Source organism: Topomyia yanbarensis, chromosome 3 (assembly GCF_030247195.1).
Source record: "Topomyia yanbarensis strain Yona2022 chromosome 3, ASM3024719v1, whole genome shotgun sequence".
Lineage (NCBI taxonomy): Eukaryota > Metazoa > Arthropoda > Insecta > Diptera > Culicidae > Topomyia > Topomyia yanbarensis.
This window is the reverse complement of record NC_080672.1, coordinates 141,354,754-141,462,758: the sequence shown is the minus strand read 5'-3', so window position 1 is coordinate 141,462,758 and position 108,005 is coordinate 141,354,754. Positions and strand designations below refer to the sequence as shown.

Sequence of the window (108,005 nt, the reverse complement as noted above, 5' to 3'; positions counted from 1 at the left end):
GTCCAACGAAAAAGCATCTGAGCGCCAAAATCTCATGTCAAATTAACTTTGACAATCAATCTGACAATATTTAGAGATGTGAATAGATGCATTTACACTGCCAAAATCTTCTTTGGAGAGTTTTTGCTATTTGTCAGTCGGTCCAATTAGCGAATCAAGTTCGTTAATTAGACAAGGCTGTGGCCCAACCAGTGAATCACGACTGTATCGCTAATTGCTGTCTCTTGTTTCTTTATATTTCTCCTTAAGTTGTGTAAGAATTTCATTATCATCCGACAAAGGTGCTTTGTAAAAAAATCATACGAATGATTTCTTTTTTATTATTTACTTTGGTCGGAAAATGGAACGAATCCGGGAGGTCATGAAATGGCGGTCAATGTTTCGAAGGACTCTGTAAAAAGGTTTCAAAGAACAAGAGTTCGTGTTAGTAGTTTGAAGAAAAGAATTGAAATTTAAAAAACAATCTTGTCATATTTTCGATAATATACCTGGAACAACGTCCTGCAACGGCTTCTTCGGTCTCGGGATCATTTGGTTCATACCGTTTATTGTATCAACGAAAACAAATGAAGGAGCTGCCCTCATCTATTTTCATCTTTTTTTTTTCATTGCACAATCGTACAATTTATTGGTGAGTTTTCTGATATGCGTACTCAACATCCAAATACTACAAACTGAACACATACGTTTCATTTTAAGAGATTCTTCAATTGAACTGTTGTTGTAGGAAACTCTGTTTTCTAACTGATAATTTCTTTCAAAACATTCCTGGTTTTATGTAATATATTCGAACCTACGAGCTAGTGATGTAGCACCAGCAAAAGAAAAATTTATATCCAATAGCTTTTGTCGCAAGCAAAATTTCTTCAACTTGCTTGCAACAAAAGCTATTGAAACAAACCAGAAATACAGATAAAAATTCCCTACCTACCCAAAAACTATCTGCTAGTCATACCAACTATCTCCTTTGTGTCAGCAAATAGGTTGAATACTCTTTTTTCAAATCCGAGCAACACTCTCAATCTAGCCAAAGTGGACGCTCGGTAAAAATATTTTGAACGTGAGGGGAGGGCAGGATCTGCAATGTCTGAATGTTTTTCTACATGGTTAATGGACAGACCCCAGGTTGAAACGAATGTTGCACCCAGCTTGTAAGTAAATCATAGATTTCTTTATTCACAGCTGCTGTGACTCGCTGGAAGTGTATGGTGAACTACCATGCGGTTACATCGTTTCCATGCATGTGGGGTGTATACATAGATTTTTTATTTTCAAAAAATTATATTTCCGAAACCTCTAGATCTGGTTCAAAAATATGTTTGGAGATGTTATGTAGAATTGAATGATCTTTCAAATAAAAATATAAAAGTATGGAGTATTCAAGGCCCCTCGCAGTGAAAATCAAGAAAATTCATTTAATGCATATTTTGTTCGTACAAAACTTAATATTTTTATATTATTTTTTTTTCTTGAAACTACACTTAAGTACGTTTCATTTGACCTATAACCAATGAAAATCGGTTCAGTGGTTCAAAAGTTATGAATTTAAAAAAAAATCAATTTTTGAAAAATCACGATTTTTGAACCCGTATAACGTGGAAAGAGACTCCCTAATGACGAAATAAAAAAATATGTATCTAATATTTTTCGATAAGGAACAATTCTACCACAGATAACAGACGTTTAGGCTAGAACAAAATTTCTTCAAAAACCTGTGTAAACTTTCGAATTGATAAACGTTGAAAATCCGTGTTTCACTATTGCCATCTGCGCAACTGTTTGCTACACGTGTTTGACAGCTGCACTCTAACTGCATTGTAGTGATCACTGCGCCATCTGCAACCGTTTGCCAAACATGTTTCAGATGTCTGATTTATTCGGAATTTCAGCAGCGGGTATTTACACACGATTCAAATCGAGCCTAAACGTCTGTTATCTGTGATTCTACCAAATATTGCAGAATTGTGAGAGATCTTATATTTTTTTCATGGATATATATATATATATATATATATATGCATATATATATATATATATATATATATATATATATATATATATATATATATATATATATATATATATATATATATATATATATATATATATATATATATATATATATATATATATATATATATATATATATATATATATATATATATATATATATATATATATATATATATATATATATATATATATATATATATATATATATATATATATATATATATATATATATATATATATTAGACTGATTCAATTTTTGATTTTTAGCTTTTTTATTGTATTACTCGCTTTTAATTGCCCTTTTGTGGCAATAATCGTTTACACCAGCGACGACATTTAGGATGTCAGGCGTTCATTGAATATACATCCAACGCATTACAGTCGTGATTCGCTGGTTGGACATTTCTAACTGGACCGCTTTTTAGTTGGACCTCCGCTAGTTGGACCATTGCCCAACTAAAAAGCATCTGAATATCAAAAACTTATGTCAAATTTACTTTGACAATCAATCTGACAATTATTAGAGATGTGAATAGGGGAAATTGCACTACTAACGTCTCCTTTGGAGAGTTTTTGACATCTGTCAGTCGGTCCAACTAACGAATCAAATTCGTTAGTTGGACAGAGCTGTGGCCCAACCAGCGAATCACGACTGTACTGGGCGGATGACGTAAACGATTATTACCAAAAAGGTGCAATTTAACGTATTACGAACTTAACACTTTAGACTGCCATTATGGCACGTACAAAGCTGGTTGGAAACAGTAATGACCATAATAGCTGTTGTTTGATTATTGTTCATAGAGTATACTGCCGCTAGAAGCATAATTGTCCTATGTGTATAGGGATTCCCATAGCACATGGGACAGTTATGCTTCTAGCGGCAGTATATACTGTTGTAAATTTCTATCCGGGATGGACAACACTCGTTTGCGAACGAAACAAAAACAAACGTCAAACATTTTTTACAATCGCACTGATTAGCAAATTAGTGGGCGTATAATTCTGCGAACGCATGATTGAAGAGTCCCAATGTCAATTTTATAAAAGATTCGCAACATGCATCATCTGTTTCTGTGTTAGATACATTTCTACTCGGGGATTCAAATGTGACATCATATTGAAAACTTGACGAAAGTTATTTCAACGGTTGTCCAATCGTATTTCACAAAACCCACAGGGTCTTTGGTTGTCAAAATGCTTCTTCGTTTTGTTTGCAAATGACAGTCAGTACAGAAATTGTGAAAAGTTTTTAGTGCATTGAAAATACGCCTAAATTAGTGCGAATTCGAAATTTTTTTGCTAAAATTTTGCATCACTTAGGATGCGATAGCCCCCGCCAAAGGTATTACACAGCACCAGTCTGCAAATTCGCTCATCCCAACGAAATTGCCACACCGGAGGAGTAGGAGCAAAAAAAACCATTGACCCCTTCAGTCTATTCGGTTCAAATCGAAGTGCGTTTGTGTGTGGTTGTTCTTGTACGGTTTTGGAGAGGGACTGCGACGAGGTGAGCAAATCATTGGGGACGGATCTGGTAGTATTTTCCTTGTTGATAGCTGATTGTTGCTTGACTTTGATTTGTTAAAAGTAATGGATTTGTTAAAATTATATGCATAAGTTAGCTAAGCTGGAATGAGTATTTCGTGCTTCATGGAAATTTGTATAGTTGCAAGTTTCGAACTCAATTCGTGGAGTTTAGGTAATAATGGAGCAAAACACAATCAATCAATAATTATCCTATTCCAGTCCTCCCGCAAACTTTCGATACTTAAAGTGGGTGATGAATTCTATTTCTTCGAAAAATATGGTACTCGTTAGGAAAAAACTCCACGAAACCATTTAAAGATTATAACATTACAAAAGAAATTACTAAGTTCTTTAACCAATAAATTTGTACAGGTGGTTTACTTATTTTTTATCCAACCATTTTTCCACTCTTTTCTTAATTTTCTGATGCTTACAAACTACTGTCTTCATTATAGCCCACAACTTTATCTGAGCCAAGCTCCGGTAAGTTTGATGTATTTTTTTATAACGAGTCTCACGATGACCATGCAGTAGAACAAACTGCTTTCTGGACCAAACAGACTGATGCTGCACTATTTAATCACATAAGACTCTGCGATATTAGCGATTTCATGCTTACATATTAGCGATCCATCGATGGGAATCTTCTGGGTTTTCAAATCTACATATGTTCACGGCTAATTTGCTATTTCGGCGTCCTAGTTGAAACATTGGTTATTGTACTTGACTTGGAATTCTTTTCAAACTTGGTAGAATGATAAATCAAATTTGACTAGAACACCGTTGTCCTCCGATATTCTCCCATAGTATCCTTAAGTTCGAAAACTGTAAATGAACAAATTCCCGTATGTAGTCTTTACCGCGAGTCTTTTATTATCGGAATGCAATTGTTTCTGTTGAAGTTTTCTAATGTCGCCTCCCCTCCAATCAGGAAAAAAATCTCTTGGTCAATCTGCGTTGATTGTAATTGTATTTAATACGTTATCCCGCCAGTCAGAACATTATATCAGAACAAGAAAATTAATTTAAAAAACCATGTCAAAAAACTTTTCTCGTCGATTTGATAGAAAACGCACTAACATACGCTACCTAGATACGCCGACGAGATGAAAAGAACGAGTGCTATAACACAAACTCTACCTACGACTACGATCCCGCAATCATAAAAAGTGCATGTAATCGCTAGTCAGTCCAATGTAAATAGGGAATCTCATAGTACACAGGATAAATATGCGATTATGAGCAGTGAACCTCCCGGTGGTTAATGTGATTATCAACATACAAACGCCCGCATTCGCGCGATCATGAATCATACACGGCCGGCAACTCCCACTCTAAAATACGGAATTTATATACTCTCTTGCTTCATCTAAACCATACACTCCAAAGTAAACATCAGACAATCCATGCGAACATGCAAAAGTATATGCAAATATGCAACCAATTCAAAAACGCGAAGCTACACACACGCTAGCATACGTGTCATAAAAAAGTGCACGCGATCAAATACGTTAACGTAGAAACGCTTGTGCCTTCTCGATAATATAACTGGCTACGCCAGCTAACATGCAATCGGGATCACCCTACGCCCGCGATCTTGCCCATCTTAAAACGCTCCAGCCATCAAGTCAATATGTTAGTACCTACGAATATATAAACGCGGTCTCAATTGTGATTACACTTGCGCCCATTCTCACACTATTATGAATCGGTCACGTGCGAAAGCCCCAAGTGAACGTTTTAACTCCTACGGATTTATAAACGTAATTTCAAGTGCAATTATATTTGCAAACGTGACTTGAATCGGTCGCTTCCTGAGGCCCCTAGCAGCCTAGGCCCATGTTTTACCCGAGCAGAAGAAAGTAACTTCAGAATACCAAATTCAGGTATACAGTAGCCAATACTTGAACACCATAATAAGATATTGAGGAGCCTTGCATAAGAGGTAAATTACATGAAATAATACCTGAGACATGTACCACGAATAACTAGTTGGTAATGAAACGTGTTATTATAATACCTGAATAATAACAAAACATTTTCAACGTTCCAAGAACAAAATTCACTGTATGGAGGTATTCAATAAGGTATTGACTTGGTATTTGTAAAAATCACTAGAATACATAAATAATACTAAAATAAAGTATTATACCACTTTGAGGTATTAAGCAGGTATTGAAGAATGTTTATTCAATACCTGCTTAATACCTCAATGAGGTATTAATAATCAATTAATAACAGCTTTTGGTATGATACCAGTAAATAGTATGCTCGGATTATTTGCCAGTTATTTTCTCCTGGTCGGGTAGTGGGACCAAGCTACAGGGCGACATTTGTCGTGAACTCTGGTGATGTGGGGGAGCTTACTTCCTTCTAGAAGTTGAATCATACATTCTAAATTAAACATAGAACTCGCGATCCGCGAGAGCGTTCTTGATTCCTATGCAATCACACACGCACATCTATGCTTGCGATCTCGCAAATGTCAAAACGCCCCGATTAAATGAATATACAAACGCTCGTTTTCACACGATCTTGAAGTTTTCACGCCCTCACGTCTAAACCATACGTCCCGCTACAATTGACCTTAAGCAGTGTTTTAGTGGGTGACATTACCACATGTCAATGAACACATGGAAACAGTAGCGCTTTGCTCCCTCTAGTATTTATAATCTCTTCTGCAGATCCCTTTGTGCTATGAAACTCTGCATTTGTTAAAATCAAAACAACCCAATGCAATACGGGAGCACGGGCGACATGGGCCTAGAATCGGCTGGGCCCATCATATGTTCACTACAGCAGTGATGGCAAGAATCTGAAAAGGAGCTGGTACTGATTGAGCTTGAACTGAAGCTGACATTAGAATGCTATATGCGAAAAACTTGCTTCCAGCATATCAAAGGGATGATGTCTGAAAGAAAACCGAGCGAATCTTCTCGGAGTGCATACGTTTGCTCTGACCTGCTTCTTTAAATTCCTGCAAGCAGGTTTCTCGCATCCTATTGATATTACCCGCCCCATCTCAGCTTCTCGCCGCCACTCTGTTAGCCACCTTTGGTTGCAAAGTGGCAGCAAGAATTTGAGCTGGAGCTGATATTGACATTACCCAATCAAACTCATCCGGAATTCTAATTATGGTTTCTTGCGGAATTCCAGCTCAACCGAGTCAGAATGTCTGGTTTGATTTCCCCGAATGAAAAATATGTATAAGAAAAATATTTTTTTTTAAACAACCTTGTTATTGTTTGGGTACAGAACCCGGTACAGAATTTTTGATAGAAGAGTACAGATAGAAAAGATTTTTCAACTCCCGGTACAGATTTAATTGTGGCAGCACTGCTCCAAAGATGAATGGGTGAACAATTGTTTCCTGCTAAATTCGCTTACTGGACCACAGTGCACTGGTTTTGCACTTTCGAGCAGAAGTGGCAATGAAACACGTCTAGTGGTCTGCTCTTCTGCTAGAAAATACTACACCAGTGCAATTCACTGCCCCGGGGTTTTTCAATGAAAAACCCCATGAGATTGGTGATTTCTGGTCGGTATCCATCCTGTTCTTGTTCTGTTGCTCCTGCTCTGCTGCTTGCGTCCGTTGCTATCGGGAGCGGGTATTTTTTATCAGTTAAAATTTTTATTGATGAATTGGTTTTACATTTCTGTCTGGTTAACAATACAACAAGTGATTCGGCTTTGCTTTTCGTCTTTAAGTTTAGATTATTTATATTAATTTTTAAATTTTTCCTTTTGATATGGTAGTGGGTCAACTTTTTGCAGTTGTGTTATTTAACTTAAGACTACTTATACTAACTTAACCTAAACATGAAACAAATGATTAATTAGCGCGAATTCCGAAGTGGAACGTTTTTCTATAAATTCGCTTCGTATAACGTTAATGCTTTCTCCTATTGTTTTTATTCTTGCTAACTCATGAATTATTGTTGTGCTCGTATGCCACGGAAGATCTACACGGTAAATTGGATATACCTAGAAAATTGGTAGTGGCGTAGTACCCATAAAATTGGTACAAATTTCCCGCAAATAGGTTTTAATCCCTATAATATTTATCTACTTTTATGTAACATCCGCTGAGATTTGATAACCAATTACCAAATTTTAGGTGGATTCAAGTTACCTACTGCTGAGGATGTGCAGTTTTGTAGAATTTAGGTACAATTTACTTAGACATCCAGAAAAGTGCACGAACTCAGAAGTGGGTATATTCACTCTACCTTAATTAGGTAATTACGAATCAATTATGACTATCTTATACTTAGAAATGAATACATAGTATAGAGATTTGCAACTATTAGTTGGTAAATCATACCTTCTGTTTGGGTACAGCGCTAGTACCAATTCTCTAGGTACATTCAGTTTACTGTGTAGGATCTTTTTTATACATTTGTTTTGTTGAACAGCAGTTTATTTTTATGGGTAGGCAGAATGATTCCTCTGTACACTGCTATTTTATTTTTAATATTTAGTGTTGATTTTTTAATGAGTGGATATAAGTTCTTTACTAGTAGGCTGCATTTATTCTCGATGTGGGAACGAAATAGCATCTTTTTGTCGCTCGTGGGTCCCAAATACACTACCTCATTGGACCATTCTATTTGAGTGCCATTTACTTGTACTTTACTGTCCGCAAGTAGAATGTGCTTGGGCGAAAGACTTAATGGGAACAGTATGCTTGTGATTTAGCTGCATTTATTTTGATTTCCATAAATTCATGTACATTGTAATTGTGGTGAGGCAATCCTGAAGTTTAGTTGTTAGTTGTCTCGTGTTACAGCCCTTACATAGGATAGCAGTATCGTCGGCGAAAAGACACAGTTGGCACCCATTAGGCAATCGGGAAAGTCAGAGGTGTACAGACTATATAGTATGGGGTCGAGTAGGCTCCCTTGTGGAACTCCAGCAGGGATGTCAAGTGCATCGGACTGTGCGTTGAGGATCGAAACATGGAATTTTCTATTGTTTAAGTAGTTTTGGACTATCTTGATCACACAGTTGGGAAAATTGCACCGGCACATTTTGAATACTAGAGAGTCGTGCCAAACATTATCAAATACTTTTTCCACAGTAACGCCATGCCGGTGGATTTGGATACTGCTTTGTTTCTATCGATGGTATTCGTAACTAGAGATGGTCGGGTTTCAATTTTTTCGAACCCGAGAGCATGAAAATTTAAAAACCCTAACCCGACCCGAGCTCGAAATTATAAAATTTGACCGACCCGACCCGAGCCCGAACATTTTAAAACTTAAAAACCCGACCCGTACCCGAGATTAAATTTTTTGTAAAACCCGAACCCGACCTGACCCGAGAATTTTAAGATTTGAATACCCGAACCCGACCCGAACCCGAAAATTTTAAATTTGAAAAGCCTGATCCGAATCCAACTTGCTAATACGGAGAATCAACCAAAGATCTCGAAGATTTTTAATTCCAGGCACCCGAGCTGGACCCTAGGCTCATCTAAGAATAGCAGAATCACTCGAATCTGAAGTAGCACCATACACACTGAGTTATATCTGCATATGGCAAAACAAATCACTACCGAGTAGAATCCACATTTATATTTGCTATTATTGAACGTCGAATTTGTAATGTTCTGAGAAACTTATAAATCGTCGATATCTTAACCGGAAATTAAGTTAAATCGGCGGCTAACTCATGGGGAAACAGAAAGCTTAATGGTCTCAGTTTCCAACAACCTTGCCCGTCGTACTTAACCAAAATTTCTAATTTTTTATCAGAAACCGTTCCTGCAAGGTAGTAGTTTCATAGAATTTGTTACATGTATTAAATTAAGCTATGGCAATTGGTATTCGACAGTTTACATGACGTCACCCGTGTTACTGGTCGGAACGATCAAACCTGTATCGAAGGGTATCAATTAAGATTTTCTGACGTGTTCTTGATGTCCCATCATTAGTGTTAGGACGATCTATGATTGAGTATCTAAGTTATTTTATGCTTCAGATTACACGGTGAGCGCGCCAATAGAGATGCTTCGACATCTCCAATGGCGCTCTCGGAACGACTCCAAACTTTTAAAAATCCGTTAATGGCTTCAACAGAACACACAAAATTTTTACAATCAATTCCTTAAATTCGTGAAATTTTCATGAAGGAATCCGGATCATGCAACATCTCAGCCCGGGAACAATCTGACTGAAAGTGCTTGTTTCATATATGTACCACTGATTTGATAGTGGTGCTATTATACCATCACCATATGAGTGTCATGAACAACGAAACCTGGCGGAAGTGAGGCTAGGTTTAGGTGTGATAGAACAAAGACAGTCTCTAGAAAATAAATTTGGCCTAAACTATCGGCTTTTAAAATGTGCCCTTTTTAAATTTGAGCCGGCATAATGACACCAAAGTACCACCAAATTTGTGAGTTCAAATCCTTATTTTTCCGTTACAGTTTATTTTAATTGCAAGCAATCTTTATCATAAACCAATTTGATTATTAAACTTCCGTTAAAGCAGGTACAACCTATTTGTTTCATTTGATCAACTTAACAGTGCTCGCTTAAAGTTTGGGGTATAAATGTAAATGTGTTTTGTCATGTGTACATAATTCAAAAAAAAAATTATATCTTTTTTTAAAAGCAAAATATCGATACATAGTAAGCGAGAAACTTGTGTAATATTGTATTAGTTCCAACTCTGCCGAATAATAGTATCTGTTATTTGATATAACAAAGCACTATAGCAAAGTAACTAGAAAATGCGTTTGGATCGGTATCGTAATTTTTGCTTTGGCGGATGAAAGAGTCAAAACACATTCGTGAATATGATTTGTATATAATATGCAAGACGCATCATTCGATTCATTATCTTCTGCAGCCCAGGTTCTGGAACATACTTTATGTACACGTTAGGACATCGCAAAAAAAATTTTTTTTTGGGTTCTCGTAGCCCCCCCCCCCCCCCCCTCTCATCTTGTGACAAATGTCAAAGTAAGGTCAGATGCCAAATTTCACATCATTTGGACAATTTTAGACCCCCGCCCACTTCGCTTGAATTTTTTTGAAATTGGTGCTATGGGAAAATATGGAGGAAAAATACATTAAATGCTATAACTTTTGAAGTAGCAATCAGAAAAATTATACAATTTATACCTCTTTTGAATGGAAATAATCTTAGTATTTGAATGGAGATATTTTTGTTTCTAGGAAAATACGGGAATGTGGGGTACTGGGTCATTTTGGCCCCGAAATCTCATATTTTTAATGATTTTTCTGCTCTGTGATGCAAATCATACATATTTTGTAGTTTTTCTAATCTGAAAAAATCTCAGCAATCGAACGGAACCCTTTTTTCCTTAGTCCGAATACGAGAAGTTGGGGTTATAGGGCTTTTTGTCATTCATATTAAATTTTATCATATTCTCATGCATATATCTATTATTCTTCAATTAATTTTCATAAAATGTAACTTGTTGAACGTGTAAAATTCTGAGCAATAAAACAAAAATAAAAACGTTAAAGGTAAAATTCAGAAACATCAAACTTTTTGATATTTACTCTACAAATCTCATTTTTTTCATTATTTGTCCTAATACCTCGAATTTCCCTATTTTTCCAGGAATGAAACTTTTCCCATGTGATCCCTAAGCATATTTTACACTAAAAGTACTAAATTAAACAAGAATTTTGTTGTTAAATGGAGTTAATATGTGCGATTTTATGATAAAAATGTGAAATCGACACTATATGTCAGATAATTTGATTTTTTCCTTTTTTATTTCGACTATGTTAGTCACATTTTCTTTTTTACGTTTTAACGACATTCAATTAGCTAGAGATTATTGGGTAGGGAAAGTTATGAAACTTAGAGCCATAGTACTCAAGTGAGAGCAAGGATGTGAAGTAAACAGATCGGAAAACTAGAAGTGGCAGGGTCATTAGAACAGGCTTAATATCGTGCGGGCTTAATTTTTGCCTTCTGATAATGAGGGTCGAGCTTACACAATGTAGCAAACCCGCCACGACTGTAAGAACAGTGACAATAGTCTAATAAAAATCTATCCCGGCATTCAAAAGGCATACAGAGATGAACAGCAGCAATCATCATTCAGATTGATGCTAATCGTCGACAGGTTTTCAGTGGTGATCTTGCGTGGCTTAATTTTTGCCGGTTGTCACGGTAAAGATAGATACGTCTACCTTTATCAAGGACACATGATAGTGAACTCGGGTGATTCGTAGTTATTCTGCCTAAGCTCGACCCTCATTATCAGAAGGCAAAAATTAAGCCCGCACGATGATAATTTGATGTTCCTGAATTTTACCGGTAACGAATCTGTTTTTGTTATAATCCCAAGTATTTTCCACGTTCAACAAGGTATAGTTTATGAAAATTGACTGAAGAATAATAGAGATATATTCACGAGAAAATGATGAAGTTTAATATGAATGACAAAAGGCCATATAACCCCAACTTCTCGTATTCGGACAAAGGTCAAAAAGGCTCCGATCGATATTTGAGATTTTTTCACATTGGAAAAACTACAAAATATGTATGATTTGCATCACGGAGCAGAAAAATCATTAAAAATAGGGGATTTTGGGGCCAATATGACCCAATACTCCACTTTCCTGTATTTTCTTAGAAACAAAAATATCTTCATTCAAATACTAAAATTATTTCCTTCCAAAAGAGGCCTAAATTGTAATTTTCTGATTGCTATTTCATATTTTCCAATAGCATCAATTTCAAAAAAATTCAAGCGAGGTGGGCGGGGGTATAAAATTGTCCAAATGATGTGAAATTTGGCATCTGAGCTTACTTTGACATTTGTCACAATATGAGAGAGGGGCCTTCGAGATACACGTACAATGCACCGGCTCTACCTGTTCCTTCGACGCCTTCCTGTTTCATCTCCGTTACTGCATATTGCTGTATTTTTGACGTTTGTATTGGCGTTTGGTTTTCAAAAAAGCATAGGAATACTTTTTTACCGGTTTTTGAAAAAAGATGTTCAAAAGGAAATTTAATGAGCTTTACAACCACGTATAAATGGTCAAAATCGATTTGAAACTACATACATTTGTGCTCACATTTGGTACGGTTATATGTGTCATCCATTCGTATCACGAAGTACAATTCACTACTACAAAAAGACTGCGTTTTGTGTATAGGCGAAAACAGTGTCATGAAATGGTTGGGTCGTTTTGTTCAAAACCCGAACTCGACCCGACCCCGATAATTTGTAATTTGAAAACCCCGAACCCGACCCGAGCCCGAAAGTTCAAAATTTCAAAAACCCCGACCCGAAATCCGTCGGGTTCTCTATTCGTAACCCTTTGAATCTGGTGCGTTATCGAGTGACCTTTACGAAAACGAATTGTTCCGAAAGCAGGTTGTTGTTCATCTCGATGTGCTCTAGAACTCTATCCATAATCAGTCTTTCGAACAATTTACTGAGGGATGACAGAAAGCTGATGGGGCAGTAGCTACAAGGGTTGGTGGGGTCCTTACCGGGCTTCAGCAACGGTGCTATTTTCGCTATTTTCCATACTGATGGAAAGTAGTGAAGATCCAAACATCGGTTCAGTATTCGTGCTATGCAGGCATGGGTTTGGACTTCGATTTTGGAGACTTTCCAGAACAGGCACGAATGTGGATCAAGTTTACGCAGCTCGTTGCTTAAATTGTTGTTCTAAAGTTGCTCTATCCGTTCAGCAACTATTTTCGATAGCCTGCAGAATTTTACCAGTCTCTAGAATTTTTCTAACGCCAATGCCAGCTGAAAATTTTCGAAGGCTAGGTCGATATGTTCCGTTGAATTTAAAGCAATATCATCAATTAGTTCACGATCCACCCGGCGTTGAAACTCAACCCAGTTCACATTATAATAATCCTTTCTAACAAGGCGTCCCCGTACTCGTACACTATCACCAATTTGAAGTGAAACTGGAAAATGGTCAGAGCTTAAATCCTGTATCGTGTTTGGCAGAGAAATCTTATTCATGTTTGATACGAAAATGTCCAGTGTTGGCGAGGTGCAAGCTGGAGAGAGAAAAGTTGGTTCGTCGGGGGCATGAATTGTGTAGTGGCCAGTCAGAGAGTCTTCGAAAAGGAGGCGACCATTTTAATTTCTACGGCAATGTTTCCATGTTTCGTGTTTGGCGTTTAAGTCACCAGCTATTATAAGTTTTTTTCCGGAACCTCGACAATTTTTGGAGGTCTTTTTAAACTTCCTTGCGTTTCCGTTACTTTCGTAATACTGCGATGGGCAATATGCAGTCCTACCTGATATCTGCTGCTCTTGATAGCTGTGGCAGTAAGCAATCCTTGTTCGGCTCTCCACAGCGAGGGTTACTGGTGCTCTTGGATTTTAGTCGTCAGCCAAGGAAGTGAAATTTCACACTTATCTTAATCGACAAAACGGTTTACAAGCGCAAACATTTTACAGACTAATGAGAAAAGCTCAGAACAGTGGTGTACATTATTTACCAAAACAAAGCACTAAACAGTAATTTAAAATGTGAGTCAAAATTGACGTTGATACCTCGACGAGTTACAAAAGGAATGAAAAAGTATACTTGTCTCATTAAAACTCAGCAGGCAAGACTGGCTTCAATGTATAGTCATGTTTATATAAAGGCCTATCCCAGGTCAGTAAGAATTTCTGGGTGAAAGTTTCACTCTAGGTGGCAACCCTAATTGTTGCAATTTTTCCACAAATATTGACAATAACTGTGTGGCAGTAAATTTGGGCGGAAGTTGTTGGTCCAATTGGGTCATTAAGCCGTATGCTGTTTTTGGTTTTTTTCCGATGCAGTTGGGAATCGAAGTTTGCACACAAACTTGTGATCTTTTCGTCTGCCCGGTATATTCAAACATAGGTGTTGATTCTTTCCTTCGAGCTTTCATTGAATCTATATTAAAATTGAAATGAATGCACATTTTGACTTCTGGTTTGGTGGTTTTTTAGAGCATTTATCCTTCTTTTACATTGGAAATGTTTTGTACGCAAATGTACGACCCACCCGATTGCTCAGCAAGCATGTGGCACTAAATATATTCGAAAGTATTTTCATACCTTATGCCATAATGATACTTATACTACAGACTAACAGACATAATACTCAACAATTCATCGCCAACATTAGCGGTCATTTTGAATATATCGAACATGAATCGACCAAAGGGCCGAAGTCGCATTGATCTCGAATCGAGAAAAATAGCTTTGAAAATTCGCTTTAGAAAATTAAATCGTATTTTAACAGTGTTTGCATACTGCGCTTTCAAATCTATTGAAATACTTTAAAACAATACTAGTTTTCGGAAGCATAACTAAAATGTTTTATATAATAACGTTTTCGTTGATAAAATTGAAGAAAAAAAGTATTTCGCCGAGTGTTGTTATGAAATGTTGATTAGGCCATTTCTTGTTTTGATGACTCTCAATTTCGCCCTGCAGTGTCGCCAGAAAACAAAAATCAAATGTGGCTTTCGACGTGCTCGCCGAAGGGGAAAATTTGTTGTTCTCCCGGGCGTAACAAGCATTTGGTTTTTGTTTACGGCGATTCTGTTTGCGGGCCTTGTAAACAATGATGCTGTCAATTTCGCCCGTATACACTACCTTTGAAATGCAGAGGGGGAGGGGGATAGACCACTGGTAAAAAAATGCTCCTGAGTCTGAGTCTGTAAATAAGTGGTTGGAACCGTGTATAAAAGATGGAGCTGGTGTTTTGGTCAAATTGGCGGATTGATATTTTTTTAAGGAATTCATCATGGTGTTCTGTCTGTTAGTCTATACTTATACTACACAACTGTTATGTCAAATGGCCAACTCCACGACTGTTATGTGAAATAGCCAACTACCATCTACCATGTCTTATGTCAGACGATTTTGTGCCAAAAGAGTATGCCGAACAGAATAGTCTTGCTCAAAAATTGGTACAGTTCTTTAACCCTCAAAAAGGCAGCGGGTCTCGATGCCCGGCTAGCTGCATTTCTCTAGTTTCAATGGACTTGTAATTTGAAATACAACTGATCGAGCGTTTTCGGGCTTTTGGTTTCATTGGGTCTTATGAGTGCTTCATTTTGAAGTCACAATTTTAGCTTTCCTTTTTGAGGGTTAAGTGTTGTGTTGCACTATTGGTACATGTTATAAAACAAATACTCTTCTTTTAAACATGACTTGTCATTTCGCGGTAAATTTTTAAAACCTTTGTTTCGATACACTTTTGAAGTTAAGCAATATTTATTTACAGATTTAACAGATAGTGTCTCGGATGAAAGCATCATATTTGATGCTTCTCATTTATCGTATTCATATGACTGCAAAAGCGGCGCCTTCTGATCCACAGATACAGAAAGCCTGCCAAACTGAATATTTCATACAGAACTCCAATGACACTCCCAGACTGTTTGTGACATCGGAGCGGTTTGAATTCAAACAAAAGAGAGGGCCAACAGTTTCAAGCGGAAACCGCTCCCACTGGGAATGTCGTCGAGTTCTGTATGAATTGTTGTATGGAACGTCTTCATTCATATGGCCGTCATATGAATACGATCAGTGAAACTCTATCACTAGTCACTATCTCGAAAGACCCTAAATAAACATGGCGCAGCTTCAAAAGTGTATTAAAACAAATATTCTAAACAAAAATTCTGAGTGCCAGATATTGTTTTGGCGTTATTATACAGTTATTCGAGTTCTTCTGATATGTTGTTGTGCTGTTCAGTGAATATGTAGCATTAATTTAATTTTATGATATTTTTATCAGTTTGTTCAACTGCTCAGTTATATAACTCTTGAGGAGTTGTTATGGTATTTCCATAGTCGCGAGCAAGACCGGTTCTTTTTACGCTTGGATAGTGCCACCAATGGTATCACAGGATCCTTTTCCATGGCATATTGCAAAAAATGCCATTCTGCGCTTAATTCATACTTTAACTGGAATCTACACAAGCTTGCGAAGTTTTTATTATTTTTGTATTGTGCTGTTGCTCCATTAGACACAAAATAAATTTTAGAAAAGTTTGTCAATTGTTTCATAAAAATTATTTTTGAGATGAACAACTGAACTGCAATGATCCAGTCTTCCAATCTTCCAGTCTTCTTTTCTTCCAGTCTCCATTCAAATTTGTTATGATGAATATATACTAAATTCGTTACTGATGCTTTTTGCATGTATCATCAACTAGTAGTTGGGTAATTGGGTTCTGAGATGATTATGACTTTCATTGGTTTAATTCTCGATAAAAATACACTGAAAAAAATCAGGTTGGACAAGGAAAAGTTTTTTTCAAAAAACTTTTTCCTTAAAAGTACTCAACTTGAATTTTTGACGGTAGGTAGAGAACATAATTATCTATCTTGGCACAAAATTTCATCCAAATCAAAGATTGGTTTTGGTAAATCGACTTTAAATTTTTTTAAATCGATTTTTTTCAGTGTAGGATTCGATGGTTTTTTTTTAAATATTTTTATTCAAAAATTTGACTAATTTTGTGAAAATCACTCCTACAACTTTTTTTGCAGAATTTGTCATTTTTAGGCTATAGCCATTTGAAAAAAATGGTGAAAAAAGTTTGATTCATTTAAAAAGATACTCTAGATCAGTTTTGGGAAAACAAAGTATGCAAAGTGGTTTTTTGTGATAAAGTATTCATGTACAGAAAGTTTCATTAAAATCTGAGAGGGTGCTGCCAACTCTGAATACGATTTACGATTTCTCGTCAACATATTGCATAACATCTATTTTGTATTTCAGAAATAAATTAACGCGGGGATAAAGCCCTTATTACCAAGGAATTTGGGCACCGAGGAATACACCGCGACCATGATGGAGCCGACTCAAGCGGAACCGTCGCGTCCATCGACTTCCGCTGCGTCCTCCATCGGAAGAAAGCGAAAGATTTCCAGCGATGAATACACCTTCGATCAGCCAAATATGAAGATCCTTTCGGTGGAACTGTCCGATATCGAGCTGCAAGTGTCACTGATGGATCTCAGCGACGAGATACTTATGGAAATTTTCCTTAACCTGGACAGCGACAGTTTAATATCCCTCTCGGAGTGCTGTCTTCGATTGAACAACTTCATCAAGGATAAGAAGCTCTGGACTAAGGCAGATTTCAGCGAGTCGCAACTAGGTGTACAGGAACTACTGCGTAAAATAAAACATCTGCAAGTGGAAACTCGTTCACTGAAAATACGCGGATTGACCAGCTTGTACCCATTAGATAAATGGAAAACACCCACGTTGACTGCTAATTTACTAGCACAAATAAACAAACGCTGTCCGCAGTTGGAGCATTTTGAAATTACCGAGGGTTACATGGACACAAACAATATGGCAATCATTTCGTTTCCGCCCAGCATTCAGACACTGGTTTTTAGGAAATGCGAGGCAGATCGCTCGATGGCGTCCGAGATACGAATGGGATTTCTGTCCAAGATTGACAGAACTTTGCAAAAACTAGAGGTAACTTTGCAAGATGCACTAAGTTCAGTTCAGCTTGGTTTTAATGTAGTACTATCGTTTTCTAGGAACTAACAATAGAATACTGTAGTTGGTTTGATACACATGACTTTATGGCCTTGTCAAAGGTACCACATTTGCGCTATCTTAGTCTTAAAGGTTGCGCCAACATGAAGGATAGCGTTCCATACGCTAGCATCGCCACGAGATTTGGATTTAAAAAACTAGAGGTACGCGTTCGTGGTGTGCATGTATTGTTAAAATAGAATACTTACAGATTCCTCCACAGATCCTAGACCTCCGCGACACCCCGATATCTGATTCCGACGTGAGCTGCTTCAACATAGTTCAATCGCTGAAAGAATTACTGCTAGAATGCCCGGAGTATTTGCGTACCGAGCGCGGCCTGAGTGAGTACAACGAGGCAGAACGGCAAAGGGTCGAACAGCTTCGGCGAATAGCGAATCAGGATATCATAAATCCTCACAACAGACGTCAAGACCAAGCCGGTGATGGAGCTAACGTTCCAGATATTGTTCAACAATTGGAAGGGGAGAACGTTGCAGAACCGGCTCCACCTCCGCGGCCTCCTCGACCGCATTTTTTAGGTGAAGGGCGTAACGTATTTCGCTTTGTTAATCGCCACTTCTTCCCTAACTTGCATGAGAATCGTGAAAATCTTATCCGCATTATCAATCGTGTGGAAATGGATCCGCCAGAGGAGCAACCAGAACAGCAGCCGGCTAACAATCAACCCCCACCACCTCCGCCTCCACCGGCGAACGAAGAACAATTGCAGCGACCACCAGTCCCAGTTCAACAAGCGCCACTGCCACCTTTGCCAGAGAATCCGGAAATCCGGCAGCGTCACGTGCGCATAGTCTATAACAACCGACGCAACATCATACGCATCATCAATCACCTAGAACGAAACAATAATGACGAGGATAACAATAATGAATTGCAGTTCCCTCAGGTCATGCCACGCCCAGTTGAAGCTGCATACCAGCAAATATTCGAAGCTGGTAACAGGGACCGGGTTGAAAATGGCCCAGTCGAAGGACCTGCTGCAGGTCCAGCTGTTCCTGCGAATGAAGAACATCAGCAAGCGCAAGAGAGGCCTGTGAACGGTGTAGCTGAAGAAGCAGCCGACGTGAATGACAATGCCAATGGAAATGCTGAAAACGGCGAAGGGGAGGCACCTGCTGAAGCAGAGGCACAGGATCCACAACCACAGGAGGATATGAATGGTAAGTATTGATAAGCATTTTTCGAGTGAAATGTAACCAAACCAGCGTTCTGTGCATGAAAAAAATGATTGGTTCGTGTTGTTTCAGTCCGCGTCATCCTCCACGGTGCCTTCCAGAACAACCACCCTAGAATAATGCCTCACGTAATCATCGTCCGGGGCGTGGAAAATAACAACCCGGTCGCCGAGGTAGCAGACAACCAGCAGCGACCAGCGAACGCTTTCTATCAGTATCTCAACCTAGGACCGGGAGCACCCGGACCAAACTATGTATCACTGGTAAGCGATCGAGGCATCTGCGCGTATGGTGTGTCCCGACAAGAGCTCGGTGGAGCTGCATTCATTCGTGAGTACTTTAGGCCCAATATGAGCAGCCTGGAGCGGCTGCTTGTGCGGAACTACAAATTGGTTACGGACACTTCATTGGATCACCTGGAATCGGCTGCACCAAACCTGAAGCTTCTGGACGTTTCCGGTACCTCAGTTACAGCGGAAGGTGTGCGTAACTTCAAACTAGCACGACCCAACTGTACTATATTGTCGGATTTTGAGTAGAGTGTAAGAGTCGCACGTTGACTAACTTAAATTAATGGCTGGGTAGCACTGTGCGCATGTTTTTTAAACGCTATTTTTTTTTATTTTAGATTGCCTTTGATATGAAAATACTACAAAATTTCCTATGTGTTTGCCTATCAAAGTGTCAGGAAAATTTGATGTTTGTCAGAAGTCCGCTTCAATGCAATGACCCGCTTTTTTAAAAAAAAAAAGATTTTTAAGTTACGATGAGGATTTATTTAAAATTTTCTGAAATAAAATATGATACATTTCATTGTACTCGGACATTTTACACGACAGGAAGAAAAATTTATATTTAATAGAATTTACAATTACAAGTAAAATTACAAATTTCCTGACACGCTGGGCTGTAGCAAGAAACAATTCAGTTTTCGAAGCAGACAGCAAAAATAGTTTGTTAGCTAAAAAACTTGCACTCCTCTACCATATTTTTATTTCAAAAAGCTGAACTTATACATGAAATATGTCACTAATTTATCCTAGAATCATTAAATTTAATGATTAAAAAATAAATGTGCAGTATTTAAAATACATCGCTGTTTTCATCGGACGATCTTCGAAAACCTCCGTCGCCAAAGCTTGTCTATTTCTTAGCGTATCTGGCGGCAGCAGCATCAGATGCGGCCACAAAGGTACGTTTTAGTTTGCTTTCTCTGGATTGTCGAAACTCGGCAGCTACGTCTTTAGACAGTTCCGCAATCAGTGCCATAGTCTCTGCAGGATATCGGCAACGCAGGAACTCCACGTTAGTGAATACCTGAGCTAGGCAAACCAGTTCGTCCTCCTCGAAGCGATCCTTATAGCGCTCCATGAACATCTTGCGCAGTTCCCAGTGTTCGTCGCATTCGTGGATGGTTTTGTACTTGTCCACGTTGAAGCTCGTGCAGGCCATTTTTGTACAAATAATTTAATCAAACGAAATAGAAACTCACTATAAACTTTGGAGCTTGTTTATTTACAAGTAAAAAACCTGTGAAAATTTTGATGGCCTCGGGTCAATGAGGTTTATTTTGTAGAGATCAGGCAACTACAGGGAAACGAAAAACTACCTAAAATTGAGTTCCTTTGACTCAATCTCGTGGTATCGGGGGGAACTTAAAATCAGGTAAACCGTGTTGAAGGTAGTTTCCATTTAACCACGGCAAAAATTACAACTCATTGATAGGTTTTTTATACTCAAATTTAAGTTGATTTTGAGTATACCCCAAACAACTCAAAAGTACCTGCCTCCACGGAAGACCTCGACTGAGTCGAATCTCTCGTTTTGTTTTTGACAACGAAAAACTACCTAAAATTGAAGTTATTAGTTAATTAATAAGTGCGAAAGCGACGCACAACTCAAAAGTAAGTTAAAAGAACTTATTCTGCAGGTTGTTTTATTTAACCGTGTATAGCGGCCCTTACTCCCAGTAAAGCTCAGCCGGAATTGAACTGGAATTCTGGCTGGTTCCAGTTCGTACACTGGCTCCAGTGACACAACCGATTCTAACTAGAATCGGTTGTGTCACTGGAGCCGGAATACGAACTGGAACCAGCCAGAATTCCGGTTCATTTCCGGCTGAGCTTAACTGGGAGCACTCTAGTTAGAGTGTGGCCAAGAAGCCATGACGTATCCAAACGAACATGGAATTTGACGTATTTCTATTGTGTATACGTCAAATTCCATGTTCGTTTGGATTATAGACACTCATAGTAATAGACCAGCGGAGATACTTTTATCGAGCCAACCAAACTGTCAAAAACCGGAGCCAAACGAGCATGACGTCATACAATGCAAACAAGGAGAATAAGTATTGCGATCTAGGGGAACGACACTCCTCGATTTGTTGATGAAATGAACATAAAATTTATATTTCTGAACGGATTGATAAAGATTTACATTAGTTAGTTCGAAATTGATTCGAATTTTCAACATTGCCAAAAAAAGTTTCAAATGGCCGAAGATGGTTTGAAATGTGTCATGAAAAACAAAATGAAATGCTCGAAATTCACGTTTTGACAGCTTCAGTGCTCGATGAAACCAAAACAAAACATTTCCAGCAGCATAACTGCATGACCAAATCAAAACAAAAACATAAATTTTGTTGCCAGAATTATTGAAAGATTCAAACATTGAGTATACAGAGTTGCCAGTTCCATCAAAATCGTCGAAATTCGAGCAAAATTTGCTTGAGATTTGATAGATTTTTTGTAATTTTTGCGATTTTTCTTAACAATGCTCGATTTGTTAGAAAATTGTCAAAATTTTCTAAAATTACCGGAAAAAGTACGAATTTATGTAAAACTGAACGGAATAAAACAATCATTCTGAAGTGACGTTCCCCTCGTCAGTTTTACATAAATTCGTACTTTTTCCGGTAATTTTAGAAAATTTTGACAATTTTCTAACAAATCGAGCATTGTTAAGAAAAATCGCAAAAATTACAAAAAATCTATCAAATCTCAAGCAAATTTTGCTCGAATTTCGACGATTTTGATGGAACTGGCAACTCTGTATACTCAATGTTTGAATCTTTCAATAATTCTGGCAACAAAATTTATGTTTTTGTTTTGATTTGGTCATGCAGTTATGCTGCTGGAAATGTTTTGTTTTGGTTTCATCGAGCACTGAAGCTGTCAAAACGTGAATTTCGAGCATTTCATTTTGTTTTTCATGACACATTTCAAACCATCTTCGGCCATTTGAAACTTTTTTTGGCAATGTTGAAAATTCGAATCAATTTCGAACTAACTAATGTAAATCTTTATCAATCCGTTCAGAAATATAAATTTTATGTTCATTTCATCAACAAATCGAGGAGTGTCGTTCCCCTAGAAAACTGAACGGAATAAAACAATCATTCTGAAGTGACGTTCCCCTCGCAATATCTTCTCACAAACTGAGTTTTATTGGATTCTGAGATGATTATGACTTTCATTGGTTTAGTTTTCGATAAACTTACACTGAAGAAAAAAATCAGTTTGGACAAGGACAAGTTTTTTTCAGATAACTTTTTTTTTCCTCAAAAGTGCCCCACATGAATTTTTGACGGTAGGTAGGGAACATAATTATCTATCTTGGAACAAAATTTCATCCAAATCAAAAATGGGTTTTTTGTAAATCGACTTTAAATTTTTAAAATCGATTTTTTCGGTGTAGGAATCAATGAAGATTTTTTTTCATAATTTTTATTCGAAAATTTGACTAATTTTGTGAAAACCAAAAAATCTTCATATAGTGGCTTGTCTACCTCATCTGAACCGGTAGCTATGTCGTTATAGAATGCAGATTTTTTTACTACTCACATATTTACTTGCTAATAGAATATCTGTCTTGCACTGACATCAAACAAGTATGGGGTATTGCAAAAACAGAGAAAGGTGCTCCAGCGCAACAAAGTTACTATAGGCTTTGCTGTTCAAAAACACCAACCCAAGGAGTTTTTATTCTCAGGTGATTCAATCCTCAAAAACGCCGATCAGCCATGTTGGTAACTCAAAGCACCTTGCACCAACCTGTCTTCTTCTCACTGACACCACAGACATAACACTCGAAAACAATTATTCGCCCGCTCTAACGGTCATTTTAAATATATTTTTAGTTGGACTGTGACCGCATTTGAGATTATGGCACGCCTGATATATGCGCAAGTATATGGGGTTGACAAATTTCCCGAGCCTGAGAGATAACCTTTTTGCAAATGAGTGGTTGTGACTGTGTATAAAAGGTGGAGTTATTGTTATAGTAAAATTGGCGGATCGATATTTTTGAAGGAATTTCCTCACAGTGTTATGTCTGTGGTATAGACAGAAGGTCAATCTCATAAATCTGTGTCTCAATAGTCATTAATCGGTCGTTTTTGTACGTTGCTGCGCTTATATATTATAATAACAGGACATTTTCGGCATAAGCGGTTGATGGTACTAGGACGAAATATTTAGCAAATTTATTTAACCTAACATTTTCACGTCAGCTTTCTTCTAACAAATAGTTTTCAAAATTTCACAAGTTATCCCTAACAGCATACACAAAGTCACAAACCTGCTTAGGTATCCTCCGAAGCTTCTAAAACTGCTCCCGAATATGCCAAATCCCAATAATGTTCCACGTGATGCTTCTGGAAGAACTCTCGCGCACTCTTTTCCATCGGGAAAGATTTATATTTAAATTCTCCAAAATGTCGTCTCTGTGCGGTGCCTTCCCACACAAGGACGCACGAGTTGGGTACCTCATTACCGTCAGCATTTTTCACCGAATCTTCCTCCCATTTGATCCTGGTCAACATCAGCCGTTTGTATTTTTTCTGTTGCTTGGGACCACCTTCAACCACAACGACGCAGCAATCCCGAAACAGAATGCACACCCCGGTCATGAACAATTGTTTGGCATTGGTTTCTACCTTGTATTTTTTACTTTGCTGATCATGCAAATCCCGAATCCTATAAACAGCCACGTGTACTCCCAGAGAGGTGTCCTCTTTCATTTTTCTTATTTTCTTTTCCCTTCGCTGATCATCGGTTAGTTTGCGAGCTGCATTCGCCTCTTCGTGAGCCTTCTGTCTTTTGGCCATTTGTTCTCGAACGTGGGCCTCGATCTTCGTAGGATCCTGAACTGCTTCGGTACCGAGAACACGCATCAGATTGGAGATGCGCAATTTTGGTTCTGGAGGCGGTTCTAATCCCAGGCGAATTTTTTCCTGCTCTTCTTTCCATGCTTCGCGCCTATTCTGACGTCGGAGTTTTTTGCGCTCCTTCTTCGTGAGGAATACTGGCAAGTAAACAGGGCGGGATGATTCATCTGGAATGAGGGAAGGACAATAACAACACTATTTATTCCATGTGTCGGTCTTCTTCGTTCTTATTCTTGAAAGTTAATATCACGATATGTCTAAACTAAACGGGGATGTATGCATAGGGGTGCAAATATCTTTGGCCCATAACACTTTAGCGTCCTGGAAAAGAACGTTCCCACGTTCAATTCAAAGACAACGAGAAACAGGTTTTATTTCTTACACCACAAAAAGAACAAAAACTGGTACTTACTTGGCGCGCGCATCTGCGTCGGATGCTCTATCAGATTCGTAATGGCAGACTCACGGATTGAGATTCGCCCATTTTTGCCTAGCGTATTCAAATCATCCGTCAAGATAACGGAATCCCACCATTCCATTTGCGGTACCTCGTTGGAGTGTGTATCCGCTTTTGGCGCGATTAGTGCTAGTTTGGTAGCCGAGCTAATACCGGTTTTTCGCGCAATTTGTGAAATTTCATTCTGCAACTTTTCGAGTTGCGATTTCATACGCAACCTTTCGGCCAACTGCTGGAACTTGCCTGGTTCGTGGAAACGAAGGGCGCGTTTGTTCCGAACAGCCGGCTTTATAGTTATCCTATCATCAAAGAAGTGGGCTTCCGCCGATTCCTCCTGTTGTTGCTTCTCAGCTTGAAGGATTTTTGTAGTTTCTCGCTTCTTAGCGCGTATGTTTGCTTTTAAGGTTGGCGTCAATTTAGGGACTTCAACAGCTTGACCACTACCGTCGACGGTGCGACCTTCGGCATCCAAAATTAGCGGTTTAGGCTTATCTTGAATAACCACCGGTAGAACAGCTGCTAAAGTTCCGGACAGTTTTGCCCGAATTTGCTCTTGAAGCTGGGCTATTTTACGAGAACGATCTACGTCTATTGGTGGCGGTGTAGCGCTTGCTGCGGCAGCAGCAGCCGTTATCTTAGCCGACACAGCCGCGGCTGCGGCTACCGCTGACGCCGGAGGAGCTTTCGCAGCCTTTATCGATTCTAATTTCTTCTTCCGTTCCTCGATTTCCCTTTGAGCACTTTCCATCATCTCCTTGATCTGGTTGGAGGAAAAGTTCTTGGAAATATTTTCTTCCTTCGAACCTTTACTCTCCTTATCAGCGATACCATTTCCGTTTCCTTCCCGACGAGTTTTTTCCTCAGGCGGCTTTTTATGGCTATCATCATGTTTCGTTTTGGTTTTTTTATTGTCCCTCTCTCGAGAATCTTCTTCGTGACTTCGTTTCTTTGACCGATGCGAGGACGATTTGAGTTCATCCAGGAAGTCCTCAACCTTATCCGAAAGTCGAGACGCCTTTTTATTGTCAAGGAACGAAGACAGCTTCTCTATGAGTTTCCGCCTGTCGAAACCACTGTGAAGATTGCTTTCAATAGTTGATAAGATCGACGAATCCGAGGTTCCCAGCACTTTGTAGACAAGCTTGTCCAGGTTGGGGCGTATGCCCTCAAGCTCACGACGCGACAAGTAGGACATACTTTTTGGAATCGATGTATTTTTCTAGGTTAGTTTTTTCACAGCCGTTTTCGCAAAAATCGTTGAACTAGAAGTCAGGTTTTCTTTTAACCCGATCGAAACAGTGATAATGATGCACAAAGTTATATTTCAACTACGTTACGACGAGTAATGAAAGAAAGTTAAAGTTGGCCTGCGAGTGCTATAATCGTTTTACTTCATGAAAAACTTTACGCTTCAGAGCGAACGAGAGGTTTGTTTTATTTTGACAGAAAACAATCGGCCGAACGGTCACACGGCAAAGGTGACAACACCGAAAATGTAAAACCGAGAGCCAGATGCGCTAAAAAACGGCGTATTTCAATGTAATCTAAATTCCTCCATACGGCAAAATTTTTTTACTCACATTAGCCTGTGCACTCTGACGAAGTCGACATAAATAACGACTTTTACTGTGAGCCGCGTTTACCTACCATTAAACTGTGAAGCACTGTTTGTAAACACGGCTCACAGTAAAAGTCAAATTTATGTCGACTTCGTCAGCGTGCACAGCCTAATTATAGAAAATTTCACAGTTGTAAAATATCCCAGACGGCCGTCTAAATCGGGTGCTTCGAGGTCTATTGATTAATTGCCCGATTACTTTTTGGTTTCGTCGGTAAACTATTTCTGTCAGCATATTAATTAGGCAATCCATGAAACGTTTTTGATCAGCTGATTATTTCTTGTTTTTTCTTCTGACGTTACTCCGAGGAGTGCGACGTCCAACAATATCGTTGATTCCATCCAACATCAAACGAATCGGACTAACGACCCAAATAACCACATGCATTATATTGAAGCATTATTTTTACATCGATAATGTTCATTTGCTCTAAAACTACTTTCTTAAAGCAGTGCTACCATAATACAACATCCCAAATGTTTCAAGACATTGCCTCTTATGAGCAATGTAACAGGCATTATACACACCTTTAGAGCAACGGTTTAGTGTTTGATCACATTGCATTTACAAATGCTTTGAGGCTCTACTGCGCTACACTTGAAAAGCATGTAATGCTTGAACTACAAGTTATGAAACATTAAAATAATTTGACGTTTATGAAGAAAATGTTCTAATCAAAAAGTTGATATTTTGAAACAACATGGAGAGTAGTGTGGCAAACGGACAATTTTTTACGAATGCATTCCTATAATTTCCAACTCAGATGAAGCATATCATAGAGAAATCACTAAATGCTCATTATTTCATCTGCACAATTTGTTGTAAAATATGATTATGCATCGATGCATCGATATTATATTAAACTTTAGCAGACACTGTACTCTCGTTAATAGAAGTCAATACTAACCATGTTCCGGAATCTCTGCTAAAAACTGATCTCTGCTTCGTTTGTTGATGTTTATATTTCGCGATCCGAGAGCCACACGATAAATACTAATCTACTCAAAAAATGACAAATGTTTGCACCTCTCCTTCTATACCGACGTGTCATTGCATTAACAAAGGCTATATAATGTAAAACGTTATTCATATATTGCAAATATCATTCCGTCGGCAACTATTCTCCACAGATAAGAGTGCTAACGGCCTACCTCGTATGAAGCTGATGTCAGATGATCATGGTTCGGATCCCATAAAAATAATTTTAAAAATCTGAAGGAATTGAAATTTTGTGGTGATGTTAATGTTGTATCTGACGAATAAGAAGAAGTGGAAAATGGGAAAACGTTCATTTTTCCATTTTAACCATTTTCATTTTGACATTATATCAGCTTTATGTTGTGTTCTATAACATCGATCTGTCAAAACGAAACAAACATTGCAGCATCTGGTAATGCTTTTAGCAGACTTAAGCTTTATAAGAGCGTTACTAATGTAAAATAAATGCTTTCTTTGACAGCTCTTACATCAGTCGCTTAATCGCCCTTTTCCACTTTATAAAAGCATTGGTGTTGCATTTACAGCAATAAAGCATTTTATCGCATTCTACGAACGACTCATTTAAGACTGTTAATTTTACATCATTTGAAGCGTCGTGGTTACTTGGGTATATACTTTGAAATGCCAACAACGGGCGGCCACGTCATCGGGGAAGGAATGGAATGTTAGTGTAACAAATGTTGTTATAGTCCCCAACTAATAGCACACAAACACGGTCCACAACAAATGCCTACTATGTATAAATTTTGACATACAAACATTGACTTTTATATAGATAGATAGATTTTACTATTAATTGGAAATGGTTTTTTCTACCATGGCATTATATGCTTGCCAGAACCCTGGCGATATTTTCAGTGTAATAACAGTTATATCAAATACAAATTATACATACAAAATGCTAAGATACTGCAAAAAGCATCTGAAATGCAAAAAACATGCTACTTTAAAGCATACACTAATACTTGGTGGTTAAGGCTACTGTACACCTCGGGATTTTGATAGCGGGATTTTGTTCTGGATTTTTATCACGGAAAATTTTCCGCCACTATCTCTCCAAACTGTCAAAATAAAACTTCTGTTGCTTCTAAAAAAGACCAGTTGTTTCAGAACAGCACAGATTTTTAAACGTAATAAAAAGATCATTTTTTCCGTCGGAAACAATTCATGTTGAATTGTTTCCGGCCGAATTTTTACAGGGGAGAATTTAAATACCCCGTGACATTTTCCAAAATTAAATGTTGATGGAATTTGAAATGGCTGGGGAACAAAACGTGCTCTAATTCCCGAGGTTTACAGCACAGAGAACAGACGTCCATCTTCAGCATTCAACTTGTGTAAAATCTCTAACGGTGTCGAAGGTAGTTAGGATATCCAAACCAGGTGCGCTACTGTCGTCATGTTTTTTTGTGGCTGAGTTCAATAGAATTGACAGCAGTTATTCCTCTACCCCTAGGGGAACGACACTCCTCGATTTGTTGATGAAATGAACATAAAATTTATATTTCTGAACGGATTGATAAAGATTTACATTAGTTAGTTCGAAATTGATTCGAATTTTCAACATTGCCAAAAAAAGTTTCAAATGGCCGAAGATGGTTTGAAATGTGTCATGAAAAACAAAATGAAATGCTCGAAATTCACGTTTTGACAGCTTCAGTGCTCGATGAAACCAAAACAAAACATTTCCAGCAGCATAACTGCATGACCAAATCAAAACAAAAACATAAATTTTGTTGCCAGAATTATTGAAAGATTCAAACATTGAGTATACAGAGTTGCCAGTTCCATCAAAATCGTCGAAATTCGAGCAAAATTTGCTTGAGATTTGATAGATTTTTTGTAATTTTTGCGATTTTTCTTAACAATGCTCGATTTGTTAGAAAATTGTCAAAATTTTCTAAAATTACCGGAAAAAGTACGAATTTATGTAAAACTGAACGGAATAAAACAATCATTCTGAAGTGACGTTCCCCTCGCTCTACCCAGTCAAATTAGTCCGGAACCGGTTCGGACTTCCAGCATGAATTCCAGCTCAAATGCATCTACCGATAGAGTCGGAATCGGTTGTTTTTTTGAGCAAGATTCCATACTGAATCCATTCAGGATTTCGAATCGGTTTCGGAACGGATTTGACGAATAGTTGGGATAGGTTGGTTTGACGGCGCTAGTGTTTATCGTATATTAATTCAAATGTTTACACACATTTTTTAAATATTTTTGCTCGATCATGGACGTCTGTTCTCTGTGTTTACAGTAATGCGCATCGGAATATTGCTGTCGCTCGCTCATTCGCGATTCTTATATAAACTTATCCAGCTGCGTTGGTATTGTGCCGTTTTGACGTTTGAATTTGGAGGAAAACACATCGCTTCTGGGTTTCCGGGGAGGGCGGTAGCATGAAAATGCGAGATCTCAGTGCACTGAGAAAAGAATTATAGTACCTACGACCAGACTTTTCTGGTTGCTGCAACTATTCGCCAAAATAGTAGTAATGACCCTAAGATCGGCAATATTACACTTCTGTATAGTATAAAATACTAAAAAAATTGTCAACCGCCTAACTATGCTCTTGGTATTCAGGACGTTTCGAATATGGTCACTGCAACATTTTTTACCATCTCAAAAATGACCATGGAATAATATAAAATATGCTATATGGTGTTTCAAACTATTCTAATGTCAGTTTTTGAAATGGCAATTGTTGTTAGGATGACCATATAATAGCAAAAATGAAAATTAGAACATCCTAGATATAACCAGTATCAATGTCATGACTACTTTTTCTTTTAATTGTCCACTTTACAATTAATATGTCACGAAGACAAACTATTTAGTACTTATAAGAATTCAAATGTTAAAATAACTAAATACATTGTTTATGTGAACGTGTTTCTCATCGGAAGCACCATTGGAGTATAGTGTATTTCAGCCGACTATGCTTTGGATTACTACTGACTATGCATCTTGTCAATTTTTGCGTTCTCATTTTGTATTTATACATGTCGCTGCCATTACAGTGAAAAGTTTCATACGAGAGACATGTGCTTTAGATTATTCTCGAATCAAGTTGATCAATATTGCATCAGGTGAGTAAATACTTCAGTATTTTTAAATAGAAAAATCTGGATGTCCTAAAACCATTATTGTTTCGATGTTCTCTGGATTTAGCGGATGGCAGAGAAAGAGAAAGGATCATACCGATTACCTTGCGGATCCCCTATGCACTATGGTAGTCTTCCTGCTACTACCAACGCACAATTTTGATGCATTCGAAGTGAGTAATAGCACATTTAAACCGGTTGTTAAACAAAAGAAAATGCTGGCCATACTATACATGTTCGTAAAATTGCATTGGTCAGGCTGAAAAAGTACTATAAATGTCTTACAACATTGTTAACAATCTAAATATCGTATCACGAAGTTAAAATAAAATTAAATAAAGATAATGTTCATAAGAATTTCAATTTCTAAACTTCCCGAAATTCGCTATAATTTCCATTTTTTTATCTGGTTATATTGTCCTGTGCTATTTTCAATTCAACCAGATATTCCATTTTGAAATAACCAGTCAATTTATGTCAAAATTGGGTCATTAAGCTATATATAGTTTTCCGTTCCATTCGATAAATTTTAGGTCCTATATACATAATATAACATTATTTCAAAAAAAAAATTCTTTGTAATACGTAAAAAGGATTTTTTTGTTTTTTAAAATAAATCTTATTTAAACTTGGCACCCATACATAGGAAAACTGCTGTTGTTTACATCTGGCCTATCAGGACAACATCCAAAATGAAAAAAAACTATATGCAATGGATGGTGTTTATGTCAAATAAAAATAACCCTTCGGGAAAACTGAGAAAACATGCCTTAATTTTTTCTGACAGGGCGTCATTTGTCATGAAATTCGATATGTCAAATCCTTCCTATAGTGTCAAATCCAGACTGTCAACATATTTCTTTATTTTAAATTTTAATATTATTTTCACGTTTCCTGAGTTGGAAAAAAACATTGTTGCAATCACGAAAATCAGCTTTATCGATGTAAGTAATAAAAAACGACTTTTTTCTCTCATTTAATGACCCAATTACAATATTTTAGTTATTACAAACAGTCCCAGATTAAGATGACTATTCTTATTGTTATGTCAAGCACCCCACTTACAGTGGTGATTCACACCACGCCGAGTGTTCAATTTTACTATCATTGTACAACTCTTCTGGTTTTGTTATTACAAACATTTCCAGGTAAACATTACTATGCATATTGTTACCCTGAACATTCTACATGCATTGGTCATGGTTACAATGGAGCCCACACCCACACTACTTTTACAGTAAACGGCAAGCTACGGCGGATAGCCTAGAACAACGTTTCAATAGCCTACCGATCGCCAGCATCTAGTTTAACCTGCCTGTCCGCCATTTCGTTTAATGGGCACTACTTTTACAGTAAACGGCAAGTTACGGCGGATAGCCTAGAACAACGTTTCAATAGCCTATCGATCGCCAGCATCTAGTTTAACCTGCCTATCCGCCATTTCGTTTACTGGGAGTGTTCAATATTACTACTATGGTACAAATCTTCTTTCTAGTAAACTTGAACATGTATGTAGTTAAAGTCACCTAATGTTGTAGTCGGCTGATAATCACTATACCCGCGAAGTCGAATTTACCTCCTAATATAGTAAGTGTTACCATCGAGGGGAACGTCACTTCAGAATGATTGTTTTATTCCGTTCAGTTTTACATAAATTCGTACTTTTTCCGGTAATTTTAGAAAATTTTGACAATTTTCTAACAAATCGAGCATTGTTAAGAAAAATCGCAAAAATTACAAAAAATCTATCAAATCTCAAGCAAATTTTGCTCGAATTTCGACGATTTTGATGGAACTGGCAACTCTGTATACTCAATGTTTGAATCTTTCAATAATTCTGGCAACAAAATTTATGTTTTTGTTTTGATTTGGTCATGCAGTTATGCTGCTGGAAATGTTTTGTTTTGGTTTCATCGAGCACTGAAGCTGTCAAAACGTGAATTTCGAGCATTTCATTTTGTTTTTCATGACACATTTCAAACCATCTTCGGCCATTTGAAACTTTTTTTGGCAATGTTGAAAATTCGAATCAATTTCGAACTAACTAATGTAAATCTTTATCAATCCGTTCAGAAATATAAATTTTATGTTCATTTCATCAACAAATCGAGGAGTGTCGTTCCCCTAGGTTACCATACTATTTTTCTTAAGTGGACCCTACACGAGACAAGAATATTGTCAATAAAAATATTGTCAAGACTGCTTCAATACGTCAATCCCATTTAGCGGACCCTACACGAGACAATAATATTGTCAATAAAAATATTGACAAGACTGCTTCAATCCATCAATCCCATTTGATTTCTACATGATCAATATTCTTAAGATAGCCTTACACGATCAATATATTGATCAATAATCGATTTATTGACAATATTTCCGCACCTGTAGGGTCCGCTTTTGATTTCTACATGCTCAATATTTTCAAGACACCCTTACACGATCAATATATTGATCAATAATCGATTTATTGACAATATTTCTGCACGTGTAGGGTCCGCTTTAGTGTGTGCATATTTTAAACGAACCCAAATTTTGAGTTATTTCGAATGAACATATAACTGTCATTTTAGATCACATTCACGATATCTATCGGGGTGCAGTTAAAGTTCGACCCTGGTGGCGCTGCCATCATTCCTTTTCACATTTTGGCACATGCCGAGCAAGTTCTTGTCCGTGTGTATCCGCGCCCGTTAAGCCTGATGTATTTGATAAAATCATTCAAAAATCGAAGAAAATCGTACTAAATTCATCAGTATCGCGTATCGATTGTTCGCTAGTGAAACGTAGGTGTATTGTGTACGATAACGGGGTTATGAAAAAAATGTTAAATGTGCAGTACTGTGGCTTTTGAGTGTTCTTTATCTTCTTGTTCATGATTGCCCAATGATTGGTTGGCACAAGTCGTTTCATGAAAGCATTGCATCTCTCTCTCTGGCAAACGTCGAATATTTGAGTTGGCCATGGAATGGAACGGAGCTGTGTACTGCTGCTACGAAGACATGCGTATGGTGCAGAGTGAACGAGATAGACTGATAAATCCGTCATCATTGTCTGTACTCATGCTCGAAGAGTGCATGTAAATGAACATGAGAGATTCCGTAATCCTGCTGTGTATAGCTGGATACAACCGGATTACTGCAGCCTAAGTCAAAAGGAAATAATAATTCTCTCCAGAATCAACTTACGAGTTTCAAATACTGTTTTTAAGATTAGATGTGATTAAAAGTGCCAACACAATAATATCCAATAATATTTAAACCTTAAATGACACATACCAAACGATTTGAGTTCGGTTGATTATATCATTGAGCTATTTCTAAACTTTTTCGTTGCACTCAATGATTAGATGTTTACCTTGCTTACCTTCCTGTATATAGTCATGATATGAGGTGTCATGGCACGAAAATTAAATGTTCGGAAACGATGGGTGATGGTCAGTTTTTAACTGGTTTAGGTCAGATTGAAAAAGTTTGAACTGGTAATGGTAACCAAGGTATGATGTTCAAAATTGCCAATCCGCCATGTTGCGTTCAATTAATGGTTGAACATGTTGCTAGAGTCGATGATCCGGAAGGTTCAAGCAACATAATTTTTGTTTTTGGCAGTCGGTGCTGCATTCCTTCAAACCTGGGTGTAATGATTCCATCTTTTTTTTTACAATACACCGTGGTAGCACCAGGTAAAAAGCTGCTATAGAGTTTTTAGTGTAAAACAGATGAACATATTGCTCTCAAGTTTGAATGAGACGTATTATCGATTACACCGTTGTAAACCAATTTCAAAAACGGAAATGTGTGGCAATAATTGATTCATATTTATGTGTGATAGTAGCGCCATAATTTGAAAATTAACACTTTTTTGTTATTTGAACTACATTGAGTAGTCCTAAATCGGCGCAAACAAATATTCAGGTTTGTACTAGTTTTTTCTATTCGTTTCCGATCGCACCTACACCTTTTCGGTTTCGATGGTCTCCTACTATCAATGCGTTCCGATTCCATGTGGAAAGCAATTTCACAGACGATCAGAGCTTATCACATAGCTATCCAAATTTTGACAGGCGCGTAGCTCCACGATTGTTGATTCGATGTGTGACAAAATGAAGATAGTTGCTGGTAAAATTTCATTCATGCCATTTTGGTGTGACTTTCCCAACATGTTAAAAGTACATAATTATATGCGTCTGTACTCAGCTCATGCCTATGTACTATTTTCAATGCGTGGTATTTACTGCATCTAAGGGACTGTTTTTGTTTTTTTTTTGTAAATGTTAGTGGAACGTGTTAGAGAGGTACAGAGAGGATTGAGTAAAACACGAGAAGAGTCCATTTCAATGCTGAGAGAATGGGGGTAGTATCAGTCCGGGAGTTAGCGTAAATTGCATTTGACGAATATTTGGAGCGAAGGGCGCTCATAACGTTGTTTTATTGTGAGTGATGAAGGTATTGCTATGTACCTCAAATGAAATTATTTTTTTAAATCGTGGTAAATTACAACTTACTATACTAGAATGGGACACGACGAAAATAAGTGGTAAACATATGCAATATGTAGAGCAAAGTGCAATTAAAATTAAATTGAAGATATAGCTATGAAGCCGAAATTAAAAATCGTTGCGCTTTTGATGCATGTGATCTATGACGCTGAATGCCATATAATCACAAGTAATTTAAAATAAGATAATAAACTCAAATATTATACATAAACGCTCTTTGTATACCCCTCGGCTGTTAACCAACAGCGCTGCGAGAGGTGTAATAAGAAAATAAACGAAAAATTGGCAGCGGAGAGTGCTGTGTTGCGCTGTGTGTGGCTCAGTCCAATCGCCATTTTTGCCACGAATTCCGATTTTTCATTTTAAACCCTGTAGTACCGAAGCATTGTGTAGTTTATCAGTGAAATTCAGTCGAGTTTAAATTTGGCAAAATGGTTTTAATGTAATCAGTTTAATTGTGTCGTTTGTTGCTTCATTCTCGCCCTTCCCATTTTCCATGGTCTTCGTCATCGTTGTCATTCCAGAACGTCAGAGAAAGTAGGAAGGAGGTCAGCATAAGCAGCGTTTAGAAAGGGATTCTATTGGCCCCACCAGCAGCAGGAGATTGAGGAACAGTAAACAGAAGCAGGCAAAAGCTACAACAGCAAAATGTCGTTCGAGGAAACTTCTGCAGATCGGAATGTTGAGATCTGGAAGATCAAGAAGCTAATCAAAAGCTTGGAAATGGCTCGAGGGTAAGTACCACCGTCATTTCTTTTTTTTGTATCGAAATGGTTGAGTTAAAAATATGGATCGGAAAGTGACATTCAGTAGCATAAGGGATAGGGATTCTTTATGAAACAGTTTCTGGTAATGTTCACTGTTTGAAATAGAGCAGGGGAAGGAAGGACTGTTAGAATTAATATCCAGAGAGTAACTCAAAAGAGAGGTACTTATGCAAGTTAATGAACCATGCACTCTATTTGTTTCCCATAAAATAAGCAAGTAAGACCGACTATAATGAAACTAGTGAATATTTTGCCCTATTCTTGAGCAAGGAATATTCTTTGCTAATAAATACCAGACAAGTACAATAATCATCGATCAGGTCTTGCTCGAATGTGCGAGAGAACTCTACAAGCAGAGATTGGTAATTGGGTGCTCTGCCTACAATGTAATATCAAGCGCGGACAGCATCACAGAGCGATGTTTTTACTCGCACTCCTTCAACCCCTCCACCAATCAATTTCGTTCCTTCCTACGTAGCGGAGCACTTGAGAGTAAAGAATAGTCCTCGTGGCGCAGTGACGATGATGTCGATGATCATGATGATTCCTTTTACGTTGTTTCCACATGCAATGTTACCCATCTCACCTACTTTTTACGTAGAAAGAGCGCGTATGATGCCAGACGCTGTCGCCCCCGTAATCACACCTCCTTCCATTCAAGTTTCCTCTCTGCTCTCGTTCATCGTTAGGATCTTCGCCCCCTCTGTGATGGGGATTTTCTTTGTGTCGCCCTAGATTCACTAGTGGAATAAGTGAACCCATCTGCTATCGACATCGTAGGATTCTAGCGCCTTCGACTCAAATTCTCTTTGTTTACCCTGACTACCTACTTGGGGACTGCAAGTGAAATGCGACGTTTGTGAATTGCACGTAGTTCTACGAATCCACCTACTCCCATAGTCAAATGATACAGAACTGCGATGTAACGAGAGCCATGTACATTATGACGATGATTAACTTTTTTGATGGATTTTCTTCGAGCGCATCAGATTTCTGTTTCCGAAAAAGTAATCCATCGTAATGCAGAATAATTTGGTTTAGACAAGCATGTGCGTCATCATCCCCCACTGGCCACTACACCTTTTGCTCGATGGTAACAAAAGTGGACTGCGAAGACGTCATAGATTATTTCATATACGATTTTAAAAACACCGACCACGGCAGCATACTTGCGACTGTTGGGTATATATTAGGACGATAACATTAACAATGACATCGTCATGCAGCTCTAAATTGAGAGAGGATTTTGGCTTCTCAAACTAAGCACGAGATCTTATACTTTTATTTCTCGAGCAGCGACCTACCATGAACACCTTGTTGGGTACACCGTCATCTCGCGAATCCGGGCGTATCGTAGAGCTCCATCTTTGACGGTCTTGTACGAAGTCCTTCCAGTTCTCCCGCACGTTCAGGGATCTCAGGTCCTCTTCCACTGCGTATAGCCAACGTGTTCGTGGTCTCCTTCGTAGTAAGCGTCCTCTTCCTGGCTCTCTGCTGAATATTGTGTTCGCAATTATTTCTTCCTACATTCGTACCACAAGACCAATCCATTGCAGTCTGCCGTATTTTATCTATTTAACAATATCCGTAGTTTTGTATACTTGTTACGACTCATGATTCATGCGTCTACGCCGCACTCCATTTTCGTATATCCTGCCGAGTATAATCCGCAGCACTACGCCGGAAGACTACGAATGCTCTCCTATCAACCGCCCTCAACATCCACGCTTCGTGGCCATAAAGAGCGACAGGGAGGATTAGTGACTTGTATAAGGAGATTTTTGGACGTTTGCAGGTTGCGGGACCTAAGCTGGTTACGTAAACCGTAAAAGGACCTGTTGGCAGCTGCAATACGCCTTTTTACCTCACGGGAAACATCGTTGTCGCAAGTCACAAGTGTGCCAAGATTAATGAATTCTTCCATTCTTCCACCACATCAAACACGTCACCATCAAGCACTACCTCGTAACCAACACTACTAGACCTGCCTCTCTTTACCTGCGACCATGTACTTTGTCTTGGCTGAGTTGATGACTAAGCCTATCCTCGCTGTCTCCCTCTTAAAAGGCACGAAGGCCTTTTCTACTCTTTTACGATCGATTCCAATTACATCATTATCGTCCGCAAAACCAAGCAGCAAATGCGACCTTGTGATGATAGTTCCGTTCCTTTGCACGCTAGCTCTCCTGATAGCTCCTTCAAGAACAATATTGAACAGCAAATTTAAAAGTGTATCACCTTGCTTCAGTCTATTAAAGGTCACAAATAAGGTTGAGATCTCATCTGCAATCCGAATACTTGATTTTGAACTATCCAAGGTCGAACATATCTTTCTAATCAGTTTCACAGGCAAACCATGTTCTGACATCATCTGCCACAGCTCATTTCTTTTCACTGAGTCGTACGCCGCCTTATAATCAATGAACAAGTTGTAGGTCTGCAGTTTGTACTTCCGGAATTTGTCTAGGATCATCCGAAGGCTGAACATCTGATCCGCCCTTACGACAGCCAGCCTGGTATTCGCTGACGAAGGACTCCTCAAGCAGCTAAACAGGATACGCGACAGTACGCGATTTCAGGAGAGATATCCCCCTGTAATTAGCGCACTTCAGTATGTGCCCTTTTTAGTAGATGGGAAAAATGACCAGCAACACCAAGCTGTAAAGATGTGTGACACCAAACTGTGAAATCTGCCGAACGTATGCTTGCCAAAGGCACGTCACAAGGTTTATGCTACAGCTCTACACAAATAGTCTACCCAAAGTTGCGAAAGAATTGAAGAAATCAATTGTGAATGCGGACCTCAATTCGATCGAGCAGTGGGTAGCGGACAATGATCATTATCCCAAGACGAGGAAAACATCATCTTTTGCAAGTGTGGTAATAAGATTCCGAATGTTGAAAAAAAAATAGGGGACAACTCAAGTTACTGACATCATTAGGAAAGTTTTGCTTCACTACCACACTTTTCGCAGATTTGCTTCTATTCTCTTCTAGAAAACGCTACTGCAAAATTTGCGAAGTAGTAATGTAGAAAGATTACGATTGTTTACCGCACATCGTAAATCCACAATCACTATAGGAAAAGCGTACTCGCGTATGTAGTGTCCTGCTGGAATCGTTTACCGATAGAAGTTAGTATGCGACCTACAACTGCACCATTTAAAAAAGCATTGAATGGGACAATTTTAGTTTAGCCTGATAGTTAAATCTTAATTGTAAACCCGCAAATCGACGAGAACATTTCAAATGTGCCGATAAACAAAACGTAAACAATTCCGGTTAATACTTACTTCAAATGGACAGTAACAAAGCTTTATACATACCTTAAATAAGCTGATTCAGAAGCCTGGTTGTTGGCGAAATAATGGATTATCGAAAAGGCACATAAGCAAAATAACTTACTTAACGGTTCATATACACCAAACAACATCGCAACACCAAGAAAGGAATCAAAATAAACATAATAATCATTTGCTGTAAACAAAAGGGCTCACCCGCACGCACTATAAGCTAACGTCTCGCCGAAAAGGGATTATGGGAGAGGGCACAAAACCAGTACGATGTTTCATAAGGGACCAAAACATATCTGCAAAAATCGTTCAAAATGCAATTTTTTTAATGAATCTGGTATATTATTCGGAAAAATAATTAATTTAACACGGCATTGAGTTGTTTGGTCCTTAAATCAAGCTCCTGTGTATAAATGGGAATATAAAAAACGAGATAATTTTTCAGACGACATTTTCTCAACGTGAGCATATTGTATGCCTTATGAAATGTTGACGTCGAAATCAACCATTACTTTCAAAATCTTAATATAGCTTCCTTGGCCTAGTATAAATTTAAACAGAGGTGTTGCTGGCCTCTGATTCTGTTGCCAGTCTTCTTGTTGTGTGGTCTTCTAGATTCTAATAAATTGTTCCGTGAACTACATGTACTATAGGATATCGCAACCGCCAAGCTAGACAAATTCAATATTGATGGACGACAACTTCGTTGGTTTCGTTCCTATTTCGATGGAAGTTAACTTCGGAGCAGCATTAAGGACTGTATCTGTACCGTTTCTCGTTACACCTGTTATCCCACAAGGAAGCCATCTAGACCCAGTGATATATAATGACGTTCATATCAAATAACAAGCATCCACCTTTCCTTCGCCGACCCCATGGCGACTGAAATTCAAGGATGTATACAGTCTTAACTCATGCTATTATGTGCTGTTGTTATAATACGCACTACTAGAACGGAGTTAACAGAATCGAGGCTGTGCAATGCCTAATAGACTGTTGCTGAGTTAAGAAAGACGTTGTCATTTGATACACCTCGATACTTTCAGCATCTTGGGTGACGGCTCGCAAACTCTATTCGTCTAGGACTTACGCAATAGTGGATTGCTGTCCTATCCTCGACTGCCTTTTTCAAGCTAGCATTCGGGGTCTATGAAATAGCTTACTCCAGCGCAGTTACCGAACTTCAACAGTTTTTAACAGAGTTGCTACCGCATTCGACTTCCACTTGGCGAGAAATACGTTTGAAGCATACTTGATTTTATATTGCGGATCTTTTCTAAAATACATATTTAGAGGTTTTACTCTTGCGCCACAGCGCCCATTTGATTTGCGCCAGTGCGAGCGAAATAAGTTTTCATGTTTATTTGTCTGCTATTCGTACTCGGATGTTTCCATTAAAGAAATGCTAGATTATTTCTATAGATATCAATAGATAATCTGTGAACATCTTCGAGTGACATGGTTGGAGGCGTGGACTAAAATTTCATTTACTTTATACAGGCGTATTCATAGTTATACGGATCATCATCATTGTCATCGACGGACAATCCTGGTGTTCCGGGCCATGACCTATTATGATTCAGATGTTTAGGCTGCCCGATCTTCGGCCGCTTGCTAGTATCCTTGTACGCCCGCCACCCACACACCTTCTTCAATCGCACATAGCCAGCTATTCTGCAAGAAGTCGACGACATCTTCCAGGATCTAAGTTCTTCCGGCATCCTCGCTTCATACCCATTCCATGCGCAAATTTTTCGTCTCTAATCATAGAAGTATTTTCCGGGCTCCACGCCAAACCAAGTTAAACCAAAGATTGGAAAAAGTTGAAGTCAAGAATGTGCATCGGTCAGGCCGGAATCACGAAGTCTATCGAGTGGAAAAGACGCACAGGAACGGATTGCGATCGTAACGTTTCATTGATAGCCCGCCGGTCATAGTTGATTAATCGGGCTATCACTTCATGGTCAACACCGCCATCCGATGGCTGTTGAGGCCTTTGCGGAGATAGCGGTTCATTAAAAATTGTGAAACAAACACCCGGCGGAGCAGAGTACGGTTGTCGAGCCACATCAGCTGAATTTGAGCCACTGACGTTCTGCTAGTAAATCGGCGACCGTAGCTGGTCCTCCTGAAAGGTAGTCGCAGGAGAGAGTTATAATGTAGACCTCGATTGAGGGCTTGAAGATTCGGGCGTTCAAGAATTTGAGAACTCTCTACTCTGCCTGACAGTAAGTCGTAGACGAATCGGGCTCTAGAGCAGACCTTTCGGATGCTGAGAGTATCGAGGTGTATTAACTGAAAACGGTTTTCGTAGCTCGCCAGTTGACATCTGTTTCGCCATCAGTGATGGCGTATGGACAGTCTCGATTCAGTCAACCACTTTCTGATAGTACGATATTTCAAACATAAGAACAATATTCCAGTGTTGAGCGGACCAACGCGTAATAAAACGTTTCGCTACTAAAGTTTTTACGGACGATTGAGCATTCTGGCTTAGAACTATTCTGTGTAGATCAATCCGTGTACGGAAGCTGTCCAGTTCCTTTCGAAGAAATTCAGAATCGGTCGAATGCCGTATCCATCGGTAAATCTCCATGTCGGCGAAGGAAAGCCCTAGTAACAATTGAGGTTTTATGATAGTTATATAGCTTTTCATAAAACTTAGATTGCACTTGTAGCGTGCTATAAAACTTCAATTGTTACTTGGGAGGCGAAGTCCTTGTAGTATGATATTGACGTCATTGAAATAAAAGAGAAATATCACTGGCTCGAGGTGCTGTGAGGTGGCGGCTGTAACGAGAAATGGACAGATAGTCTTTAATGAAGATTCGGAGTTGCCTTCCATCGAGCGAGGAACGAAACCAGCTAAAAAGTTGTACATGAATGCCGAGTTTATCTAGCTTGGCTATTGCGATATTATCATTGTTTTGTTGGTCGTGTCGAAGAACGCAGATATTTCCATGAAAATAGCATCGGTTATATATTTTGCGAACGAGAGCAGGGTGGTCGTTATCGATCGTTTAGGCATGAAACTGTGCTGGTCGTCCACAATGTAGTGATAGAAAATAATTAGATTCCCCGATAAGTATTGATGTTTCATTTGCTTCCCTTTTTGTAGTGTTTGACGACGATGAACGAGACGTTTTATTCAGGAGACTGTACATTATTATTGGCTGGTTGACATCACTAACTCATATTTCGAAATAACACACACAGTTATCCATATGATTGGGATCATTTAATTACATTTTTCGTCGAAAGTATAATGAACTAGTTTATAATTTATCATATCAAACATCCGGGAATATTACACTTGATTTCTAACTGTAATGCCTTGATCCTCATACTACGGATTTCGTATGAATATGGAACTGTTATGCGTATCGCGGCAGTGCATTATACTGAAACCGATTATAGTGCCTGGTTGATCCAAATTTTCTTCAGCCATAACGATCGAAATTTCAGATGTGCTAATTTAACCTATACTCGTTTTTTTGTCCGTAGCAATGGTACTAGCATGATTTCGCTGATCATCCCACCGAAGGATCAGATCAGTCGTGTGAGCAAGATGTTGGCCGATGAGTTCGGCACGGCGTCCAACATTAAGTCTCGCGTAAACCGTCTTTCCGTACTGGGTGCCATTACCTCGGTCCAGCACCGGCTTAAACTATACACCAAAGTGCCTCCGAATGGACTCGTGATCTACTGCGGTACGATCGTGACCGAAGAGGGCAAGGAGAAGAAGGTCAACATTGACTTCGAACCGTTCAAACCGATCAATACCTCTTTATACCTCTGCGATAATAAGTTTCACACAGAAGCACTGACGGCACTGCTGGCGGACGACAATAAGTTCGGTTTCATCGTGATGGACGGTAACGGCGCACTGTTCGGTACACTTCAGGTAAGCTGTACAGCAAACTAAGCTCTCGACCAATCTAAACTAAATGACACTCTTTCACAGGGTAACACACGTGAAGTGCTGCACAAATTCACCGTTGATCTTCCGAAGAAGCATGGACGAGGTGGTCAATCCGCGTTGCGTTTCGCGCGTCTGCGTATGGAGAAACGTCACAACTACGTCCGAAAGGTGGCAGAAGTTGCTACCCAGCTGTTCATCACCAACGATAAGCCAAACATTGCCGGACTGATCCTTGCCGGTAGTGCCGACTTCAAGACGGAGCTCAGCCAGTCAGATATGTTCGATCCGGTAGGTAGCTTCTTGGTCGTAACTTGTGTATAGACGGGCATATAATGGTTGTATTTGCAAACAGCGGTTGCAATCGAAAGTGATCAAACTGGTGGACGTGTCGTACGGTGGCGAGAATGGTTTCAATCAAGCTATCGAACTGGCTGCAGAATCGCTGCAAAACGTTAAATTTATTCAGGAGAAAAAGCTGATCGGGCGATACTTTGACGAAATTTCACAGGTGATTAGCTATTGCGATTCGCTCTCACGAATGGAACTAATTTACTAATTTGGTTTGCAAGGATACCGGCAAGTACTGTTTCGGTGTGGAGGACACGCTGAAGGCGTTGGAACTAGGCTCGGTTGAAACACTTATCTGCTGGGAGAACTTGGACATTCAACGCTACGTGCTGAAGAATCATGTCAGTGCGACATCCACAACAGTATTGCACCTGACCCCGGAGCAAGAGAAAGACAAGTCCCACTTCACTGACAAGGAGGTAAGTGTAGTTCTTAATAGCTATGTTGCAAGTGGGGGCGTTTTTTTTTGTTTTCGGTAAGCAAAGATCATAATTTATTTTGTTGGCAAGTTTTTAATGTGATTTAGGGCCGATTTCTTCACCATCGCTTAACTTTTAAACCAGGTTCACCAGTACGTTTAAACCTGGTTTAAGCGTTAAGCGAGCGTGAAGAAATCGGCCTTTAGTGGTTCGCTCAAGAGTTGCAAAACGTTTATGTTGAGACAACAGCCTATGTGTAGTTGATCAGTATCAATGCGTTATTGTGATAATTTTGAGACGATTTTCGCAATGTTGTTTTAAAACAACATTGTGCATTTAAGGGTTAAGCATCAGTAATACCTGTTCCAGTCATGAAAAAATCATGCGAATGTCGGTTCATGGTGTTATATAAAATGAACCTAAAACAAAATAAACATCGAAGATTGACCAGTAAAAGCCTGAATGCAGCATAGCAGTAGGTTCATAAATCAGTCAGTACAGAGGTGTTGAATACCCCGCGAAGAAATCTGCGAGTTGGCTGGCTTAAATGTATGCAGCAGCTGCATAATAGAGATGGGTATTCTAGTCCTTCTACCGATACCTAACGATCGGCAATACTCCCAAGAAGGTCTTCCGTGTTCTGTTTAGCAGACCGCGCCCATCGACTGAATTCTTTATCGGACGATCAACTGTCGGGGGTCCAGATTCGGCAAGTTTTAATCTTTCATTTGCGGTTGGCATATCTGACCAAACTGAATAGATGAACTGGAGCTAATATACGAATCACTAATATTGCTCTGTACGGCCATGCAATCAGATATGGCTCAAATGGCACATTCCATGTATGCAGTTGTGGATTTGTGCCTTGTTGTGCTATCTCATCATTTCCCTGATCGGATGAAAGGATTGCACAGGTAGTAAAAGATCATCACAGAAACTAAACCCAAACTAGGGTGATAGTATTGTCAATCACAAGGTTGGGCCTTGAGTTATCCAAGCTAAGGGATTTGATTGCAGCCTGACTATAGATATTTTTGGTTTGACCCCAAATTTTCCCTAAAGTTTGTTTGCACTGTCTGAATTCATTGTGAGCAGACCGTCAGTTTAGTTCGGAGTCCAATACAACTACAGCATACTTCAATTGATCCGCACACAGAAACTCAGAGTCAAAAAATTGCAAGGAACGAGATCTGTTCATTATTCGTTTCTGTGAAAAGAGCATTGAAATTCTGCTTGGGTTAACTGGAATTTCGCCTATTGTCGACGTCACTGTTCGATAACTCTTAAAGTGCAATAAGCCATTAAGTAGGGTTACCAAATGGACTAAAAGCAAATGAAGCCTCAAATCCACCCGAAATTTGAGCCTGAATCAATCTTGTCATTTGAGCCATAATTCTGGCAAAAGCCAGTCGGAATTCCGGTTCAGATTCCTGGTACGAAAAATTACATTCTCTTGGACTGAAATTGAGCTGAATAATTTAATACAGGGTGATCCATAATGAGAATTATTTTAAACTAGAAAAATAAAAAAAAACCGCGAAAACTTTATAATCACTCGAAAGAACATTTTTTGCCATTTATTGTTTGAAAACAATTTCTTTTAAATGTTGAATATTGCAGCGCTTGAAGTGGTCCAATTTATGATGACTTATTCGAGTATTTCAAGTAGTACCTGGCAAATTACTCGAGTAATATTGGCTCCCAATGCTTCAATCGTTGCAGGCTTATCCATTTAGACTTTTGACTTCAAATAGCTCAATAGAAAAAGGTCTAGAGTGATATCGCATGGTCCAGGCGGCCAATTGACAAGTCCACGACGAGAAATGAATCGTTCACCAAATTTCTAACACAATAGTTCCATTATTACACTACTTGTGTGGCACGTGGCGCCGTCCTGTTGGAACCAAATGTTTTCAAGACTACGGGTTTCAGGTTTGGGCAATAACCAGTCCGTTAAAATGGCACAATGACCAAAATTCTTCCATAAAATACGCCAAGCTGTTGCATACAACATGCCGAACTGTTGAGAATGGCGATTCTTTGTGATCTTCGGGTACAGTCTCGGCGACCGCTGCTATGATTTCTTCACTGCGTGCTGTATGAGGTCGATTTATTCGCTTATCATCCAATAACATGCGATTCTATCCTTTTGATTATATGGCGAATAGTGGACTGAACAGTTGGCCGATTAGGTCGACCATAGTATGGTCGGAGTGTACGAAACACGTTCCTCACGTTCAGTTATGAAATGGCAAACAATACTGAGCTAAAAAGCATGACAGTTTGCTATTAGCAGTCGTTAACCACTAGAAAATTCCTTGCAAAAAAACCTTATGTTGAATCGCCCTGTATACTGCAAGGGTTGATACTAAATTTAATGACATTTGAAGAAAAATAAGGACGATTCTCAAAAACATCGAAAATAAGGACGGTTGGTAACGCTACATTAAGACAAAGATTGTTCCGATGCCGTAAAACCCGTAAGTCGTAAATTCAAGCTCATTAAGAATCCTTAACAAGCCGTCGGCAATCAAGTTCCATAACAAAGGTGATAGAACCCTGAGGACATTCGAAGATACTCAGCTTTCTTATCTCTGCCTGTCAAAATGATGAATAAAGAATGCTGTTACTAAGCATTGCGTTAATCTGAGATATATGTAGATATTCCAACACTACACGGTTTATCAAGACTGCTCGGAGAAAGAAGTTGACATTGAAGGTCAACCTCCATAGACGGTCGAGCAGCTAGGTATTGCTCTGGCGTGGAAAATGCGTTCAATACACGGCAGAACAGCAGCCAAGTCTATAGCCATAGCACACCGCTTATATTGGGTTCAGTCGTAAGCAGTAAGGGCAAATTAATTTTTCTATTTTTTAGGTCCGCTCTCCTGGAATTCATAAATTAAGCACAATGATGACTCTTCTATTGTTCTCAACTTTACATTACAGAGCGGCGTAGAGATGGAACTGGTTGAATCTCAGCCGCTTCTCGAATGGCTTGCCAACAACTACAAGAGCTTCGGTGCTACTTTGGAAATAATCACTGACAAGTCACAGGAAGGCAGTCAGTTCGTGCGAGGATTCGGTGGAATAGGCGGTAAGTGCTTATCGCTAATATGTAATCTGTCCGGTACACCAAACGCAGTTGTTGATGCTCTTCAGCATAGAAAAAATGCGAGCACATATCGCTAGTGTTGCTAACAAAATCCATTTTTTTCCCTTTGTATTCTCTCTTTCTCTTTCTCCCGAAACGTAAACCGCTAACACCGTCACTGAATAACCGCGTGGGTGGGCGGGTTTGTTTGTGCGCTGTGATAACTGGAATGCAGGTATTCTTCGCTACAAAGTTGACTTTCAGTCACTCCAGGCCGACGAGCCATTGGACGACGTTGACCTTGACGATTACTAAATCAATTACATTTCATTTGTAGTATTACGACTTTAAAACCGAATTCACGCTGTTCGACGTACAGAGACAACCAAACGGCACTGACAAACTAAAATTTACTTTCCACTTTTTCAATTCCGTAACAGAAAACGCGTTCTAGGCCGATTTTTTCGAATAGTAAAAAAACATAACAAATTGAAATCAAACTAAGAAAATGTTTGTGAAACAGCGAAAACACAGTAGGGATTACTGCCACCAGGTCCCTAGATTAAAAACCGCAAATCAAAGTCAAGCAAAAAATATTGAAATCGAACACATACATAAAATATAACATTGAATAGTTAATATAAATCAGTCAACTGATGGGGTGAAACAACTGAACTAATCGGTTCCAAGCCTGTGTGGTGAGTGCGTATCTAGATAAAAAGCGGATCCGGTAAACCGTTTTGTATAAATATTAGCATGGCAGCCTCTGCAATCTCTCGTTTTTACTATCTCTCTGGCTTTGATTTTCTGCCTCAGTATTCATTCAACCGCTGCTAGGTGTCACCGATTGAACAACAGCTGATTTAGCCACTTGGCAACCGTGAGTGAGAGCATAAACGATTTAGCGGAGGTGGCTCGTTTTTATGATGATATATCATTGGAAGCATATTAACAATTCAATATTTTCTACTACCATACCGATAGCATGACAGGAAACCACAGAACGCTTGGGTGTAGGAGTTATTAAAAATTATTAGTAAGCTAGTGATCCAGATAACAGCAGACTTACAATACGTATTAATCGCATTGATTAGGATTAACATCCGAATGTTGACGATCGGACGAAAAAAAAACTTTGTAATTAGAGATGTGTTCACAAGAAAACGTTACTCCAAAGACATGAAAGTGCTAGCTCAAATTAGCTTGTGTCGGCGAGTCTATACCTATGTCTAATTTTTGGGATTATCGCACTAGAAGCACAAAAATAGATACTGCAAAAATACAAACATTTATCGCCTTGCACAACGGTGTGAGGATGTCAAGAACGTTGTCAGGTGACAGGTCTGTTATCGGAATCTCACGTGGAATAATATTTTTACCATTTGGTCCAAAATCAGACCCGAATATACTGGCTCACATTATACCAAACTAACAGACTCGATAGCACGACCGACCATAAGTATCTTGCGTTTAGATGAAAGAGGCACCTGCACCATGCACAGCGCCGTCGATGACTTTTAAGAGTGAAGGTAATTGATTCAATGAAACATGCCATTGAAAGGTTGAATTGTTTTGTTTCGTGAGCTCCTTTCTGATTTTTTGACCATCCAATAGTTTCACTCATTTGTTGATGCTTTCATTTCGAATGTGTTTTTGGTTGGTTACATTTGCAGTTGATAAATAATATTACATTTTGTTGTGTTACGAGTTTGTTCAATTGAAGTTTTAGAATTATTTTATTTTAAAATTCATGGTTCACCGGGGATAGAATTCGTCAGCGGGAAAATAGGAAATCGCCATACGTTCATTAGATGTTTGTCAACTTCGCCGTACACATTTTTCCCAGGACTAAAAAAAGTTTTTTTGAAAATTACTTGCCTTCCACAAAAGTAAAGAACACTAAAGCCCTCGATAAAACTATCGTTGCTTTACTCAGTGTAACAGTTGACTAGTTATACTTGCTTAGATGGTTCTTTTATGGTTTTGGGTTTGATTGACAAATGTTCAATAGTGAGTAGTGCGGTGTCCGAAAAATAACGTGTACATAAAATAATTCGAACACCCGTTTTTTTCATATAGTGCAGTAGGAATATTACTGCAAAATCTATTCGTACTTTTAATGTAGTATTTATTTATATTAGTTTCACACGGTGCCTTAATAACATAGTATGCTACTTTTTATAAGACTTAAATATTTAATGTTCTTTTTATTAAATTTATGAAGCATTAACCTACCGACTATTCGCCCAAAATGTTAAATATTGGTTCCAGCGTATTAAATATGGTTGGTCAGGAAGAAGTTGTAATTTTGCTCATATCATGTTCAGTTTAATGGTTGTCATTTGTTTTGTTTTTCAATTTAAAGTGATTCAACGGCTTTCGTGCTAGTGAAGTATTAGTTTAGTTTATTGTGGTTTATTTGTGTATACACCGATAGACTCCTTGGTCTAAATTAGACTAGAGGTTACTTAGATTATGTACATTTATTGATAGACTAGTTACCAAGCATTGTAATTCTCTCTCACTCACGCGAGAAGAAGTTTATCCGATGTCCAACTTTTCCGAGATAAGATGAGTCGCAAAATTCTCCGTCTCCATAAATAGCGTGAGAATGATTTTCCGGATAAAATTTATTTGACTTTTTCCTTCTCACCGGAGAAGGTGATAAAATTTTAATTTCGTGGAAATCAATAAAAACTTCAAAAATACACTTAATTACAAAGAAAAGCGGCAAAGAAATATGATAGATTTGTTTTTTCGTGTTTTGGAATAACGACAGGACAGCAGCGAGCGAAAAAAGGATATCGTGATAAACTCATTCACCCATTCTCCGGCGGTTTTATTTATCCGGAGAAATAACACGTTGTATTTATCCGGAGAAGTTGTGTGAGTGCCAATAACTTTTCGTGTGAAAATGTGAGTTTTTATTGTCGCAGTAGCAAACTATCCGGGCGCATTTACTCATATGAGCGATAAATGCAATGCCTGCTAGTTACATTTAAGCTGCCCGCAGATGAGGTAGCAGGACGCACGCTACAATTTAGAATTTTGTGAAAATTGTCTCACAGCTATATCACGTTAATGCGATAATTTTTAAATGAATTTCGGGATGTTGTAAAACAACATTGCGCATTTATACGTTTAAGGGTTCTGTTTAAATCATGCCACGTGTTTAAGCTGTCCAGTTCATTCTAAAGGAATTCAGTATCGGTTGAAACTCGTATCCGTCGAAAAGTTGTAAATTGACATTGATGCCATTAAACTACATCGTTCCTTCAATACCTGGTACCCCACTTGGTCACATAAGTCTAACTTGTTCAAGAACATGTATTCGCAAGCAAATGACTGACAATGGAAAGTATACGGTAAGCACAGAAATTCTTACTGTTGGTGAAATCATGACGAAAACGAAACATGGCTCAGGATCTCCCTAAGTTGGATTGAAACCATGTTGTTTATGTTGGGCCAAATACCTATAGGCGAATCATGAATTAACGTTTCGACTTTATCTCATCAGTATCTGGCTGCAAACTTGACCATTATAGTCATGTTTCAGCTCATCAATGTTCAATAAAACTTTTTTTTATATATTTTGTTGTCTTCTGTTCACTGATATTGGACCTTTTTCTCAAAACTTGTCTGAAATGGATTACGATTTATGCCAGAAATGTAGTCCTAATTGTGAGGGGTAAATATGAATCTTTACTCACATAAAGCTATCGCTGAATTTAACCAAGACCCAATTTCCAAAGTGCTTTGTATAAAGGTCATTGGAAGAGGGAAGATACAGTAGTTGATCCCCCAATCTTTCAATGAAACTACCATTAACTATGTATATGAAGTGAAACATCCTTGGTGTTATTCTAAACAAATAGACTGAATTGGTACTTACGCTTGACTGTTAATAAAATAACTACAGCTCTTTGGATGTTAGGTGTAGGGAACGGTGGGGAGTTGTGAACATAGTTTAGTTTTCGGGGCATAACTACCATAAATATTGGTCGATTTTCGAAATTAGTAAAGGACACCAATTTTCGAAATTTGTAAAGGACACAATGAATCACTTGCTAATGAGAAAGTGACGTTATGACAGTGGAAACATTTAAAAGTAGTTACCACTTTTTTCATTTATAGCTTAGCGGGAATTGACAATGTTCACAACTCCCCATGGTTCAGAACTCCCCACCGTCCCTTACCTATATTGCCTACTGAAATTTATAAACCGTATTCTAGTGCTGGAATGTGCCCCCGTATGACAGTGTGTAAGACGTTGGTTCGTAAGAAACTCGTCGTATGTGTGAGCCCTAGATTCTTAGAGCTCAGTACGATCATAGCATTAGTCCTGTAATGTTCCTGTACGGTACTGTACACTCCTGCAAAGCTGCAAAGCCTTGCAAAACAGAAAGTCATTTTCCGCAACAGACTATAGTACCAAGCCTTTGTTGTTTATGTAAAAGTAAAATGACGCGCGTCTAGAGCTGCAACTAAGTGAAGAAATGTTTCGAATCTTGAGCCTCTTGAGTTTTGTATATAAGTAAAATTGTATAGAATGCAAACAGGTTAGTGTGTTGAATTCCTGAGAAAACAGTAGTATTAGATCGCCAAAAAGCTCTGATCTCGGATTACATTAATGGATATATCCAAGAGTATTGAGCCCGCGAACATCGTGTGCCGTAATAGCGGACGATCGTTGGATTTCATCTAGTACAGGAACTTCGTTGATGAAGTTCTGATTGCTTTTGTGCTGGTTTTTTTAATCATTTCGACTTCCTTGTCGTAGTAGTCTCGTATATGCAGACTTATTTGAGATTATTCTCGTTTAGCAGTGTACTGCACTGCCGCTCTACGCATAATTGTCCCATGTGTATATGAAATCCCATAGCGCATGGGACAGTTATGCTTATAGCGGCAGTGCATTTGTATTTACTAACAAGATGAACATTAATGATCCAAGTTAGTGCATCCATTTATTTAATTGTGGCAAACCAATATGATGAACAGGTCTTTTTTATTTTAGTCTGAAGTAGTGTATTTAAGGTTGTTCGCGATTTGCATAAATTTGGATTTACGAACCATATCAACATTTAACAATTTAAAGAGGCTTGTTTGTGGCAAGCTAAACAACGCACCTTATTATTAAACCCTTTTCTAGAGGTCCAATTGAAATTGCTGATTTTTATGCGTTTCAGCATATGAAGTGTTAGTTTGCGAGTTATTTGACGGAACGCAACATAACATAGATTTCTGCTGATTATTCAGGTTTTTGGAACAGGTTTCATTAAGGATGCACGTAAATATTTACTGCCTATGGTAACTGAAGTTTCTTTCAAAATTATGAACATACTGTTTCTTCCCGATGGATTTTCTTACAAAAATAATAAGCAACGCTTTATTGCCCTTTTAGTCGGTCACAGAAAGAGTCTCCCTTCTGGAATTAAAAAAAGACAAATTATTACCATCATTTAAATCGTACTGCAAGATACCTATACGGCTTCATTAGCTTAGCTGTGCCCAACAAAAACAACACAGTCGCGAATACGCCCACAAGACGTGCGTCAGATTATCGCGCACATACAAGTGATACTAACAGGCACAAATTGATCAAAACCAGAACCTGTTTCTTTGCAAATGTTACATTAAAAGGAACCTCTTATCAGCGCAGTCCAACGCCCAAATCAATTTAGATTATACTAGCAAATGTTGTATGCATATCAACTGTTTGCAGCCGAAGAGAAATATCTTTTCGTTGGAAAACAGATTCTCAGATGGTGTCATTGCTCCAGTGGAAAGAAATATCATTCAAGTTATTCCACTGTACGCAACTGCGGAATATTTTCTAAATCTAATGTAGATTCGTTTTTGAACGTTCGTTTGATTCGTTTCATAATTATTTTTTGTTTAAAAAGTATTCTATTTCAAAATAATATTTTTTGCTAATGAAATTCTGCGCATTGTGGTCTAGAACTAACATTCATTTTCTTATTTTTTCAGGAATTTTGCGCTACAAGGTAGATTTCCAAAGTATGCAACTAGACGAACTGGACAACGGTTGTTTCGATTTAGATGATTATTAAATTTTTTATGTTTTATGAAAATATCAGTTATACTGCAGGTTAGAAAATATACAAAAAGAGGATAATAAGAGTAGCTGCGGCGAAACCAAGTATCATCTTGTTCTTTTATTCTGATTTGTGCATGCGGCCGAATGAAATAGAAAAAAAAAAATCAGTAAATCGTAAAAAGTTAAATTCGAAATCGAGACTCCGCGATCCTTGTAGTCAAGCGCGCGGATTCCAGTAGTGTGTAGTTCGTGTAGCGACCGAAACGGGCAGCCTAACAACAAACAGTTAATTACCACAACAACTAGTAGGTTTTTGAAATTCGTAGACTTTGTTGGAAAACACCAACGACTCGTTTGTTTCGTCCGTAATCTTCAACGTACTCTGGATTGACATAGCAAATCTTCGAGCAACCTCTTTATGCTTAATAACTTATTAACGACTCTGTGCTAGTAATTGCGGTGCAGTCGTTCTTGAAAAGACTTGAACAAGGGTAGATTTGCATAGTTTGTACCGCTTTATACTCGTACGCTGGTAAAACACACGCTGCTCCGTTTTGAAAGTTGTGCTTCACGAGAAATTATACTATAAATAGAATCTAGTTGCAATGACCTCGGAATTTTTTTCCATCCCTGTGCAACATTGCGTTTCGACCGAGTTCGTTTATGTTTACCACACTTAGGACATTCGGAATTTCGGTCTGACAACTGTTCAAACGGCTCTTATTCCTGTTTACTTATGCTTATTACCTACTATAAAGGAAGCCACAAAACACCGAAAAAGGAAGAAAACAAAAACACTAATGCAGACTACTTTGAATTAGTTAAAAAATAGCCACATCAGCTACAAAATTTTGAATTCACAAGCAAATCTAGAGACAGGCAGAAAATTGTTATTATATATTATAAAATGATATATTACATAAAACGAAAATATTTATACAAAAAGGAAATGAAAAAAAACGGAAGCAAATTTTTTCGGGACTTGCATTTTATTAGACAGAAACGCCTTTTGGTTTAGTTTGGTATCTTCGGAGCTTTTCACTTGGTCGTACTTGATTTGTACTAACTTGGTATCACAGTTTATTGGCGGGACAGAATCTCGAGGTTTATTATTTGTTACATGACTAATTTAATGTTTAACTTGTGTTGAGCTTTCCGGGTCATTATGTTCTGTCGGTTCATTTACCACCTCGGCTTTACTAGCTTCACCAGCTCCACCGCCAATGAAGGGTTCCCAAGCGACACCAGCGTGGATCGCTTTTCGCAAACGTTGCCAGAATAAGCTTCGCTCCTCGTTCAAAGCTTGGATATCTTTCTCCTTACGGGATGCTGCTTTACTACTGTTTTTAACGTCTTTATCCTGCTTGGAATGTTTGGACTTTTTCTCCGGGACTGGCTGGGGCCAAATGATATATGTTTTCGTTTTCATTAAGTAGTGCAACGTTTTAGGTCTCTTGCTCTTTGGGATGTCTTCAAGAAGGACGAGAATAAGTTGTTCTCGACGGGTTTCCAACAGCCTGTGGAATATTTTAATAATTAGCGGTTTAAAACAAACATTTTGAGACCTTACCTGTGCTGAGCAAGATGCATCTCAAACTGACACCAGTGGCTCAGCAGAAAGCTTTCCGACATTACCAACAGTAGGGTGCGTGATTTGTCCATACAGTAGATGATATTCTCTAGTATGCTTATTCCAACCTGAGGAAAATATTGGTTTATTAGCTTGATCGAAAAAATGCTAGACCATTATCCGGGTATTCTAAAGTACGATTCACACAATACATCAGGCTTCCGTCACCGGCACGGAACGTCAAGATTAGTTATATGTAGTTAAATGCAGGCATATACACACAAACTCAACGGCACGGAACGTTTTGACGTACGGCACATGTGAACAGGCACACGAGAAACGCATTCAACTTATCCTGACGGAACGCTGATGTTACGTTGGCGGAAGTTGATGTATCGTCTGAATCATGCCTAATCCGGTAGGAATGACAACAGTGGACATGTACAGTATCTTGCGAGCATCTGTTCGAAAGGAAGTGATCCTAAAACTGGTTCGATTGACCAAAAGATGGCATACAGAGTTTTGGTAGAATTCAAGTAGCAACCGAGCATGGGCGGTGGTCAGCTATTTTCGTTCGTGTCCCTTATCACCAATTTTTATAAAGTGATTCATCAGCAGTGCTATCTTTGAAAATGAACACCCTTGGTTATTCAACTAATTTTTTCCGATCTATTTTTAAATGCAAATAATTAAGCAATCTTCATTTCGTTATATTCTGAATCGCACATATTTTGTCGTATGTAATTTTAAATGTACTTTCATTTGATGGCATTGTAAGGAAACACGTATCCGCCGGTTGATGCCAATCGAGCTGACATTTTTTTAGACTGAGCAAACTAATATATTTGTTTGTTTAGTGTTTATTTGACCATCTAAGAAACGAATCCACTGGGTCTTTAATGAGTGTGGGAAATACGCATGGTCTTGTCTGAGTGAATGACTTTTGAATTATGTATGAGGGTGGAGAATTGACAATTCGCAAGATCAATTCAAATCCAATTACCATTTTGCGGCAACCATTTCAACACAAAATAGAAATGTATTATGACCATTTTTAATGGTTTTCTTTTAGTCCATTAACTCATCAGTCAATAAGGTTCTTGTTTACGACGAATGCGAGATTCGTTCGAAAGTAGTTTGTATTCCCGTTTACGACAGCAAAATCAAATTGGCTTACTATTCATTCGAATCGCTTTCGAACGAATCTCACATTCGTCGTAAACAAGAATAAGGGTGAATTATACTGAGCTAAGAATAAGTACGTACTATTTGGAAACGAGGGGTGTTTGATTCGTGCATGATGTTAAGGTTGCACGGAGAAAATGCGCCATATTCGCAAACGAAAAAAGCAGTTTTTTTCCACACCGTATGTCAGATCTTCATAAAAATCAATCAGCAGTACTGTAACAACATTCTACACACGCTGATTGATTTTTATGAAGATCTGACATACGGTGTGGAAAAAACTGCTTTTTTCGTTTGCGAATTTTGCGCATTCTCCGTGCAACCTTAATATCGTTTAGGAACGCAGCATTTATATTTTTGCTGTTTCGCGTCTTCATTGTAATATCGCAACGTTTACTCGAACGAGGTGGAAAATTTCAAGTTACGGGATCTCAATATGCTCGTAATTATACCAATAAGGACCATTTATAAATTCTGCTACGCTATTAGGAGGAAAAGATATGATTAATTGTGACATAAATGGGAGGGGAGCATGTCATGTGCTCTGACGCAATCGGCCGTAAAACGATTACGCCATGTATATAGGAAATTCCATAGAACATGAACACTTTTGTGAGTAGCGGCATTAATGTGCTACTACAAAATGAAGGAAAAAAATCATTTAATTCGTATTAGACCAAGGGGAAAAATAACGTGGTAATATGACAGAGGGTTAGTTAGTGTTGGGTAATCTTTGCGTGACATATTTTATGAATGTTCCACAATACCACTTTTAAACTCATTGTTTACGGTTCATTTTAAATTGTCGACAACACTCCCGACAGCCGGCTGTCCGGAGTTCAAGTTGTTTTCGATGAAACAATCTCGATAAACGATTACCCAGAGTTTAAACGCCTAGAACATTTACGTATCCTACAGTCAATAAACTATTCAAACATCTTATGCACGAAAGTATATTCTCAGTCGCATCGCTTGCTTGAAGCGAATCCTGACTAACAACCCCCCACTATCCAAGCCGCGGTACTTATGGGAGTGTCACTGAGTAGGGGCCTTCCGTTAAGTAAGTACCACATCAACACTTCCTTTCTCATCCCAAGTTACGGTAAAGATGGTCGTGGCCCGCAATGGTGGCTCTCAGGCGAAATTCTCGCTTGGACTGGATCAATTGTTATTCCCAAACAATGCTCCTCAAGTAGTCTGGCTGGAAATGAGAGTCATCAGTCTGCAATCTACGATATACCGTGCTTACGCAACGCAACGCAATTCAAGTAGCAACCGAGCATGTTACTCCGGGATGTCACTTGAAACTCTAACTCACTCTATTCCCGGTTTGCCATTCCGGCTTACGTACGAAAGAACGAAATGTTTATGTTTGGCTTGTTATAATTAAAATATCTTGTAAAGTGCTTCGAGCTCCAATCTGAAATTTTTACGCAATCTCAATATAATTATATATGATTCCAAAATAAAAAAAGAAATTTTTGGTCCAGCTTTAAAATTTTGTTTATTTGCTTCGAACTTTTGCAGAATACATAATATAAATTACAAAAACAACAATTTCAAAAAAAATTTGCGAGCGCATGCATAAACATTTGATTAACCGTTATGTGTCCAATTTGAAGAGTTTTGATACTCATATTGCTAGGACATTATTAAAATTTACAAATCATACTCTAGTACCGGAACATTACTCCGGAAAATACGGATTACCAAAAACCAGATCCATTCTTCCGGTTCTATTCTACAGAATCAAAAAGTGGACGAGTTCCTGAATCCAAAACATCTAAAAGTGTCCAAATCGGTTAAAGGAAGCCATAGTTATGAGCAATTTGTGGGTACCCGGGCTGTTGGCCTGTTAAGGGTGTTTGTTTTTGTTGGACACATAACTGCTAAATATTTTTTTTTAAATTTTTTTTTCCATACATAGAATAGTTTCCTAGTTATCGGTGAATAAAAAAAATTCAATTTTATAAAATTCAAGCATTCAAAAACATGAGCTTGGAACTTGATCACAAAGTAGTTCAAAGTGTGCTTGCTGATAACCATGAATGACATACTAATCGAAAGGATTTGAAAAAGCCTCACAGTGGGCCACTAGTTGTGCGAACTACGAACAAACGATAAAGCTGGAGCTGCTAAAAGCAACGTGGAATCATTACTCGCGAACGTTAATCACATGAGAACATTTTTATTTTATTATGTGCTGAAATTCCCACGGGACTCAAGCTTGTCCGGTCACCAGGAAACTCATCAGGTACCAATGAATACATTTTAGAAATATCATAGCGACGAATAGCGATAAAATGTCTAGCAACATGCTTAATCCAAATATTCGGTCTTAGGTTGCTTACAGAGTGGCCGCAAGAAGCTGAGCTGGGGCTGAAACTGGCATAATGCGGCCGTACACTAATTACGTAAGGCTTTTTTAGAACTTTTCAACCTCCCCCTCCCCCAGATAAGAGTTCGTAAGATTTTGGTGAACTCCCCATTCCCCCTACATAAGATCTTATCATGATTTGAGTAATTAAAAGAGCATATTGTTAATTCATTAAATTATACGATAGCGAAAAAGATACTTATAGAACTACTAAAAGATAATTCAGGACAAAATTTAACGATAATAATCTGCAGTAATTTTATTTGCATCCCAATCTCGCCCAGTAGAAATTTCAGAATAACTTTTGGGAGATATTCAGCAACTTTGATTTGGTCAACATAATTTGCTTCATTATATTCCACTATAAGGCTGTTCGCAACGCTGATGTATTCTATATGGATTGTTCTATTTTACATCACCGATTAAAACAAATCGATCGCAATCAGTTCTATTTTTCAGTTTTTGGATCAGATTTAAATCAGCTCGACTATACTGTTTTAAATTTTCCACAATTTAAAACACGAATAGAACACTGTTCTAAATTTTTTTCATTGGTATGTGTGACGACTGACAGCAGAAAAAAACAATATATGTCACATAAGTGACAAACTATAACAAAATCAAATAAACAACATTTAGAACAGGTGGCTAGGCACAAATCTCCGATCAACATGGGGAACGTGCCATTTGAGCCAGACGCTACTGAGGTGGCTAAATCATCGCGTTGGGAACACCGTGTTTTAAGGGTATCAACACTTCTTAACTTGTAAGACAGATTGTGACTCCAGTTCTCGATCAATGTACCAATGTACCACCAAGAGTCAAGAAATTGCTTTAACTGATCCAAAACCATCGACAATTAAGCCGCTCCTCACGTTTTCAAATTTATTTTCATATTCTGTCGCTGCAAAACACTTCTTTGAGGTCCGCCTTTCCTTGACCATGATATATACAATATAACATAGCATAGCATAGCACGAACATCTGCACAAATCGTAGATGGAGTTGCAGAGTTGAGCATATCGATTGTCATATCAGACTTCGCCACAATCTACAATGACGTAGACCCGCTCAACTCCACACACCTGGCCACGTCCTTACAAGCGTTTTTATTTTATAATTGTCCTATCATTTACTTCAGAAAAACGCTCGGAACCGAAACAGTTTCATAGATGACGGAGATTTAAAAAAGGCGAAAAAATGTGAGCTGGAGATTATAAAAATTCATATGTTTTGAATACTTACAATTCTCGTGCAGGTTTGGCTGTTACAGCATCTCGTAAGTATTCTTCATTCAACTTTTTTTTTCTTTTTCGGACTACCAAATAATTAACAGCTACTATATAAAATGCCAATGTTCTATGTATTTCATTAGTTTGCGGAGTTGTCCGAATCGGTAGACTCCCAAGCAGTGTAGATTTCTTCTATTTTTCGAGTTACTCTGTCTTTTTCTAGGGCTAACTGTACCCATTCCACGCGGTTCAGATCATCATACCGATCCATGTTCTGGCTGATGATATCTAACCACGTACATATATGCCGCTCTACCTCGTTTCTTGTATGATCTTTTATATTTAGCAGCTAATTTCAGTACATGAGAGTCATCCGTTCTTATTATATGACTCCAGTATCTCATTTGAAGGGCACGTATTCGCTTAGTTATAGTTTTTTTTGTTGATTATTATAATAAGTGTTACTCTGCCATCACGGTTCACGCATGTGATTCGATCGAATCTGACTCCCGTTTGATTATACTGTCGTTACGAAGAATGCGAATCACATTCGTTCGAAAAAGCGATTCGTCGTAATGCAGAATAAGGCTGATTATTCTTAGAGAAGTCAAACAAGTAATAGGAAAATACCAAACGTTTTCGAAAGAAATAATTATAATTAGTAAACAAATTGAGGCTACAGCTAAAAAGGCATCGATTGTATTTGTGACGAGAATATGAAATAATTTCCGTTAAAAACAAAAACTAACTATAAGTGAAAACCTTGCTTTGCATGACGGACATACTAGCAATTTCATGCGCGCGTCATTTAGTACTATCACAGATAACAGACGTTTAGGCTCGATTTGAATCGTGTGTAAATACCCGCTACTGAAATTCCAAATAAATTAGACGTCTGAAACACGTTTGGCAAACGTTTGCAGATGGCGCAGTGATCGATACAATGCAGTTAGAGTGCAGTTGTCAAACACGTGTAGCAAACAGTTGCGCAGATGGCAATAGTGAAACACGGATTTCCAACGTTTATTAATTTGAAAGTTTACACAGGTTTTTGAAGAAATTTTGGTCTAGCCTAAACGTCTGTTATCTGTGGTATTATTACAGGGTCCAATAGTCGAAGTGTAACCAACTTTGGACCATTCGGGCATCTGTCGCACTGGCATCAGTTTTCTATAAACTGACTGATTAACAGTTGGAAGTCTTGTTTATAAACGTACAAAAGCATTCTGCCAAAAATGAACGCAAAAAAGTGATCAGCGATGGAATTCAAACGTAATGGTGTGTGCTTTATATTTTGCTGGAAAATTACAACCAGTGATTGTTCGTGAGCTTAATGTGAATAAAGTTTTTGTCTATCGCAATATAACGTTATATTAATGCTGGTAACATCACAAAATGCCATAGAGGTGATCATCAAAAGACTGCATCATCACGTGAGATGGTTCGTAAAGTGAAAATCCGACTTAAGCGAAATCCACGAAGAAGTTCCAATCAAAAGACTAAAGAACTGAAAATATCCGACCGCAGCATCCGACGTGTATTGAAAAATGAGCTCTAGGTCAAGCCTTACAAGTTCCAAAAGGCCCATGGTCTCACACCGAAGCAGCAACAAGTTGCTTCACTTGACCGAAAGCGGCCAAATTTCAGACATTGTGTTTTCTAACGATATTTTTTAAAATTGAATATTTTGTAAATTCTCAAAACGATAGTTTACTTAACCAACCGTTCATACGAGAATTTAAGTCACCGGTTAGCCACCAGCAAACAGCACACGCCACAATTAATGGTTTGGGCCGCAGTAACCGCATATATACAGTTTCGGATTTAGGTTCTAACATGTATGTAATATGGCGTAGTTTTTTTCGACCTAATAGTCGTGTGATGCTATGCTAGGATATCCCGAAATTTGTAATCAAGACGCAAGCTTAAAATACACTTACCTTAAAGTCCCTCTCGTGCAAGCACACATTGATGTCTTCCGTCTGCTCCAGATTAGGCAGCAGTTGTTCTAGAACCCATTGACGATCCTGTTCTGAGTAGCTAACAAACACATCGTACGTGTAGCAGCTAGTAACTGATGCCAAGCTCTCCTTCCTCATAAATGGTTCGCTCTTGTGCGTCATCATACTTAGTATAGTAGCATTTCTCACAATAATGCAGAAGTACTTGATATGTTCCCACTTGGAGATGTAGATAATAAAGGCCACCAGTGCAAACCCGAAGAATATTAGAGTGAATTTAATAATGTAGGCCGTTGTGCTGTTGCTAATCGGCAGGAATGGTAATAATCCGGCCCTGTCGAGAATGCACCTTTCTTGCTCCAGCAGATAGAATTCCGAATCGTCCAGATCAATACACTTGTAGCTGTCCTCGTCGAAATCGATTATTTGGAACTGTAGTCCGTATAGGGGATCTGTAATGTCTGGCTCTTCCACATAGGGTGGTAGATTCGTAGTGTCGGTCTCATTATTACAGTTGATGGAAATAAATCGCGGATCGGAAGGCTCATAGCGATATTTATTGAGGGATTCTTGGAATTTGGAGTTGCTATCGTAGATGTTCGAGACGTAACTTTGGACTACACGGTAAAGAACATCATACTCTTCGAGTGATTCAACTACGTCTTCACGCTCAAAGTCGTCGTCGAGAACTGTCGATGACTGATATTCATATGAACTAAGCTGTTTTTCCAGTGATGAATCCATACCTATAGCGAACTCTATCACCTTACGACGTTTGTCTACTGGCGTAGTTCTAGTGGAAAAATCCAATAGACTACTAGATGTCGAATAACCGGAATTATGGAGAAAATGCAGTACGTCATCGTATTTCGTTTGATTTTGATTGTCTTGAAGATGGTTAACTAAATTATACAACAGACACGAAATGGTTTCGGAATTTTTCGCAGCCATTTCAATGAATTCTCGTAGCAGGCAATGACAAACGAAGCTATTCTGACCAATTGCTAGAAAGTTAACGCTAGCGAAGTCGTACAGCATTTCCGTCGTCAGTACGTTAATGTTGTTATCAGATAGATCCAGGATATACAACTCAGCGTTATTCTCAAACACCCTCTGATGCCAATTGCTAATATGATTGCCGCTTAAATCCAGAATTTCTAGAGATGCCAAATTCTCAAATGTATGATTTTTAAGTTGATTTATATTGTTCGATCCAAGTAGCAATACCTTAAGATTTACCATCCCACTAAGCCAGTCCAAATGCTTCACCGTAGAGTTCTCACATACTAGAATTTCCAAATTTACGTTAAAACCCCGCAAATCACTTTTCTCATGGTGGATTGCAGTGGAGATACCAGGATTTCCTGATATATCCAACACTCTCAGTGAACCGTTCATCATCGAACCAACGATTATGGCTATACCTGTGTAACACAAGCTCAACTGTTCAACTGCTACGTTCCGGAAGGCCTTTGAGCTGTACGACAGTAGCTTGGTGTGCGATACATCTAAGAACGATAGGTTGACGAGTGGAGCGAAGGTGTCTTCGTTTAAAATCAGTCCTTCGGTCAGCGAATTGTATGGGTCGGGTTGGTCATATTCTGTGAGTTCGGCTAATTTTTCTTGCGTGTTATACGATATATCTAAATGGCGTAAGTTAGACAGTCCAAATAACTGTGTTGAACATAACTTTGTTAGGCTGTTGTGCGATAGGAATAGCTTTAATAAACTCGGAGTGTTGACGAAAGTTTTTTCTGGCAGATAGCTCAGTCCACAGCTTCTGAGGTCCAAGACACGTAAATTGCGCAATACCGGCAATTTGAAAGCTGTAAAGTAGCATAGAGCTTTATACGCTATTGATATTATGTGTTTTGCTATATACTCACGTATTAGAACGTTGCCCATCAAAGAAAGATGCGTTAACGTACTGTTGACTAGTGTCAGTTCAAACATAGGGAGAGTGCTGAGTCCGCTGCGTGCCATAGAGAGGTACATCAATCGCTGAAACGGGATAAAAAAAATCGATATCGAAGAGTTGTAACCACACAGACTTAACACACCTGCGGAATACCTTTCCTCATAAAAGGCCTCATTCGGGTGATTATATCAGGAAACACGTCGTTCGATAAATCCAACGAATTTTCGCGAACCCCTAGAAGCGAAATATAAATTATGATAACATTGAACAGTGGTCTCTCAATCCGCATAGAATTTTAACAAGTTATGGCGGGTGTTTAGTCAAGGACTTTTGGTTAACAGCAGCTGATTGCGGTATTCGTTGATAAACGAAAATTGGCATAACAAGTACAACAGCTAGCGATAACAATTAGTCAAGTGCCGAAAGAGACTCCTTCGTAATATGATTTGGTGCCGAATACTAAACTAATAAATCAAAACCTTAGAATGATAAGCTAATTAGTTTTACTAAGTGTAGATTGTGAAGTCATTCGCCTTAGTGCATTGAAACTCCATTTATGATAGGGTGATGAGCCTATTTTCGCCATGGTCCTATCCATTTGAAGCCGTTGGTTAGAGCAGCGTCTGCCATCTTTGTTCAACGCATTGAGTCAAATGGTAGCGCAACAACAGGGGCACTCGATTCGAGTTTTCGTTGCGGTCAAACAGCAGAATTTCTCTGTTTTCAGCGCATTTGTGTTATTATATTGGTTCTTAACAACGAAGCAAAGCTGTTGATGCCAATTTGTACGCATTCCATTGATTGTAGGCCGAGTAATTATTGAATCCTTAGTATGGTGAAAATAGGCACTTTACCCTATTGGTCGATACACCAGTCTACAAAAAAATGAAGCAGCGAGAACATTTTAGGTCGCTGAGCACAAAAATATTATTGAGTCTTTTCTCCAAAGAGATTTTTTTAGTTAACGATTTTTGCTTCCTCGAATATTGGTCAACATCTCGTCAGAAAATCATTCGATCATTACAGTCAATAAACATTTAAAAAGGTGCTCTTTCCAAAAATCGCATGTGAATTTTCAGAGCTTCAAGCGATCAAAGTCGAAATAAAAAAACCCTGTTTTAATCCACCTAGTGGTGAAATTGTGTCTTTCTCAATTGTCCCAACTACTATTCCATAGCTGGTTATGTTCAGTATAATGGTGGAAATGTCTATTGCGTTGTGTTGTGAAGCTAACGAGTATAATCTACTATACCGGGTCCGAAGAGCTCACCTTCCTGATCACGAACATGTTCTTGGCTTTGCACATTTTGCTCTGTTGAATTCGGGCTTGTTTTGCCGCGACACCTACTTTGCGTTCAGAACGAGTTATACGTTCACTGTCGCGTCGAGTAGCACATCTTTCAGCTTTAGTCCCTAAGGTAATTCCCAAATCCTCCATAGCTTGTAAGATCGATGAAAATCCTTGGTTTAAGATACTGACTGCCAAATAAGTCACAACATTGACCATCTGCTTTCCAGAATTTGTGAATGTATTTTGTCGCTTTGGAACAGATTCCGCTATTCAGAGACTCATCGATGTTTTGGGTGTGAGCTCCTAAGCATCTTTCTAATAAATCATTAGATGATAGACTTTCGTAAATCCTGACATGTTCAAAAGTTTCTAAAGTTCCTTTTACTTCAGCCTGACGCCACTTGCGCCTACTGTCCTCGCCGGGTAAACACGTTGAGTGTTTGGGATTTTCGTTCGATGACGAGCACAGATTGCATTTCGCATATGTTCTACAGAATTTGAGTTTCTCCGAATCGCTAGCCCATAAAATTTTGTTAGCAGGCCGATTGATTTGTCCGTCAACTTTCCCTTTCCTTTCTCACCGATACCTTTGTTTTCTTTCTTCAGTTTTCGTAATCTCGTTCCTATACGCTTCTCAACATGTCCGACGCATTTTTTCTCCCGTACGATAATCTCGTCCCAAAAAAAATAAGAAGCCATACACAGACGCTGACGTGGTGCGCCGCGCTAAATATCTTAAAAACTGCCGGAGATGGGTACCTTTCGGTTTCCAGAAATATGCCAAGGAATATGATTTTCGCCAAATTCTTTCTTTGGCGTATTCTCAGATACATATAGATTGAAAATAAACAAAGAAAAAAATCGATTTTTTGAAACCATGAGAGTAGAAGACCCCCCTAATTGGCTGCATACACTGTGAATAATCTACTCTTTATTTCGAAGGGATTAATTTAAGTTTCATAAAATTTAAGTTTCAAGTCACACTGAGAATTCAAGAACTTTTTAATAAAGTTGCACTTTAAAACTAAGTGTGCCACTCTATGACATGATCAACTGTTATCACATTTAAAATTTAAGTGTCAGCGTATTAAATCATAAATGTGCTGTCCATGAAATCCATGCTTTTAACAATTGCGGCAACATTAAGTGTCACGTCAATTAAATTTTATGTGTCAGCATAATGAATCGTAAATGTTTTCCCCATTACTATAAATTATGTGCACTTTTTTACGAAGAGATTCGGCACATAAGATTTTAATTTCAAACCACGTTAACCCATTATATCCCAGGGGTTTCAAAAAGTGAGCCAAATACAGTGATATCTTCAATTCCATCAAAAAATGTATCAAAGATTATGGGAAAAATAAAATCGCCGCTTAAAATGGTTTTGAGAATGAAAATATCTCGCGCAAAAAATTTCGTACGATTAAATAAAAACAACAAATTTTAAGTTGTTTCACATATTTCTTCGGATTTTCTGATAGACAACACTTCTTTTATTCCTCGTTTTGTTACATAATGGAATTATTAGAACGAATTCCAACAATAAAATCTAATTAAATGTATTGCTTACTTTTCAGCCGCCATTTGCCCCTACTATACACGGTTCAAAAATATAAATAAAATTACAAAAAATGCCAGCAGTCTTGTTCACAATGACATATGAGGTGTAAAGATCCCATTAGTGCAATAATAAAGCAGTTAGCTACCAAAATTCTACAGTAAATACACGTTAAACGATGGATAGTTCTGCGTATGAAATTTCATACGCCAGGATATAATGGGTTAAAAACTCAAGAATTTTCTATTTGCCCTTTAATAAAATTACACTTAATATTTAAGCGTCCTGCGTGATGGCATGGTTGACTGTCATCACATATAAATGTCAAGTGTCAGCTTATTAAATCATAAATGTTTTGCCCATGACATCTATTATTTTTAACAATTTAGGCAACATTAAGTGTGAAAACACTTAAAGACAAGCTGATTTTTTCACAATACTGATTTGAGGAATCATGGCGGAAAATACATGCAGGAATATTTTATTCGAGGTTTGCATGGCAAATTCAGGTTTTGCATGGTAAGTAAATTTTCATAAAATGTTTGCATGATTAATACATAATTTTGTGCTTGTAGGTAATGAAATCGACGGACTGCAGGACCGACAGAACCGAAGAGAAGACGCTTTAGGGGTAAACCATTTTATTAATTTTAATGCATATAGAAATAACATACTAACGCATTTCTTTTAAGATAATATATTTAGATGTAAGTTATGCTGCATTTTTTTTTTCAATTTCAAATAAAAATATTTTACTGAACTTAAAAATCTTTTGTCATGTACATACAAATATCCCCATTTGAAAATCAAGATTTTTGCACATGTGTTGATGCTGGCTTAAATTCTATATGGATTAAATTTAATAACCATTTTTTGTCAGACACATAATTAGAATACGCCATGCATATGAAACTCTATTGGAATTAACGTTTTCTCAAAGAAGTGCGTTATCAAGTGTTCGACACATACAATTTAAGTGTAAAGACAGTTGCGGCAAAATTCTCGACAAACATATGATTACGGCCTAAAAGCCAACTGTCAAAATCCACTTTCAATGGAAATTCCGGACAAACCGTTACTAGCTGAACACAGTTCACAACAGTTTATGGAAGAGAAAACTTTTCTCTTTCGTTTACTACCAACATCTGTGATTGGCATGTTACGGTTTGTCCAGAATTTCCATTCAAAGTGGATTTTGACAGTTGGCTTTTAGGCCGTAATCATATGTTTGTCGAGAATTAAGTGTTAAACACTTAAGTTGAATGTGCGGCTTATTTACAGTGTAGTCGGCTGATTGCGCCGACGATGCAGTCGGTGGGAAAATCCTCCCGATTTTCTATGGAAGTTTTCGTCATCTTCTTCAACATCCCCAATTTTGACAGTTGTGCAATTTCCCAGTCGACCGAAGAAACCGGTTGCTTCGAGTTCGACCGATTAACTTGCCGACTAATTAAGGGGTTACATATCTTTATTTTTCAAAAAATTGCATTTTTTTAGTACTTTATCTAAAAGTACAGCTCCTTGAAAATATTTTCCCAAATTTGTATAGAGATCCGAAAAAATAGATCGAAAGTTGCAGCGCTTCCAAGCGCGCTTCGTCTACCAGGAGCAGTGGTAACTTAAAATTTTAATCTTGATTAGGGACCATTCATAAATTACGTAACTCAAAAATTGCCCAAAATTGACTCCCCCCTCCCCCTATGTAACAAATTGTCACAAATTTCTCCATCCCCCCTCCCCTGTTACGTAGCAAATTCCAAGAAAAAAAAATTTTCTTCGATGAAAACATGTTACGTAACGATCTAATTAACACCCCCTCCCTCCTATGTCACAACTTGTCGTACCCCCTCCCCCCCCTAAATGCGTTACGTAATTTATGAATGGTCCCTTATCTCGAAATGTCTTTTTTCCAAAAATGGTTTTTCCGTGATCACGATTGCCGAAAAACCACTCAACCGATTTCCTTCAATTTTGTTTCCAATCAATCGTAATGATTTATTTCTCGTACTATAACGATTCCTTTTTATGCATAAATTTTTGTTTTGTGGATAAGATTTTTTAACACAATTTTTAGAGCTTAAAACTGTGATTTTTTTAGGAAAAACGTTCTTGAATGTAGGAAAAATTTTTTTTAGCTAATCGTTAAGGTACGAGCACAGACTAACAGACATAACACTCAAAAACAAAACTTCGCCCGCTTTAACGGTCATTTCAAATATATTTGTAGTTGGGACTGTGGCCACATTTGAAATTATGGCGCCACTGACATATGAACAAGCATATGGGGGATAGACAACTAGTGAAATTTTTTTCCCAAACCTGAGGGGTAACCCACCAGTAAATGAGTGGTTGGAACCGTGAATAAAAGGTGGAGCTAGTGTTCTGGGAAAATTGTCATATCTATGTTTTTGAGGGAATCTCCTCATAGTGTTATGTCTGTTAGTCTGTGGTACGAGGTTACGGCAAGGTGATGGTCTATCGTGCCTACTGTTCAACGTTGCGTTAGAAGGTGTAATAAGGAGAACGGGGATAAACACGAGTGGCACGATCTTCAGGAAGTTCGTCCAGCTTCTTGGCTTCGCCGACGACATTGACATAATGGCACGGAACTTTGAGGTGATGTCGGAAACGTACATCAGACTGAAAGCTGAAGCAGGCAGGATTGGACTTGCCATCAACGTTTCGAAGACAAAATACATGAGAGGAAGAGGTTCTAGAGACGACAATGTGAACCTCCCATCCCGAGTGCGGATAGACGGTGACGAAATCGAGATGGTCGATGAATTCGTGTATTTAGGCTCACTGGTAACCGCCGACAATGATACCACCAGAGAAATTCAGAGACGGATCTTGGCGGGAAATCGTGCCTACTTTGGACTCCGGAGGACGCTCCGGTCGAACAAAATTCGCCGCCACACGAAGTTGATTACCTACAAGACGCTGATTAGACCGTTGGTCCTCTACGACCACGAGACCTGGACTATGCTCGTGGAGGACCAACGCGCACTTGGAGTTTTCGAACAAAAGGTGTTGCGTACCATCTATGGTGGCGTGCAGATGGAAGACGGAACGTGGCGCAGGCGAATGAACCATGAGTTGCATCAGCTGCTGGAAGAACCATCCATCGTGCATACCGCAAAAATAGGACTTTTGCGGTGGGCTGGACACGTCGTAAGAATGTCGGACGATGACCCGGTGAAGATGGTTCTTGAGGCCGACCCTACAGGAACAAGAAGACGTGGCGTACAACGAGCACGGTGGATCGACCAGATAGAGGACGACCTGCGGACCCTTCGAAGACTGCGAGGCTGGCGACAAGCAGCAATGGACCGAGTTGAGTGGAGACGGTTTCTGTGTATAGCAAGAGACAACAAGGCTCTAGCTTAACGGTAAGGTAAGTAAGTAAGGTAGGAATACTGAAATACTCATGATTTTTTTTGATCCTTGGAATATTAGTTGATCTATTGGTCTTCAATCGTAGTTACCGCAAACCTCTTAAATAAAAAACGGTTGTGGGGAAACGCCATAACTCCGCTAATTATCAATACATTTTTATAAACTTATGCTTATTTTTTCACTGAAAAATGTGCTACCTAAATACTATAAGTTTGAAGTCATAAAATCATTGCTTTATGCCTTTACGTTAATTCAAACTATCTTGACATTTTTCTCACAAAAAGGTATGTAACCTTTTAGGGTTTCGTCGGTGGACAATTTTTGTCAACATATTGATCGCCTGATTCAACAGATTTCAACCATATTTATTCGGTTGTCGCGTCGGTAGATGTTAAACTCCCATTCGAGTAGGTGCCACAATCGACCGATTGATCGGTTGTATAGTCGGTCAATTGTGCAGATAGAAGGCGGTTAAGTCGTTGGGTAAATCGGGAGAATTTGTGAATATATTGGGAATATTTTTTATGTATAGAAAATTTCACTTTTTAGTGAAATTTTATGTACTTTTCAAAAGATTAAGAATTGATTGTCTGCAACTCATTCTCGAATACAGCTGACAATTCACGAACAATTTGAACAAATTGGTCTGTATACAGGCCACACGCTAATGTCGTTGCTTTATTTCGGCGATTTTCGAGGCCTCCCCTCCCTTCTCGTTTCAATTTGTCACAAAATTCGTGCTATTCCCCGGGAAACAAATTAAATATATTAATATAAAACAGCTTCTTTAATTTTTTGTGAGCTTGAAATCGTGTGAATCGTGAAACTAGCATATTATAAAAAAAACCCGCGTGAGAAGTGACGCGAACGTATTTAATATTATTATGGCGTATTTTTCTGGAGATTAGAAATAAACATGTATATAAACGCCTACAATAAATTTAAATACTTCGCATACATACAACTTTACACTCTGCCTTGCTAAACATCGTCACAAAATCAGTAAACCTCCCCCTCTCACCCCAGTTATGTCATTTATGGATGACCTCTTCTCAGCGGAGAATATAGAGTTCAATGAGCCAAATGCAACTGCATTTCGTTCTATTCGGAGACGATTGAGGTTTATACTCGATTGTTTTGACTTCATTTACCATATTATATTGTTACAATTTCAGAAAAAAATTAATGAGCGCGATGAATTTTTGAACCCTTCGTTTTGATCATCACAACTCGTTTAACCTTTCGATGAGACTTCATCGTCAAATTTGTGTATATTTAAACATTTGAAGTTTGTATGATTCCTGAATTTAGCAACAACGAGATATACAAGCTCGCGCAATTTGCATCACAAGAACACAAACATGAATAAATTAGACATCTGAAAGGACATTAGGTACCTAGCATCATTGGTATACAGATACTTACTACTGTTATATGTGTTGATAGTCCCATTCATATTCAACCAGTGCGCCATGTAATTATTACCCTGTCCAAGGATACATTGAAGTCCCTCGGGGTTCATCGAGGTCGTCATCTTAATTTTGAGAATCTCATTTATGATGCCTTTCAGTGGATCATTATCCTCGTACGAGTACATTTTGCCGACCGAACTACTACTGCGATGATAGGCACCAGCTGGAAGCCGCCGTCTGAACGTTTTATGTTTCTTGTTATCGGTTGATATTGGCGGTGATAGTCCTACCAAAGAACTCAATCGCTGTTGAGCGTTAGTAATTTCGTCATGTTTACCATTGATAATCGTCTCCGATTTGTGACGATTTGTGATGAACCCTCCTACTTCACCTGAACCGTCGAATGTAGGTAGACAGTCAACAATACTAGACCAATCGATACAGGTACACAGAACAAATGCCAAAAAAAGTCGAGTTGAACTGAAAATTGAAGTTTTCCGCATCATCAACACGTTACCAATCTTGGCTGATATAAGGGGCATACTGACTGGCTTATGTTTTGCTATATACAAAATATATCTTGTTCAATTCCATAAAATATGCCCACTAATTTTCGCAGAAACAAGCCACGCGAACTCTTGCGCACCACACATTGTCGCAAGTCCAACTAGGATCGCTCATCCATAGCCGACCGCAGTTGGCGAATTTCAGTCCCATTTCTCCATCGTGGCTTAACTTTTAAAACAATGTTCGCTTTTCCTTTATCAATTAATCGATATCAATTCGTAATCGCTTATCTTTACACACTCCGCTGTAGAACTCCCGTGTCTACCGTTGTTTGCGGTAGATTGTACGCTGTTCTTTGCGCTTTTCAGTTCCGCACTAATCATCACTTATCCATGACATACGAAAGCTGCTGATACTTTTATTGCTCTTCTCTGACGCACTTTTGTGTTTCACCTCAAAACAACTGACTGCGATACACCTGCACAAGTTGATATTCGGAACAAATATTTATATCCAATCTAAACTTAGATTTTCGCCAAGTTTGGCGGAAATACTCTTTTCGCGAAAATGACAAACAATACATGAATAAATGATAATCACAGAATTTCGATTACGTTAGCCAAAATCTTGAGTACGTTCATCCGGTGTGAACACTGGCTTAATAATGAAACAGTTGCAAAAAGTTTGTCACTCGTGCCTATACCTCTTATCGATTAACTACAGCGATACCCGCGCTTAAGCTATCTCGGCTTACTGTCCCGTAATGACGAATTATTCCGCTGCTCAGATCATCGCACCATTATTAGCAAGAAATCCTAATTGTAACTAGTTCTGATTTAGTCCTTACAAACATAAAATAGAGAAACTCGACCAACCAGATAAATATAAATTTCATTTTTTTTAATTGGTTTCGGTTATTTGACATGGCTATATGACGAAGCTTCAGGGAACCGAAATATCGTATGAATACTGTATGCATTAGAAAAGCTTCAAAGCCCAAAAAATATGAACATATGGTTTTTCCTACAATTAACGTTTTTTGCATAGCTTGAAAAAATAGCTCAAGTTCTGAAAGTTCCATGCCGATTGAAGACATTTAAAATTTAGCACAGGGGGCAGGATCATCGCTTAAAATTCTCTGTGCTTAAAAATCGATGAAGAAAAATCCTTTTTTCTCCCTATGCCTTATCACACATTTCATTCAAAAAATAAAGTAAAATAGATTTAAGAAGGAGGGGCATGCAAGTTCGGGTAGGTAGTAGGGTTCGGATGCTAGTTAGTGAAACACCGATATAGTATGACCAAATACAAATTAAATACGCCAAGGTCCCGTTTTTGACTCACTGAAATTACAGATTATACTACCCAATTGATCTGTTTCATCTGACAGGTTAGATTTTCAAAGAAAAAAAAATATGGCAACGCTACCTTATCGAAGCATGCTGTTTTTTATCATTACAAACAAACTTTGACAACGCACCAAATGACCGTTTTCTCGATGATGATGGGAAAATTCGCGCTAGTCACCCGATAGCCTTGCAGGTTTCGATCTTAGATTTCATTAGGTATTTTGCGTTGCACATACTCTTAAAAAGGCAATACTTTTCATTCTGAATGTCAAGAACTGATGGAAACTGCACCGTACATAAAGTTGTAATAATATCGATTTGACAAAATCTGAATCAACCACACGTTCATTCCCGAACAATCCGGTGTTTCGTCCACTAGCACCGACTTCAAGATAGGTCACTATCAGCCATTCAAAGTCTCTTTGGTCACATTGGCCACCATCATCGGTTCCGGAAGCCCCGGCGGAAGTATCCAAATTCAGAATAACAGTCACATCGGTTTCTCGGAGATGACTGGACCGAATCAATCAAACTTAGTCTCAAATGAAAGATGTTGCGTCCCCGTAAATGGCTATTAAATTTTATCCCGATCCGACTTCCGGTTCCGGAGTTACGGTTTGTGGCGTGCGATCACATAGCAAATTGTGATTCAAACCGATACTCCGATGAAAGCAAAAAAGGTAAAAATTTCGCTAAAATGTCTCTCAAACAACTTAAATTTGCAGTTCTAGGTCACCGACGGCCAAACAAACTTTCGTTGACTACATTGACCACCATAGACGGTTTCGGAAGAGCCCGGGAAAAGCGGCCATCTTTCAAAACTAGCAAACTCATATCAGTTTCTCGGAAATGGTTGGGCCGATTTTCACAAACTTAGTCCCAAATGATAGCTATATTATCCCCACAGATGTCTATCTCACGGATCCCTTATATGGTTCCGGAAATATAGACTGAATCGACCGGTCACATATGAAATTCCCATATAAGCCGGAATCCAAATTTTTTTCAAAGGAGGGACCCCATGAAATTTCAAAAAATGAATTCGTATTTTTGATGCCAAACATCTTTAAAATGCATGAAACGTCGAGATTTTATGTTATCACGAAAATTTTTTTTTTTATAAAAATCAACTTTTTGGGATTTCGCACCTTTTTCAATTCAATATTAGCGTGGCTGTTTTTCTTTTGCAAAACTTTGGAACTCGAATAATGATTTCTTTTCTTGTATATAGTTGTCAAGTCATGTATAATAAAATTGTAATGTATACATTTGAAAGCTTTTAATAAATATAAGCAACTAAAAAACTCTCGTGTTCATGATTGAGAAAGGCACAATTGCACCGCTAGGTGGATTAAAACAGGTTTTTTACCATTTTTTGTTAACGATCTATTGAGTCAATTTGTCAACTGTTGTTACGCAAAACTCGTTTTTTAACGGTTGCTGTGACTACGATTCCAGTCCAACAGCTCAACTGAAACCATCAATCTAAAAAAAATTAATTAGTATAGGTACCTGTTGTCCTTGAACGATCGATCGATTACAAAAAAATTTTCTTGTTGGAAACCGGTACATTTTTTTCAAAAAAATGACTATTTTTACCTGAAAAAAATTATTAAAGAATTCATAACATTAATATGAAAATTTTGACGAAAAATGGAATCGTTTATGGACACGGAAGTTTAATTACGAATAAGCCAAAAAAAGTTTTGAGATCGGTTGAAAACTTTTTCGGCAATCGCAGTCACCGCGAAGACATTTTTGGAAAATATGATTTCGAGATAATCGCGTTTAAAGTTTCAAGTATAAGCCACACCTCCATAAGGGAGCAAGATGAAAAACGCTATAAGTTTGCGTCTACTGCTCCAATCTATATGAAAATTTGAACCTGAACTTTGCGATAGAAGAACAAAAAAATTTCGATTTTTAGGCCGACCTCAACATATGTAACATATGTTAAGTCAGACCGGACTAATGGCGATTTCGCTTGAACCTGAAACTGAGTCAGGTTCTAACCCCAACCGCTGTCAGTTCATACATTTTAACAGCAGTTGGGGTAAGGAACTAACTCAGTTTCGCCTCAAACAAAAACCACATAAGTGACAAAATATTGTTGTTATCACTGGAAATTAGCAAAAATGGCGAAAGAACAAGATAGCGACAAGATTGCGAAACTGCCATTTTTAAGATTTAACCTTTTCAATTCCGCAAGGCTACAAAAATGTAATTTGAATTGATTTTTATATGAAGTGTTCGAGCGACTATTGGTCTTGAACCAAGGAAAAACTTAGGAGGATGCCAAGGAATCGAGTTAGGAATCAAAAAGGCACACTAAACAATAAATTAAATGGGCACCAAAAATAGTAACAAATAATTTCCGATTTTCGCTCAACAGGTAGTGAAGGGGTGAATAAATCCATGAACTGTCAATTCATGACCGTCCGATACCTGACCAACAGGGGATATATATTGCTAGATGTTTTTTTCAAAAGTGGGCAGATGGAGCTAACAGGGTATATTTTCAATTCTTTCGCTATTTTGAATTGATTCCGTCGCAAAACGAGTTTAAAGTTTGAATCACAGCATCCTTTGCATTATGATTGGAAATTATTTTTTTCTATAATTCTTGTTTATTGTTACATATTTCAAATCTGACAAAAGTTGAATGTAGCTGACGATATTCTTTATCCAGTGCTGTTATTAGCTCATTTTTTGATGTTTTGTGACTTAGTCCGGTCTGAATTAACACCGACCAATTGTCTGCGTGATATACACTACCCGTCAAAATTTTGGAATCGCTTAACTACCCAACCACCGTGGCAAGCAGAAAGTTAGCAAAAATTGAGCAAAGCAAAATAGATTCTGGCTGCGTTTCTGCCAGTATTTTTGCGCGAGAATTTTGGCAAAGAATTTGCTCAAATGCAACAAACGTTTCTGACCGAAGCCACGATCTTTGCACGATTTATTTCCAAGTTATGCCAGGGTTTTGCTCGGTTCCTGTAAAAATTTGCCAGAAACGCGAGTTCGAAACCGAGTTCGCCCTAGTTCAACTAACCTGACATGATGCGCACAGAAATCTGACAGGGCTGCCAAACCAAGACTTACAGAAATCTAGCAGAACAGTCTCTGCCAGAAAATTTGTTGACTGGGTAAGTATTGCAACACCAATATTGAATATTGCAACACCTCGAAAAGTTTAGCATCACCGAGGGGAACGTCACTTCAGAATGATTGTTTTATTCCGTTCAGTTTTACATAAATTCGTACTTTTTCCGGTAATTTTAGAAAATTTTGACAATTTTCTAACAAATCGAGCATTGTTAAGAAAAATCGCAAAAATTACAAAAAATCTATCAAATCTCAAGCAAATTTTGCTCGAATTTCGACGATTTTGATGGAACTGGCAACTCTGTATACTCAATGTTTGAATCTTTCAATAATTCTGGCAACAAAATTTATGTTTTTGTTTTGATTTGGTCATGCAGTTATGCTGCTGGAAATGTTTTGTTTTGGTTTCATCGAGCACTGAAGCTGTCAAAACGTGAATTTCGAGCATTTCATTTTGTTTTTCATGACACATTTCAAACCATCTTCGGCCATTTGAAACTTTTTTTGGCAATGTTGAAAATTCGAATCAATTTCGAACTAACTAATGTAAATCTTTATCAATCCGTTCAGAAATATAAATTTTATGTTCATTTCATCAACAAATCGAGGAGTGTCGTTCCCCTAGCAAATACGTCAAAAATAAACATACAAGTACAAATCACGCCTTTTTTGAAAATGGTTAATAAAAAAATGACTGTGTCGAGTAAAATGGGCTATTTGATAACGAAAACGAATTTTGTCAAAACAATGCACACATTTGTTGTAGTTTAGTGAATACTTTGATAACGTGCGATAATTTCTGGATATTTTACTTGGTTTGTGCGTATTTTTGCTCAAAAAAGATGGTTGGCCCTTTACTTTCACTGTATAGCACATTGGCCGTTTACTTTTGGCCCTTTGCCAACTTAAAATGTATTTTGGCTGTTGGTTATTATGTATGTTTTTATGTTTTAGAACGTATTTTGAACACATTTAAAATGCACGCGCATTTTATTGAAGTATTATATTATATTAGACAAACAGAATTGAGAAAAGTTCTAGTTCTACTGATTTGTCCTAATTTGCTTATCAATCAAGGTATTGAAGCAATTTACACCTTTTAATGGTTTTTTATGCATTTGATAAGCATACATTGTTTACTGGATATTAAACTTGATAGATTTCGATCAAAAAATTTATTTACTTCAATCGTGTAGGTTTTTGGCCATTTACTTTTGACCCTATGCTGAAACGTCAAATTATTTATTGGCCTTTTGCTAAACTTATTATTTTTCGTCACTTGATTATTAGAAATGATGTTTGATTATGTTTGTCATTTCAAAAGAAAAAAAGTAAAGGCCAAAAAACCAAAACAAAACAAAAATATTTATTGGCCGTTTCCTCAACTAAATGTCCAATGTATTATCGCACACTAAACTAATATTGGCCGTTTACTCAGTGATATGTTTTTCAATTATTTTTTATGGCATTTGGGTTTGTACAGGATATTTCGAATAGAGATCCTGAATATGAAATAAAACGAAAATCCCTAATTTTGTTTATTGGCCCTTTATAAAAAAAGTCGAGAAATATAATTACGTTTTAAAAATCACTTTTTCTGTTACGATCCTTTGCAGATACTCTGCCTTTTCCGCACCGCATTACGAAGGGTCGCGTTTTCAAATATCAGCAAACCCAAACGAGAGTCGAATTCGATCGAACCATCGTTTGAAAAATTAATTAGTCCTAATGCAGAATAAGGCTGATAAATTGCTGAAGACTAAAGACTATGATGTTTTAATAATTTGGTTGGTGTAATTTTAGATGCTGTAGACAATAAAACAAAATGAGCCTCACGTTTTGCCTTTCTGATATAAAGAAAGGCTATGCAATCACTGTAAAAATAGACTTTTTAACCGAGGCCCGGAGGGCCGAGTGTCATACACCATTCGATTCAGTTCGTCGAGATCGGCCAATGTCTGTGTGTGTATGTGTGTGTGTCATTTAAACTCACACAATTTTCTCAGAGATGGCTGAACCAATTTTCGCAAACTTAGTTTCATCTGAAAGGTATAACGCTCCCATAAGCTGTTATTGAATTTTTAGTTGATCCGACTTCCGGTTCCGGAGTTACGGGTTGAAGAGTGCGGTCACACAGCAAATTCCCATATAAACTGGTACCACCATGATGTTCAAATGATGTAAAACATATTAAAATTGATGTAACATTACTCTAGTTTGCGGGTCTGGATCACTAATGATCAATCAAAGCAGCTTTGACCACATTGGCCACCTATGACGGTTCATGACGCCCCCGGGGAACCCGCCAAGTTCCTAAGCTAATATCACACCCATTCCACAACGAATTCTCTACCGATTTTTACAAACTTGATTTCAAATGAAAGATACAGTAATGCCATTGACTGCTGCTGAATTTCATTCGGTTCTGACTCTTGCTTTCGGAGTTACAGGGGTGTTAGTAAGGATACACTGGAATTTCCCATATAAATCGGTACAATCGTAATACCTCAGAGACCAAAAACTATTGAAATGGTCACCAAATTACTTCTAATCGCAGATTTAGATCACTGATTGCCAATCAAACATTCTTTGAATATATTGTCCACTATCGACGATTCCGGTAGTCCGGAATTCCGGGCATATTCCACAATTAAAGTCACATCGGTTCTTCGGTGATGACTGAACCGAAATTCTCAAACCAAGTCTCAAATGGAAGGCAAAATATGCAGTTGAGTATTGCGTCGCCGCCCCTCCCTCCCCCCCCCCCCGCCTTGCCCTTAAACCTCCCTCCTTCATCACTCCCCTCCTCTTGGACCACCCTCACGCCCGCATTTCCTTCATCCACCCCGTATACCGAAATAAGATGAAGGATTTCTGACGCATCCTCCACTGTTCAAACCCATTCCACCAACCTTTCCAAATTAAAATCACATGAAGATAACATTGAACTCATGCTTATTAAGCTAATTAAATATTATTCTTTTGCCTTTCTTATATAGAAAGGTTATGCAATTGCTCCAAAAACCGACTTTCTAACCGAGGCCCGGAGGGCCGAGTCTCATATAACATTCGACTCAATTCGCCGAGATCGCAAAATATCTGTGTGTATGTATGTGTGTATGTATGTATGTATGTATGTATGTATGTATATATGTATGTATGTGTGTATGTGCGGATTTGTTAACAAAATGTCCACATCGGTTTTTCGGAGATGGTTGAACCGATTTTTACAAACTAAGATTGAAATGAAAGGTATAATATTCCCATAGGTTGCTATTCAATTTCATTTTCAACCGACATCTTGTTCCGGATTACCAGTTGAAGAGTATGGTTACGAAACAAAATTTGTTGATTTGTCCACATCGGTTTCTCGGAATTTTCTGAACCGATTTTGACAAACTTAATTTTAAATGAAATGTCCATCAGCTGCTGTTGAATTTTGTGTGGATCCGAGTTCTGGTTCCTGAATTACAGGGTGATACGTACGATCACGCAGCAAATCCCGATTCTAACGAATTCTGCGATGAATGTAAAAAGGTGAATTTTTTTCCAAAATGTAAACACAACTGTTGAATTTGTAGATCTAGGTCCCCAACAGTCATTCAAAGTCTCTTTGGCCACACTGGCCACCATCGACGGATCCTGAAGTATCCAAATTCAGAATAACGGTTATATTGGTTCCTCGAAAATGGCTAGACCGATTTGATCAACTTAGTCTCAAATGAAAGGTGTTTCGTCCCCAGAAACTGATATTAAATTCCATCTCCATCCGACTTCCGGCTCCGGAGTTACGGGTGTGGAGTGCGATCACATAGAAAACTCCGATTCAAACCGATACCGCGATGAATGCAAAAACGTGCTCTTATATATACTTACCAAGTGTAATAAGAATGAAAGGCATTTCCATAATGTTATATTGTACGAACCAGCTATTAAATCATAGTTTGGAGAAATAAGAAAGGCACAATTGCACCTCTAGGTGGATTAAAACAGGTTTTTTGTATTGTATCTTTATTAGATTCCAAATTAAAATGTTAAGGTTTGTGTGACCCCTCGGAATAATGTACCAGACAGTGTCTTACCGACTAAGTTACTTCGGATCTCTGGTCGCTTTTGGGCTCATATAATTTTTAATCTCATTAGATTCCACTACACTGGCTATTAAAAATAAAAAGATCAACGAGAGTTCGTAGATATAAAGTATATCCCTTAAATGTGTACTGTTGCCGTTTGGTAACATACCGAATTCTGTGAGGTAAAATTCAAAAAGATGTAAATGTATCCATACCGAAAAACGAATACCAATGAAAAATGAGTTTCATGCATTTGAAGGATATATAGATACCTATCGATTTGCAACAACCGCTCATACCACCGATCAAGTGTTAACAGACGTTACGTTAGTTTTGTCGCTTTTCGATACCGTGTTGACCATGGAAGTATCAAACGGAGGCGATGGAGATTCCATTCTCAATGCAGCCAACCGTTTCTCAATCTCCTTATCAAAGTCGTTTAGCTGTGCTAATGTCGATTGTCCGCCGGAGACTGCAGCAGGTGCTTTAGGTACCGGTGATTCAAGCGAAATCGGTGATGGTTGAATATTGCTCTCAGCCAGTTTCATGTCAATTAGATCTGATAGTTCCTTTTCTAGTTCCAGTTCATCGACATCTGCAGTTTGAGTGGAACCAATCATCGTTTGCATTTCATCCTGCTGATCCATAATCTGAAAGTGGTAAAATATTATATTTTATCCATCATCATCCATCAATTAAAAAAAATCAAACCTCTTTCATTTCTGCCAATGTATCGTCCACACTATCCAGGGTAATACCAGAGCTAGCAAATGCATTCTTTAAAGCATTAGAACCAAGTTTGTATGCCTCAATCACATTGCGATCACTCTGCGAATCATGAATCCTAGAAAGCATGGTTTGAACATTTTCCAGTACATTCATTTTCTTCTCTAGATTCTTTTCGAGTAAATGTTTCTTTTTGAGATTTGACTTAGCGAGCTGTTTTTTACCCTCACGGATATTTCCTTTCACCAGTTCCACAGAGTCAGCGATATCCTGATCCAGTTTGTCTACTATCTTCAGTAAATCCTGTTCGGTTTGTTCAAGATTGTAAATTGATCTTTCGATGTCGGTTATCGGCTGAGCTTTCGCTCCTGGAACAGCAAACTTAAGTAACCACTTGTTTTCCTCCCGTGTCTCACTCGCAGATCTATCTATATAAACGCGCTGCTGCCGTACCATATGATGCAGAACCAGATTAATACCGTCAATGCTCATTCCAGAGTTTTTGGTCAGATCCGTAAAATCCTCCATTGAAATCAGTATGTTGTGTTTGTTCTGCTCCTGCAGAAATTTCTCTAGTACGTCCGCTTGTTTCTTAGAAAAAGGGCATTTTAGAAAATTTAACGTAAATATAATTTTATTCTTACCATAACAACTTCAAGACACACAAACTCGGCGTTCTCATCCTGGGAACTGCCAATAAGTTTATCTTTCACCACACCAAAGCCCCAGCCTACCGGTTTTCTAATAAACACATCAACAGCCCAACCAGTCCAACTTTCTTGAGATTCCTTGCGAAATTGTTCGCTAGATAGAAGCTGTTTTTCTCGAATCATATCGTCGAAAACAACCTGCAGGCAGTATGGACTAGTTCCTTTTCTTTTGAACACTTGTTTTAGTTCGATAATCGACACCAGGGCTGACCCTTTATGATTACAGTAATTGCGGATCATCTCTTTCCAGAATTTCATTTTGGAATCGTAGTTTTCCGGGTTGACGGATCGAACACGAAATTCTGCCAGTAGGACTCCCATGCGTGAATCATCCTGCCAGGTATCCGGATAGAATGATTCTTCTAGTACGTACATCGGCTGAATGCTCAGAACGACGGACTTACGAGACATTTTTATCGACGGATTCGATTGAGCTTGTCTTTAAATAGGAAAAAAAACGTTACGATGTCATCTTCTGGGTTCTGGTCAATGTTTTTGTTCGATTTTGTTTTGATTGCCAGCAAAACTGATGCTGGCTTATCGAACGTCCAGGGTGGCCAGATTGTCTTTCTAAATATCGACTACACTGAAAATAACGACATGGTACACGCAGAACTTTATTTAATCATTGATGGCATACTTCTATACCGTTTATTCAAAACGTCATATCTAACAAATGTAAACAAACAGTTTATTATGCCAATTAAAAGATAAGCATTAGGTTTGTTCCAGTACCAGGAGAAACTGGAAGTACTCCGGAGAAAACCGTTCCTGTACCACAGAGAACAGACGTCCATCTTCAGCATTCAACTTGTGTAAAATCTCTAACGGTTTCGAAGGTAGTTTGGATATCTAAACCAGGTGCGCTACTGTCGTCATGTTTTTTGTAGCTGAGTTCGACAGAATTGACAGCGGTTATTCCTCTGCCCAGTCAAACTAGTCCGGGACCGATTCGGACTTCCAGCATGAATTCCAGCTCAAATGTGTCAACCGATAGAGTCGGAATCGGTTGTTTTCTTTGAGCTAGATTCCATGCTGAATCCATCCAGGATTTCGAACCGGTTCCGGAATCGATTTAACGGATAGTTGGGATAGGTTGGTGTGGTGGCGCTAGTATTTTTCGTATATTAATTCAAATGTTTACACGCGTTTTTTAAATATATTTGTTCGATCTTGGATGTCTGTTCTCTGTGCCTGTACTCTCTTCTTCTCTTTTTTCATCTTCTGGTAGCAAACTGGAGTGAAAAGGAGCAAGTAGTTTTTGCTCCTGTTTACTCCGGAGTGACTTCCGTGTACTGGAACAAATCTATTGACTCTTCATCGTCCACAAATAATAGAGAAAAATAATAACTCTTTATATGTTAATTTAACCTTAAGTCAAAATGTCACAATTAGAATACCAAAGTTTTGCTGATATTTTGTAGATGTGATGTTTTGCGTTGTGATGTATTTCCAAGTCGACTGTAGTTAGCATCTTTTTCCAATGCCAAACCTCATATCTACACTCTCGGTTGCAATACAGCATATGAAATATATCACAACTACAAGCCCGTCTCTCAAAACGTCACAGTAAAATGTCCCAGTAAACGAAATGGTGGCTAGGCGTGTTAAAATACATGCTGGCGAGCGGTAGGCTATTGAAACGTTGTTCTAGGCAACCCGCCGTAACTCGCCAGCAACCCACCCTGCTAGTGTGGGGTGCCATCTACAAACGGTGTTGCCAAGACCACATATGCAAAAGAGCATAATAGCAAAAGTGATCGACAAAATGTAATTAAATAATAGTTATCAATTATCTCCCTATTATCTTTGCGAAAAACAAGTATAATCCTGCAATGAGTAAATGCAGAGATGATAGCAGAATTAATAGCCTTCTGTGTGCTTTAATTGTTAAATAAATTTAAAAGTTGCATGGAAATTTTTGCACGCGATTTTCTCCGTTTGACGTTTCTGCTAGATATGATGTAATAAAAAAAGCTCTAGGCTTTTCTATTTGCTGCTCGTCTCTTCTGCTGTGAATTCTATGCTTTGCACATATTCGGTCTATCCACTCATTGCCCAGTTAAGCTCAGCCGGAAATGAACCGGTATTCTGGCTGGTTCTAGTTCAAATTCCGGCTCCTGTAACACAACCGATTCTAGTTAGAATCGGTTGTGTCACTGGAGCCGGAATACGAACTGGAACCAGCCAGAATTCCAGTTCATTTACGGCTGAACTTTACTGCGTGAATGCTTATAAAGTGATCGAGTAATTAACAAAAGAGAAAATAAAGTTTTGACAAAAGCTCTTGTATTGTGGTTTTAGCTGAGATAGGTGCTAACATCAACTGCTGTCAAAAAATATGAGATTGGCCACGCTTGGAAGTGACGATGCCAGATGTGAAGACCACCCTCATTTTGAAGACATTTTTACAATGCTGTTAAGACGGTTTTTTTTTCATTTTGAAAACATTTTTTTGGAGGTTTTAGCTTATTTCTAGCAGAATTCTGGCTCAAAATAAAAAAAAACGATACAGAATCCTGGTCGGTAAAATGTGAAGACATTTGACAAGTATACCTGGTATCGCTGGTTAGAAGTTCAAACCCGACCTAGGAGATACAAATAAGAGATTATAACTACTAGAGGTCGCATGTCGCTGTTAATACTGAAAATTTATCATCTCGCTCTTACAAACACTGATAAAAATCCAAACGTTAATTCTATTTGCTTCAAACCACTTAAAATCCATATGAAGAAGAAATGCTAATATTATCGCGCGTACGCATACCTTCTATGTGTCAACTGTATAAACTTTGTATGCGCACACATAAATTATATGTGCGTATTGTTATAGAATTGGATTTTATGCGCCTTATACAGCGCAAATTCGTTAGTTGGGTCACGACTGCGCCCCAACTAGCGAATCGTATCCGTTAATTGGGGCAACTGACAGCTGACAAAAATTACCCAAGGGAAACGCTGATTTTTTGTTTTCTTTCATAAAAAATAAACAAAAATATTTTACAATTCACAAAAGTTGACTGTTTCCTTCCAGTTTAAAGTTGTTTTTTTTTGTGACAAAGTATGTCATTAGTGTTCTTTTTGCCATCAATTATTTTTTGATAAATTCCTTCACATAAAACAGGAAATGGATACACCGTCGGGAAAAAGCCGATAAAGCACAAACGTACTACTTTGTTACTAACTAAAAAAGATTGGATAATGTGATTGAATACATCAGAGATGACCTTCAAACTAATTGATGTTGAATGGAAGCGAAATATTTAACACATTTATTTCACTAAAGTCATTCCGAAATATGAATTCAAAAAATAAAATTCCATTGAATTTCAAAGTATGATTTTTCTGGATCGCCACAGAAATCAACCAATGAACCCCTTGAAATCAATGACATTCAAACGTCAATCAGTTTTTAACTTTCAGTTTTGACATAAGAGTGTCTTTTAGTTGGGGCATGCCCCAACTAGCGAACACCCAACTAACGAACAACCCAACTAGCGAACACCCAACTAACGAATTTGCGCTGTAGTTATGAAATGTGAATGTAATACAATATGCTAGAGGGAAACCACATGTTTCAGGCCGTGAATACATGGAGACAGTAGCGCTTTGCTTCCTCTAGTAGTTATAATCTCTTTTCGTTCAACGTGTTTTGCGTTGCGTGTAAGACGTCAAAACCCTACAAAAAACTAGTCTTACATTGAGTTCTTGTCGGCCGGTCTCACAAACACTAATGCAGTTTCTTGGTTGTAAACAATCTTATTTACTTTTGCCATCATAGTTTATAGTTTTCCACCACCTAGGACCGATTTTTTCACCCTCGCTTAACGTTTTAACTAGGTTCACCAGTACGTTTTAATCTGGCTTAAGCGTTAAGCGAGGGTGTAGAAATCGGCCCTTAGTGATATAGTATTTGTGTCATGTGACGTGTACGTACATGAACCGTACACTCAAAAAATGTAAACTTCATGCCTATTGATTTTACACATAGATTTTTGCAATTAGCGGAGGCAGATAGACACTATTTGCTGGCACATAAACCTAATGTGTGTATTTACAAGAAATATTAATCTTACATTCACATTTCATAACTATAAGGCACATAACACCCTATTCTATAACAATACGCATACGTGTCTACGAAGTTTGTTAAACAAAAATTTCTGCGAAGGGGTGCAAAGTTGATGCAAAAATGGAAATTAAAATTTAAATTTTTGGAGTCCCCTGATTTAGGCTCTACGTGAAAAATGAACATGATAATGTAGGATTCTCTCTGAACGCCACCGAAAAACTACCTAATATTGAGTACTTTTGACTCAACCTCGTGGTATCGTGCAGGAAGGTAAAATTAGGTAAACCGTGTTGAAGGCAGTTTCCATTTAACTACGGCAAAAATCATAACTCAACCTTGAGTTTAATTTACTTAAATTTAAGTTGAATTTACTTAATTTTGAGTATACCCCAAACAACTCAAAAGCACCTTACTGCACGGAAGACCTCGACTGAGTCGAATCTTTCGTTTTGTTTTCGACAACATCAATAAGTGCGAAAGCGACGCACAGCTCAACAGTACCTAAATTTAAGTTTATTCTGTGGGTTGTCTTATTTTTGCGTGTGGATAATTATTGTCCCCTCGTCACGCGTCGGTCTTGAAAACCCCCTCTTTCCCATATCGCTTTACCACTGGGTGAGCTGCCAGAAACAGTTACTCATAATGGCAACACTTGAAGTGTCAGTGTCATCTGATTGATGTCATCTTGGTATCATTATTAGCTTCTTTGCCTAAAAGTTGTGAAAAAATTCGAATTTAAAAATAAATAGGAATTTGTTTAAAATCTCAGAATATTTTCGGTTTTCCGACATTGTTGTTGTATACAATTAAGCTTTTAGTAACATTTCATGTATTATCAAGTTTATCGGGGAGTCTCATGGAGCTTGCGTGAGGGAAACTCGTTCAGGATATCAAGGTACGCAAAAGCTCGAATTTTATTTGTAATTTGTGCAATCGACTGGCGCAAGATTTCAGTTTTATTTATTCATAATATTTATAATTCTTAATTCTAAATCGGAAATAAAATAATCCTATTTTCTATGATGGTTGCGTGATCACTAAAAATATCGATATTTGATCAGTCATTTGGGTGACATTTCGTGCGACATGCGTTGAAATTTTGCCAGCTGTACATTCAAACAAACATAAAAGAGATGTAATATATTTAGTTTGCTACTTAAAAATCAACGTTTTACAGCTAAACTAGCTTCTTTTTTTATTTATTTCACTTTTTCTTACTGTTACAGAAACTCCCTGCTCATCCGACTATCAAGTAGATTAGTGCACAATTCCAGTGCTTGTAGAGCAAGTAGCAACACTAAATTTGTAAACATCATGGAGACTGGTTTAGCACATAATGTACCACTTACTAAGTTGGCTACTTCTACCGTTACTGTTGATGTAGGCAAGCTGACCCGGTTTGACAATATCACCAAATCGCAGCAGGACAATCGAAACTATCGGGGACTGCAATTGGAAAATGGGTTGAAAGTCTTGTTGATTTCAGACCCAAGTACTGACAAATCGGCCGCTGCTCTATCGGTTGAAGTGGGCCATTTAAGTGATCCGGACGAGATCCCTGGGTTGGCTCACTTTTGTGAACATATGCTGTTCCTTGGAACGAAAAAATACACTAACGAAAATGACTACATGGCGTTCCTATCCAATAATGGGGGAAGCTCGAATGCTGCAACATACGCCGATACAACTAAGTATTATTTCGATGTTGTTCCGGAGAAACTTCAGGAAGCGTTGGATCGATTTTCTCAGTTTTTTATATCGCCACTATTCACGGAGTCCGCCACCGAAAGAGAAATTAATGCTGTTCACTCGGAGCACGAGAAGAATCTTTCGATGGATGTTTGGCGAATAAGGCAGGTGAACAAGTCGCTTTGCGATCCAAAACATCCATACAATAAGTTTGGAACCGGAAGTAAGAAAACTCTTCTGGAAGATCCGAAACTGAGTAACATCAACATTAGAGAAGAACTCATGAAATTTCATTCGAAATGGTACTCGGCGAACATCATGAGCTTGGCGGTTTTTGGAAAGGAATCTTTAGATGAACTGGAGTCGATGGTGGTGCAGATGTTTTCCGATATCGAGAATAAAAATGTAACATCTCCCCGTTGGAAGGAGCTTCCATTCGGCAAGGATCAGCTAGCAACTAAAACCATGGTTGTGCCAGTTAAAGATTCACGTTCGTTAACGATAACTTTTCAAACCGAAGATTTAGAGCGGTTCTACAAGGCAGGACCAGAGCATTATGTCAGTCATCTTATTGGCCACGAGGGTGTTGGCAGCATTCTGTCTGAACTGAAGGCTAAGGGTTGGTGCAACAATCTGGTAGGAGGCTACAGTACTATTGGTCGAGGGTTTGGCTTTTTCGAAGTCATGGTTGACCTTACTCAGGATGGGTTTGAACACATTGACGACATTGTAAAAATTATATTCCAATACATCAACATGCTGAAAAAAGAAGGCCCTCAGAAGTGGATCTTTGAGGAATATTGCAATCTATGCGAGATGCAGTTTCGATTCAAGGATAAGGAGAATCCTCTATCGTTGGTGTCTAATGTGGTACACTCGATGCAAAGTTATCCGCTGGAGGAGGTCCTAGCCGCTCCGTATCTGATCTCCGAGTGGAAACCGGAACTGATAGTAGATCTGTGGAATAAGTTTTATCCGCAAAATGCAAGGATTACCATAGTGGGACAAAAGTGCGAGGAGAATGCCAAACAGGAAGAGGAGTGGTACGGTACCAAGTACACAAGTGAGAAGTTATCCGAGAGTGTGATGGAGGTGAGTTCAGTATACATATGAAACATGAGTGCCGAAGCTAGTTGGTTCGAGATTTATTGTTCGATTCTGAGGATCCTTACTATAGAAAATTCGTTTAATAAATTGCGTTTTTAGAGCTGGTCTAAACCGGACCTCAACGAGAACCTCCATCTGCCGGAGCGCAACCCGTTCATTCCGACCAATTTCGATTTGGTACCGGTAGACGCCGACATTCAGAGTATCCCTGTAATAATTCACAACACGCCGATAATTCGTGTGTGGTTCAAGCAAGATGTAGAATTTCTCAAGCCTAAGACGTTGATGAATTTGGACTTTTGTAGTCCAATCGTGTATTCGGATCCGCTGAACTGTAACCTAACACACATGTTTGTACAGTTATTCAAAGATCACCTGAACGAGTATATGTATGCGGCGGATTTGGCTGGCCTGCGCTTGATGGTAGCTAATACAACCTATGGGATAAGTGTAAAGTATTATTCGTACCGGAAATGGAATTGTTATTATGGACAGTATTGAATTACAGGTGTCAATTGGAGGCTATAACCATAAGCAGCACATTTTACTGGATAAGGTTCTAAATGACTTATACAGTTTCAAAATAGACGAGAAGAGATTTGAAATTCTGAAGGAGCAATATGTACGCAATTTGAAGAACTACAATGCTGAACAACCGTATCAGCATGCTGTCTATTATCTGGCGCTCTTATTGAGCGAACAAGCATGGTCTAAGCAGGAATTAATCGATGCTACAGAATGTATGACAAGCTAAGTTCTTATGAAAATGATATTTCTTAGATTTTTGCGTTCGTTTCAGTGCTCACAGTGGATAAGCTCCGATCGTTTATTGACGAACTGCTTTCACGAATGCACGTTGAATGTTTCATTCACGGGAATATTAATAAGGAAAAAGCTCTGGAAATTTCCAAAAAAGTAGAAGACAAATTAAAAAACACAGACGCTAGTGTATTACCGCTGCTGTCTCGACAGTTGATGTTAAAACGGGAATACAAGCTTAATACTGGTAAGTGTTATCATATATCTATCTACTTTGTCTAATTAGCATCTTTTTTAAGATGAACATTGCTTATTTGAAACCAACAATGACTACCACAAGAGCTCCTGTGCCGAGCTTTATCTCCAATGTGGCATGCAGGACGACCAGTCGAATGTGTATGTCGATTTAGTGACACAGATTCTAAGCGAACCGTGTTACAACCAGCTGCGCACAAAAGAGCAACTGGGTTACATTGTATTTTGTGGCGCTCGAAAATCGAACGGAGTACAAGGCATTCGGGTGATTGTACAATCGGCTAAACATCCAGCCTTAGTCGAGGAAAGGATAGAGAATTTCCTAAATGGAATGATAGTAGGTTTTTTTAAAATTTTGTTCGAAAATCAAAGTGTGAGAGTAATTTTATCAACAGGATCACCTGGAAACCATGTCCGAAGAAGAGTTTAAGCGACATAAAGAAGCTTTGGCAGCACAGAAACTCGAAAAGCCGAAGAGGTTGGCGACTCAATTTACCAAATTTTTGAACGAAATCTGCCTCCAGCAGTACCACTTCAATCGAGCGCAGGTGGAGGTTGCGTTCCTGCAGACCCTGACGAAGCAGCAGATAATCGAATATTACAAGGTAGGAAAATGTGATTACATTCATTTGAGCGTTGCTTTACCTTGCAAACATGGATTTTGTTAACTTTATTCCAAAAAAAATACGGTTTTACATTCCCCAAATTTAAATTGGGTTTCTAATATTCACTGAAACATAAAAAGCTATAAAATCTTTTAAGGTTCAACTGAGAAAGCCACGAAGAGTGGCTATTATTGAAAACGAAAAAAAAGCAGTTTTACTCCTCAGCTTTGGCAAAAACTTCGTGAAAATCAATGAAAAAAAAACAGTGCTGTTGTCATTTCAAAGCGACAGTTTAATTTCTTACACAAGTTGAAAACTTTACTTGTATGTCAGTTCTCAGTGGTATAAGCACAGAGAACAGACATATAAGCTAGAACAAACTTTCCCGAAAACCTGTGTAAACATGTAAATGAAAATACGTTGAAAATCACCATCGCATACAGGTTTGCATGCGTGAGTCACCATTGTATCTAAGTTTGCATACAAGTCCCGTATAGCGATTGCTGGCCGATCGTAGCGCCGACCAGTGGCAAGTTGCTACTTGCTGTTGTCATTTCAAAGCGACAGTTTAATTTCTTACACAAGTTGAAAACTTTACTTGTATGTCAGTTCTCAGTGCTTATATGTCTGTTCTCTGTGCTTATACTAGGTTAGAGAGGATACAAGATAGTCAAGTGTCATATGCATTTGGAGTAATATCAGATGGTGATTTAGGCTATTAAGCTATTATTCTACTTGCCAATTTCCGCGACGCCATTTGTGTTCTTTATTCTGATTGATACATATGTTCCTGGCTATACCTCAATTGTTTTCAATATCACAACCTTGAATTCAGTGCTATAATGTACATTTTATACACCAACGGATTGAAACAGAAGAGGTGTTGTATCGTCATTTGTATTAAATGCATGAAAATATAGAATATTATCTTATATAGCAAAGAACTTTGAATCAAATTGAATTACTAACAAATTTGAATGCCGGCCGATTAAAAATTATGCCATCTACAATTTCTAGAAGCAGTAAATTTTATAATCCTCATTTTGATTGTGTTCTCCCTACTTCTGGTTGAGTGCTATATCTTTAACAAAATAATTAACTAACAAGTACACGAAAAACCCCGTAAACACAAAATTGTTTGTCTTGACTATTTCAACTAAACTAGTTTTTTGATTTTTTCGTCATCAATTGCTGAAAAAAATGTTGCTCAGTTTCCTGAAAAAAAACTCTGAAAACAAAAATTTTAATACAAGGTAGCCATTTTTTATTAAAAGGGCAGTTTGCTTGCTATGAGTATTTTCCAAAAATTTTGATGCTAATATAAAAGCGGCTTCGAAATTGTGTTGTTTTAAGCAATTATTTCTGGTGTGTCCATTTAGTTATTATATATATTCTTTAATCTAAGTACAAATGGTCGGTGTTAAGTCAGACCGGACTAAGTGACAAAATATTGATATCGAGAAAAACGAGTTTAAAGTTTGAATCGCAGCATCCTTTACGTTATAAATGGAAATTAATTTTTGTCGCAATTCTTGTCCATTGTTACGGTTGTATACCATTCCCCAGAAAGCAATTTCCTAGAAAGCCAATCCCCAGAATTCCATCCCCCAGAATGTACCGTTCCCCAGAAAGACATTGCCCAGAAAGTACCATTCCCTAGAAAGCCATTATCCAGAATGCTCTATTCCCCAGAAAATCATACCCCAGAAAGCCCCATTCCCGGAAGAATTAATGTTCGCAATCATTTTTTTGTGGTGGAGCCGGTTTGCTCATTACCCAATTGAAGGCAGTTCCAGTTGCGGTGTGGAGTTGCTGAGGTCATGCCGCCGAATGTGGCTGCCTCTCGCAAGCAAACCTGTTATCCGCTCGTATAACCGGTTTATTCGATCATAGGTAGTGGTTCCTTCTTTCAATCATGAGCAGTTTATTGATTTTGTATGCCAAATAACTCTTGCACGCAAATTTGTCATATTTTCGTCTGACCGTTTTATTTTAACATAGGTATTTTTTTGAACTTTCCTTGAACCTATATTAAAATCGAAATGAATGCTCTTTTTGACAAACGGTTTGGTGTGTTTTTATAGCATTTCTCGACAAACATATGACAGCACAGTTCACAGCATTTAATGAAAAAGAAAACTTTTCTTTTTTGTTTACTACCAACATCTGTGGTTGGAGAGTAACCAACGACACGTTGGACGTAACGCTTTGTCCAGAATTTCCGCTAAAAGTGAATTTGTGAATGGCTTTAGCGCCGTAATAATATGTTTGTCGAGATTTATCTTTCTTTTGCATTGGAAATGTTTCATACGCAAATGTACGATCAACCCGAAATACATTCGAAAGTATTTTCATACCTTATGCCAAATGGTACTTATACCACAGACTAACAGACATAATACTCGACAACAATTCTTCACCAATGTTAGCGGTCATTTTGAATATATTTTTAGTTGGGACAGTGATAGCATTTACGATTATAATCCATATATGGCGCCACTGATATATGCGCAAGTATACGGGATAGACCACTAGTAAAAAAAAAGTTCCTGGGTCTGAGGGTTAACTAATTTGTAATTGAGTGGTTAGAAGCAGAGTTAAAAATAATAGAAGCTATTTTTTGACGGCTAAAATGAACCTGATGCGACTCGTGATGAATAAAAAAAATCATTCAAAAATTCATGTTATTCATTCAGTTGAATATCATACAATAATATTCATTTCCATAATTATCTAGACAAATGTTTTCAAATGCCGGTAAAGCATGTAAAATAACAATTATCATCGCTGACATTGTGCCAGAGCCTACTTTGATGCATTTGATTCGTTGTTGCACGTTCGCTTGGTGTAATAATCAAAGTCGAATGAAAATCTGCATAGATGAATGGGTGGTTTGTTCGCTTGACGTTATCAGCTACGTCAATGAATATTGAAAATGAATGCGGCTGAATATGATCAATTTTCATTCAATGAATTTGAATATTTGTAGCTCTGGTTAGAAGCGTGTATTAGGGCAGCGCAAAAAAAATTTTTTTTCGAATTCTCAAAGGCCCCCCCCCTCTCATATTGTGACAAATGTCAAAGTAAGCTCAGATGCCAAATTTAACATCATTTGGACAATTCTAGATCCCCGCCCACTTCGCTTGACATTTTTAACTTGACCGCTTTTTAGTTGGACCTTCGCTAGTTAGACCATTGTCCAACTAAAAAGCATCTGAACGCCAAAATCTCATGTCAAATTAACTTGGCAATCAATTTGACAATATTTAGGGATGTGAATAGATGCATTTACACTTCTTTGGAGAGTTTTTGACATATGTCAGTCGGTCCAACTAGCGAATCAAATTCGTTAGTTGGACAAGGCTGTGGCCCAACCAGCGAATCATGACTGTATAGTGTTTGGCGGATCGATATTTTTAAGGAATTAATCATAGTGTTATGCCTGTTTGTCTGTGCTTATACTACACGACTGTTAGGTCAAATGGCTAACTACCATATAATGTCTCATGTCAGACGATGTTGTGCCAACTGGGCAGACGTAAAGAGGCATTTTCATGAAGATTCAATGAACTGCTCATGTTTGAAAGAAGGAATCAATTCTTATGTTCGAGTAAATCTGGCAAGCGAATGGATAACTGGCTTACTTGCGAGGAGCCATTGCTTTCGGCAGCTCATCCTCAGCAACTTAACACCATATCACTTCATTACTTCGATTATGAAAAGGTTGGGTGGCAGGTTCTCTTCAGCGTTTTGTGGGCGAGTTTTGGGCATAGAGTTGCCATCCTTCCGGGTTTGACCCGGAGACTCCGCTTCTGTTGACCAAAGAGGAGAGCTATGTCCGTTCCTTAGCGACTGTGGTGATGAATAACCGGATTCTTCCTTCACAGCGAGAGTGGCTGGTGCTTTTGATTTTTTTGCGGTTAGCCGTGGAAGTTAAATTATGCAGCTACCTAAACCGACAACACTGTTCGCAAACGCGAAAATTTACAGCCCTATGTGAACAGTACCGACAAGTGATGCGCATTATGCACATTATTCTTGGCCAAAACAAAGCACTCAACGGCGAATATGAGTCCAAGTGCCACATTGATAACTTGAAGCGTTACAAAGAGGTCTAAAAGAAATAAATTTGTTATTTTTTCATCTCAGCGGGTTATAAAAATCGAATAAAGTATTCTAAAATGTTGAGCGATTGTTCATGCTTCAAATTTCTGTCTGGTTTTAGCGTTTACTCATGTTTCTTTTGAAATTTATCCCAGCTAGGTTAAAATCTCTGGATAAAAGCCTCACCAGAGGTGGTAACCCTATTTGAGCAATTGCTTCAAGCGATGGGTTGTCACAGAGTAATTAATCATTAGGTTCACCCGATGGACAAGCAAATATAAGGTTTGTTCCAGTACTAGGAGAAACTGGAAGTGCTCCGGAGAAAATCGTTCCTGTACTCTCGTCTTCTCTTTTTTCTTCTTCTAGCAAACCGGAGTAACAAGGAGCAAGTATTTTTTTGCTTCTGTTTACTCCGGAATGACTTCCGTGTACTGGAACAAACCTATAGTTACACATTCCACTCGACACCTAATACGCGACTTGCTTGCACGCAGAGAAATAAGGCATATTCGAATCAAATATTTTGCGACTTTGATTCTAATTCAAAGATTTTGTTGAAACAAATAAAATTTCTTTTTTTTTCAAATACCAAATACATGTTAGACGACGGGAACACTGACATCAAAATGTTCTTCTCTTGCAGGAATTCATCATTATGGGTGCGCCATCAAGACGATCGCTCTCAATCCATGTGGTTTCAACTGCTGAAGGCGGTGCCGGTCACAAGGATGCCCCGGCAGAGGAAACTGAACGCAGTACAAATGACACTGCGACTGCAAAGGACTATGTTAAAGTGTGTGACCTGGCCGGTTTCAAATCGACTCGAGCACTCTATCCGATGGTGCAGCCGTACATCGACATCAAACCGAAGGGCAGTAAGTGCAAGCTGTAGGTTTGTTACGTGAACAGCTTTTTCAATACCTGTCGGTATTCGACTAGGTCTTGGGCTCTTGTAGATATTTTGTTGAATATTTTTAATGTTTGCGGTTTGCGTAGCAATCCTCATATCGATGAACGATTGTGTCCTAAAAAATTATCAGTAGGTTCTTATTTATCAAAAAATAGTAAATTCGCTGTGTACAGTGTCAGTGTCTAAAACAAACAAACAAAAAATTCAATATCTAATTGAATGTCTGGCATTCAAAAGAGGATAACGTCCATTTTTTTCTAAGCCGACTTTTTTGAATTTTTAATTACTCAAAGTAAACCATGTGTAGTGTCATTTGAGATATTTGACAATTTCCTTCTAGTCACTAGGTGACGTGACGTAAACCAGGCTTGATATTCCGCGAATGTCAGTTTTCTGTGACGTCAGAGAAATGGTTGAAATAAACGGTTTAACCGAAAGTTGTAATTTGGCAGTTCCTATGCTGGGAAACAATAATGTCCATCGAATTATTCACAATGTCATAATTTGTGCACCTAAGCACACTTCCCAAATGACCATCGAACACCATGTTCGCTCTAGTTCTGTGCTCATCTCAAACCCACATTTCGTGTGCAAACTCGAACGCGCTAATGCGTACCAAAACACGTACACATGTTCGTCTGCACAACCGAACCCCATGTACGTACGCGGTGTTCGTGCACACAGGTTCTTGACACTAGATTTCTCTTTTTATCACTCATCATCACTAGTGTTGACTCATTCTGTTTTGCATGTGCCTTTCTTGTGTACGCACATGGTGTACGTACACGGTGTTTAAACCTAGGTTTGCACATCGTTCGCTTGGGTTCGGTGTTCGAGGCGAACCTGTACACAAAGGCAAAGTAAGTTTGAGGTTGAACGCGTGCACGAAATTTTGTACACAGATGCAAACTTATCGTTCATGGGAACACTGCACCTAAGTGATTATCAAGAAAAATGGAAAATTTGACTTATACCATGGAAAACATCTCTCACAATAATTTTCTTTTCCCAACAAAGGTTTTGGCCTTCAGCATAGCTTTCTTATGATCTATCAGATGCCGATCTAGCATTAACAGCATAACGAATATTAATTTAATCTATTTGTTTTTGCTAACGATTTCGATGATGCCCGCTATTTACACTCTATTGAGCTAGCCTAGTTTATGTAAGCCTTGTGTGAGAATAGGTTTTTTTTCGTTGGCCATGGGGGGATAACCCCGTTTCATATAAAAGCCAGTCATTCAAATGGTGTTAGAAAATATTTTCTACTGTTGGAGGTGCAAAGTTGGACTAGGTTCACCAATCACATTAGCCAATAAGAGCTTCGAAATAACCTTGTACTTAGTAATTCATTGTTTTCAAACACTACAATTCACACATAAAGATCCAATATCTCAACGAGACTATTGCTGTTCAATCAAGCTGCACACTTCTCACAGATAAATGACCACTTCAACGAGTATTTTATCCTGCTTCAAGTAGGAATTGGTCAAGAGTGCCCTGTACGGAATCTTGAAGCCTGTGTTCGTATTCCAAAAGTCGTGGGAGTTTAGATCGCTGAACGGTACACCCTGGAATAATAAACGTTAATATTTTATCTAGGTCTATTGCATAATTATCCGAAATGTCCGACGTACCTGATTCAATAGGATGATCTTGTGCCGCAGGAATTTTTTGGTTTCGACCCCACCATAAAGGGAACCCTCCTGCAGGATCACATTCGGTTTTTTCTTTAGTTCCTCGTCCATCGGTGACAGTTGCTCTAGCTGCATGTACACATTGTCCTTCCCGTCGTGGTTCAGAGTAGCCTTCAGACGTAGGTTAAGACCTGATATTACAAACACTGGACTAGTCAGAGTGCTGACATTGGATTGCAATCGTTCTGTGAAGTGTTCGATCTTCCAAAAATACTTGTACACCTTGGCATCGCCGCTAGACACGACAGTGTTGTTGAACCGATAGACCTCGTAGTCGCGGAGGCCACCTCTGAAATGAAGTTAAATAATAACTGTCATTGGTTCTCACCTATATGCATTTACGATGTATACTCACGTGAGAAACCTAGTCTGTACTGGTTTATCAATCGGCTTAAAGTCCAATACCTGCGAGTTAGTTGGTGGTTTACTTGGTTTATCTTCCTGATCGTTACCCACTCTAACAAGCGGTAAGACCGGCTTACGATTGCTCTGTGGCATTTCTTTAACCATGTCTCGGTTGAATTTCTGTCGCGAGTCATCATGATCTTCGTCGGGGAAAAAGACATCACCGCCTGTAGACTTGGGAGTTGTACTGGTAATCGTAACCAGTGGTGATGCCTCCTGGGATGTTAGTTTCGTACCGGTGCTAGTGCCCAATTGCGTATTGGTTCGTTTGACGGCCTTGTATTCAGATGCCTGCAGGGGTGGTGGGTTGAAGTTAGGATCGCGTATCATCGCTCGGATATTCCCTAACTCCAGCAAAAGCTTTGCCTCCAGGGTGCGAAACGCAGTTAGCATTTCATCCGTGCCGCAGACACCAACCAGAGTTTTGCTGATGGTTGCTTGAGCGCTAGCTTCTACCTCGCCGGAAGTGATCGTACACTGGGCGGTTTGTGTTTCGTATGGGGACTCCGGAGTGCCATCATTTACGCTGGTCGTGTTGGTGGCTGCAATATATACAATATATCTAAATAATAGCCGATTTTTACAAACTTTGTCTCGATTGAGTGGCATATTAGTGTTCAATTTTGGACGGCTCGGTTACATGGTTACATTTAATTTATTTCATGTTGACACGTAGCTGATCAGTTTTGTAGCTGTCGCCTGTCGAACGCTTGTATATGGGTACTAATGGCGTGTTTGCTTGCCTATATTTCTGCTGGATACTCTTGGTAAACTTCTGGAAAGGGTAATCCTCAACAGACTGACGACCTACGCTGAAAGTGAGAACGGACTATCGCAGAGGTAGTTAGGATCAAAGGGATATCGACGGTAGGTGCCACCCGCACAGTCATCGCGAGCGCGGAGAAAGCATGTTACTTCCAAAACCGAGTACTGGTCTACGAAACGAACATGGGGTAGAGGTCGTTTAGGGTCACAGCGGCAGTACCTCAGAGGCAACGCTCTGGAATATCATCTACGACGGAGTTTTTTTAATTATTTTTGACAGTTTACCATATAAGTGGCATTCGTGTCGTTCTACAATGGAGTGTTAACAGTGGAACTGCCCAGGGGAGTTTAGATCGTTGGCTTTGTAGATGACGTTGTGCTGAAGATAACCGGCGAGACCCTTGAGGAGGTAGAAATGTTGACGGCAGAGTCAATAGACATCGTAGAAACCTGGATGGCTGACGTCAAGTTACAGCTGGCTCACCATAAGACCGTGGTAGTGCTGGCCAGTAACCGTAAAAAATCCAGCGTGTCGAGATTAACGTCGGGGGACAATCCATCCCATCGATGCGTGCGCTGAAGTACATGGATGTGATGGTCGACGTTCGATTAAATGACAACAGCCATGTCGATTATATATGCAAGAAGGCTGCGAGTATAACTAACGCATTAGTAAGAATCATGCAGAATCAAGCAGGAGCAAGAGGCAGCAAGAGACGTCTAGTGGTGGGTGTCTGTTCCTCAATACTGAAGTATGGCGTACCGGCCTGGGCTGCTACGCCGAGCCGCGAGTGCGTAGAGAACGACATCGTCAGACGCGGTATGCGTAATTGCCGCGATGATTCCCATCTGCATCACTCTGGCTGAGGACGTGGAATGCTACCAGCGGAGAAATGCACGTAATGCAAGGAGACTGGTAAGAGCGAACTCGTTGGCTAAGTGACAGCAAGTGTGCCACAACGCGGAGAAGGGAAAGTAGACCCACCGACTCATCCCAAATGTGTCTTCTTGGGTACATAGGAAGCATTCCATTTGATGCAGTTTTTGTCAGGGCATGGATGCTTCCGGAAGTACCTGCATCGGTTTGGACACGCTTCATCACCCAATTGCCCGGAGTGCGTGAACGTGCAAGCGATACCGAAATATGTGGTCTTCGAATGCCCTAGGTTCGAAGTAGTCCGCAGGGGTATGCCTCGTGTGACAGTGGACAATATCGTCGAAGAGATGTACCACGACAAGCATATCTGGGACGCTGTCAATGGAGTGGTTACGAGTATACACTCCCAGCTGCAGAGGAAGTGGCGAAGGGACCAACAAAGTAGCTCCATAGAACACCGCCGTGGAACCACAAATCGGGTTTCGGGAGAAATTCCGCCGCCAGGGAACTCTCCGTAGTACGCGACATAGCACCGGCTTCGGGTCGCCGAGGCGCCAGTGAACCGGACGTCAGGCTTCACCGGAATCGTCAGACCGACCTCAACACCCTACCGGGTAGCTCGTGAGTAGGCTAAATCCACCGCCGGGGATTAGATCGAGTAGACCGCGTCGAATAGCTAGCAGTGCGTCGTTGGGAGCCAGTGAGCCGGAAGCTGCGCTCCACCCGGAATCGCTTGATAGACCTCAGCACCTACTGGCTGGCCCGTTGAGTAGGCTAGGCCCACCGGGAGCAATCTACCGCCGGGGAATTGACGGTAGGATAAATTTGCCACCGTGGACTACCCGACAGAATCGTGACGAAAAGGGGAGCTAATTGGCTCAGGAAACAAAACGGTACCGAGAGAAATCCCGTTGCCGGGGAACACTCAGTTGGAGTGGGATAATATCCGAATCGATCTCGATAAAGCTGGGAGCTAAATGGCTCAAGGAAGCAGGCATCGGTGTCGAGGGAAATTCCTCCTTTTTTAAACTATCGGTCGGAGTAGGGTGAGTTCACCGTTTTGGATTATCCAAGTAGAACGTGATCTCAGGGAGCTGAATGACTTACGAAAACATGAGCTAAAGCTCAAGGAATCAGCACCCAAACGGCTCACGTGGACAAGAGGGTGACGCTGGTGACGTAATAGATGGAGACAAGAAGCAAGGGAAGAGCCGTTGAAACAAATCTCATAAGGCGAGGCATTCCATCAACCAAGTGAGGCTCCGAAATAGAGCAGATGAAAGAGGTGCGACGAAAGCATAAGTCCCCCTGCGAAGTAATGCCTTGATGTAGTTCCGTGGGGTAGAAGGGCGAAAAAAAGTAAGGAGAGTTTTTAGTGATTCGTGAGTTCCACACACTGCCAGACATCAAGCTTTTGCTTTTGAAGTTTTTTAAACATTACTATAAAAAAGCAGACATTGTCCTTTGAAGTTTTTTAAACATTACTATAAAAAATCAGACATAGTCCCAAAAGCTTAGTCGATTGGTATGTGATCAATATTATCGCGCGAAAAATTAAAAAAAAATCTAGAAAGCCTTCTATGCACGTTTCCGCATATGAACCTTTTCACTGTAATAGCGGCGTCATGTGAAAATAAAAAACTACAGTGCAAAAATTGACAAGATGTACTCCTCTATTCATCCCACCTAGTTGAACACATTAGTTAGAGCAGTATCTACTATCTCTATTCAACGCATTAGCTCAAATGGTAGGATGAATAAGGGTACGTTGTACTCGACTTTTCGCTTCGCTTAAACGCGAGCATTTTACATTTTCCAGCTAAATTTTTTAACTGTACTGCTTCCTAGGAACGAAGCAAAGATAATGATACCTATTTAAGCGCAATCCAGTCACTCTAAGTCGAGTTATCAACGAAACAGTGACATATTGACTAATGAGATGAATAAGGACTCGTCTACCCTACATTGTATAACCAAGAGTACTTGAAAGGATAGTCGGCTGAAATACACTATACACCAAGAGTGCTTTCTACAAGATTAACGGTCACATAAATATGTGCGTTCTTATAAAAACTATACAATTTGTCTTTATGGGATATTAAAATATTGTAAAGAGGACGAAAACAAAAATGATGACATTGATACTGGTTACTGGCTCCTTTTACCAGCCACTATATATTAATCGTCTCATAATTGACAATTGAATAATCTGAACCAGCATAAAATATATGATTTAGACTATTCCGTTGTCAGTTGTAACTTTTTCAAAAATATCAGCACAGACAAAAACAGAAATTCGCAAGCTTTCCTACATAAACCAAGACAGTTTGTTTGGTACAAGCTAACGCCGCACTTATGAAGAGTAGTCACATATGCATTCCAGTTAGGATATTTCCTAACCCGTTCCACTCCATTCGGAATTAAACACCATCAACGGTGGCGGTAAGCGCATCTATATCGCGCTAAGAACGATGATTTACTAGACGCATCGAACCCTCGAAAGATACAATGCAGTAACTCGTCACGGGTCAAACACTTTTAAAGCGTGCGCCAGAGTCACTTGAAAATTTGTTTGATCTATAAATATCGGCGACAAACATCATACGCAACATATTTAACCCATCTTTGCTCGGATATCACAAATGAATGCTTCCGACGGCGATTTAATGTTTTTCAATTCCCGCTTCAAGGGGACCTGCACCCGTTAATATTTCTGCTAGAACCTTTATTGAATGTAGTTAAGCAATTAGCGTGCACCCTTAGGATAAACCGGTTTTATTTTCGCGAATTAAATCACACCATTATTCACGCGCGGTTTTTCCCTACCTTGAAGGTCTGCACCGGAAGCACAGGTGACTGCAAACAGAACCAATAAAGCAAATGACACTATTTCGGTATTCACGATGGCCATGATCTTGACCCTCGCCTGGATAAGCACGTTTGCTGATTAATACGTTTCGAACAAGTATTTTTTTGCTATTTTCCTGCTAATGAAGCTCTCAGTGATAGGTATTTGAATTACAAAGTGACTTAGCTTTCTTCGTTAGGTGATTTACGCTAAATTTTGCAATTGCGAAAGAATCCGTTTGTTTTCCGATCGCGCGTGATTTGAAACCGACCTCTTCACCGCTAGGTGGATTAAGTAGAACTGAGCTCGGGTATTTATTTTTGGGTTTAATTGTATCCCCCAGCGATGTCGATTTGTTATGCATGGCGTTTGCTTTATTAAACTACATACGTATGAAATGTCTATAATCCTAAGTGAGTCCAATGTTGAACAAGTTTTCAATTTTTAATTACTGTATGTATAAATCTAGTCCAATAATTATAATAAAATGCTCGGAAACGTGGTTCAAAGTAACGTATCTATAGATTTAGCAGTACCTGGATGCGCGTAAAATATTTTAAACCATGTAGGAGCCAAGATTTGTGATAAACGATGATCGTGATGAATGTTTGACATGGGGGTGGGCGTAGCGTAGTTGGTAAATCGATTGCCTTGTACGCAGCGCACCTGGGTTCGAGTCCCGAACTCGCACATAGGGTTAGAAATTTCTCATAAGAGATTGTTCTAACCCGAAGAGTCGAATGACCTTAAGGTTAAAGCCTCTATAATAAAAAAAAGAAAAAATGTTTGACATAACGGAAGATAAGCATTTTTCTCAGAACATAAAATCACATGTTAGAGAGTATCCTTCCGTCACTCGCGCTAGTGCAGTGAGTACACGCCGATCTGAAAACCTAGAGAAATTATTTTAGGGTATCAGCGGCTGTCCGTTCAGTGTGCTATTTGTGCGACTTCCAGAGGGATATGTACATATATAAGGGGAGTTTTACTTTTTTCACCTAGTTTTTGACTGTCTTGATTGGGAAACAGAGCACAGTTTAGCTATCAACCTGACCAGTTTTGATTCAGCTGAAGAGATTATTGTACGACATTGCAACGGTTAGCTCCAAATCTGTTGTCTCTTGATAAGAACTGCTCCGTGAATCTCCAGACGACGCAGAAATCATAAATATTTTTGTATGTTTAAGGGGGTCTTCTATTCGCGAGGCCTAAAATTGAGCCCTTTTTTGGGAATAAAATGTTAAGCATTTATTCAATGAATTTTGAAACTTTTTTTTTATTTCGAAGATACATGTTTTAACTTTTCAATTTTGCTTTTGAATACGAAAAGAAAAATCTCTCGCGACCTTGAAACTTCTTTGTTGACATTGATGTTGAAACTGCATGGGTCCCGCTTAAGTAAAGTTGTAGCAAATTGGGTAACCTGTAATCAGAAAACTCATATTTTTATAATCATAGTCACCTGGACTATGTTTTCCCGAGAGGGATTTTTTTTAAATTTTATGATTCGTAAAAGTTATGTAACAATTTGCGAAAATTTCCAATATTTACGTTATTTTTTGGCCTATTAGGTGCCATAAAAATGGAACAAATTGACATTTTGCAAATCCCTCTTGGGAAAACATAGCGGTATGTTTTCTGAACAATTGGAAAAAAATTTATTGAAATCGGACCAGTTCTTCTATTAAAAGTCTTATTTGGCCGCTTAAAACACTACTTTCGGGAAAATGCGTTTAAAGATAAAGAACGGTGTATAACTCGATTGTAGTACCTCACTAGATAATCTACTATGCCGGGTCCGCAGAGCTCACCTTCCTCATCACGAAAATGTTCTTGGCTTTGCACATTTTGCTCTCTGTTGGATTCGGGCCTGTTTTGCGGCGACACCCACTTTACGTTCAGCAGTAGCACATCTTTCAGCTTCAGTCCCCAAGGTAATTCCCATCACCTCGACAGCTTGTAAGATCGATGAAAATCCTTGGTTGAAGATACTGACTGCCAAATAAGTCACAACATTGAGTCACCTGTCTCCCAGAATTCGTGCATGTGTTTTGACGCTAAGGAACAGATTCCACTATTCAGAGACTCATTGATGCTTTGGGTGTAAGCTCCTAAGCATCTTTCTAATAAATCATGAGATGATAGACTTTCGTAGATCCTGACATGTTCGAAAGTTTTTAAAGTTCCTTTTGCTTCAGCCTGATGCCACTTGTACCAACTGTCCTCGCCGGGTGAACACTTTGAGTGTTGGGGATTTTCGTTCGACGACGAGCAGTGTTCGAGAAAAGCTTAGATTGCATTTAGCATATGTTCTACAGAATTTGAGTTTCTCCGAAGCGCCAGCCCATAAAATTTTGTTAGTTCTGTCAACTTTCCTTTCCCACCGATACCTTTATTTCTTTCTTCAGTTTTCGTAATCTCGTTCCCATACGCTTCCCAACATATCTGACGCATTCTTTCTTCCGTAAGATTCTCTCGTCCCAAAAATAAAACAAGAAACTATTCACAGACGCTCACATATACATAAACCGTAAAGATCGACCGGTGAATAATTTAAACAATGATTTTTCCATAGACAAGCGCCATCGTGGTGCTCCGCGCTTAGTATCTCAGAAACGGTAGGAGATGGGAACCTTTTACTTCCAAGAAAAAGGGCGGGGAATATGATTTTCACCAAATCCTTTCTGTGGCGTATTCTCAGATACATATAGATTGAAATTAAGCAAAGAAAAAAATCGATTTTTTTGAAACCATGAGACTAGAAGACTAGTTATTCTCTTGAAGGAGTACCGCACCTAAGCCGGTGGGACTCGCATCTACAATAAAGAACGTTATGTCTCTTGCATCAATGAATCCTAAAAATCCTATTGACATTATCACTTTTTTATTGCTTCAAACGAAGATTGATGTACGCTGTCCCATTTAAAGGTCACATTCGAACGTAATATGCTTCTAAGGGCCAATTTCTTCACCCTTGCATAGTGCTTAAGCCAGGTTTAAACGTACAATGAGAAATAAAAATATGCATAGTTAGCATACTTTCTATTCCCGTCTCTTTTATTCTGCTATGATTTTTATGCATTTTCTAGCATATACTTCTAGTAAGCATTCAATGAGCAGATAGACCGAAGATGTCCAATGTATAAAATTTACAGCAGACGAAACGAGAGGCAGATAGAAAAGTATGCTATCGATGCATAAATAAAATTCTGCGTGTACTGATGAAACTGGTTTAAAAGTTAAGCGAGGGTGAAGAAATCGGCCCTAAGTGAATACCCAAGCAACCAGAAGTTCGGATTATACTTAAAAAGCACATTTTAAAGTTCACATAAAGTTCTTAGTGAACTTTCAAGCTGCTTTAGTTTTAATGGAACTTGAAAGCTGCTTAAGCCGCTATTAAAACATAAAATGTATTGCGAAATTACTTAAAACGGGAAGCTTGTGCAGCTCCCTTATACGAACTTTTGGTTGCTTGGGTAGGTCATTCAGGCTAAAATTGGGATTGAATGGCCAACATATGTCACTAGGCCTACGAAACTTAGCCACAGATGTCGGGGGACGGAATTGTTGAATGGGTCGAACTCTGCTTTCGGTAGGCATAATAACATTTACCGACAACTCATACTTTAAAAAATCCAAAGTACATACGTTGTGCTGGCATTTTTGTGTGTTAAGCATAATGTTGTATTCTCACATGCGTTCGAGCAAAGCTTCCAGTCTGTTGTCATGTTTTCCCTGCGATTCCCGAATACCACCAGATCATCTAAATAAACTACCACCCCATCGAGACCAGCAACTACAGTTTCCCTGACTTTTTGAAACAATGCTGGAGCGGAACAAATACCGAACATTAATCTAATGAAAACCATATGAAGAATTGAACCAAAATTTATTTCAACTTCAAGTTTCAAAAAGTTACCTAAACAACCCGTAGTTGGTGATAAACGTTTTTATTTCGTGGGAATGCTCTATTTGGTGGTAAGCATCTTTGGTATCCAGTTTTGATAACTTTACGGCTCCGTTGATACTGCCGAGCAATTCTTCTGTAACTGACAAGGGGTGCTTCTCACACACCACTGCGCAGTTTGCTCGACGCATGTCTATGCAGAGTCTGATCTCTCCCGAATCCTTAAGAACTGGAACTAACAGGGACACCCATTGTGCTGGCTGATTCACGCTTTCGATGATATCCTGATTAAGCAAAACGTTTTTCTTCGATCAATTCTGTCAATGCTGAGGGTGCTCGCCGATATGGTTGCTGAGCCGGCTGAACGATTCCATCAATTGGGATTTCAACTAAAACTCCTTTCATTTTAGGGAATTCGTTCGAGGGTCCTTTTACTGCCACTATGTCAAATCCAATGTTTAATACCCGCAATTGGCAAGTCGTTTTATCTCCAAGTAAATATTGATGATCACCTTCGACGACGTAAAACTTTGCTTCAGCTTTACGAGGTCCTGCTTGAATGTCTGCGGTGAACATTCCTAGCAACTTCAAAGGATCTGATGCCGCGCATATGCTTTCAAAATGCGATCAGTTTGTTCGAAGCAGAGTGTATGTAAGGAGAGTAAAGACAACTGTCATGATTATCCGTCAGTGATATTCCAAACGAACAAACGACCTGTCAAAATACATGAATTTGACTCGTTTGGAATGCCACTGACAAATAATAATTGTTCCAATTTTGACAGTGTCGTCACTTCAGGTTCGAATATATTGATATGCTGCACGTTAGCTAGTTAGAAATACTATAGTATTTCTAACTAGCTAACGTGCAGCACACTCAACCAAAATATCACTTACATTTCATATGCGAAAACATGTAAATATTTTCCATAATACTTTTCACATGAATGTTATTATTTTCACACATAATCTGTTCTCTCTTCCGCACTATAAAAACTAGTATTGATTACAGATATATCTTACGTGAGGTTCAGTTACTTGTCATCGGAATGTCACATATTTTCTATTTGAAACTTATATACCTTTTATATGATATTCAGATGATTGTTAACTGAACGTATAATAGCAATCATGTTATGTGAAGTGGGTTTATCTGATATTCATGTGATTTTTAGTTGCTTGTATAATAGTATTCAAATGCTTTGCTAGGTAATGTAGCTTGGTTGAATAAATGTGCGGATAATCCTAGTAAAGTCCAGCTGGGAATTGAGCTGGTATTCTGACTGGCTCTAGTTAATAACCGAATCCAGTGACAAAACAATCACTGGAACCAGGTACTAACTAGAGCCAGCCATAACTTTGGCACATTTTCCGGCTGGACTTACTGGTCTGTGTTGATCATTGATTTGTAATGCATTCTATACCATCTTGGAATCTTCAACCTGGAGCAGAGATAGCGGATATATATGTATTTCTAACGTCTTCACATTTAATTAGAAAAATCACAAGTTCAGGAGCAATGTATTCGCCGCCGTGCTGTTCCTTGACGCCATGTTGAATGTATCTGATTTTTTCACATTATATGTTCCCGTAATAATAATGTGTTTTACACATAAACCTAGAAGTATGTGAAGACACATAACATGTATGTGGGCCACGCTTGAAAGTTATTAATTTTGTATTTGAAATTCATTGGTGATTGTATAAGTTTTATTTGATGCATATGAATCTGATGTGCATAATCACTCAACCAAAATATCACTTACATTTCATATGCGAAAACATGTAAATATTTTCCATAATACTTTTCACATGAATGTTATTATTTTCACACATAATCTGTTCTCTCTTCCGCACTATAAAAACTAGTATTGATTACAGATATATCTTACGTGAGGTTCAGTTACTTGTCATCGGAATGTCACATATTTTCTATTTGAAACTTATATACCTTTTATATGATATTCAGATGATTGTTAACTGAACGTATAATAGCAATCATGTTATGTGAAGTGGGTTTATCTGATATTCATGTGATTTTTAGTTGCTTGTATAATAGTATTCAAATGCTTTGCTAGGTAATGTAGCTTGGTTGAATAAATGTGCGGATAATCCTAGTAAAGTCCAGCTGGGAATTGAGCTGGTATTCTGACTGGCTCTAGTTAATAACCGAATCCAGTGACAAAACAATCACTGGAACCAGGTACTAACTAGAGCCAGCCATAACTTTGGCACATTTTCCGGCTGGACTTACTGGTCTGTGTTGATCATTGATTTGTAATGCATTCTATACCATCTTGGAATCTTCAACCTGGAGCAGAGATAGCGGATATATATGTATTTCTAACGTCTTCACATTTAATTAGAAAAATCACAAGTTCAGGAGCAATGTATTCGCCGCCGTGCTGTTCCTTGACGCCATGTTGAATGTATCTGATTTTTTCACATTATATGTTCCCGTAATAATAATGTGTTTTACACATAAACCTAGAAGTATGTGAAGACACATAACATGTATGTGGGCCACGCTTGAAAGTTATTAATTTTGTATTTGAAATTCATTGGTGATTGTATAAGTTTTATTTGATGCATATGAATCTGATGTGCATAATCGTTT

General features: G+C 38.6%; 8 protein-coding genes across 13 annotated transcripts; 3 read left to right on the top strand and 5 right to left on the bottom strand.

Annotated features, from left to right (window-relative positions):
• The first annotated feature begins 3,226 nt into the window (after positions 1 to 3,226).
• Positions 3,227 to 20,078, top strand: LOC131690563 (uncharacterized). The gene is made up of 5 exons (XM_058976443.1): positions 3,227 to 3,523; positions 17,289 to 18,002; positions 18,068 to 18,229; positions 18,289 to 19,249; positions 19,337 to 20,078. Exons 2-5 carry the CDS (start codon positions 17,358 to 17,360, stop codon positions 19,801 to 19,803), a joined length of 2,235 nt encoding a protein of 744 aa, XP_058832426.1. The 5' UTR covers positions 3,227 to 3,523; positions 17,289 to 17,357; the 3' UTR covers positions 19,804 to 20,078.
• Positions 20,079 to 20,217: 139 nt separating this feature from the next.
• LOC131690578 (partner of xrn-2 protein 1-like) lies at positions 20,218 to 20,838 on the bottom strand. Its single transcript, XM_058976472.1, has one exon. The coding sequence runs from the start codon at positions 20,714 to 20,716 to the stop codon at positions 20,408 to 20,410; it is 309 nt and encodes a 102-aa protein (XP_058832455.1). The 5' UTR covers positions 20,717 to 20,838; the 3' UTR covers positions 20,218 to 20,407.
• Positions 20,839 to 23,751: 2,913 nt separating this feature from the next.
• LOC131690564 (U4/U6 small nuclear ribonucleoprotein Prp3) lies at positions 23,752 to 26,360 on the bottom strand. Its single transcript, XM_058976444.1, has 2 exons — positions 24,847 to 26,360; positions 23,752 to 24,601 (listed from the first exon to the last, which is right to left on the bottom strand). Exons 1-2 carry the CDS (start codon positions 26,084 to 26,086, stop codon positions 23,850 to 23,852), a joined length of 1,992 nt encoding a protein of 663 aa, XP_058832427.1. The 5' UTR covers positions 26,087 to 26,360; the 3' UTR covers positions 23,752 to 23,849.
• Positions 26,361 to 33,238: 6,878 nt separating this feature from the next.
• On the top strand, positions 33,239 to 53,117 carry LOC131690569 (eukaryotic peptide chain release factor subunit 1). 3 transcript variants are annotated; one of them, XR_009305597.1, is made up of 9 exons: positions 33,239 to 33,399; positions 35,636 to 35,845; positions 42,676 to 43,075; positions 43,136 to 43,381; positions 43,446 to 43,601; positions 43,663 to 43,860; positions 46,810 to 46,957; positions 47,190 to 48,483; positions 52,946 to 53,117. XR_009305597.1 is itself a non-coding variant. In XM_058976457.1 (8 exons), the coding sequence occupies exons 2-8, from the start codon at positions 35,760 to 35,762 to the stop codon at positions 53,026 to 53,028; spliced, it is 1,317 nt and encodes a 438-aa protein (XP_058832440.1). In that variant the 5' UTR covers positions 33,239 to 33,399; positions 35,636 to 35,759; the 3' UTR covers positions 53,029 to 53,117. The 3 variants fall into 3 exon arrangements, 2 of the variants coding, with proteins under 2 accessions (XP_058832440.1, XP_058832441.1); XM_058976457.1 differs by lacking the exon at positions 47,190 to 48,483; XM_058976458.1 differs by lacking the exons at positions 33,239 to 33,399; positions 47,190 to 48,483 and adding an exon at positions 33,503 to 34,109.
• Positions 53,118 to 53,998: 881 nt separating this feature from the next.
• Positions 53,999 to 71,987, bottom strand: LOC131690561 (toll-like receptor 6). Of its 3 annotated transcripts, XM_058976438.1 has the most exons (7): positions 71,827 to 71,987; positions 70,932 to 71,677; positions 63,401 to 63,492; positions 63,227 to 63,341; positions 61,320 to 63,166; positions 54,586 to 54,713; positions 53,999 to 54,532 (listed from the first exon to the last, which is right to left on the bottom strand). In XM_058976438.1, exons 2-7 carry the CDS (start codon positions 71,458 to 71,460, stop codon positions 54,145 to 54,147), a joined length of 3,099 nt encoding a protein of 1,032 aa, XP_058832421.1. In that variant the 5' UTR covers positions 71,461 to 71,677; positions 71,827 to 71,987; the 3' UTR covers positions 53,999 to 54,144. The 3 variants fall into 3 exon arrangements, with proteins under 3 accessions (XP_058832421.1, XP_058832420.1, XP_058832422.1); XM_058976437.1 differs by having other exon boundaries at positions 70,932 to 71,987; XM_058976439.1 differs by lacking the exons at positions 63,401 to 63,492; positions 71,827 to 71,987 and having other exon boundaries at positions 70,932 to 71,081.
• A 7,872-nt stretch (positions 71,988 to 79,859) lies between these two features.
• Positions 79,860 to 81,935, bottom strand: LOC131690567 (charged multivesicular body protein 7). Of its 2 annotated transcripts, XM_058976454.1 has the most exons (4): positions 81,323 to 81,935; positions 80,664 to 81,269; positions 80,225 to 80,602; positions 79,860 to 80,127 (listed from the first exon to the last, which is right to left on the bottom strand). In XM_058976454.1, the coding sequence occupies exons 1-3, from the start codon at positions 81,797 to 81,799 to the stop codon at positions 80,258 to 80,260; spliced, it is 1,428 nt and encodes a 475-aa protein (XP_058832437.1). In that variant the 5' UTR covers positions 81,800 to 81,935; the 3' UTR covers positions 79,860 to 80,127; positions 80,225 to 80,257. The 2 variants fall into 2 exon arrangements, with proteins under 2 accessions (XP_058832437.1, XP_058832436.1); XM_058976453.1 differs by having other exon boundaries at positions 79,860 to 80,602.
• Positions 81,936 to 86,147: 4,212 nt separating this feature from the next.
• On the top strand, positions 86,148 to 96,486 carry LOC131690560 (insulin-degrading enzyme). Its single transcript, XM_058976436.1, has 8 exons — positions 86,148 to 86,355; positions 86,687 to 88,241; positions 88,356 to 88,706; positions 88,765 to 88,996; positions 89,056 to 89,262; positions 89,315 to 89,607; positions 89,666 to 89,875; positions 94,623 to 96,486. The coding sequence occupies exons 1-8, from the start codon at positions 86,288 to 86,290 to the stop codon at positions 94,869 to 94,871; spliced, it is 3,165 nt and encodes a 1,054-aa protein (XP_058832419.1). The 5' UTR covers positions 86,148 to 86,287; the 3' UTR covers positions 94,872 to 96,486.
• Positions 96,213 to 101,766, bottom strand: LOC131690570 (uncharacterized). Its single transcript, XM_058976459.1, has 4 exons — positions 101,460 to 101,766; positions 96,942 to 97,533; positions 96,527 to 96,875; positions 96,213 to 96,460 (listed from the first exon to the last, which is right to left on the bottom strand). Exons 1-4 carry the CDS (start codon positions 101,542 to 101,544, stop codon positions 96,323 to 96,325), a joined length of 1,164 nt encoding a protein of 387 aa, XP_058832442.1. The 5' UTR covers positions 101,545 to 101,766; the 3' UTR covers positions 96,213 to 96,322.
• Positions 101,767 to 108,005: the final 6,239 nt, after the last annotated feature.

What these genes read in the sequence shown, in the direction of transcription:
- LOC131690563 (XM_058976443.1), top strand. Translation starts at nt 17,358, where the DNA reads ATGATGGAGCCGACTCAAGCGGAACCGTCGCGTCCATCGACTTCCGCT. An exon ending in GAACTTTGCAAAAACTAGAG is followed by an intron (nt 18,003 to 18,067) that starts GTAACTTTGCAA and finishes ATCGTTTTCTAG; the next exon opens with GAACTAACAATAGAATACTG. An exon ending in TTGGATTTAAAAAACTAGAG is followed by an intron (nt 18,230 to 18,288) that starts GTACGCGTTCGT and finishes ATTCCTCCACAG; the next exon opens with ATCCTAGACCTCCGCGACAC.
- LOC131690578 (XM_058976472.1), bottom strand. Translation starts at nt 20,716, where the DNA reads ATGGCCTGCACGAGCTTCAACGTGGACAAGTACAAAACCATCCACGAA.
- LOC131690564 (XM_058976444.1), bottom strand. Translation starts at nt 26,086, where the DNA reads ATGTCCTACTTGTCGCGTCGTGAGCTTGAGGGCATACGCCCCAACCTG. An exon ending in GACGCAGATGCGCGCGCCAA is followed by an intron (nt 24,602 to 24,846) that starts GTAAGTACCAGT and finishes CCCTCATTCCAG; the next exon opens with ATGAATCATCCCGCCCTGTT.
- LOC131690569 (XM_058976457.1), top strand. Translation starts at nt 35,760, where the DNA reads ATGTCGTTCGAGGAAACTTCTGCAGATCGGAATGTTGAGATCTGGAAG. An exon ending in AGCTTGGAAATGGCTCGAGG is followed by an intron (nt 35,846 to 42,675) that starts GTAAGTACCACC and finishes TTTTGTCCGTAG; the next exon opens with CAATGGTACTAGCATGATTT. An exon ending in AGTCAGATATGTTCGATCCG is followed by an intron (nt 43,382 to 43,445) that starts GTAGGTAGCTTC and finishes ATTTGCAAACAG; the next exon opens with CGGTTGCAATCGAAAGTGAT.
- LOC131690561 (XM_058976437.1), bottom strand. Translation starts at nt 71,460, where the DNA reads ATGCCCCTTATATCAGCCAAGATTGGTAACGTGTTGATGATGCGGAAA. An exon ending in TGCACGAGAGGGACTTTAAG is followed by an intron (nt 54,714 to 61,319) that starts GTAAGTGTATTT and finishes TATTTTCCTCAG; the next exon opens with GTTGGAATAAGCATACTAGA. An exon ending in ATGCATCTTGCTCAGCACAG is followed by an intron (nt 54,533 to 54,585) that starts GTAAGGTCTCAA and finishes AATATTCCACAG; the next exon opens with GCTGTTGGAAACCCGTCGAG.
- LOC131690567 (XM_058976453.1), bottom strand. Translation starts at nt 81,799, where the DNA reads ATGTCTCGTAAGTCCGTCGTTCTGAGCATTCAGCCGATGTACGTACTA. An exon ending in TGTGTCTTGAAGTTGTTATG is followed by an intron (nt 81,270 to 81,322) that starts GTAAGAATAAAA and finishes CCTTTTTCTAAG; the next exon opens with AAACAAGCGGACGTACTAGA. An exon ending in CATTGGCAGAAATGAAAGAG is followed by an intron (nt 80,603 to 80,663) that starts GTTTGATTTTTT and finishes TACCACTTTCAG; the next exon opens with ATTATGGATCAGCAGGATGA.
- LOC131690560 (XM_058976436.1), top strand. Translation starts at nt 86,288, where the DNA reads ATGTATTATCAAGTTTATCGGGGAGTCTCATGGAGCTTGCGTGAGGGA. An exon ending in AACTCGTTCAGGATATCAAG is followed by an intron (nt 86,356 to 86,686) that starts GTACGCAAAAGC and finishes TTACTGTTACAG; the next exon opens with AAACTCCCTGCTCATCCGAC. An exon ending in ATTAATCGATGCTACAGAAT is followed by an intron (nt 88,997 to 89,055) that starts GTATGACAAGCT and finishes CGTTCGTTTCAG; the next exon opens with TGCTCACAGTGGATAAGCTC.
- LOC131690570 (XM_058976459.1), bottom strand. Translation starts at nt 101,544, where the DNA reads ATGGCCATCGTGAATACCGAAATAGTGTCATTTGCTTTATTGGTTCTG. An exon ending in TTCCGGTGCAGACCTTCAAG is followed by an intron (nt 97,534 to 101,459) that starts GTAGGGAAAAAC and finishes TATATATTGCAG; the next exon opens with CCACCAACACGACCAGCGTA. An exon ending in GTACAGACTAGGTTTCTCAC is followed by an intron (nt 96,876 to 96,941) that starts GTGAGTATACAT and finishes ACTTCATTTCAG; the next exon opens with AGGTGGCCTCCGCGACTACG.